This window comes from Emys orbicularis, chromosome 22 (genome assembly GCF_028017835.1).
Source record: "Emys orbicularis isolate rEmyOrb1 chromosome 22, rEmyOrb1.hap1, whole genome shotgun sequence".
NCBI classification, from domain to species: Eukaryota; Metazoa; Chordata; order Testudines; family Emydidae; genus Emys; species Emys orbicularis.
In genome coordinates, this window is record NC_088704.1 from 4,644,931 (window position 1) to 4,787,279 (window position 142,349).

At 53.4% G+C, this 142,349-nt stretch overlaps 1 protein-coding gene across 1 annotated transcript; it reads left to right on the forward strand.

Moving 5' to 3' along the window:
* The first annotated feature begins 13,219 nt into the window (after positions 1-13,219).
* EPHA8 (EPH receptor A8) lies at positions 13,220-102,269 on the forward strand. Its single transcript, XM_065421258.1, has 16 exons — positions 13,220-13,276; positions 32,585-33,248; positions 69,954-70,109; positions 76,909-77,244; positions 81,293-81,417; positions 81,594-81,756; positions 83,509-83,605; positions 89,789-89,856; positions 90,593-90,718; positions 91,731-91,916; positions 93,602-93,663; positions 94,178-94,387; positions 98,440-98,589; positions 99,439-99,629; positions 101,144-101,299; positions 102,155-102,269. The coding sequence occupies exons 1-16, from the start codon at positions 13,232-13,234 to the stop codon at positions 102,267-102,269; spliced, it is 2,850 nt and encodes a 949-aa protein (XP_065277330.1). The 5' UTR covers positions 13,220-13,231.
* The last annotated feature ends 40,080 nt before the right edge of the window (positions 102,270-142,349 follow it).

Genomic DNA, 142,349 nt, shown 5'->3' on the forward strand with positions numbered 1-142,349 from the left:
CGGGCCGGAGGCTGTCACTGGTGTGGACAAATGATCCACTGCAAAATCATGAATAACAAACAATCCAGAGCCATTCGTGGGTTGTTCCTGGCCAGGACAAACTCCATATTCCAGTGATACCAACACTCCCAGTTTTATTGTGAGTTTCTCAGGATTTGATCTGATTTTTTCTTAAATCCTGGAGTTGTGAGAATTTCATCTTTCTTTTCAAGAGAAGGTACATTTCTAGGCCTCATTGTTGTGGAGAAAAGCTTGAAAGTGTGACCCCCCCCTAGAGAACAGAAGGCCAAGAAAAAGACCCAACATTTTATTATTGTTTACAATCTCATGGTTTTTAAGCCAGTCTGAAAACGTTTTGAGGCCTGATTCATGGTGTTTGAAGGCTTGCGGGGTTGTCCACTCTGCTGATTCACTGATTAAATGGTTGGCTATAGATACCTGGCCACACCTGTCTCTTGAAAATCCTGCTTCAGTCTCTGGGAAAAGCATGCCACTTCCTGTTTTGCCTCCTGCAGGGGGCGCCCATTCCCTGCCCCTTTCCTATAGCTTCCAAGGTCAGAAGGGACCATTGTGATCATTCAGTCTGACCCTCGGGAACGCTCCCACAATAATTCCTGCTGGAATGAGAGCAGATATTTTAGAAAAAATCCAATCTTGACTCAAAAAAGGCCAGTGATAGAGAGGCCATGACTCTGATGCTTGCTTTCTGCTCTGGTTTACTCATGGCGCTGCGCTGGATCCAGTAGTGGGGAGAACCCAGAGCGTGGGGGAGTTGGGAGCCTGGTTGCCAAGGTTGCCCGGGGAGGGGAGCTCAGTTCTACCGCTCTGCTGTTTGAGTGGGTTAGTAACTGAGAGGCAGAGAACAGACGTGTCGGGGAAAACACGGCAAAGAGTTGAATTATCAATGCAAAAGGCGTTGTTCCAGGGACGGAGCCTGGCTGGGAATCTTGGGAGGCCTTTGAAGTTCTAATGGTGAAGCATTGAAGCCCAAGGGGACAGGGCTGCTCCCACTGACCCTTCCTCTCCACGTGTGTGCGACCGAGACGACTGCCTGGGAGGGAGAGGATCTAATCGTTGGGCCGGGGACTGCAGCAGGTTAACAATTAGTGAGGGATCTTGGAGCTCCTCTTGCTCCCCTGCCGCTCTCGGATATGCCTCGAAACATTTGGGATGAAAGGGGCCCCTTGTGAGGCATCTGGCATGGCCTTGTGCACTGGGGCGGGGCTGATTGCTCTGTGTCTGTACTGTCCCCGCTAGCTGCGGGTCTAGTGCCGCTCCCCTGCAGTGTGGCCGGCCTTGTCCTAGGTTCTTTTTCCCACTGGGAACCCAGGAGCAAGGCTTGGTGGGAGGTATTTTCTGCGCTTCTTGTGGGCTTTAATTCTGAGCCTTTCATTAACATCAGTGGCTGTTGTGCGGCTGAGTCACCCCTCGCCACGGTGAGAAACTTTCCTTAATGGGACTGTTTAGTCTTCTATGGTTCAATTAATCCAGCTTCCTGACACGCTACCCGTAGTCAGCATGTCTAGTGGTTAGAGCAAAGGACTCCAAGTCAAGAGAGCTGACCTCTGTCCCTATCCAAGCCAATGACCCACTGTGTCACTTTGGGTAAGACACTCAGCACCCCTGCCTCAGTTTCTCCACCTGTAAATTAGGGATAAGGCTGTTTACACACTCTTACGAGCCACAGATTAAGTGCAACATATAATCACTATTATCATGACAAGTAAAACCAGTCAGATTTTTGCAGACTGGGCCAATAGCATCATGTCCTGCCGCACGTCTAAGGGATTGTGAGCCTCATTCTTATGCCATAAGAACAGGATATCTGCTTCCATACATGAGCACATAGTCTGGAGCCTGCATCCTTAGGGCTAGATGGGAACTACACACGTGTCCAATAGCCGTTTATTTTATAATCATGTAAATGCTCGTTATCTCTCCCCCTGCACATGGGGACCTGGGTAAGCAGCTCTGGATGGGTCCTAGATTGGACAGAATGTAGCTGATTCGTTTCCTGCCACTCCCCAAGGCACGGTGCCGCGGGAAGATTGCGCTGCAGGAGCCATGCAGCACAAGCAGTGGCTGCCAGGCATACCTGGAACCTTAACCCTGGATCTTAGCAGGCTTCCAAAGCCTTCCAGGTCACTCACGGTGAGATCGGAGGCCGTGTCTTTGCTGGCCTAGGGAGCTGTTTTCAAACACAGTGTCCGATTTCCACGTGGTGGATCCCAGCAGGGCCTACGCTAGCAGCGACCTCCCTGCTGCCTGGCCGGCGAGTAAGCGTGTCGCCGAGGGCGCAGGTAGCCTGCTGCAGCACTCCAAGCAGGAAATCTCCTGGGCCCAGCCCCTGGCTGGGCAAATTACCCAGGGCAAATAGGCAGAAAATCTTCCAATTAACAATAACAAATAACAATGGATGTGAGCTCTCGGAGGTAATTACTGTGTGCTGAGGGCAAGGCAGCTCTTTGGCAGTCTGCGCAGCGCCTCGCCGGGAGCACAGGGCCTCGTCCTGCTGCCGAGCCAATGAAACCCTGGAAATTCTTTCCAATTGTTCTGCTAACATTAATAAATGGCTCCAAAGCCCCTAATCTGCTCTGTCAGGAGCGTGATGCCCGGGCCCCTCGCAGTCAGCTCGCTTCCCCGCTACCTGCCTCTGCCACGCGTTCCCTGAGTTGTAATAGTAAGTGAAAGTGGCACTGTTCCTCTGGCTGCATGGAGCCCGCCCTTGCTAGAGGAGAATGCCCGGCTTGCTGGAGTCTCCTTCCTGGCCTTGAGGGAGCCCAGCAGCGGCGGGTTCAGCTGTGGTGTTTATTGTTTGTATTCCAGTTCCTAGAGTCCCCAGCCAGGATCAGGCCCAGCTGCTGCCCAGGTCTGGTCTCCACATCACTTTTGTACCAATTGAATTATTTCCCTTAGGGCTGTGATTTTCTACTGACATAGTGAAATGAGGGCAACCCCCAGTGTGGACACAGGTTTGTCGGTGCAAAGGAGCCTGATCATGGGACTGCCTCCGAGGGGTGGGAGCCAATAGCCAATCAGCAGAGAGGAGAGAAGGATCAGGGTGCACGCTTGGCAGCTGTCTGATGACATCGTCAGTGGCCCAAGGTCCCTGCTTCTGTGCCTCCAGGTGCCAGCTGATATTTGGAGCTGCCTCTGCAAAGCCTTGCACTTGGGGTGGCCACACTGGAGCGCAATGTGCCTTGGGGCCATGCCAACTGGGTTGCCACCTTTCTAATTGCTGGCAGCCGGACCCCTGAGGTCCTGCCCCACCTCTTCCCCAATGCCCGGCCCCTGCTCCACCTATTCCCTTGAGGCCATGCCCCCTTCTCCGCCTCTTCCCCCAAGGTCTCGCCCCTGTTGCTTGCGCCTCTCTCCCCTCCCCCTCCCCTTCGCTTGCTGGATTGTCTCCACCTCCCTCCCCCGACAGCTGGGCTCCCTCGGCTCCAGGAGCTGCTGCAGCCTGACAAGGAGCCAGCCTGCAGGTAGAAGGTGGCCCCGGCTGAGCAGGGGCTGGCATGGGTTAATGACCCAGCGCCTCCCCCTGGCCCGTGGTAACCAGACTGTTGGTGTCCAGTCAGTGCATCTTACTGGACACTGCCAGGTCCCCTTTTCGACTGGACTTTCCAATAAAAAACCAGGCACCTGGCATCCCTAACCGGCACCCGGACAAAGAAGCCAAAACCCAGACTGTCCGGGTAAAACCCGAATGCGTGACAGCCCTACCCAGAGTCCAGGGACCATCCTGCTAAGCAGGGCTGCAGACACCCCTATCTGAGAGGGAATCAGTGTCTGGCCTTTCTCAGCACCTTTCCCCTGCCTGCCACATCGCCAGAGCCAGCTCGAGCCCACAGCGTTTCACCCACATGCTCACGGCTGTGTCTGCTACCAACGGGCTGTCGAGCTGGTGGGGGGCGGTGCAGAGGTGTGTTGCTGTGCTGTGCGGGGGTCTGAGGCCCGGTGCTGGCGAAGCGCAGGGAGCGTTACAGGCCATGGCAGGGGTGGCTCCATGCCGGAGGGCTGGGAGATCGTCAAAGCCAAAGATCAAGCCGTAGCGAAGCAGGGAAAGGCTGGAGAGAGCGGGTGGGAGGGTCGATTGCTGGTCGATAGGAGCAATGGAAGGTCAGTTTGACCTGCTTCTGATACAAGGCTGAGCCTGCCGAGAGACTCCGGGAATCCGCAATCTCCTGTTTGCCTTACAAGCTTTATTGACTGAAGCGTCCAGGGAAACAAACCAGGCGCAGAGCATTTCTGGGGCAGGCGTGCACTTCCCGCAGCCGCGTGCCTGTGGCTAATTCCGAGCAGTTGCTGAACTGCTGGGCACATCAGTATGGGGCTAATGGGAGCCGAGCGTAACAGATTGCAGCCGGCAGACAGCTCCCCCCTCTCTGCTTTTATTCCGTGCTGGCTTCCTCTCCGTTCTCCCCGAAGACATTGAACTGGCTTAAATAGAAAACTCTTGAGAGTGTTTAAAGGCATCTTTGTCCCTCCCCTGGCCTAAGCAGCTTTCCTCTCCCTGGATTGATTTGTCTGGGCCTCCTCCTTGAGCTGGGCTCCCCGTGGTAGGAGGGCATTAGAAGGGATGACTTTGATGGCACTCCTCATGCAGCCTCTCCCCTGCAGTCTGTTCGTGGGAACTCCCGTCTCTCGTGTGGTGTTAGCAGAGACGCGTGGGGGGCTACTTTGGGCTGGACAGCGGGGCAGCATTTGGTCTGCAGACTTCAAACCCCAATCACACCATGCATGAAGTGAGTTGAAAGGGCTCAGCTGAGCCTCCAGAAGACGATGAGAAACTGCCAGCCCAGCGAGGTGAGTGCTGCACTGGGCCAGGCAGGCTCAGGAGAACGTGTCAAGTCCTCCCCCTCCTCTCTTTGCCCCTCCTGCTCTCTGTCATCTCCCACCCCCCATTTCCTCAGGAGGGGCTGATACATGGGAGTGCCAATGTGCTGGACGGTGCATGGATCCTTGTGCAAAGGACCCTGGTCTGCAGCCGTTTGCAGAGCCTGGCTGAGCACACAGCCCCCTGTTAGCAGCACATCACCGGGGCTAGAGCCCTGTCCCTCCCCAGCCCAGCAAGGGACCTGCACTAGGAACTCTCAGTGACTCCAGGCGAGAAGGGCCCCTGCAAACCGGCCTGTTACCCTTAGTCAGCTGCTCCCTGTCTGTGAGCAGAGTGACCGCCTCGGACCCCAGCGCCCCAAAGGGCGAGACCCTCCGCAGGGATCCTGACACAAGGAAGAAAGGAGTGCAGCAGAGTACGGACCCTGGACTTCAGAAAAGCAGACTTTGACTCCCTCAGGGAACTGATGGGCAGGATCCCCTGGGAGAATAACATGAAGGGGAAAGGGGTCCAGGAGAGCTGGCTGTATTTTAAAGAATCCTTATTGAGGTTGCAGGAACAAACCATCCCAATGTGTAGAAAGAATAGTAAATATGGCAGGCGACCAGCTTGGCTTAACAGTGAAATCCTTGCTGATCTTAAACACAAAAAAGAAGCTTACAAGAAGTGGAAGAACGGACAAATGATCAGGGAGGAGTATAAAACTATTGCTCAGGCATGCAGGAGTGAAATCAGGAAGGCCAAATCACACTTGGAGTTGCAGCTAGCAAGAGATGTTAAGAGTAACAAGAAGGGTTTCTTCAGGTATGTTAGCAACAAGAAGAAAGTCAAGGAAAGTGTGGGCCCCTTACTGAATGAGGGAGGCAACCTAGTGATAGAGGATGTGGAAAAAGCTAATGTACTCAATGCTTTTTTGCCTCTGTCTTCACGAACAAGGTCAGCTCCCAGACTGCTGCACTGGGCAGCACAGTATGGGAAGGAGGTGACCAGCCCTCTGCGGAGAAAGAAGTGGTTCAGGACTATTTAGAAAAGCTGGACGAGCACAAATCCATGGGGCCGGATGCACTGCATCCGAGGGTGCTAAAGGAGTTGGCGGATGTGATTGCGGAACCATTGGCCATTATCTTTGAAAACTCATGGCGATCGGCGGAGGTCCCGGATGACTGGAAAAAGGCTAATGTAGTGCCCATCTTTAAAAAAGGGAAGGAGGAGGATCCGGGGAACTACAGGCCAGTCAGCCTCACCTCAGTCCCTGGAAAAATCATGGAGCAGGTCCTCAAGGAATCAATTCTGAAGCACTTAGAGGAGAGGAAAGTGATCAGGAACAGTCAGCATGGATTCACTAAGGGCAGGTCATGCCTGACTAAACTAATTGCCTTCTATGACGAGCTAACTGGCTCTGTGAATGAGGGGAAAGCAGTGGATGTGTTATTCCTTAACTTTAGCAAAGCATTTGATACGGTCTCCCACAGTATTCTTGCCAGCAAGTTAAAGAAGTATGGGCTGGATGAATGGACTATAAGGTGGATAGAAAGATGGCTTGATCGTGTGGCTCACCGGGTAGTGGTCAATGGCTCCATGTCTAGTTGGCAGCCGGTATCAAGCGGAGTGCCCCAAGGGTTGGTCCTGGGGCCAGTTTTGTTCAATATCTTCATTAATGATCTGGAGGATGGCATGGACTGAACCCTCAGCAAGTTTACAGATGACACTAAACTGGGAGGCGTGGTAGATACACAGGAGGGTAGGGGTAGGATACAGAGGGACCTAGACAAATTAGATGATTGGGCCAAAAGAAATATGATGAGGTTCAACAAGGAGAAGTTCAGAGTCCTGCACTTAGGACGGAAGAATCCGATGCACTGCTACAGACTAGGGACCGAGTGGCTAGGCAGCAGTTCTGCAGAAAAGGATCTAGGGGTTACAGTGGATGAGAAGCTGGATATGAGTCGACAGCGTGCCCTTGTTGCCAAGAAGGTTAATGGCATTTTGGGCTGTATAAGTAGGGGCATTGCCAGCAGATGGAGGGACGTGATCATTCCCCTCTATTCGGCATTGGTGAGGCCTCATCTGGAGTACTGTGTCCAGTTTAGGCCCCCACACTACAAGAAGGATGTGGAAAAATTGGAAAGAGTCCAACGGAGGGCAACAAAAATGATTAGGGGGCTGGAGCACGTGACTTATGAGGAGAGGCTGAGGGAACTGGGATTGTTTAGTCTGCAGAAGAGAAGAATGAGGGAGGATTTGATAGCTGCTTTCAACTACCTGAAAGGGGGTTCCAAAGAGGATGGATCTAGACTGTTCTCAGTGGTACCAGATGACAGAACAAGGAGTTCTCAAGTTGCAGAGGGGGAGGTTTAGGTTGAATATTAGGAAAAACTTTTTCACTAGGAGGGTGGTGAAGCACTGGAATGGGTTACCTAGGGAGGTGGTGGAATCTCCTTCCTTAGAGGATTTTAAGGCCCAGCTTGACAAAGCCCTGGCTGGGATGATTTAGTTGGGGATTGGTCCTGCTTTGAGCAGGGGGTTGGACTAGATGACCTCCTGAGGTCCCTTCTAACCCTGATATTCTATTATTCTAATCAGGTACAAGGTGCTGCCTTGTGCAAGGATTGGTGAGGGTCAGGGCAGAGCAAACAGGAATCAGAGCCACGCACATCCTTCCCACACACTCACAGCTCCCCTAAAGATCTGTCACACTGACTTCGCCTCTGGTTTGCTCTGCAGTCACCATTCATCTCTCCCAGCTCTGCACTGTCCCCTCCCGTAGGAGGTAAGTGGGGAGAGATGCTGGGAGAGGAGTCCGGGGGCATTTGTCCCCCTGCTGACATCCCACCACTTTATACCTCTAGAACAAAGACAGCAGGATGGAGGGCTCTCTCCTGGGAAGCAAGGACTCTGAAAAAGATTTGGGGTGGTGGTGGTGGTGCATACTCAGCTGAACACAAGCTCCCAGTGCAACTGTGTGACCAAAATGGCTAACTCGATTATGGGATGCAAGAAGAGGGGACTCTCGAGTAGGAGCACAGAGGTCATTTTATCTCTGTGTTTGGCATTGGTGTGACTGCTGCTGGAATCCTGTGTCCAGTTCTGGTGCCCACAGTTCAAGGAGGATGTGGATATATTAGAGATGGTTCAACGAAGAGCCACGAGAATGATTAAAGGATTAGAAAACCAGCCTTAGAGTGATAGACTCAAGGAGATCCATCTACTTAGCTTAACAAAGAGAAGCTTAAGGGGTGACTTGATCACAGTGTGTAAGTGCCCACATGAGGAATAAATATTTAGTAACGGGCTCTTCAGTCTAGCAGAGAAAGGTCTAACATGATCCAATGGCTGGAAGTTGGAGCTGGAAAATTGAGGTTGGAAATCAGACATACATTTTTGACAGTGAGGGTAAATAACCATTAGAACAATTTACCGAGGGTTGTGGAGGATTCTCTATCACTGACCATTTTTAAGTGAAGATGGGATGTTGTTCTAAAAGATCTGCTCTAGGAATTATTCTCGGGAAGTTCTCTGGTCTGGGTTATATGGGAGGTCAGACTAGGTGATCACAGTGGTGTCTTCTGGCCTTGGAATCCATGAAGCTATGAGTGTAGGTCAGTGGTTCTCAAACTTTTGTAGCGGTGACCGCTTTCGCACAGCAAGCCTCTGCGTGCAACCCCCCCCTTATAAATCAAAAACACTTTTTTTATATTTAACACCATTATAAATGCTAAAGGTGAAGCTGGGTTTGGGGTGGAGGCTGACAGCTCACGACCCCCCAGGTTATAACCTTGTGACCCCCTGAGGGGTCCTGACCCCCGGTTTGAGAACCCGTGGTGTAGGTGGATATGGGAGCACACAGTACTCCTGAGGGCATTCTGCACCAAAAAAATAAACATTCTGTGCACAATATTTTTAAAATCTGCAAAATTCTGCTAATTTTATTTGTCAAATCAATGTGGAGGCTCTAGCATGGCCTTGGGGAGTACAGGCCACTGGCTGCACAGGATGGAAGATCACTATGCATAGATTCATAGATTCTAGGACTGGAAGGGACCTCGAGAGGTCATCGAGTCCAGTCCCCTGCCCGCATGGCAGGACCAAATACTGTCTAGACCATCCCTGATAGACATTTATCTAACCTACTCTTAAATATCTCCAGAGATGGAGATTCCACAACCTCCCTAGGCAATTTATTCCAGTGTTTAACCACCCTGACAGTTAGGAACTTTTTCCTAATGTCCAACCTAGACCTCCCTTGCTGCAGTTTAAGCCCATTGCTTCTTGTTCTATCCTCAGAGGCTAAGGTGAACAAGTTTTCTCCCTCCTCCTTATGACACCCTTTTAGATACCTGAAAACTGCTATCATGTCCCCTCTCAGTCTTCTCTTTTCCAAACTAAACAAACCCAATTCTTTCAGCCTTCCTTCATAGGTCATGTTCTCAAGACCTTTAATCATTCTTGTTGCTCTTCTCTGGACCCTTTCCAATTTCTCCACATCTTTCTTGAAATGCGGTGCCCAGAACTGGACACAATTCTCCAGCTGAGGCCTAACCAGAGCAGAGTAGAGCGGAAGAATGACTTCTCGTGTCTTGCTCACAACACACCTGTTAATACATCCCAGAATCATGTTTGCTTTTTTTGCAACAGCATCACACTGTTGACTCATATTTAGCTTGTGGTCCACTATAACCCCTAGATCCCTTTCTGCCGTACTCCTTCCTAGACAGTCTCTTCCCATTCTGTATGTGTGAAACTGATTTTTTCTTCCTAAGTGGAGCACTTTGCATTTGTCTTTGTTAAACTTCATCCTGTTTAACTCAGACCATTTCTCCAATTTGTCCAGATCATTTTGAATTATGACCCTGTCCTCCAAAGCAGTTGCAATCCCTCCCAGTTTGGTATCATCCGCAAACTTAATAAGCGTACTTTCTATGCCAATATCTAAGTCGTTAATGAAGATATTGAACAGAGCCGGTCCCAAAACAGACCCCTGCGGAACCCCATTCGTTATGCCTTTCCAGCAGGATTGGGAACCATTAATAACAACTCTCTGAGTACGGTTATCCAGCCAGTTATGCACCCACCTTATAGTAGCCCCATCTAAATTGTATTTGCCTAGTTTGTCGATAAGAATATCATGCGAGACCGTATCAAATGCCTTACTAAAGTCTAGGTATACCACATCCACAGCTTCTCCCTTATCCACAAGACTCGTTATCCTATCAAAGAAAGCTATCGGATTGGTTTGACATGATTTGTTCTTTACAAATCCATGCTGGCTGTTCCCTATCACCTTACCACCTTCCAAGTGTTTGCAGATGATTTCCTTAATTACTTGCTCCATTATCTTCCCTGGCACAGAAGTTAAACTAACTGGTCTGTAGTTTCCTGGGTTGTTTTTATTTCCCTTTTTATAGATGGGCACTATATTTGCCCTTTTCCAGTCTTCTGGAATCTCTCCCGTCTCCCATGATTTTCCAAAGATAATAGCTAGAGGCTCAGATACCTCCTCTATTAGCTCCTTGAGTATTCTAGGATGCATTTCATCAGGCCCTGGTGACTTGCAGGCATCTAACTTTTCTAAGTGATTTTTAACTTGTTCTTTTTTTATTTTATCTGCTAAACCTACCCCCTTCCCATTAGCATTCACTATGTTAGGCATTCCTTCAGACTTCTCGGTGAAGACCGAAACAAAGAAGTCATTAAGCATCTCTGCCATTTCCAAGTTTCCTGTTACTGTTTCTCCCTCTTCACTACCCTGTCTTTGGTCTTCCTCTTGCTTCTAATGTATTGATAAAAAGTCTTCTTGTTCCCCTTTATTCCCGTAGCTAGTTTGAGCTCATTTTGTGCCTTTGCCTTTCTAATCTTGCCCCTGCATTCCTGTGTTGTTTGCCTATATTCATCCTTTGTAATCTGTCCTAGTTTCCATTTTTTATATGACTCCTTTTTATTTTTTAAATCATGCAAGATCTCGTGGTTAAGCCAAGGTGGTCTTTTGCCACATTTTCTACCTTTCCTAACCAGCGGAATAGCTTGCTTTTGGGCCCTTAATAGTGTCCCTTTGAAAAACTGCCAACTCTCCTCAGTTGTTTTTCCCCTCAGTCTTGATTCCCATGGGACCTTACCTATCAGCTCTCTGAGCTTACCAAAATCCGCCTTCCTGAAATCCATTGTCTCTATTTTGCTGTTCTCCCTTCTACCCTTCCTTAGAATTGCAAACTCTATGATTTCATGATCACTTTCACCCAAGCTGCCTTCTACTTTCAAATTCTCAACGAGTTCCTCCCTATTTGTTAAAATCAAGTCTAGAACAGCTTCCCCCCAGTAGCTTTTTCAACCTTCTGAAATAAAAAGTTGTCTGCAATGCAGTCCAAGAATTTGTTGGATAGTCTGTGCCCCGCTGTGTTATTTTCCCAACATATATCCGGATAGTTGAAGTCCCCCATCACCACCAAATCTTGGGCTTTGGATGATTTTGTTAGTTGTTTAAAAAAAGCCTCATCCACCTCTTCCACCTGGTTAGGTGGCCTGTAGTAGACTCCTAGCATGACATCACCCTTATTTTTTACCCCTTTTAGCCTAACCCAGAGACTCTCAACACTTCCATCTCCTATGTCCATCTCTACCTCAGTCCAAGTGTGTACATTTTTAATATATAAGGCAACACCTCCTCCCTTTTTCCCCTGTCTATCCTTCCTGAGCAAGCTGTATCCATCCACACCAACATTCCAATCATGTGTATTATCCCACCAAGTTTCAGTGATGCCAACAATGTCATAGTTGTATTTATTTATTAGCACTTCCAGTTCTTCCTGCTTATTACCCATACTTCTCGCATTTGTATATAGGCATCTAAGATACTGGTTTGATCTTTCCTCCCAGTTTTGTCCTGACCCTCCTTTCTCTCTGCCAATATAGCCCACACTCCCTCTCGTTTCCGACCCATCTCCCAGGTCTCCATGTTCCCCACTTACCTGCGGGCTTTGCTCACCTGTCCCCGTCGAACCTAGTTTAAAGCCCTCCTCACTAGGTTAGCCAGTGCAGCTCCACCCGGGACACAGACTCAGCGGTGAGGCTGCACCCAACCCTGACAGCGTGAGGACTGGGCCTGCCCCTCTGTGCCAAGTGCACCAGGTGTGGGCAGGCAGGCTCAGCCCAGCAGGATCCAAGTGTGGAGGGGATCGAGGTGTGGGTTGAGAGGGTTCTGTGTGGGGCAGTCTGGGTGCGGGTGGCTCACTGGGTGATCTGGGTGCAGGGGGGATCTGGATGCACAGGGGCTTGTTGGGGAGTTCTGGGTGCAATGGTAAAGGGACTCTGCAGGGGGGTCCAGATGCTGGGGGAGTGGGGCTCAGTGGGGTGGGGATCCAGGTGCAGCTGGTTGGGGCTCAGTGAGGTGAGGATCTGGGTGCAGGTGGCTTGTCAGGGTGGTCCAGGTGCAGGGACAGTGGAGCTCATCAGGGTGGTTCTGAGTGTGGGGGTGAGGCTTGGCAGGAGGGTCTGGATATGAGGCGGTCTGGATGCATGGGGGTTGGGCGGATGGGGGAGTAGCTCCCTGTAGAGGGATCCCTCCCCCTTCAGCTGAGGAGTGATGGGTGCAGGAAGCGGGAATGAGGGGGGAATTTGCAGAGCTTCCTGCAGCTGGAGGAGAAATCTGGAGGTGGGTCTGACATGGGCCCCAGATGCTGTGTAGGGGAAGAGACAGTCCCGTCCTCCCCAGCCCAGCCGGGACTAGTAGCTGAGCCTGGCACAGGGTAGGAGCCATGAGCCAGGTCTTCCCCAGTTCCACCCCCGGCCTCACAGTAATTTACCTCTCTGCTGGCTGCCCTGGGTACCCAAAACACACTGCTGGGGTGGGTCGCATGACCACTCTTGTGGCTTCCCTTTGCTTCCCCGTCAGAAAGTCAGTTTTCTGCGGGGAAGCAAAGAAACTGCAGGGGACATAAATTCTGGATGTTCGCAGTGGTGCAGAATTCCCCTAAGAGTAACACAGCCTCACAGTATAGGTGGGTGTGCTGTGGGGGGTGGAAGCACATGGCCTCACGGTGTAGCTTGGGGTGTGCTGCGGGGTGGGAGCACACAGCCTCATGGTGTAGCTTGGGTTGTGCTGCGGGATGGGAGCACAGAGCCTCACGGTGTAGCTTGGGGTGTGCTGCGGGGTGGGAGCACAGAGCCTCACGGTGTAGCTTGGGGTGTGCTGCGGGGTGGAAGCACACCGCCTCACGGTGTTGCTTGGGGTGGGAGCACACGGCCTCATGGTGTAGCTTGGGGTGTGCTGTGGGGTGGGAGCACACGGTCTCATGGTGTAGCTTGGGGTGTGCTGCTTTTTAGGCTGTTTGTGAAAGGTGAGCAGTTTTCTAATGCATTTTTTTCCTCCTGTGTTTTCCAGTGAACTTGCTGGACACAGCAATGATCCCCGGGGACTGGGGCTGGCTGACCTACCCATCGCACGGGGTGAGTATGAGGCTATCGGCACACTGAAGAAATGGGGTCTTTGGGAACCGGCAGTGCATGTTGCCTGTGGCCCTTCTGGGCAGTTTCAGTGTAAATGGAAAGGAGACAGCAATGCCTTCTCCCTGTTGAACATACAAGCCTCTTCAGCCTGCAGCTGAGCTTGGCAGAGTTTGCCTGAAGGGTCTGGGGCACAGTGCTGTTGCCCTGGGATGTCTCCTCGGCACGGGTGGGTGTTCTGTGGTGAGGTGTTCTCAGGCCCCACTCGACTGTACTGGGCTGAGCATGCTCAGGAGTTGGAGTCTCCTTTGGTTGTTGTCTAGCACAACCCAGGAGGCTGGAGTTACACGGCAGTTTCTTATCAGCCTCAAGATTACCACGATTGGCACTAATAGAGCAACAGGGGTACAGTATTTGTGTGGCAGAAAACTGGTATTGTTAAAAGACAACTCTATAAGACAGCACAGCCGGTGGCACACCTCGACAGGCTATGAAAGGGCTGTAACCACAATCCACCGATTCCTACCCACAGCTGGAAACAGCACAAACTGTCACCATCACGTGTACCCACAAGCAAGCAAGCCACCACTCAAACACACCAACTCCCCTCCAAACACGTGCATACCTTCCCTTGCACCTCACGTGGATGCACACACCCTACACACACACCGTTCCCCATGTTCGACTTCCCCCACCCATGGACAGCACCCCTGACAACACACGTTTATAGTGGACCCAGCCTGGGAGCGAAATACCAACCAACACCAATTCATTTGCCCAGTTACCGTTTGCTTTCTGCAGATTATGCCTTCTCAGCTGTGATCTGCAGCCCATCTGCTCCTCTCCCAGGTGGCTGTGTCACCGAGTGCCCCCACTGCCTGTTGGCATTATGCTGGGCACTGCAATGGGCCAGTGTCAAAGCCAGAGTCACACCATGGAAATGGGGCTTGGAGAGTGCCAGGTTCTCCTGTAGTTTCATTGTCTCCATTGGGCACATTGAGCCTCCCTCACACTGAATAGCACCTTTCTGTGCCAGACATGGACTTGGGCGCACTTCAGGATGAGACGGGATCAGCATCTGGCCACCCGTGTGCACGTCTGTGAGTCAGGGAGGGGCTGTTATGCCCAGAACTAGGCAGGTGCCGCCAGCCGTTTCCCACTAATCAGCGGCTGTGTTGGCCATGATTGCGTTGGCTGAGGTGGTGTTGGTGCCAGCCCTGAGATGTACTCATCCATTCGGGGAACAGAAACAGTCCCACTCGACGTATGTGGCCAATCACAACGAAGCAACACAGCTTCTAGCGTAAGTGAAATGTGCAGCATTGGGATGCCAGAGTGGCCTTCTCAAAAGTGTTGAGTTTTTACGTTCCCCTCTTTTTCTTCTCCTCTCTAAACTCAGTGGCCCTAATTTTTTCAGTTCCTTCTCATAGAGGAATCGTTCCAAGCCTCCAGTTATTATCTCTGATCTGTTGCTGGGGTCTTTCTCTCTCTGCTCTATCTGTTTGAGAAGGAGTGATCCGAACGGTGAATTCTTAATAATAACGATGATGAGATTTTATATAGAATATTATCAAATATGTAAGTACATCAAATCCTTGGCTCAGCTCTGATTTTAGCACTTAGAAACTGCAATGATGAGTACCCTGCAAACAGAATATATTGTAGATGGTTAGACCTTTTCCAGCCACGCTGCCTATCTGCACACGAGCGCCAGACTGTTCCTCACAATATGGTCTCCAATGCTTTGTCCAGCCTAGGTTTAAATACTCAGGCAAATGAGGCTTTTGCCACATCCTTCAGGAAACATTTCCACATCTTCATACAGTCAGGGGCGGCTCTGTTTTTTGCTGCCCCAAGCACGGCAGTCAGGCGGCCTTCAGCGGCATGCCTGCGGGCGGTCCGCGGTCACGTGGATTCGGCGGCGTTTCTGCGGGTGATCTGCCGGTCCCGCGGATTCAATGTACCCGCCACCGAATTGCCGCCGAAACCGCGGGACCGGCAGACCTCCCACAGGCATGCCACCGAAGGCTGCCTGACTGCCGCCCTCACGGCAACCGGCACGCCGCCCCCCGCGGCTTGCCGCCCCAGGCACGCGCTTGCTGCGCTGGTGCCTGGAGCTGCCCCTGCATACAATAAAACCCTGCTTCGGTGCTGTTTGACATTGAGTCAATTTTCCTTTGTTCGCTTTCATTCTGTTCCCCTTTGTAATGTCCTGCACAATTCCTTCCCCTCCTAGGCAGTCACACCCTTCAAACACTCATAGACTGTTGTCACATCTCGCCCTGTGGCTGTTCCTTTGCCAAGCTCTACCTGCTGCATTCAGCCCTTTCCATCCCTCCCACCAGCTCTCTAATGAATCCTTTTGGTTAATCTTCTGGGGCCAGGCCCCAGCAGGTGTAAAGCCGCGTATCTCCATTGACTGCAGTGGAACGTTGCCCATTTACACTAGCTGAGGATCTGCCCTGATGTGTAGTTTTGCATCCTAAGTTATTTTTCTTATTCTCCTGGGTCCCTCTGTTGCTTGAGACACAGCTGAGCACATCCTCTGCCTTTGCATTCACTCGGCTCTTGGCTCCTGCTTCTCCTGCTGTGCTGAAGGCTCATCCAGCATCTCCACATTCTTCTTTCTGCTCCTCTGCCATTTGTCTTTGGTTCCCTCCTCTTCTCCATAGCTTGGGCCACCCCCTCCATGCTGACAACGTCCAAACCTCCCTGTCCAGCCTCCAGCCTCTCTTGTAGCCTCCGGTGGCTTCTCTCGGGCATCCTGCAACCAACTCACACTCACTCTGTCCAGAATGAACTTCTTGAACTGACAGCTCCGCTAGCCTTCCTGTCTCCCAGGCCTGTGACTGTGGTGTCCTTGACTCAGCTTTCTCCTCGTTCCCACTTGGTCACCACCAGGCTCTAGAGTCACTCTGTCAAAAGGGTTTTACTTTGTATACATAATTAAATATTGAGCGGGACTGAGAGAGCCCAGTGGACGGAGCATTGACCTGCTATGTGGGAGATTCCAGTTCAAGTCTCTGTGCCAAATGAGGCAGAGCTGGGGCCTGAAGGTGGGTCTCTGAACACCTCGGCGAGTGCCAGACTGGGCTTGTCAAAACCAGGAGGTTTCTGCGAAACGTTTTGGTTTAGACAGAACGGCGTTATTCAATTGGAAAAAAGGTTGGTTGAAAAACTTTTGATCAGCTCCACCTTTACACTGTCTGTGTTGCAGCGATGGTGGTTTCTTAGCATCCCAGCGCCTGGCCTCCTAAACTAAAAGTGTGTGGGGGGGGCAATGGCGCCTGAACTGTGCCCCGGTCTCTGCACCACCCCTTCTCCCTGAACCCCCACCCTCGCTCCTCCCATTCCCCTGAGGCCCCGCCCCCACACAGCCCCTTCTTCCTGAGGCCCCACCCCCATGCCACCCATTCCCCCAAGATCCTGCCCTCACTCTGCCCCTTCTCCCCAAGCCCCCTGCTCCCTCCCCCCGTGACTTGCCCTTATGGCTGGTAAAAAGTGAGAGGGGCCTGGCCCCCTGGCTCCCTCTGTTCCAGCACTCCTGTCCTAAACCCATTTGTTGCTTTGGATAAACAGTTTCACTTCCTGTGTTTCCTGTTCCATATTTGCCACTTAAAATATCCTTTGAAGATTGTGCTCTCGCGACGATTTCTCCATTGACCAGTGAACGTTACCCCAAATGGGCATCTTATTACCCTCTGTCCAACAGCCTGTGCTCTGGATCCAGGTCTGTCCTGGCTGGTGAGGGTCAGCGGGGGGAGCTGGGTCTGATGCTGGTGGGGATTGTCAACGCCTGACCATAGGGAGGCCAGCCACTGTGTCCAGAGAATGACGCTTGTCGCACTGATGATCTGGCTTGCTACTGCCCTGTGTGCAGTCTTGCAGTTTTGGTTTGGAGTGTACGAAAGGTTGTGGCACAACAATTTTCAGACCAACTTGATGCCTCTGGCAGCCTCGAGTCCTGGCCGTGTGCTTTCAGGGCTGCATACTGCACTGGTGGCCTTGGCAGGCCTTCCCCTCCTGGCGATAGTGTGGGCACACAGTCATAACCCAGTATTGCTACCTCAGCTGCCTTCAGCCCTGGGAGTCGCCAAAGCAGCACATTATCACCGGGCGGCGTGGGGCAGGGCTCCTCCTCCCCGAGGGTGTTCTCGTGTGGAGCTCCACGGCATTCCCCACCCCCCCTTCTCAGTGTGTATGGGGCTGCTGGAAGGGCTCGCAATGCGATATGCCTGCAGAATGCTGATGGCACCCAACTCTCCATCACTGCCTCGCCCAGCCCAGCCAGAACGCCTAACGCCGGGCACACGGTGAGACTGGCACACAGGTGAGAGCTGGTTGGCTGAGATCAATCTAGGTAAGAGAGCGGCTTGTGGTTGGGGAGCAAGCAGCGGATAGCTGAGGCTTGTGTCTGTCCCACACGGTGAGGTGCGTGTCTGCCATTAGTTCCCAGGCTGGGGCTGCTGGGAAGCACTGCCATGCAGCAGCACGGTCTGGGTGGCTTTCTACCATCCACGCAGGGCTAGGCGGTTGCAGCCATTTCTTTCAGATACAGCCCTTACTGCATGGTCCATGCTTTCACCACCTCTTGCGTAGACGCTGCACGGGGCTCTGCAGGGGGCTGCACTCCAAGGGTCTGACTCCACAGCCGCTGGGAGGGTGACACGCATCCTCTAGCTGTGCTCCGGCCTGCACCTGAAAATAGCAGTGTGACTGCAATGGCACGGGCGGCTCGGGCTAGCCACCCACGAAACATACCCCGGGGTCAGGTGGGATTGTATTCGGGCCGCTAGCCCGAGCCACCCACGTCACCGTGGTCCCACGGTTATCTTGAGGTGCTGGCTCCAGCAGAGCTAGCAGGTATTCAGCTCCCAGCAGCTGTGTAGATGGACCCCGTGGCGACCTGGAAACAGAAGCAGGTGCGGAATGCTGCAGCTTCTTTATGGAGCAGTGCGTCTCGGCGGGAGCCCGTGCCACTGTGCCAGCTCCAGCATCCATGTGGTGCTGGGTCGTGGGGTAGAATTTAAGGCTTTGTTTTTTCCCTATGGAGCCCCCAGTGGTTTGGGACCTGCCTGCCTGAGAGATGCTCATCTCCTTGTGCCATCCTGCCCCTGCTGAAATTAGTGTGGCTGTCTGAGTCGCCCCCTTCCCTACTGCATAACAGAGAGGCAGGGCAGTCTCTGTCAGGGCCCCAGACCTTAGAATGCAACCCCTGCCCCCCTGCACCGCCATCAGGGCCTGTTCTCAGAGCCAGCTGTGAGGGGGAGGGGCTGCGGGGGCAGCTGTTTGCCTGGGGAAGGGGAATATTGTCACACTGGGATTTTACTGAGCCTGGTTGTTTTTGGCAAAGGCGCCTTGAGCTCAGGCTCCTCTCTGAGAAGCTACCTAACTAAATAAAGCCCCTGCTCTCCCCCCTAGGGCTGGCTGCCCGTGGTCCTGGCCTGAATGACCAGGCTTCAGGGTGTTAATTGCCTTGGCTGGAGGGTCACCCTGAAGGCATCTCAGCCTGCATGGAAGATGCAGGACTCCTCTAATGCTGAGCCTTCATTCCCAGCATTAATTCTGTCCCGTGTGAAATACGGCTCACGGCCAGACTAATCTGTCACAGACACCTCCTGTCGAGGGACGGAATTTCCCACACTGGCTTCCTCCATCAAGAGACAGCCCGTCTCATCCCTCACCCCCCAAGCCACGTCCCCCAGGGCGCTCGTTGCCTCCCTCTGCTCCCAGCAGGGCCGTGCTCTAAGCCTGCTGCCAGGTGCGCTGGTGGGTTTCCCTCGGCATGGGGACCTGGTGGGCTATGAATGTGCTCTGCCTGCATGTTCCTGTGGCACTACAAGGGGCGCCATCGGCCGTGGGCACAGGGGAAGGATAACCCAAAACTAGCATCATCTATCAGGTTCTGCCTAATTACAAGGCGGAAGCTCCATGAGATGCCCCAGGGAACCGTGGCAGCCTGGCACCAATGGCATTCGCCTGGTGGAAGTGCAGTTCCTCAGCGCTGTGTGCCTCTACTTCCCTGGGCACCTGTTCCGACCCCTCCAGGCCGCCTGCCCCGCTGCATCTCCCACGGCTCTCCTATCCTCCACGTCCTGGTTCAGCCCAGCAGACTGGCTCGGAAAGGCAGCTTAGGCCAGTCCGTGTTTATATGCATTGCGCTTTACCCCGTTTGAAACAGCTTGTTACTTTTTACGCTCCCCCCCAAAACACTGGCTGGTTTCTCCTGAGCAAGAGGAAACGAAACACACCCGGATCTTCTGGGCCCAGCCAAGTTGAAACTCTGATGAATCTGGAAAGGCAATTTTTTTTTTTTAAAAAGTAAATTTTTTAAAACGTCATTGCTTCAAAACACTGTAATGTTTACCTGACTTCCCAGGAAAACTCTCCTCAGGGATGACCTGCACCATGCCGAATTTCAGGAAGATCATTGTCTTCTGAGGGAAGTCAAGGGGTTGTGAAAACGACGCTTTCTTTTTCTTTACTGTTCAATGTGGTCTTGGTGTCATGGCAGCCTTGGCTTCCCCCATCACTGCTCTCTGCAAACAGTGCCTGCCTCTAGGCTGGGATGGACCAGCAAGCGCCAGTGGGGATGGTGTGTGTTCTCATGTGGAACGTTGTCTGTTAGAAGCAGGACCAAGAGTCTAACAACCGTATTTCCGGGAGGCCCCTAGCAGGCTGTAGCTGCAGATGGTGATAACTTTCAGTCATCACTGCCCTAGATTGGATTTGGACTGGCAGCCTCAAGAGACCTCCTCCCTCGCTTTCAGCTGCAGCAGGTAAGACGAGGCACTGGTGGGTTGCTCTGTCTGAGCTCACAGAGCAGAGGTGCCGGGACCTGGAAGCACAAACCCAACTGCCTGAGTGTGCTCGGGCTGGGCGCCCTGGTTTAACGTTTCCTCTCTCTGGGGGATTAGCAGGTGCATAATTGGCTGTAATCACCATGCCAGGGCTTAATTACACCGACCGTCACCCTCCATCTCAGTGACACATGCAGGGGGAGGAAGGGTCAGTGGGGGCAGCCCTGTCCCCACAGGCTTCTGCTCCTCTCAATTAAAACTTCAAAGCGCTCCCGAGAGATTCATGGCCAGCTCCCTCCCTGGAACCGTTCCCTTCACGCTGACAATTAAACTCTTCTCAGTGCCGTCAAACAGCCCCACTTCCCCCGTCTCGCCCTGCCCTTTGCCAACCCCTGCCACAAAGCGCCCCAGTGCCCTCCTCCCCTGCGCCCGCATGGCACGTGACCCGTCGGATCAGAGAGAGCCCGATCGGCCCCTCTGCAAATTGCTTTTTGACTGACTAATTAAAACGCTGATGAGATGAGTCAACATATTATTAATAATTATTGTATCGTCTCCTTTGATTTACAAAGTCAAACAGGAAATGATTTTGTTCAGACACCGAGTATCTAAAGAGGCTGAATGATTCCTGCAATGCTAATTACGAAGGGAGCGCCTGGAGCACCAATGGCACAGCCCCCCGCCGCTCCCCGTGAGGTCCCCTGCACCTCCACCAGGACACTGCAGCCTCCTCCCTCCTGCCCTGCTCAGTCCCGGGGGACAGAAAGGACCAAGCCACTTGTATGGACGGGACAATGCAAAGAAGATGATGTCATGCCAGAGGGGTGTGACTATGCTAATAGCTGTGTTAAATCCCTAAGCATGTCCAGTGGGCTCTAGATACTTCCAGAAGCCTTAGCCAGGCCTCCAACCAGACTGAAAAACTGCCCCTTCACTAGTGAACAAAGGGCCACCCTCTCTCGCACTGCCGGTGTGGCCAGTGCTGGTTCTCGTGTAACTCGCAGTCAGTGGTTGATGTGGGACTCTCTCTGTCATGGCAGCCAAAGCACTTTCACTGCCTGTCCCAGGACCCCGCCTGACCCCACCCCCTCTCACAGCCCCACACCTGGACACACACACGTGGACATGCGGCGGGGCAGTCTCACCACACACCAACACGGACACGTTTGCCTTTGTGAAGGCTCTTGGCTCTGAGAAGAGCTGGCCGCCTGCTTCCCGTCAGTCAGGGGAGGAGAACTGAGGGGCAGCTTGCTCTAGTGGTGAGAGCAGGGGGGGCAGGGTAGATCCCCAGCTTTACCATTCACCAGGTGGCCTTGGGCGAGATGCTCAACTCTTCATGCCTCGTCTCTCCTCTCTGCACAATGGGGCTAATAATACAGACCTGTCCCACAGGGGATAATTTGTGAGGGTCAGTCACTCAGTGATTGACAAGTGTTGTGAGACCTGGATAAGTATCCTGGTTATTGTCATCTGCTTGTTAATGAGGATCCTGGCAACTGCTCTGTGAACGCGGACTCCGTTGGAGATCTGGCTGCAGAGCCTGGTTTGTAATCTCTCTGTCTGTCTGTCTGGGTAACGGTCAGTTGCCTGCAGTGTGTTGCTCAGAAGAAATCGCTGCTTGTTTTCCAGACTGATTTCCTGGTAAGTGGCAGGTGCCTCGCTCTCTGTCACTCTCAGTTTAACTGTGTGGCTGCTTTTGGGTGCTGTGAACGCAGCCCATGAACAACAACAAAACCCCAAACCAGCTTGTCCTCGCTCTGGAATCATCCAAAAAGTATCCAGTGGAATTGCACCAAATTTGCTTAAACAACCAGCTGAGACACACGCCACAGGAGAAGCTGCCTATAGTGTTTGTGTGTTACTGATGAAAGTTTCCTGCTGGTGAAGCACCAGTGGGGTGGCCGGGGGCTGATCTCCTGCATCGACGGAGCAGTCACAGCACAGACAGCAGGAGCGTCTGGCTCACTACCCCGCTAAAGACCTCTCCCACTTCTGGCTTGGCCTCTCTCCCGAGCCTGCTGCCAGGGAAGTCAATGAGCTATTGGGACCTGAACCCTCCCACCAGACAGCCAGTCAATGGCAACAGCTCTTGGGTCAGAGTGAGCCAGCTTGGCTCTTTTTCTACAAGGCATTTGTACCATCACATGAGAGGCGAGGTGCTCCCTACCCCATGGCCAACCCCTCCGCTAGCCTGGGTGCTGTTGGCTTGGAGAGTTCACAGCTCTGGAAGGCATGGGCGTAGAACGGAGACGCTTTGCGGCCTACAAGGACAGTGGCCATTGTCAGACAGCCTTTGAATGCAGGAACCCCCATCTGCATTATTTGTAACTGCCTAGCACAGAACGTGGGGGGGGGGGGACCCCAAGCCATGGGTCTGCAGCAGAGTCTCAGGCGACTGTGCTCAGGAGTGTGCTGTAGGAACAGCGAGGCTTTTACAGCTGCCAGGAACCCCCTTGGCCTGCTGTGAGATTTCCGGGGGTTCCTCCGGCAGGTCAGGGCTCTGCCTGCATGAATATTGGCACTGAGAGCAGAGGACAGAACAAGCCACAGTGCCGCTAATATTCATTTAAAAATGGGTACGTCAGGAGGAGCGGAGCCTTTGAAAATAAAGATTTAAACAAGATAAAAGCACTTACTGCTAATTTCCCGGACGCTGGTCACTACCAGCAGTTAACGGCCTGAGGTAAAGCTCAGGGTATTTAGCTGCCTAACAGATCCCTTGTTAGCCATCACAGTGACTGATTTCATGGGGATTGTCGCTATTAAAAACCCCATTTAATGCTTTGTTGCTACAATAATGTGGGTTTTTTTCCCTCTTCCACTTGACAGTGCTGGGTGGCTTCTGGGAAGGAATCGCGGCTCAGTTCCCATCGGGGAAGAGCTCAGGACATTTCTGGGGGCAGTGGCAGCTCTACTGTGCTGGCAGGACCAGCAGTGAAAGGCTCTGTGGCTGTTCCCTGTGGGCGTGATCGTAGGCCTGGGGTCCCCTGGCTTGGCACAGCCAGGGAATGGGAGCCGTTTGGGGGATTGTCATGGAAAATAGCAAGGCTGAGGCTCTTTCATGGAGCCAGGCTTTTCTCCTTGTGTGTTCGTTCCCTACGACTTCCCCTCCTCCTCCTCGTCCCCCTCCGTTGCACCGCGCAGGCCCTGGGGAGATTTCGGAGCCCTTGCTCAGCCGCACAGCTATCTGCTGTTTGCATCTTTTCCCTTTTATAATCTGGTATTTCTTTTTTTATAACTTGTGTTGACTTTAATTTAAACTATTAAAGGAGCCCCTGAATGCAGATGGAATCGCGCTCCCTCCCCCCGCTGCGCACTCGCCGCGCTAATTATGATGTCCTCATTTTCGTCTCGCTAGGGGATCTTATCACGGTGACGGGGGACGAGCTGAGCTGCGTTTAATAAAAGCCACTTCAAACCAGCAGCCAGGAGCAGGCCGAGGCGAGCGCGGCTGGAGAGGCCAGGTGCACGCACAGCGCCCTCGTTATTGAACTGATCCTTCTCCCCTCCTCCTCAGGCCCCCGCTCAACGGCAGCTCTGCCAGGCTCTCCTGGGAAGGGCAACTAGCCATGAGGCCCTATAATTGCAGTAAAAGAGCGAAACCCTTAAAGTCACAGAGCTGCCTAATGCCTGACCCCGCGTGCTGGATCTCTACACACACAGGACGAGAGCTTGTCCCATGCTGGTGGCCCAGGGACCTAGTGAGAGTCGCAGGTTGATGCGGGATCACGCTTCAGGCAGGACACACTCGGGGTTGTTAATAAAAGACCTCGCTTTGATATAGTTCTTTTAATCAGTGGCACCAGCTTCCCAGCAGTCGATCGGACACTTGGTTTGGACAAGCTCTCAGTAGCCTTTGCTAGAGCGAGCTATCAGGGATGGGAACGACCTCTCCAAATCATTCCTTCCAACCGGAGGGAATATTCCCAGGGAATCCCAAGTGATGGGACATCCACCACTCCCCATGGGGGTCTGGTCTGCGTCCCAGCAGAGAGACAGCACCTCCTCTGTTACTATGAATTCTTTGTATTACTGTAGCACGCAGGAACCCCAGTCATGGCCCAGCTGGCATGGTGTATGAAAACAGGAGAAAAAGATGGCCCCCGCCCCAATCTAAATAGCCATTGAATGCAGCGAGCCCCTTGGGGTTTGATGAGTTGGTGTTTCCAGATGCTGAGCCTCGGAGCGCTTCCCCCTTCGCGGTGCTGACCGCTCGCAGCGCCTGCAGAGGTGCAGCGCAAAGCCGTTCCCGCCCACTGTGTCCCTCGCAGCGAAGGTAGTCCGGGCTCTGGCTGTATTGCCCATCGTAAGTAGAGGGAGCAACTGACCCGCCCAGCATCGTACCTGCCCCCATCCCCAACAGCTCGGCGTCATGGAGGATGGGACCTGGGAGCCACGCCCTGTGCCCGGCATGTTTACACATCGCAGCGGATAATGGTGACGACTGGCTGCTCTCTAGCATCTGAGGAGCTCAAAGTGCTTGGGAAACCCTGGAGGAGCTACGCCGCCGCCCTCCCCGCGAGGCAGGGAAGGGTTTTGCAGAGGGGAAAACCAAGGCACAGAGAGATACATGAGTCGCCAAGGCATAGGCGCTGACTCCGTGGGTACTCCGGGCTGGAGCACCACTGGGGAAAAAGTGGTGGGAGGTCAGCAGCCCCCCTATCGGCACCCCCTCCTTCCCCCAGAGCCTCCCACCCACCGGTCAGCCCCACTGATCAGTGCCTCCTCCTCCCTCCCTGTATCTCCCACCTGCCGCAATCTGCTGTTTCGCGGCATGCAGGAGGCTCTGGGGGAGAGGGGGGAAGAGTGAGGACGAGGCACACTCGGGGGAGGGGGTGGGGCGAGGGCGGGGAAAGGTGGGGGTGGGGCAAGGGCGCGAAGAGGCGGGGTGGGGACTTGGGGGAAGTGGGGGCGGGGCCTGGGGCAGAGCACCCCCCAGCACATTGGAAAGTCGGCGCCTGTGCACCCAGGGGGGCTGTGGCTGTGCTCCCCCAGTTTCAGACCCTGGAGTGGAGGCCAGGCTGACAGGACCCCTCTCCTGCCACCCCTCCTGGCGAATCCCCCCAGGGGCTCCGGGCCTTGCTGGAGCTGCAGTGTGATCCCAGTGACCCTGGCCCTGGAGGGCTAGTCCAGAGAGGATGGGCCTGCGCTGCCTGTGACAGGCAGGACTGGACTGACTCATTCTGTTACCTGTCAGTATCTCTCCGTGTGTGCCGCCTGCAGCCAGGCCTGTGCTCATTCCATGGCTCCACACTTTAGGCTGGAGAAGTCTTTGCTCGAGAAGCCCCTTGCAGTCTGCGCTCGGAGGCGGTGCAGCGAGTGGCATGCTGTGTCAGGCGCACTGGTTGCCACCCCAGAGGCAAGCGATGCACATTAGCAGAGCCCTGAGAAAGGAAACTTGTTTACATCACGGAGCGGAGGCTGGGGCAGCCCAGAGTCGCTGCTTTGCGCTCCAGTTCTAAGATAGGTCAGACTCAAAGAGCTCTGCTACCCCAGCCTCCCTGCCTGCTGCTCCCCACAAACGTCCCAGGCCCCCGACCCGCCTCCGCTTTCCAGTAGCAGCCTGTGTGTCAAGGGTGAGAACTCTGCTCAGGAGCCGTCAGACCCCTGCCAAGGGAGGAGGGAGCGAGGCGTGGGGATGGCCAGACTGGGAAGGTCATGGGCCTGCTGGCCGGCAAGCACCGTGTCATGTTGAGTGCCAGCCTGCAGTGCAGAGAATGAGCCACGTAGCTCTGAGAGCCAAGCCCTGGTGCCGAGGCAGAGGCCGCACAGGAGAGGCCCTGTGGAGGTGGGGCAAGGTCTGACCCCACAGATGTGGCCTTATCAGAGGGCCAGGGGCAAAGAGCAAGCAAAGAACATCTGAAAAGCAGGAAGGTCTCCTGCAGGTTTGACCTTGGGTTGAGGCCAGCCAGGGGACAGGCTGGGCTAACAACATAACCCCCAGCCACCTGCGTAGTGGCCGCCCGCCTGAGCATGCCCGAGAGGCGCTCAGCAGTAATGGAGAGAGGCCTTGCCATCAGGCATGGGCAGGGGGGGCTCGGGCGTGGCGCAAGGAGGGTGAATGTATGTGACCCAGGAAACTCTTAGTGCCAACGGGCAAGGGGCACAGAGGGTGCAGAGAGGGGTAACAGGGATCTTCTGGGTCTGGTATACACAATCCAAGAAGTGTCATGGGAGGTGTCAACTGAAAGCCAGTGTCACACTGGTCATCAAAATCATGGCAAGATGCATGTATGGATGTTATAAGTAGTGATGTACGTAGGCTGAATGTTATGTTCGTAAGGTCTGTGCCTAGGGACAGGTCACCAGGTTTGCTATCAGACAAGACGTGTTTCTCTAGCTGGCTGTTTACATGTAAATTAAGTATTGCACGGGTCACAGTCATCTCCGCTCACCAGTCTGAACAAAATGCTAACAAAGGGTTGTGAAAACTTCAAAGAGAGAAAAGCAACAGGGCAGCAAGCAGTGGTGAGGGGACGTTACCCTATCTGGAGGGACACATCAAAGGTTTTGTCAAGTATATTTAGGGAACAAAGAAGACACGCTGGCATCCTTCACTGAGTAAGTAAATGGACAGTGAGTTTGCTTCATGAGAAAAGGATCTCAGCCAGGCTTGGGTGAAAACACTGGGGAGAACTTTGGATGAGAGAAGTGTCCGTAGACGGGGGTTAGCCTGCGAGTTAAGTGTAGTTTCTAGGAAGCGTGTTATGATTTTGTTTTATATGTAGCCATTTGTTCCCAATATTTTTACTCACTCTCACTTCACTCTCTGGTCTTTGATAATACCCGGATCTGTGTTTTCACTATAAATATATCTCAGTGCTGTGTGTTGCGCACAAGCTGTGTTCTAGGGTAGAACTCTTAGCGGCAGTGTATTGCTCCTTTGGGAACCGCGGGCCTGGTGAGTCTGTGAGTGTTCAGTGGAGAAGGGGCTGGACTCTGGCTCGTCACGTTCCCCAGAGAGCCCTGTTCTTTGCTTGACCGGAGCCCCAGCTCCCAGTGACACCTCGCAGCAGACAGCGCATGCGCTGTCTGGTGAGCGCTGGGGGCAGTGAGCCATCCTGGTGCTGCACCTCATGGCATTGACAGTGGGGTGGGCAGGCGCCTTTTCCAGCACGCAATTGCAATTAATGTCTCAATGGGCTCAGCAGGGAAAAGACAGAAAACAGATGTTGGTGTCATTTGTGCCCAATTAATTGTGACAATGGCTTTAATGTCCTCCCTCACCCATTTCCCAGCGAGCTGGAGAACGGCTTTCCACTCACTCCAGTGAGGGGACATGCTTGAGAATGAAAAGGCTGAGATTGCAGGAGTGCCCTGTTGTGCTGTAGTGTGATGTGCCGCACGCTGCAGTGCTGTGTTGTGTTGTGCTGCAGTGTGATGTGCCGCACGCTCCAGTGCTGTGTTGTATTGTGCTATAGCGTAACGTGCCGCACGCTCCAGTGCTGTGTTGTGTTGTGTTGCAGTGTGATGTGCCACACCTTCCAGTGTTGTGTTGTGTTGCAATGTGATGTGTCACAGTTTCCAGTGCTGTGTTGTATTGTGCTGTTTTGCAGTGTGATGTGCCACACCCTCCACTGCTGTGTTGTGTTGTGCTATAGCGTAACATGCGGCACTTTCCAGTGCTGTGCTGGCCTGTACGCCGTGCCTGGAATCACTCCATGGTGCATGTCCTGGCTCCTGTCCCCTCAGCTCCACCCTGGGCCCACTGGGTTTGCTGACTCTTTTTATTGCTTTGGTAGGACAGGGCTGTCAGGGTTGGGGCAAACAGAGGCTGGAAACGTTCACTTATCAACCTTAACTCAGCCCTTTCCCCACCCCAGAGAGAGAACCCCACATTGACACGTTTCTGTTTGTGTGAATAACAGCCTGGTCTGGTGCAGTGACACGACCCCTCACTCTTCCCCAATGTATTGGGAAGGGGCCTCCCTAGGTGCGGGTTCGGGGGCTGTTTTCCATGTGTTCATGGCGGATGTGGAGAAGTTCAACTGGCCAGTCTGGAGCATTGGCTTGGGAGCTATTGCAGCAGTGAATGAGGCCATCAGAGTCCTGGACCAGGATGATGGAGGAGGGGCTCTAATCATGGGCTGGGTTTGCTGCTTTGTCTCTGTGAGCCATCGATCAATGGGAAGCGGACGTGGTGCCTGGGGCAAAAGGCCAGAGAGGAGATTGGGGTTCCATTTTCCTTTGAGGATTTCCAGCTAGTTCTAGTTACAACCTGCTGAGGCCTTGTCTTCACTGCAGAATTAACTTGCGTGTCGGCCCTGTCCCGTCTTCCGTCCACACACAGACCCTTCACTTGAGCGTGTTGCACCTTTGAGGCTGTTTACGCTGTGCCACAGTGCGGCCCACGGGGGATGTGAACTGCCACGCACACCAGAGCGTTGCACCCGAACTGTCCGGTGTGGATGCTGCTGGCACAAACTAAAAGGTACCTAGTTCACCTTAGCGAACAGGACTGTGTTAACGGAGCTAGGTCCCTTTTCGTTCGTGCAGCAGTGTCCACACGGGGCGGCTAGACTGCACCACTTTGGTGCGCTCTGCAATTCCCTGTGGTGCAGGGTAGAAAAGTTGGCTGCCCTGGCTGGGGGCGCAGGCTAATGCTCATTGGCTGCTGACCCAATCGCTCTGTGCAGCTCCAGTGTTGTTTCGCAGTGTGTCCACTCTCACTGGAGCTGGGCTAACTCGAGAGGGGTTAACCTGAATGCAGATAACTCAAGTGAACCCTGCAGTGAAGACAAAGCCAGGCTGCTTAGCTGTCAGATGTTTGTTTGTTACATTTCACTCCAAGTCCCCAAATGTGCTGAAGATGGAATCCCTACAATTCGGGGTAGCCAGAGGCAGGGGTTATGGACTCTGCAGGAGTCCTGCGCCCACTGGGTACGTCGACTGCACTTTACACTGATTGCAGCACAGGTAGGCGTACCCGAGCTAGCGTTAATCTAGCCTGGGTAACAATAGCAGTGAAGTTGCGCTGGCATGGACCCTGCGCAGGCTAGCAAGCTGATGAGCTTGTACGGGGGCAGCTAGCCTGCACCTCTTCACTGCTACCTGGTTACCTAGGTAGGTAGATGAAAGCTAGCAGGGTATGGCTCCCTGTTTTACAATCACACCGTAAACTGCTGGGTAGACATACCCATTCTCTCTGGTCCTGCACAGTCCTAGGGTCGGAAAGCGGTCCTGCCGAGCTGACACATGGCCTTTCTGAATGCCATCCTGGGCATATTGCTAACATGCCTGTCACGTGTTGTCTGTGGGGTGGATGCACAAGATGCCTCAATGCAGCTGTCTAATTTTGGAGATGATTTTTATAGTAAGCAGAAGTTCATTTTTGCAGAGCGAGTGACTAACTTTTCAATTATGCACCAGCATATTTCAATATCCCCTTTGAACTCATTTTCCTTGAGGCCTAATGAATGCAATACATGGGGAGTTCCTCTCTTTTCCAGGCAGGTCTGAGCTCTGGGACAGCAATAGAAAGTTAGGAGACTTTTCCAGAAGTGAGTGCATTTTGGAAGTTGCAGGTCTCCTAAATGGCAGGTCCCATCCACCTTCAACCTCGTAAGATGCAAAGAGGTTCTCCTCTAGCAGGAGACTAGAGATACAAAATTTCTGCCAGAAAGGAGGTTTGTTTTTGCTGGAGTTAGAGGCAGGAGGAAGTGAGAACTATGGGCTCGTTGTTTCAAATCCATGAAACTATCCCAATGTCATTTCTTCCCTGCTAACCATGTGCTCACGGATGCGCTGCAGAAGGAGCCAGTGCGACAGAAGCCAACGGGCCTGAGGTCAGCAGGGCTAGACAGCATGTTATGGGGTTTGGCAGAGCCGAGCCGAGAGTTCTCAGCTCTAAGTGGCTCCGCACTTCCAGGGACCAGCATGTCCTGCAGCCTGGGAAAGCAGGGCCCCTGCAGCTGCTTCCAGCATCTGGGGGTGACCGGGCCATTTTGATGGGCTTGGTGTCTGGTTTAAAGGAAAGAGCTTGATCTGAAGTGGGTTGGTGGCAGAGGCCTTGCGGGCAGGGGGAGGCGCACATGGATTCAGGGGTCGGATTCTGAAACACAAGTGACATTTCTAAGGGCTTGGTTCAGATCTGAAAGATCTTTGCTAGTGAAACGTGCTTGCACCATGTGTGTCGTATTGCCCTCTAGCGGCTCCTCCACATACAGGATAACAGCCTACTACTGCTGCTACTCTAGTACTCCTTGGACTTTAGTAGCCGAGGTCTCTGCTATGGATCTGAAGGTCCTGGGTTCAAACACTGCTGCTGGGGAGTGTTGTAGTAGTAAAGCCATTTACTAGTAGTAAAGGTCATTCCTAGCCCTTGTGCAGCATGTCGCTACGTGAGCAATTCAGGATGCGGTGTGTGGAGGGGTCCCCTGGCAAGCAGCGTGACACTGCGTGATCCGTTGGCCTGCCACTCCCTCATGTTTGCAGTGCGGGTGTGAAGTCGGTGGGATTACCCTGGTGGGAGCACAGTGGAATGAGGCCCATGCTGTCTCTCAGCTGTTGTTGGCGTTGTGTCCGTAATGAGCCATGATTCATCACTGGAATGGGAAACCAGGTTTGTGTCCGGTTAGAGCAGAGCTGTGGGTTTATTTTTGGGTTCTTGCAGAGCTCCTGACAAGATTGGTTTTCCTGCTCTGCATATCTCCGCCGCGGCTGTGATTGGGCGTGGTAGGGCAGCGTCGGCAGATCGTGCTCCGTGACTGGGCGCAAAGCAAGGGCGCATGCCAGCAGGAATAACCAAGCGCCAGGCTCCCACCTACAGCCCCAGTCCCACGTGTCCGTAGCGCTCGGGCAGATCTGCCAGATGCCCCAGTGTCCTGACAGAGTCCAGGCCTCCCGTAGCAGGCAAGGCGTGAGCAAGGGCCACGGCTGAGCCCAGGGCCTGCCCCCAGTATCACGCTGCATATCACGCTCTGGTGGGTCATGTGAAGGGCAAGTACAGCGTCCGGGGCAGGGGCGGCATCATTCCAAAGCTCCAGCCCTCTCCCAGCAGGGTCTGAGCCCTTTCCTGGCTCCCTCCTGCCCTCCCATCCTTCCCCACACAGACACACGGGATCCCTACCTTTGGGGGATTGGGCCCTTCAGCCCATTGGCTGGGCCCCACTGCTGCACCCTGTGGGACTTCTGCTTGGGTGGCACCGTGGCATGCGCTGGGACGTCCCTGGGCTGGGGAGAGGGACTAGGGCTCAGGACCAGGGAAGGCAGAAGAATGGGGCTAGTCTGGGTGGAAGGAGAGAGAGGGGAGGAGGACAAGAGGGGGAGGTGGCAAAGCAGGAGACCTGGTAAGTTTGGAGGAGCCCTGGACCAGGCCCCTATGTCCTGGAAAGCCAGGTAAAAGCTCTGCTTGCTCAGGGGTCCCGCGCCCCACACCTCTGTGTTGAGCTTGAGCCGTCTGTCCCCCAGGTCTCGTCAGCTGTATTCAGAGCAGTGCTGATGGCTGAGTCTGGGGGATGACTGGTCGGGGAAGCCACCCAAGGAGCAGTGTGCAAGGAAGGTACGGGAGAGCCCCAAGGCACCTCTCCGGTGAGGCTGTCACATTGCAGCCGTAGTGTTTGCTAGATGCCAGCAGGACATCTTGTGCTGCCCCTCAGTCTAGGGCCTCTACTAGGCACAGCAAACAAGTCTCAGAGAGGGAGGCTTGAGCAGGGATTATTACTACAGATTTCTTGGAGCCCAAACCTTTGTTTTGTGCCAGGACCTCGCCCCTTCTGCTGGCTCTGGCTGACTTCTGGAACCCCCTCCAAAAAAAGCAACCTGCAATGTGCTCTCGTTAGGGAGGAGAAAAGACAGGGTCGGAGATTGGCCAGAGGCCCCATGTGCCAGCTCCCGGTGCCAGGGACAGGAAGGAAGCTGGGACGGGTGTGTTGGCAGGGAGAGGAGCTTGGCTAATCGATGCAAGAATGCACTTTCCAGTCCCGATGTCACAGTACTCTGCAGGAAAGGTAGCTCGTGCGTTGCTCATTTTTTGCTCTTTGTTGTTTGTCATTCAACAGTCACCTCTTTAAAATGTTTGTCATTCAGTCAGGGAGCAGAAGCTGGGACTGAAGGGACTAAACACACGCCGTTAATAACCATGTCCAGCTGCAGTGGACAGTTTGTGAGCTTCCCAGAACCTGAGATCTGCTCCCAGGAACTCTGGCCAATCCTCACAAACAGGGAACATGCCCATGGAAATCAGGGTGGGTTCGCCAACAGTTTGCAAACAGCAAAAAGGCTCAAGGAAAGGGCGATTTGTCAGAAGCACTCAAGGGATTTAGGAGCACAAATCCCAGCGGCTTTAAATGGGGCTTGTGCCCCTAAATCCCATAGACCCGCAAAGTTCCCCCCAAAATTCATAATCAGCTTTATTCACAACAGATAATTCATCCAGCTGCAGTTCTGACCGTTCTGTTGAGGGGGGATGAAGTGCATGTTCACACTCACACCTCTGCCGCCGTCTGAGGGCTGATATCAGTGAATGGCTGACGTGCGTGTTCGTACTAACCTCTCCCCCTCTGTCCCGCAGTGGGATTCGATCAATGAAATGGATGAATTTTTCAGCCCTATCCACACCTACCAGGTCTGTAATGTCATGACCCCGAACCAGAACAACTGGCTGCGCAGCAATTGGGTCCAACGGGACGGTGCCCGTCGGGTTTATGCTGAGATCAAGTTCACCCTGCGGGACTGTAACAGTATGCCAGGGGTGCTGGGCACCTGCAAGGAGACGTTCAACCTCTACTACCTGGAGTCTGACCGGGACCTGGGCACCAGCACCCGGGAGAGCCAGTTTGTGAAGATCGATACCATAGCAGCCGACGAGAGCTTCACCAGCGTAGACCTGGGGGTCAGGCGGCTCAAGCTCAACACCGAGGTGCGGGGCGTGGGACCCCTGAGCAAGCGGGGCTTTTACCTGGCTTTCCAGGACATCGGGGCCTGCATTGCCATCGTCTCCGTCCGGGTATACTACAAGAAGTGCCCCGCGATGGTCAGGAACCTGGCGTCCTTCTCAGAGGTGGTGACCGGGGCGGACTCCTCCTCCTTGGTGGAGGTGCGGGGCGAGTGTGTGAGGCACTCTGAGGAGAGAGACACCCCCAAAATGTACTGCAGTGCGGAGGGGGAATGGCTGGTACCCATTGGGAAATGTGTGTGCAGCGCTGGCTACCAAGAGCAGAGGGATTCCTGTGTGGGTAAGTCGCTCTTTACCTCCGGATTAGCTCTTAAAGGGGGCCAAGACACCAACAGGTCAGAATGGGCCCTACAATATAGGGGTTGCACTCTCTGCGTCTCTCGCTTCTCTTTGGCAGGGAGTTGACAGCAAAGCGAACAAAAGAGAGACGCTGAGATGTATAAAACAAGGTTATCCCCTTAATCCCATCACCAACCAGAGCTGCCCCTGCAGCCCCCAGGGGTGTAGAGGAGACTTCCCTAAGAGCCACCCGCCCCCAGAAGGGGTTCATACTGCCAACTGTATAAACTGTGATAAGGAGCTCTCCGTGTAGCCGGCTGTGCGGCTGGCATGGGGCTTCGTGTGTACAGAACTCCATGCGCTGGGCTCCCCGGGAGGCCCCTCTCTGCAGGTTTGTTTGCTTTTGGTTTCTTCATGCGAGGTTTTTAGAGGAGCAGAGCTTCAACTCTGCAAACAGGGACACCGGGCTTTGTTTGAATTTAGGGGCCAGGCAAGCGGTGTCGTTCATCTTACAAGATTTGACGCAAGGTTAGAACTTTCAAAGTCACATTGGAAAAGACCCAGGCTCTGGTGAGACCAGTATCTGTCCCGGGGAGTCCAGAGTTCTGCGGAGGTGGGAGAACAGGAAGAATAAGAGCTAATTTCTTAAATTCCTCCTCTCCTTGTGTCTTTGATTTTAGTAAAAACAACAAGGAGTCCTTGTGGCACCTTAGAGACTAACACATTTATTTGGGCATAAGCTTTCGTGGGCTAAAACCCACTGCATCAGATGCATGGAGTGGAAAATACAGTAGCAGGTATATATACACAGCACATGAAAAGATGGGCGTTGCCTTACCAAGTGGGGGGTCAGTGATAACAAGGCCAATTCAATTAAGGTGGAAGTGGGCTATTCTCAACAGTTGACAAGAAGGGGTGAATACCAAGGGAGGAAAAATCACGTTTGTAGTGCTAATGAGGCCAATGTAATCAAGGTGGCCCATTTCAAACAGTTGACAAGAAGGGGTGAGTATCAGGAGGGGGGAATTAGTTTTTGTAGTGACCCAGCCACTCCCAGTCTTTATTCAGGCCTAATTTGATGGTGTCCAGTTTGCAAATTGATTCCAGTTCTGCAGTTTCTCGTTGGAGTCTGTTTTTGAAGGGGTTTTTTTTGTTATCCTGGGATACATGCGATCGTTGGCTTAACCCTTTCTCGGGTGTCTCGGGGGAGTTATTGCTGCTAGTGAAGGATTTCTGGTGCTACGGCGTGTGTAAAGGGGCGGGAGGGTAAGGCAGAAGGTCCCCTTCGGCTAGGTAACTTGTAACTAACCCTGCTGTCCTTCTCGGAAGTCCATTGTGCAGATCCAGTGTCAGATCCTCCACCCCAGGTGCCCGGGCCCTCAGCCAGACCTCTGCCAGACAATAGCAGTAACAAATCTTTATTTATCTTGGCAGAGCAAAGCGCTTAGAGTCATTAGAGCCTCCCTTTCCCCCTAAATCTGTGGTGCTGTGGGCTGCTCTTCTACTGCAGCTGCCTGGTGGCTCTCCACATAAACACATTGCTCCACAGCTGAGCCCGAGTAGTGGCTGGCCCATGCTTCCTGCAGCAAGCCTAGAGGAAAGCTGTGATTGTGTCCAAAGCTGTGATTGTGTCCAAAAGTTCCTTGCCTCCTCTGGCCTCTTGTGTCTGCCATGTGCCTTGCAGTGCTGTGTGGTGAGCTGCAACACGTATGCTATGTGTGTGAGTAGATACAGCTGTGAGGGATCCCCGGGGTGCAACCTGGAACTGCAGCTACGGAAGGGGGCTTTCTGGGGTGGTGGGAATCCATCCCCACAAGAGGCAGTAGCTGGGCTGATGGCAGAATTCTTCCATTGACCGAGGAGTGTCCACACCAGGGCTTAGATCTGTTGTACTACATCCCTCAGGGGTGTGAATCTACGGCTAGGTCTACACTGCAGCGGGGGTCCGACCTAAGATACGCAACTTCAGCTACGTGAATACCGTAGCTGAAGTTGCGTATTTTAGGTCGGCTTACCTAGCGGTGAGGACGCGGGAAAGTCGACCGCTGCCGCGCTGCCGCCGACTCCGCTGCCGCCTCCTGCCGAGGTGGATTTCCGGAGTCGACGGCAGAGCGATCAGGGATCGATTTTACCGCGTCTTCACTAGACGCGGTAAGTCGATCCCCGAAAAACCGATTGCTACCCGCCGGATCGGCGGGTAGTGAAGACAAAGCCTACGTGTTAGGTGTAGACTGGGCCTCGGAACACTGTTAATTAGAGCTGAGGCGGCTTCTAGCTTCGTGTGCCAAGGTTATAAACATGTCACATCTATAGATGTCAGAGCCAGGTATTAGTTCTGCACTGCCTTTATGGCTCCCTTCGCGCCCCCTGGAGAGCTCAAAGGGAAAGGGAATCTCTTTCTTGCAAGCTGCTCTCATGAATAGGAATTGACAGCACTCTCCACTTCTCCGACCCCGGGCTGTCTCTGCCTCTCTGCAGGTGCAGAGCGAGAGGAGCTGTTCTTTAGGAAAAGCTTCCCCCTTTCTCAGTTAGCAAATCGGTCGTGAGCCCATTAAGTTCTTCCAAGCAGGGAGTGTCTGTGTTTGGTCTGTGCGGCAGAGTTATATACAAAACGAGAATGATCCCGATGTCGTTTTTATTCGCTAAACGTCGTGGGCGGATTCTGTTCAGCCTCTGAGCGGTTTGCTCTGACTAGTCGCTCTTGGCTGCCTGGAGCAGGCTGACACGCTTTAGCCAGGGCAATACTGAATCGTGATGAACGTGTTGCTGAAGTACATTACACATGGGGATTCAAAAAACCCTGGGCCAGGCTCTCTGCTGGGCCAACTCCATTAAAGCCCCCAGAGTCTGAACATATCAAAGGAACAGAATTCAGTGCTTCTGTCCACAGCTCAGTTGTGCTCTTCCACTACCACCGTCCAGGGCCCGAATTCCATCCCGACCCTGCTGGCCAGAGGAAGTTCTGCTGTTGGACGTTTCTCTCTTAGGAGCTGACCCATCATCATCATGAATGTTAATTAGTATTAGCGGCAGCGCCCACTGCATGCTGGGCACTTTCCAAACACCGACGTGCGATGCTCAGAGAAACCCACAATCTAACGACAGACGTTTGAGGAAAGGGAATGGGAGTAAGAATAGGCCAATTGGATGCAATGTATACACAGTTGGCTGGATTCTCTGGCGGCGGCACACTACCGAGCAGGGGGGCTGGAACTAGGGGGGTTAGGGGTGCTGCCGCACCCCCTGGTTTAAAGTGGTTTCCATCATATGCAGGGTTTACAGTTTCATTCAATGACTCTCAGCCCCCCACTGTATAAACGCCCTGTTGCAGAGGGATAACGAGGAAGGGCTGGCGGACCAGCCCAGAGTGGTGGTAGCGTGTGCGATGGGCCGGAGAGGGAGCCAGGCTGGAGCACTGGCGGAGTGGAAGGGGCGGGGAGGGGACAACGACAAGGGAGGATGGCGGTGGGGCGGGGGGAGAGCAGTGCTCAGCCTCGAAGTGGCAGGTGGGGCGCCATGGAGGGGAGTGACCAGATCACATCGCCCTGCTGGAGGAACCCACTCCGCGAGACGCTGGCAGAGTTGGTTTTCCTCTGCCGCAGGGACTGGGGCTGGAGGCTGCAGGCCTCACCTCCGGCTCTTGCCGAACGCCCTGCTGGTGTCAGCTGAGGCTCTGGCTCTGAATTATTTTCAACACAAAGGGGAAGTGGGGTGGGACAGTACAAACTGGCTCCCTCCCCAGGGACGAAGCCGGGGAGAGCGGGAGCTGCAGCCTCAGGGTCCTGCGGGAGGGGAAGAACATAGCACCCTGCTGGCGTGGACCAGGCCCCCGCTGCCGGCTGTGGTAAAGCTCCCATTGACTTCAGGGGGGCAGGGCAGGTATGCAGCAGCAAGAGGCATTCGGTGATTCCCTCCAATGAGAGGGCAGATGTGGGTCTTGGCGGCTGCCAGCAGTGTACGGAGGTGCCCGCAGCAAACAGGCCAGATTAACATGAATGACTTGAGAGACAGAGGCCAAGTCTGGGCTGAGGCCCAGGCTAAAGGGACCTCAAAAGGTGAATGCGGAGGGTAGGAGGGAATGGTGCGTATGAAGTAGCAAGCTGGGTGCCCATCTGCCTCATCCCACACCTGGGCTTGGGGTTCATTGGTCCCCAGCTCCGTGGCTCCAGCCTCCCATCCCCTGGTACTGACAGGCTCAGGAATGCTTTGGCCAGGATCCGTTTTCCAGACCCGTCTTCCGTCACTCTGGCAGGTACTTAGACAAACGGGGGTGGGGGAAAGCACTCCACTCTTCAAACATCTTTAGCTTTGACAAATAAGGCGTCCGCCTGTGAAAGGCAAAAGGAAATTAATCCGGAATCACATTTTAAACACTGCTGTAAAGGCAAAGGATCTCGTCTTTCATTTCTTCTCCCAGCCAAACCGGAATTTCCCTGATATTTATAGAAAGATGATTAGGCCTCCGCAGAGTGATTTATATCATCTTGGCCCAATGGCAGAGAATGAAAAATCACTGGGGCGCCAGCCGCTGGGATCTTGCTCTTGTCCGCCTGACAATTAAAATGGCTAATTTCCAATTTCAACAGATCCACTCGGGTTATAAATCTTTCCGGAAAGGCCCTTTTCACTATGAAAAATGAACTCTGCACGTATCCAGCATGCGAATCTTAGATCCAAAGATCTGTATCTGTTTGCTTGTGTGTGTAAATATATTCCCTGATTACACCCTCCCCCAGGCTGACACTGGTAATGGGGTGATTGACTGGCTGAGTCAGTTATTGCCTGTGTTCTTGTTGCACTAATATTGGGATTTGCTACACGTTCGTTACAGCGCTTCCTTATCAGAGTGCCCCTGTAGAGGAGCGGACTCACCCCTGCGGCGCCTCCTGCTGGTGACTTCCGGGAATTAGCTCGTTCCAGCTCCGGAGCGCCCTCTGCAGGCCGGTGATTCGCCTGTCCTCTGGCCCCCGTGTCCCTCCCTGGACCCCAGTGCCCTTGTACCTGGGGTGCTGCCCCCTAGCAGTAACCCTTCAGTCTTAGGGTCTCCCCTCCCCAGGGAACCCCCACCCACTATTCACACCTCGCCTCAGTATAAGGCTACTGCCAGTCATCATCTAGCCCCCCTGGGGCAGACTGCAGTATCAGCCACTCATCACTGGCAAGGAGGGTTTGGACCTGCTGCCTTGGCCTACTCCTGGGCTGCCCTCTGCAACCCCCAGTACCCATTGGCCTTCTCCTAGGCCGCAGCCTGGGGCTTTCCTAGCTGGAGCTCCCCAGCCTGTCCCCAGCCCTGCTCCACTCAGGTACCCTGTCTCTAGCTTCCTGCAGCCAGGCCCTTCTCCCTCTACAGCTAGAGAGAGACCTCTGAGCTCCTGGCTCCCAGCCTTTATATACTGGCCAGCTGTGGCCTGATTGGGGAAGCGGCTGCAGCTGGGCCACGCCCCAATCAGCCCAGCTTTTAGAGCTGCAGCCCTCTGCAGGGCTGCTTTTAACCCCTGCAGCCCTCTTTCAGGGCTGGTTTCAAGCCCTTCAGGGCAGGAGCGGGTGTCCACCCCACTACAGCCCCCTTGTGGCACCGTGTGCTGCAGCAGCCCCTCAATCCCGGTTTCCCCATCTGATCTTCCGCTGCTCCCCACCCGCCCTCACCTTCTAGGTTGCAGAGACTCAGCCCTCAGATGAGGTCAGTGACAGGTCTGCCCTCCAGGTGCATTCAAAGTGCACAAGTCTGAAGCAACATAAACAAATTCTTCCCTTAACCCCAGGGAATCTACTAGGCTCCTGCTTTCCTCGCCCCCGGCCTTCTCTCCCACCGTCAGAGCCCCACAGTTGCTCTGTGCTTACTCTCCTCCAGCTGAGCAGGGATCTTCTTTTTAAGCCCCTCCCTGGAAGCCTTTCCCTGTTCCAGGTGTCTTAATTTGGGCTAATTGGGCCTTCAGTAGCCCATTAACCTCTCCCTGCCTTGCACAGCGGTTTGGGGGCCCCATGACGCATTCCTCCACTGTGAGCTGCTGAAGATGGGGGTGGTGGGAAGTAATACTGAACTTGGACCTTTCCATCAGATGTCACCCAAAGATCCTCAGTGTGTCTGAGCAGATTGCAGCTAGCCGAGTAGCCTTGGCAGCTGCACCCCTGAAGTCTGGTTCCCACGCTCATTGTAAGCTGCCACCATCTCCCTGGTTAGAACCGTGCCGGTGCTAAACCAGATGGGGAGAGGGCACAAGACTGAGCCCCCCGACCCACCAGCCTGGGCTCCGTCTTACACTGTAATGCTGTGGTAAGCTGCAAAGCCCTCTCTAGCCTGCACTTTAAGCAGCATACATACAGGTAGGGATACACCCAGCTGCAGTTACATGCAGGCTCTCTGATCAGCCCCTGCATAGGAAGGCTACAGCTAGGGCAATGACCAGCTCCTCAGGCACACACACCCTCTGGAGTATAAATCCAAAATTATACTGTCTTGTGCTGCACAGGGAACTGTACAGTGTAAGCTCATAAAATTCGCCCCCTCCCTCAATGTGGAGAGGAATATGCAATGGCCTTTTGCCACTGAGTTATGATTCCCACACACTGGTTTAGATAAAGCAAAAATAAGTTTATTAATTATAAAAGATAGATTTTAAGTGTTTATAAGTGATAGCAAACAGATCAAAGCAGATTATCTAGCAAATAAACAAAAAATAAACTAAACTTAATATACTACTGTGATGGGGCAAGGCCAGATGGCTACAATAAAGTAGTGAGGAACAGGTATGTTAGCCCCAGGCTAAACAAATCCCTGGTACCATGGTAACCAAATGGCAGTTGCTCCAGGTTAATCAAGACACCTGGGGCCAATTAAGATCCTTCTAGAAGGCAGGAGAGACAGCTAGATTGATTGGGACACCTGAAGCCAATCAAGGACTGGCTGGAACTAGTTAAAAGCCTCCCAGTTAGTCAGTGTGGTGTAGGGGCCAGGAGCTATAGGTGGGAGCTGTGCTGTTGGAGGAATGAAGTAGTATGAAGCCATATCAGGTGCAAGGAAGGAGGCCCTGAGGTAATTGTGAAGAAGATACTGAGTGGGGGCTGCTGTGGGGAAGTAGCCCAGGGAATTGTACATGCCCTATTTCCAAAAAGTCAGCTTCCATAGCTGCTAAGTCTAGGGTCCCTGGGCTGGAGCCCGGAGTAGAGGGTGGGCCCGGGCTCCCCACCTCCCCTCCCTGATTAATCACTGATACTGGGAGACAACAGACACTGTGTGCGGGAGGGTTGTTTCTCCTCACCACCCTTGCTGGCTTATGATGAAAATGGCTTAGTAGACTGTGACCCTTGCCTCTGGAGAGAAAAGGGCTATGTGGAGGGTCACAGTGAGCCTCTGAGGCTAGCAAAATCTGTCAGGAAATGCAGGACCCACGGAGTCAAGGACAGAACTTGATCACACTACATAGATCAGATATGAACAGCAGATTCTCACCCTAGGAGATGATATGAGCAGGCTGCAGATTCTTAAGGGGAAGCTGCACTTGCTTATAGCTTGGAATCCCCAGGTGTTCACAGGCTAAAAATCCCTTTAGCTTGGGACCAGCACATCCCCCAGTTCAGTCCTTGTTCCTCAGGTGTTTCCAGGAGTGGTGTTGTAGGGAGAGTGAGGTACCATCATGATGTCATTTCCCCCTTTTATATCTTCTTCCCACTTGCTGGAAAGCTCTTTTGCTGTGCCCTGGGTCAAACAGTTCCCATTGCGTAGTGCTATCTCTGAGAGGTTTCTATTGCACACAGTTCCTGGGGTAATCCTAGTGCTTGTGTGCGTTTCCTCAATAAACCATTAACATTGTTTGGCCTTTTTACTGTTGTACCTGAAAGGCTGCTTGTGGGTGTATTCAACCTCACAACATGTTTCAGTAACACATACATAGCCAAACTTCATAACTTCACATTTGATGATAGAACATACAAGCCAATGAGATATTAATGTCTAGCAGATCAAGACTTTTAGAATGATACCTCACAAGGCATACTTTATGCAAAACATATCCTAATTATATGACAGTGGTGAATAAGGGGGTGCCAGCATGTCACAATAGCCTTAAAAATATGGCATAGTTTACAAAATATAATGACCCAAAGCAAACCCGAATTCTGGTGTAAAAGCTTGATACAAGAAAGCAATTTCCTAGCACTTGCTGATTTCTATTTCTACATCGGTGCCTGGAAAGGCGTGGGGGGCAGTGTGGGATTGTGGGAGAAGCATGTTAACTGGATCTTTCTACTCTAGTAAGAACATACTAGTTCTTGAGAAGGACATGGAGTGGCAAGGGGAACAGGGAGGACTCTCTAGATTGCAGGCATCCTCGCACAGAGAGGTGTTACTCCATATCTGTGAAGGCGGCAGAATCTGGCCGGAAGTTACTGGCTTCAGTATCATATTGCAGGAACTGATTTCACTTTCATCCATTCCCATTGTGCTGCTTTTTAATGTCACTGATTCCCCGTTTCATCTGTCTAAGGGACGGGGCAGACAGGAGACCATTTATCATTGCACATACCTCACCTCTATTGCCTTTTACTATTCCCTGTTCCCAAACTAACTGGTTAAGTTCTGTTTCATTTACCTTGTATTTAAGTCCACCTCCACTGTGTGCTAATCATTTCTGTTGCCTTTCTCTTGACCTCTCCATTTTCTGGTCTGATGTTTCTCAAGATGAGGAATCCGAAGCTGATCGCGATGTTCAAGGTAACATCGAACCATCCATGTCTAAAATTACCATTACAATATACCCTCCACTCTTCTCTACCTCCTTCCCAATGCTCACATTTGATTGTCATTTTTTAGCAGCCATTGTGCATGGAAGAGTCCTCTACTGAACTGGCCATGTTGACATTTGCACCAGAACTGTCTCAGGAGAGGTTACGATTAATTCATGCCATGGTACTATGGCCTTGTGGTTTGAAAAGCATTCACTGCACTTCTCTGCATTGCAGCCCACTTGCCGACATGTTGCTGAGGTTTCTGGTTTCATTCAGTCTCTTCACTCTTGCTTCCTTTTGATGAACGTACATATTTTATAGCATCCTCAGATTTCCCCTCCTGATTTTCACCAAGCAAAATTATCACCGTCTGGCTCAGTATAATCTTATATTTGTTGAACAGGCCATGTTCAGCCACCTTGACTTCATTAGAGATGTGCCCATTTGCTCTAGGGCTGTGTGAGGCCCTGGAGCTCTAATATTGCTGTTCTGGCCAAATACCTGCTTGGATCGAGCTGAATACAAATTTGAATTTCCATCCCCTGGGAAATTTGGATATTTGGGTCGGTTTCATCCCAAATTGGGATGAAGAGTTAAAATATCAACATTTCTCACAGAATGAAAAATTCTGAACATATTTAGATTTGGAACCATCAGAACATTTCATTTCAACTGTTTATGTAGAAACAAAATGTTCCACCATCTCCTGAATCGAAATGTCTCCTTTCAGAGCATTGAACCAAACTGAAATGTTTCCTTTTAGTCAGTTTAACATTAAACTGCCTTTGCCTAAGGTGTTGCAATGCCTCCTGGGAGCTGTAGTTTAGCTTCTTCATGCCATCATTCTTCCCGATGAGCCAGATTCCTTAGGTGGACAACATCTCCCATGAGAAACGGCACTCATGTGACTCCCATGATGCACCATATGCTTTAATCAAATAGGAGACCACAGTGTGTCATGGGAGATGTAGTCCGGCCAGGGAGCCTGGTTTATAAGGGATGATGGGGGCATGAAGCACCTGAACTACAACTCCCAAGAGGCACTGCAGCACCCTAGACAGACGCAGGTTAATGTCAAACTGACTTAAAAGGAAATGGTTCAGTTCAGCAAGCCAAAATGTTTCGAGGGGTTGAACTGACTTGAAACACAATATTCCATTTCAGTTTTCCTGCTGGAAAATAAAAAGTTCTGCAAAGTCCAAATATTCCCATGGAAAATGTTGATTTCACAGAAACGATATTTTTCTGTCAAAAGACTCTCTCAACAGGAACATTTACAGCCACTCTACTGGTGGGTATTTCCATTCTACTCTTCACTGGATATAGGATTCTTCTCCACTGCCTGTCCTAAACCATGGAGCAGTGCTGATCTCTGTCTGTCTGTTTCTCTGAGGTTTTATACCATGTTCGTCCCCAGGGTAGAGTATGAGTGTCACCAGGATAGCTGTTGGTAGTTGCCCTGTTCCACCCCAGAGATGGCTGCATTCCCTGAATGGGTGAAGTGACGCTGCTCAGCACTGTACAGTCAGGTGGTTCTCTGGAGTCTTGGGGGGTGGAGGCGCCACAGAATTATTTCATTGCCCAGCATCTCACAGCAGCAGCCGGGTGCACAAGGCTTTGCCTCCGACTTCCCAGCTTGCCCATTGGGTGGGCGCCTGCCAGCATGACCACCATGCTCCCTGCACAGCACACTCCTCTTCCTTTGGACTGACAGGGCCACGGGTTCTGCCCAGAGTCACTCAGGCACTCGCTGCTGTGTCGCTCAACCTCAGTGACATTGTGACGGGATCCCCGGGGTGCAGTCTGGGACCGAGGGACCGCTGTGCAAAAAGTCAGAGTTCGTTACCAAAAGAAAAGAAAATATAAGCATGCAGTGTAAACTCTCAACCCTATTAGACTGGGCAACATCTAGACTAAGCAGTTTTTCTCACCCCGCTGGGTACTGCAGTTCCTAGTACACAGATTTCACCCTTGAAATCTGGGCCAGTCCCCTCAGTTGGAGTCTTCAGTGTCCTTGTTGCGTGCAGCATAGGTGGGGGCAGGAGAAGGGCCAAGCATGGGGCCCCTGTGTTCTGTTTTATACCCTCAGTCCCATGTGCTGGAGAAACACAAGTCCAGGCATGTCTGGCGGCATTGCTGAGTCTCCAGGCAAGGTTGAGCAATGCCCCTGGTGTGGCTTCATGCAAGTGAGTCATTGAATTGTAGCTCCCTTGCTGGACAATGGCTGGTGATGGGTTGTTTGACACCCCGCCCGGGCATTGGCTACTTTCCTTGCTGTTGCCTCTGAAGAGCTAATATCTGGCTGATCCCCCAACTTACAGCATGTTTTAGTGACAACCATACAACACAATTCTCATAACTTCATATGCATTAATGATACACATATATGGATAGAGAAATGACTTTCAGCCAATCATAACCTTTCCCCTGGTACCTTACAAGGCATGCTTTATATGCAAGATCACGATTATATAAAAATGAGGAATATGAGGGTTACAGGACACTCCCTCAAGGTATAGAATGTCGCAGACATCACAATGGGCTTCATTCCCATGGTGCCTTTCAGTAGGGTATTTCTTGTCTTTTTGGTCTCATTATCAGCATCTTCCCACCCCTGCCCCTCCTCCCACCCTGCAACCTCAGCACAAGCACTAGATGACTGGCTGTGTAGTTCTATCATGGACAGCAGCTTTGTGGGCTCTGGGAAACCAATTGCATTGTGCCTCTGTTCCAGCCATTGCGTGGGCCCTGGCCCAATGGATGCAGCCGCCGGGTGGGAATAGGAGGCATGTCATTCTGCTGATAAATAAAATTGAGACGCCGGCCATTTGCAGTCATCAAAGGGCCTCTGGCATTCTGAGTCAGAGCTGGGCTGCTCTCTGGGGAACGCCAGCCAGTCGTGCCACGGCCATTACGTCCTGCTGCCAGCGCTTGCACTTTCAGCCGGAGTCAGGGTGCGTTTTTACTTATCCCTGAAGCACTGAGTAGCAACCTGTCCAGCCGCTCCCAGGTTCCATCCTGCTGGTGCCTGGGAATATTTGTTCCAGTTTGTAGTGCAGAGGGATCCTTTGGGGGTGAGGACAGTGCACATCCAGGTCACCATCATGCACTCCCCTGGAGACACGCCGAGTTGCTTAGAATTTGGGGTGAAATGGCCAGTCCTTCCAAATTCCTCTTCCCCGTGGCTTGTACCTCTCTCAGAAATTGAGTCCAGGGTCTGTTTTTTCCTGGTCACAAGGTATAAATGAGCTATTCCGGAAAGTTGGGTTAAAGTCTGTTTAGCAGATGGCGAGTTATGTGCATGTAGCTAATCCGTTATACCTATTAGGAATATAGTCAGGTGACTACAAATCTCTGCTCTCTGGAAACTGACCTACATCCATTCACTCAGGCAGTGGATCAGCCGTGGTGATATCTGGCTCTGCAGTGTCTTTGGGGAAGTGTTGGTGCAAACAAACAAATAGAAACCTGTAAAACATGAGCGAGAGGCATATGGAATGTTAGGATCAGAGCTGGTCGCTGTTCATTTAGAATAACGCTCGTGGAGAAAGTAGGGCCTTGTTCTTGGCCTGGCCCTGATTTCTCTGGTGAGTTTTGTTCTTTGTGCCTGTTTACTGGAGAGTTTGGAGGAATCATTCCAGGCCACAGGGTATCCGTGAGCTGGGCAGTCTGACTGCGGGATGGGTCCCCTAAGAGACGCGGGATTGCCTTTGCTTCAGACTGGAGAACAGCAAGCCAGGGATCACAAAAGCGAATACTCTTGCTCACCCCCAAACTCCCTTGTTGGCATGTGAATATGGGTGTTTAGCACTAGAACAGCCAGGATTCCCCAAATATCCTGGTGAACAAACCCCTGCTCATGCCAGCGCTGACCCATAGTGGCCCCGACCGGGCATGGGTCAGTGCTGACCCCAGTGAATACCAATGGGGCAGGGGCCAGCGCTGACCCATACTGACCCCGACCGGGCGTGGGCCAGTGATGACCCTAGTGAATACCAATGGGGCAGGGGCCAATGCTGACCCATAGCGACACTGACCAGGCATGGGCCAGTGCTGACCCCAGCGAATACCAATGGGGCAGGGACCAGTGCTGACCATAGCGACCCCGACCAGGCATGGGCCAGTGCTGACCCCAGCGAATACCAATGGGGCAGGGGCCAGTGCTGACCATAGCGACCCCGACCGGGCATGGGCCAGTGCTATCCCCAGCAAATACCAATGGGGCAGGGGCCAATGCTGACCCATAGCAACACTGACCGGGCATGGGCCATTGCTGACCCCAGCGAATACCAATGGGGCAGGGGCCAGTGCTGACCATAGCGACCCCGACCGGGCATGGGCCAGTGCTATCCCCAGCAAATACCAATGGGGCAGGGACCAGTGCTGACCCATAGCGACACCGACCGGGCATGGGCCAGTGCTATCCCCAGCGAATACCAATGGGGCAGGGGCCAATGCTGACCCATAGCAACACTGACCGGGCATGGGCCAGTGCTATCCCCAGCGAATACCAATGGGGCAGGGGCCAGTGCTGACCATAGCGACCCCAACCGGGCATGGGCCAGTGTTATCCCCAGCGAATACCAATGGGGCAGGGGCCAGTGCTGACCACAGCGACCCCGACCAGGCATGGGCCAGTGCTGACCCCAGCGAATACCAATGGGGCAGGGGCCAGTGCTGACCCATAGCGACACCAACCGGGCATGGTTGAATCAGACACTGGCAGCCCTTGACCACCTCCACTCTGGACATGGTGCCTGGGCTGGGAATGGCACGTGGAGCGTTCAGACTCTGTCCTCCACCCAGGGAAACTGGAGGGATGGGGAAGGTGACCTGGCAGGTCCTTCCCATCTGTGATCCCTCCAAGTCAATGAGAGAGAGAGAGACTATGGCGCTAATAGGAAATGGCCAGTCTGGGTCTCCAGGGCCAGGGGCCTTTGCGCACGCAGACAGCAGACAGATTTCAGGACTCCGTGCAGGCTGGTTCTCTGGCGCTGGTGGGACGGGGGTGGTGGAAATGGGTTTGGGAGCCTGGTTAACAATCTGGAAGCCGGTTCATTGTGTTCCAGTCAATGGGATTCATGTTGACGAACCAATCAGCAAATTTAATGGACCTTAAATCTTCCTTGTGGGCAACTTTAAGCGAGCAACTAAAGCACCACAGCATTGCTAATTACCAGGAGAAAGACCTGGCTTGGTAATTAGATGCTTGTGAATACAGTTTTGCAGCCATAGCCATTGATGAACAAAGTCAGGAGAGGAAAATGAGTGTCCTATGCATGTGGGCGTAGCAGGGGAGGTGGGGGAAGGGGAGGGGAACCATCGGATTGTCCTATGTGAGGTAACCACTGAGGAGTGATGCTCTCTGGGAATGCTAGTGACGGGATTGTCTCCCATACAGAAACCTGGGAAGCACTAGACATATGGGCAGAACGTCCTGGGCCAGACCCCCAGCTGGCGTAAATGGGTGCAGACATCGGCACAGACGTAGCACAGCAGCTGCCTTTGGAAGTTCTCCTTTGCGGGGCTCCAGGGAGTTCTTGGCGACTTTAGAGGGTCGGTGATGTGTGCAAACCCAGAGACATGTTTCTGGCTGGTGGGAAGTGGTGGAGAACCCTGGCATCGTTTGTTAGGATTGTGGGGACAGGTGGCAGGATATTTCTTCGCTGCACTCAGCAAACAGAATCGTCCCGGCCCCACAGAGCATTTGAGGCACTTGGGACATTTTCAGAACAGTTCCAAGAGCCCAACCTTATGGGGGATTTTTGCAAACCTGGCAAGAGAGGAGTTTGCAGGAGCATTAATTTCCCTGCAGCTGGAAGGAGCCTTTTAGCTCAGCCCTGAGCAGAAGGCCCAATGCCTCAGTGTACCGGGCACTGCGGAGGATTTGCTGTGCCGTTTCTCAGGGCTTGGCATAGTCACCTCTTCTGATAGAGTCTCACACGCTGCTTGTTCTACAGGACACCTGCTGCCCTCGGCGCACAGGATGATTGGTGAATGAGGCAGCGGGTCAAGGCATAGACTCCTTACAAGCCTATGTTTGCATGAGGGGCTGAATTAGGGACCCATGGGCTCGGGCCCTTTGTTTTCTCTAACACCCTTTTCATGCTGCTGGTTTGAGTGTAGCAGCCTCACACAGTGACATCGGGCTACTGGCAGGTGGGGAGAGGGGGGTATTACGGGTGCCTGGGAAGCAGCCTGGATTGGCCACTCCGATGGAGACCGGGCACTGGTCTGCATGGGGCAATGACCCAGTTCCGGTGTGGAAAGCCCTGTCTTCCTGTGCTGGTGGCTCTGTCCCAGCCAGTCAGATCACTGCATGGGGAGTGTGCATGCGTCGCAGCTACCTTGTTATCATGCCCAGTCAGTGGTCACCTAAAGTGCAGCTACCTGGATTCAAGGGCTCCTGGCACCTCAGTGGCATTTTCCTGGCTTGGTCCGCCTTGGAGATGAGGCTTTGTCGTGTGCTCGTTCACACACACACTGTGTTTGTGACACAGCGGCTCAGAGAGAGAAATGTGCATTCAAATCCTGTATCGTTGTGACTCCGAAACAACACACCTGGATCCAGATGGTATAAAATTATTGACACAGACATGCCTGCAGAAATCCTCAGCTTTTCTGGGACTGAGGCTGGCTCTGGCCTACTATCTAGGACAAGCGAGCTGGGCGCTACAGACGCAATCTTGCTGCCGTTGACTTCGATGGGAGCAGCACTGGCACTGTATTTGTGTGAACACGTTGCCTTCGATTGAGCACAAGGGCGTTTCTTTAAGTGCTAATCGGCTGGGGCCTTTAGCTCAAGTGGCTGAGGGCTGTGCTGACAGACCAGCTCAGTAGGTGTGTCGGGCTGTCTTATGGAGAGGGGATAACCTCACTGTTACGTTCCTGGAGACACCCAGAGATGTTAGCTCAACCTACAAGAAGGTTGTAACGGAACATGGCTGTTTTGTAGCATTCAGAACGAGGACACACAAGAACCCAAAACAGAGAGAGACAAGGCAGGCTGCTTCCAGAAACAGAGGCACAATTCACCCCCACCTTACTGTAACTGACTCCGAGCATGTGGCTTCCCCAGAGTCCTCTAGCCTGCAAGCAGGACCAGGGAATCCCTCACCTTTTGGGATAGTTTGTCGTTTTTAACACACTTTCCTGTACACCGCACCCCATTTTAAGGCTGCAACCAAACTCTCATGATCATTTGATCCCCCTTGTAACTCCCGTCCTTCCTCCTGCCTCCCCAGCCTGCCACTCAAAGAAGGAAAAACCCACTGGTGCTTTCAGAGATGTGGGTTGAGGCTCATTGGTACCTTGACACTTTTCTGACACTTTTGATTACGCTGAGTGAGGACTGCCTGAGAGTAAAACACTTTCAAGCGGCTCCGATTATCAATGTTTTGCAAATTCCCGGGTGTTTCTTTGTGTCCCCCGATCTGCCCAGTGGATTCACAGGAGCCCACAACCCTGGAACATCCTAGGGGGAGAGTTCTGTATTTTCTCATGCAAAGTGCAGTGTGCAAGGGACGGTGCAGTAACATGTTTAAACAGCGGCTGCTCTATGAAAAGGAGACTCAGTTCTCTGTCAATGCTGTCACTGGGGAAAACCAACAGGCCACCTGGCTGACAATGTTTTCATCCTTGGCCTCTGAACTGGCCTGGGTCGGTTTCTGAAAGTGAAGGAACCCAGAATCTGGGAAGAAGAGTCCTCTCCCTCCGTGCTCCACCCGAAGCCCCCGGCTGGAAGGAAATGCACAGAGGCATGCAGTAATTGAAGACTTGAGCATTTAAGAGACTTCGTAACGTTTGCTTAAGGAGCTGGGAGCAGAGCGCAGGCCTCTGAGAGAGAAACCTCTGGCATCTCCGCCAGACCGCAGCGAGGTGGGCCCACTTTCTGTACTCAGTTTGGTGGTGCCGACCCACTTACATCACATACTCCGAGAGCTGCAGATGGATGGACAAAGCATTATTAGCCGTATAGCCTAGAGGCAGTAGCTAAGGCTCAGAGAGGTGCAGCCCATCTGCTTAGAGGCCCCATGGATTTGGATGTTCAGCAGTGTCTGTGGAATTCAGTGATCTGGACTCTAGGCCAAAGCCCTCTGCTGGCTGGCTGGGCTGTGTCTGCCTGGCTAATTTAGCTAGGTCAGCGCATCAGGTGTGCTTTGGAATAGGCTGGGTTCTGCAGGAGCTGTTATGAGCTTGGCCAGCAACACTCGCCCCTTTAATTTAATAATCCGGTGATATGGCCAATCTCAGTTATTTATACAAAAAAGTTAAAATCATAAATCTTACATTGCCCACATAAAAACCAAACCCAGGACGTGTCATTAATGGGAACGTATTAAACTACTGGTGTCTTTTTCCTGAGGCATTTGAGTTGTTTGTATGTTGACAGTCCTGATGAAGGGCTGGTGTGCATTTCGGGTCAGAGTTAAGGAGATTGTGCTGTGATTAAATAAACATACCTTGCCACTTGGGAGAATAACGCATGCCCTTGATTTTAAGCACCTCGGCCTTGTCAGTGGCGTGAGAGGCAGGTTCGCTGTTGTCACCCAGCTGCATTCACTGGGTTTGGGGACTAAGGGTTTGGGGTTTGAATCAGCATTGGGTAGTGAAGCAGAATCACTGGAGTTTGACTGACTGGGAAATGGTCAGCGGTTCCTGGAAAGGGGCTCTTGGGCTCGGGAGCATGCAGAGCATTCGCAGGGTGCGTGGGAAAGCCAGGCACTTCCAAAGGCCTCTCTCCTCCTTAGGGAATGAGGCAGAGGCTGTGCCCTAGCGGGATGTTGGTGGTAGGTGTAACTGACTAGGAGCTCACACAAGACCCCCATAGCGAGGCTCTCTGAGGTCAGGCAGGGCCACTTCGCTTCTAAACTCCCGGGCGAGTGTGGGGTGTGTAGAGGAGCTCAGGGGGCCTGGAGAGAAGCCTCTGCAGCTCAGTCTGTTTGCTCATTGGGCCTGGTTTTCCATTGCCCTGCACCTTGCCTGGCCACGGACACCAGCGTGATGTAGGTGTAAATTGCTCCAGTTCTAGCAGTTCACATTTGGTGCCAGTATGTACAAGCAGCCCAGGTGCAAGGCAGTGTAAACCTAACCCTCACTGAGCTCACGCTGGGCATGGACACGGCCCCAGCACCCAAGGAAGATTTCCCTTCTAGCTCCAGAGTGGAGAATGCTCACCTCGAGGATCCGTCCTCTAACGAGCTCGTTTGAGGAGGGCGCTCTCACAGCTCTCGCGCCGGACTGAGACCCGGAGTCTGCCCAGGCCTCTGCCATGGACTTGTGTGAACTTGGGCAAGACCCATGATGCCATGTTTGCCCCTGTGTCAATGGGGATGATGACAACACTGCCCTAGGCACCTTCCCAGGGGCGTGGCGAGGCTAGTCTCATGAATGTTTGCAACGCCCTGGGAGGTGGAAGGAGCTAGAGCGGGGGGGGGGGTGTTGCTCCTTTCCCCTCACACCCACACAGCCGCGCACGAGTCACACTATCCTACGTTTGCACACAGCAGGTTGCAGCCTGATGAGGATCTGGTCAAGCACTGTGCATTTGGCCATGCCCCTCTCCTGTCCCCAGCCCCCAGGCCAGACTCCCACCGCCCAAGGAGTTCCATGGCAGGGCAGATCCTGGGCTGCTCCTTCAGGACAGCACGCCAGCTGCAGGAGGGCCAGGGTGTGGGGGGGGAACCGCTGCTGTTTTGTGCTTCTCTTCTCTCATTTTCATTATTCACAAGCCAGGATCTTTGTCTCCTGAGGCCTTTGGCTGCCCTTGCTGTGAGTCCAAACTCCCAGAGCTGCCCAGAGGGGAGCTGTGTGCCAAGCTCCAAGGCACCGGAGCTGGGAGAAGTCGGCAGCTCTCGCTGCTTGGCGGTCTTGCTCAGTCACAGCCATGTATTCGTGCCATGGGCTCAGCACTGCCTTTCGTTTGATGCTGACATTTCTTTTCTGGTAATGGACAAGTGGCAAATGCCAAAATATTGTTCTGGGAACAGGGTTCCGCCCCATCCAAGCACCCCAGGTACGGGGACCGGCCCCGGCCGAGCACCTCAGGCACGGGGACCGGCCCCGGCCGAGCGCTCGGGGCACGGGGACCGGCCCCGGCCGAGCGCTCGGGGCACGGGGACCGTCCCCGGCCGAGCACCCCAGGCACGGAGACCGGCCCCGGCCGAGTGCTTGGAGCATGGGGATTGGCCACATCCGAGCGCCCCGGGCACAGGGATTTGCCACGTGCGAGTGCTCAGGGCATGGGGATTGGCCACGTCCGAGCGCCCCAGGCACGGGGATCACTGAGGCACTTTTAGTTCAAAATGCCTTTTACTCTAGCCACAGGAAAGCAAGGAGAAAGCTCAAGGTCTCCAGGAGAGAGCACAGTGTGTGCCTTCTCTGTAACAGGCTGCACCACCATGGCGAGGAAAAGAGGTGCTGAGTGAGCAGTGCGCACAAACAAGGTTCCATAGGGAAGTCCCAGCTCATTGGAAACTTGAAGTTCCTCAGTTTGATTGTGCCCGTCTCGTCCAAATGCTGGGGAATGTGATCGGCCCCCAATGGACATCGATGCATTGGTGTTTTCACCAGCCTCAGCTGAAAGCGAGGCTTGTGGTTTGCAATGCCAAGGAAGGAGCCTTGGAAGGGCCTGCCGGGACAGTCACAGGCCGTTTGCTGGGCAGTACAGATGGGTAGCTGCAGATTCCTGGGCTCATCGGCGGCGGGTAGGGGAGGCTGTGCTTCCCCAAACAGCCAGGCGTGGCTCTGCCCACACTGCACCCCCAGGTCCCCGCTTCGGCTGTGCCACTGGGCTGCAGGGGCTGGGGCCACACTGCCTGCCTTCCCAGGGCTGGGGGGCTGCAGCGGCGCCGCACGCTCTCCCTCTCGGCACGCCGGGGAAAGGGTCCCCTCTCCTGCCCCCACCCATCCAATAACTCTGGGAGTGAACAGCTGGGCTCAGGCCCCAGGGATCTGCTCAGAAATGGAGCTGTGGCCTCCCCAGTAATGCGGCCCAGAGGCAGAGCGAGAATTGGCCATCTCAGCAGATGGGCTTGGCACGGAAGCTTCTCGCACTTGTTGGCGAGGTGGCACTGGCGCTTGCTAGGCCAGCTGCCGCTTGCCGTCTCTCCAGAGAGTTTCCTGTTTCACAGGCAATCGGCTGGTTATTGTTCCCTTAACTGCATGGGAAATGCAGCTCCCTCCTCGCTCTCCTCTGGCTGGGAGCCCTTCAAAGGCTGTCTGCTCCCTCTGCCCAGCGCCGTAACCGGGCCTTGACCCCTGCCCTCTCGCTCCCCCCTGCAAATCCCTCGGAGACTGGAATCCGTCAGACAGGCAGCCCTTGCCTGAGCAGCTTTGCCACTGGCCTTCCTCGGGTCCCCTGAGGCAGGGCCTGTCACGCAGACACAGCGCAGGCTTCAGGTCTGGGCTGCCGCCCGCTCCAAAGGCGCCCAGTCCTCGATCGATTTGCTGTCCCTGCACTGAATGGTAAGTGCACAGGGCAGCTGTCACGAGAATGAACCAGAGGCCACAGTCGTGTTCTGGCCACCTATCCTCTTCCCAGCAGGTGTGGGGCATCCTGGAGCAGCGAAAGGGCTGGGGCCGGCCCAGCATGGACTCCGCCACCCCGAGGGGGCCCAGCCTTCTCCGTGGTCGGGGCTGGGGGCGTGGATGCAGCCAGGTCACTGGGAAGCTGAGAAGGCTGTGGTGCAGCCGGCCCTGGACTCAGAGGGAAGGAGCATGGGCACAGGCAGCCCCTGAGTTAGATGAGGGGTCATGGCTGCCGCCAGCCCCTGAGTAAGGGGGAGGGTAGAAATGTTCCCTGGAGAGGAGGCAGGCACGCAGCAGCCATGGGGAAGGGGAGAGAATCCCGGAGGATGTTAAAGGCCTTTACTGCTACGGTTTAATGGGAGGTTCCCGTTGGTCACCAGGGAACGTCACCTGCCTATGCCCTGTGGTAGCAGTAGCAGGGCTTCCTTCAAGACAGCAGAGCCCAGCCCCCGTGGGGCAGAGAGGCAGCTGGACAGCTGGCCTGGGAATACTTGGGGCGCACAGTGCCCTGCGCTGGTGCTTCCCAAGGTAGCTTAGCTCCGGTAACTTGGGCCAAGAGTCTTCCAGCTTGGGTCAGGGCTCCAACCTGCCAGGATGCACCTGGTAATTCAGTTCACATGCAGGGCGATATTTTTATTAAAGAGAAGAAAAGCGCCACCCCCCACCCCCCCATGTTGCTTCATGGTAAGAACCCCGCTGGGCCAGGGCCCAGATAGCCGGCTTTCCCCTGCTCTACCCAGGCCAGGGTGCTGCTGACCTTTCTCTTCAATTCTTACTAATATTTATTTGCATTGCCTTGGAGCCCTGTGGTGCCAGGTGCTGTACAAACACGGAATAAACAGTAGGTTCTGCCCCAAAGAGCGGAGAATCAGAGTCTAAAACAAGAGACCAAGCATTTGTGGGCTCAGGTAGACATGGGGGGAACACAGGTGTTCAGGCCAGCGTAGGGGGCTGTGGTCACGGCTCACCGGCTGTCCAGCTTTGTCGAGTTTTTTGTAGGCTGGGCAGCAAAGGGGGTTTGAAGGTGGAAGTTGCTGGCTTTGTGGATGTTAACCGAACTCCTCCCACAGGAGAGGGGAACTGCAATGGAGCTGGGAGGAAAATGTTTAACAACTGAGCGCTGAAAGCTGGCGATGGGGCCGATAGCGTGTGAGAGATGACAGGGAGAGGCCCAGACGGGCCAGGAGAGCGAAGACAAGTCATTCGTGTTTCTGGTTTCAAATCTTTGGGGGCCTCTTTGACCATTGGACTAAATAGCCTGGCTGCGTGGGTCCTGGGAAAGGGCCTTCTCCCTGAAGTCCTTCACCCAGACTCCTACCAGGTAGTTCATGGGTCCCGCTCATCTCCTGCATGCTGTCATATGCAGTTAGCGCCGGGATTCTGTTCTGAGCCCGCCAACTCTTTGCACTTGCCTCAGGTTTCCAGGAAATTAGGGGACTTCAGCACTCTGGAAATTCCCTTCCGCAATAGCAGCGTGCAGCATCACTCAGCTGGGAAATCCATCACACACGAAAAGCCATGGTGAGGAATAATTATTTCCCACCGTAATTACATTTTGACTACAAACTTCTACCTGCTCTGCTATGTGCTGTGATCCCTCTTGCACTGATGGGCCACTGTCCTGCCTCTCGTGTTGTCAGTTACACCCAGGCAACGTGAGTACGCCATCACTGCAGAATGGGACCAGCAGCGGGAGGGCCCAGAGGGTTGTGGTTTGGGGCTGTTGTACCCCACTTTGCAGCAGAGGTCAAACTAACAACACAAGGGGAAAACAGAGGAGAATCAGGCCAATGGAATCTTTCATGTCTCTGGGAAGCTGCCCATTCAGATCAGCCCTTGGTACTGATTGACAGGCGTTCTTTGTTGAAAAGTCAGGGACCCACCTAGGAAATGCGTTTAGCTGCCACTGGGCAGGGTGTGCACGTCGCAAACGCGGTCAGGCCGATGGGAAGTGACACAGGGGGAAGCTGCATGAGTGTTGTTTGTGCTGCCCACTTGTGTGGCTCACCGGAGGCCTGTCAATCCTGCCACTTCCTCCACAGTTCACTTCACAAGAGAAACACAAAAACACACATACCTTGCATCTCCCCCTTTCCTGTTGGAACACTGCCCACAACTACAGTTCAGTCGGGGACACCGCCAGCCTGGACTGCCGGGGCCCCAATTTGCACAACTAGAAAAAACAAAGAGCTTCTCCGTTCTTGGCTGCTGGCACATGGCCCTGTGGGACTCGACCTATTCCATTAACTGGCCGCAAAACCTGTAAACTTGCCATGCAGCTGAATTTGATGCCCTTTGCTTGCACATATGCCACTGGCTGGTAATCCCACACTCAGGATTTCTTGAGCCTGGCCAAGCTCATATTGGAAAGAATTCTCCATTGTTTTTCTTACAGACACCAGCTCCTCTCCTATTGGGGTGAATTCTGCTCCGCTGTAAATAATGTATGTGAGAGACGGGGGGAGGGGAGGAGTAATATCTTTTATTGGACCAACTTCTGTTGGCGAGAGAGACAAGCTTGTGAGCTACACAGAGCTCTTCTTCAGGTCTGCAAAAGGTAACCAGTGTGTCACAGCTAAATACAAGAGTAAACAGATAGTTTAGCATAAATAGTTAGCACGTATTCTAAAGGACCGTTCAAGGTGAAGTGGCTCATACTTATGCTGAACTATCTGTATTTACTCAGTACCTTTCCCAGACCTGAAGAAGAGCTCTGTGTAGTGTCATCATATGTTAGCTGCGTGTGTGTGTTCTCTCTGCGTGCTGCACTGGCTCTGGCCAGATAGCCCGTACAGCAGGCTCCAGTCAAACTGCCCTCAGAGACCACGAGACTTGGTTTAGTAGCGAAGGCACTCGGTCAGGTTTATTGTCGCCGAAGCATGGTCCTAGCTCCCCCGATCAATGTCTGCCTGTGACAATGGAGCAGCTCAGTCAGTGGCGGGACTTTCCATTGCCCTCGGCTGGACACCGACACCCCCTTCCCCAGGAGATAGCTCTTTATACACCAATACAAACAAGTTGTGTATTGCCCCTCTGATGCGGTTAGTTGCCACCTATTACCATGTACATGTTGGTTTGATCAAAACATCGCTATCCATCACACTCTCATCCTGCCCTTATCATTAGGAGGGGTCAGTGTGTTCTCATTATCTTTGGCGGGGGGGGTTGTACCATACTTGATATCGGGGTGTTCTGGTGCTATGCTTCTGGAATGTGCTTGCGTGAGTGTCCCGTACCTAGCATTTCTCAGGAGTGTGTGTGTTTTTGCAATACCAGCCCTGTTCTTGCCAGGTTCTGTGAGCTAACTTTGCTTTATATTAGCCAGGCTTGACCACTACTTTAGTTCAGGCCTCACGCCTCACACAAGGCCTTGTCTCAGGCTCCCTTTCTACTACATGTGACTCAAAGCTTGTCTCTCTCACCAACAGAAGTTGGTCCAATAGAAGATATTACCTCACCCACCTTGTCTCGCTAATATCCTGGGACCGATATGTCTACACCACCACCGCATACAATAACGTATGTGAGCATATGCAATGTTCTCTCCAGTTTGTCAAAGGCCTGCGGCATATCCAGATCAGTCCATCCCACCTCAGTCTGTGGACAGGTGGCCCCATTTATGGTGACACCGGATGTACTGGGATACCGCTGAGCCCGCCTGTTCTGCCAGCCTGGGCTCCCTCACCCTGTCCTGCTAAGCCAGGCTCTTAAGCCTCCTCTCGCACACACACAGGTAGGGACACACCCAGCTGCAGAAAGACCCAGACCCTGAGATCAGCTCTGGGAAGACTCAGCTTAAGGGAGTGTAGACCCAAAGGTATATTATGAAATCTGCCTCCCCCCTCAATGTGGAGGAGTGTATGCACAGCCTCTTCCCACCCCCTCCCCAATTATGAATTGCACAAACTGGGTTTCAGAATTAACAAAAAACAAGTAGAAGGAGTAGATTGTAAGTGATTATAAGAGAGAGCAAAGAGAACAGAGCAGATTACTGAGCAAACAAAACAAAACACGCAAACTAAGCTTGATTCACTAAAGAAACAAATTACAAAATGTAATTTCTCACCCTAAATGTTGAATTAGGCAGGATGCAGAGTTTCTGTAGCTCAGAGTTCCAGTCATTTCTTCATACAGACTGGACCCCGTCCCAGTCTGGACTCACCCCTGCCTTTCCTTTCAGGTTAGTTCCTTTGTCCCTTCAGGTTTTTTCAGCAGTCCTTCTTCTTGGGTAGGCAATGGAGGAGAGTCCCATTTGCCTTCCTCCCCACCCTTAAATAAGATTTACATAAGGCGGGAATCTTTTGTTTCCCAAACTTGACACACACACCCTCTCCTTTTAGTGGAAAGTTACAAGAGGTCCAAGATAATGGTGACAAGACCACCTGACCTAGTAGTGCCGCAGTTACATCCCAGGATGCCTCCTAGGAAGGAGAGAGATTAGTATCTCCACATTCTTGTTGTTTCTTTCTAATGGCCCATCAAATCTGATGGCTTGTTGTCTGGTGGGTGTCTTCCAAATACACACCCATTTGTAATTGTTACATAGTCCATATTCCTATCTTTAGACACCGAAATGATACATGCATACAAATTGGATAATCACATTCAGTAAATCAGAACCTTTTCAATGAGCTCTCACATGACCCATCTTGCATAAAACATATCTTAGTTATGTCATATCCATATCATAAGCATATTTCCATAAAGAATATGGAGTGTAACGTCACACAATCCACTTCTCGCAACAAGATAATGATCATAGACTCTCAGCCCTGGCTGCATTGGTTTGTATTACAACAGGCCTGCTCCCAGCCCAAGCTTTTCATTGGCTTATATTGTCTCTTGCTCGTACGGGTGCTGGCGCCTAGCAAAGTGCTTCTCCCATTCAGTCCCAACCTCCACTGTGCCTGAGGTCCCACTGCCACACAAGGGGTCAGACCCAGACATGAGCTCAATCAATATGCATGGAAGTGGGCCCACTCCACCATTTGTGTGATTCCTTCTGTGTGGCTACACCATGGTGAATTTGGTCCAGAGAGTGGATGGAAGGAGATGGGGCCAGTGACGGGGCCCATGGGGTAGCATGGGGATGGAAGGTTATTCTAGTTGTTGGATAGACTGAAGGTTGGAGGGGGGGGTGTGAGGGAGAGTGGAAAGGTAGAAGCTACAAGAGGCAGCCCTGGCATGACCCCGGGTGTTGGCAGGAGGGTTGGAGAGAGGATAGGTGGGATTTAGAAATGTTACAGAGGGGGAAGCAACAGGATTTGGTGCAAGGCTGGATGGGGAGAGAGAAGAAACGGGAAGGGTCCCAGATATTGGACATTTTCGTTAATGACTTGGATAACAGAGAGGACAGTATGTTTATAAAACTTGCAGATGACACCAAGCTTGGCATGGTTACAGAAACTCTGGAGGACAGGATTAGAATTCAAACCAGCCTTGATAAATTGGAGAATTGGTCTGACTTCAACAAGATGAAATTCAGTAAAGCCAAGTGCACTGTACTTCACCTAGGAAGGAAAAATCAAATGCACAGCTACAAAATGGGGAATAACTGGCAAGGCAGACTGCTGCAGAAAAGGCTAGAGGGGTTATAGTGGATCGTAAACTGAATGTTAATGAACAATGTGATGCAGGTGTGAAAAAGGCGAAGCTTATGCTGGGGTGTATTAACAAGAGTGTCCTACATAAGACACAGGAGGTCACTGTCCTGCTCTACTCAACTCTGACGTGGCTTCAGCTGAAGTTATTGTGCCCACTTCTGGGGGCCTCACTTTAGGAAAGATGTGGTCAAATTGGAGAGAGTCCAGTATTGAGCAACAAGAATGATCAAAGGTTTAGAAAACCTGATCTATGAGGAAAGGTTAAAAAACTGGGCATGTTTAGTCTTGAGAAAAGAAGACTGAGGGGGGACCTAGTAACCGTCTTCAGCTCTGCTAAGGGCTGTTATAAAGAGGTTGAGGGAAGTGGCGACGGCTGGCGGTGTCGGGTTGAGGGAAGTGTCAGTGCTAAGCAGCCACTTGTCACTGCCCCCTCACACCGACATAACCACCTGTCACTGCTTCCATAACCCACACAGCCAGTACTTGCCCCAGGCCTCCCCCCACGGCATCCTCACGGCCACTGCCCTCTATTCCTCTAACCTGAACACACACTTCCCTCAACCCGACACCGCCAGCCATCGCCACTTCCCTCAACCCACCACTGCCAGCCATCGCCACTTCTCTCAACCCAACACCGCCAGCCATCGCCACTTCCCTCAACCCACCACTGCCAGCCGTCGCCACTTCCCTCAACCCGACACCGCCAGCCGTCGCCACTTCCCTCAACCCACCACTGCCAGCCATCGCCACTTCTCTCAACCCAACACCGCCAGCCATCGCCACTTCCCTCAACCCACCAATGCCAGCCGTCGCCACTTCCCTCAACCTGACACCGCCAGCCGTCGCCACTTCCCTCAACCCGACACCGCCAGCCGTCGCCACTTCCCTCAACCCACCACTGCCAGCCGTCGCCACTTCCCTCAACCCGACACCGCCAGCCGTCGCCACTTCCCTCAACCCACCACTGCCAGCCATCGCCACTTCTCTCAACCCAACACCGCCAGCCATCGCCACTTCCCTCAACCCGACACCGCCAGCCGTCGCCACTTCCCTCAACCCACCACTGCCAGCCATCGCCACTTCTCTCAACCCAACACTGCCAGCCGTCGCCACTTCCCTCAACCCACCACTGCCAGCCGTCGCCACTTCCCTCAACCCGACACCGCCAGCCGTCGCCACTTCCCTCAACCCACCACCACCAGCCGTCGCCACTTCCCTCAACCCGACACCGCCAGCCGTCGCCACTTCCCTCAACCCACCACTGCCAGCCGTCGCCACTTCCCTCAACCCGACACCGCCAGCCGTCGCCACTTCCCTCAACCCACCACTGCCAGCCGTCGCCACTTCCCTCAACCCGACACCGCCAGCCATCGCCACTTCCCTCAACCCACCACTGCCAGCCGTCGCCACTTCCCTCAACCCGACACCGCCAGCCATCGCCACTTCCCTCAACCCACCACTGCCAGCCATCGCCACTTCTCTCAACCCAACACCGCCAGCCATCGCCACTTCCCTCAACCCACCACTGCCAGCCGTCGCCACTTCCCTCAACCCGACACCGCCAGCCGTCGCCACTTCCCTCAACCCACCACTGCCAGCTGTCGCCACTTCCCTCAACCCGACACCGCCAGCCGTCACCACTTCCCTCAACCCAACACTGCCAGCCATCGCCACTTCCCTGTGTCTGTGCTTGTCTGTGGGAATGTGGGCTATAGAGGGAATTCACAGGGAGCTGCGAAGTTGCAGTGTAGCAGTTACTGGCAGCTGTGTATCGGCGGATGTAGTGACAGCCAGCTCTCTAGACCTGAGGGAGCAGTAAGAGTTGACTTCATGGGCTGGAAGGAGCAGGAGGAACCATCTTTGTGGGTGTGGGGGAGCAGCCAGCTTCATGGGGCAGAAATTAACACCTGAATTATTGGAGGTGCACACAGGCAACGCCAACTAACTCAACAAAGCCATGTCATGCAGGACACCATCTATCACAAGTTTCTTCCTAGTGCTCCATGTCCCTTTCCCAGGAACCTCGCGTGGATCAAGCATGGAGCGTTTGCATTTGGAGAGAGGGTTTGTTGCTGCCTTTGATCAGTGCTGAGGCTCTCTGGGTCTTGTGAGAGCTTGTTCCGTTGCCATGTCCCTGCCACCATGTTCGAGCAGCCTCTGAAATGCAGAAGACAAGCAGATTGGCAGTTGTCTATGTGGCTCATTTCCATGCCAGTCTGTCTGACATACACACATACCACGTGGCATTTCTCAGGACTGTGGGGGAGGAAAGTGTTTTGTGCCATTTGGTTTTTCCCGTCAGTCCCAGTGTAGTAGTTCCAGGAACGATATCAGCACTAGAAATGTTCTCTGATGCCATTGTAATCCCTGGAAGAGAACTGCCATCCGGGGCTATGCAGACAGCTGGCATGTGCCCATGGCAGCCCTGAGTCCCTAGAGATGGGGAGTGGTTTTTGTCCTGTCCCTTGCTGACTTCCGCCATTAGCGGCTTCCTTGCATGACCAGTGAATGGAACAATCCTGAGACCTGGCTCCCGGTGCTGAGCACAAGAGGGTTACCCAGCGTCGCTGCTACTCCTGGCCGTACCCCCCACTCCCGCACACAGATCTCTTGGCTGCAGCCTGCCTTCATGCTCCTGAGGAGAACAGAAAAGAGAAGGACCCCAGCCAGGAACTCCAAGCAGGCTGCACTTCCACCTCCTGCCACTACCAAAGCTGCCTTTCCTTCTCCAAATCGCTTCCCTAGGCAGAGTGCTAGCCCCCATCAACACCAACTTGGACACGCAGAGTGGCTGATCCTTGGCTATCATTTCCTTGACAGGCTCATCTATCATTTCTGCTACCCTGCCAGCTTATTAGCAGATGTTATTCTGTTCCCAGAGGATAAGCGGGAGGTAAACAAATGGCCCAAGCTACAGATGGCTTGGCAGAGCCTGCCCCACACTCTCTCTTATTGATACAAGACTGCCAGCTCCAGAGACCTCCCAGTGCAGGCAGCGGCTGCCAGGAGGCGTCAGGAGCTGGGATGTGGAGAGGGGGAGCTGCAGCACCAGGCTGGGATGTGTGGGTGGGCTGTGCCGGAAGCAAAGCCACCGATTCCAGTCACTGTGGTGGGACGCGCGGAGCAGAAACCACGTGATGTTGGTATCATTATAAGAATATAAGAATGGCCGTACTGGGTCAGAGCAAAGGTCCATCCAGCCCAGTATCCTGTCTGCCGACAGTGGCCAATGCCAGGTGCCTGAGGGAGTGAACCTAACAGGTAATGATCAAGTGATCTCTCTCCTGCCGTCCATCTCCACCCTCTGACAAACAGAGGCTAGGGACACCATTCCTTACCCATCCTGGCTAATAGCCATTAATGGACTTAACCTCCATGAATGTATCTAGTTCTCTTTTAAACCCTGTTAGAGTCCTAGCCTTCACAACCTCCTCAGGCAAGGAGTTCCACAGGTTGACTGTGCGCTGTGTGAAGAACTACTTCCTTTTATTTGTTTTAAACCTGCTGCCCATTAATTGCATTTGGTGGCCCCTAGTTCTTATATTATGGGAACAAGTAAATAACTTTTCCTTATTCACTTTCTCCACACCACTCATGATTTTATATACCTCTATCATATCCCCCCTTAGTCTCCTCTTTTCCAAGCTGAAAAGTCCTAGCTTCTTTAATCTCCTCATATGGGACCCGTTCCAAACCCCATATCATGTTAGTTGCCCTTCTCTGAACTTTTTCTAATGCCAGTATATCTTTTTTGAGATGAGGAGACCACATCTGTACACAGTATTCAAGATGTGGGTGTACCATGGATTTGTATAAGGGCAATAAGATATTCTCCACCTTATTCTCTATCCCTTTTTTAATGATTCCTAACATCCTATTTGCTTTTTTGACTGCCGCTGCACACTGCGTGGACATCTTCAGAGAACTATCCACGATGACTCCAAGATCTCTTTCCTGATTAGTTGTAGCTAAATTAGCCTCCATCATATTGTATGTATAGTTGGGGTTATTTTTTCCAATGTGCATTACTTTACATTTATCCACTGTGACAGACCCAGACCAGTGGGGTACAGGAATCTGGTAGAGGGCAAATATACTGGTCACTGGATGAGTAGTTTTCTGTTCCCTGAGTGACCAGAGCAGGGGCTGCACTAGAGTAATCAGGAACCTGCTAGAACCAGTTAAGGCAGGCAGGCTAATTAGGACACCTGGAGCCAATTAAGAAGAAGCTGCTAGAATCAATTAAGGCAGGCTAATCAGGGAACCTGGGTTTTAAAAGGCGTTCACTTCAGTTTGTGGTGTGAGGAGCTGGGAGCAAGAGGCACAAGGAACTGAGAGTGAGAGGGTGTGCTGCTGGAGGACTGAGGAGCACAAGCGTTATCAGACACCAGGAGGAAGGTCCTGTGGTTAGAATAAGGAAGGTGTTTGGAAGAGGCCATGGGGAAGTAGCCCAGGGAATTGTAGCTGTCATGCAGCTGTTACAGGGAGGCACTATAGACAGCTGCAGTCCACAGGGCCCTGGGCTGGAACCCGGAGTAGAGGGCGGGCCCGGGTTCCCCCCAAACCTCCCAATTGACCTGGACTGTGAGTTCTTCCAGAGGGGAAGGTCTCTGGGCTGTTCCCCAACCCACATGGTGAATCTCTGAGGCAAGAAAATCTGCCAATAAGCGCAGGACCCACCAAGATAGAGGAGGAACTTTGTCACACCACATTAAATTTCATTTGCCATTTTGTTGCCCAATCACTTTGTTTTGATCTTTTTGAAGTTCTTCACAGTCTGCTTTGGCCTTAACTATCTTGAGCAGTTTAGTATCGTCTGCAAACTTTGCCATCTCACTGTTTACCCCTTTCTCCAGATCATTTATAAATAAGTTGAATAGGATTGGTCCTAGGACTGACCCTTGGGGAACACCACTAGTTACCCATCTCCATTCTGAAAATTTACTGTTTATTCCTACCCTTTGTTCCCTGTCTTTTAACCAGTTCTCAATCCATGAAAGGATCTTCCCCCTTATCCCATGACAACTTAATTTATGTAAGAGTCTTTGGTGAGGGACCTTGTTAAAGGCTTTCTGGAAATCTAAGTACATTATGTCCACTGGATCCCCCTTGTCCACATGTTTGTTGACCCCTTTAAAGAACTCTAATAGATTAGTAAGACATGATTTCCCTTTACACGTGGCATTAAAATGGCTGATTATGGGTTTAGAAGCAAGTGTATATTTCATGCAAGTGTATGTGCTTTGTGAGCCCGAGGCAGAAGCGCTTCGTGTTAGAGATTTCCTACACACACCCCGATGGTTGTCATGCATATGTGCTCCATGCGTGTGTATGCATGTGTGTAGAGGAGGAAGTGGACCCACATAAACATTCCTCACTCTAGTCCCCAGTGCTCTAATTACCCTGCTCGCCGTGACCGTCCCAGGTCCTGCACTGACTTTGTGGCACTGCATCTTAGCTAGAGCTGGGCTAGTAATTCACAGTGCCTTATTGGATGAATATTTCTGCTTTGGGAGCAGACTGTGATTTCCCCAGAGGTGGAGGTCCGTCCGTGGGGAGGGATGGGTACATTGGGTTCGAATAGCAGCTCCTTCACAATCCTGTTCTGTGAGTGGCAGAAAGATAGAATTCAAGCTCTTTTGACCAGATTGGACAGATCGGTCACATGATGTCCCTACTCCCCATTCGATGAACAAACCTCTCCGCATGAGGGCGCCCAACAGAACTTGACATTGGCTTTCCATGAATATTCAGTCATAGTTACTGGAGACCTGCCATTTCCCACCCTAGGAAGGGAGCAGAATGTGATCGTTTAAGGATTCTAATGACTATATTTGGCCGTGTCCCCCGAGCTCTGGTCATGGCAGCCCCAGGTCATCAGACTCTAGGGATATATGGAAACTCAGGGAATTCAACCCAGTCCCTGTCCCAGTGACCCAAGGAACTCACTTTCTCCTCCTGTGGCAGTTCAGATCAGTGGAAACAGTTTAGAGCCAAGCTTACTGGTCTCCAGACTAGGATACACTGCCAGGCCTGCCTGTGAGCCCAGGAAGGGGTGAGCTGACACGGTTTATGTGGGAGGAGATATTCTGGGAGGGGTGATGGAGCAGACAGGAGTGTTTTGTGACTACTGATCCATGCTGCCATGTGCATGTTCTTTGCGTACAGCTGTCTGTCAGCACACCTTGTGCAGCATTGATATACATCGAAATACATCCCCGTGGTCTCCTGGGCTACTCCCCAGAGGGCTCTCCCGAGATGGACATGTCCAGGAGCACTGTATAGAGCAGGAGAACTTTGCTATAGGTTGTTTTGGACCATTCTATGGAATTCTTCTCCTGCTACAGGGTGGGTTAAATAACCTAGAGACGAGATCTCGTTCTTTATTGCATTCTGTAGGTGTTAGAGCAATGTCTGTGGAGCCTGTTAAATTCTTTTACCCAATGGCAATTTCCTGCTGGTTTGTTCTTCTCACCACTAATCATTGAGTGAGAGTCTGTTCCCCCACACTCTATTGGCCTGCGTTTCCTAGCAGGACCAGAGCTGTGGGAGTGGGACATCCCAATAGGTACGGTAACATGCTTTTGATCGAATAGGTGCCAATTCAAGGACACAGTCATTATCTACACGGTCTCCCACAATGCACATATGGGAGGACTGTGTAGCCCACAGAACAATCCATATGTTCTACTACATGGACTCCTGCTCTAGCATAGCCTGTCACAGACACTGTCTCACATGCCTGCCACAGAAGCCATCTTGAGTGTACACACACACACACACACACACACACACGGCCCTGAAACAGGAACTGTCCAATACACATGTCCTGGCTCCATCAGAGACATTGACCAAGATCCCCTGGTCTGCTCCGGGGACTTTATGCATCCTAGTGATGACAAGCAGCCGCATGGATCTGGCCGAATGTCTGACCTGTGTCACAGCCAAGACACCATCGCACATTCACACCAGCTCTGGCCCAGTGCTGTGTTTCGTATGGAGCATGTATAAACAGGGGTAATTTAGCATAATTTTCCCCTTGACTACATCTAAAATAAATGTGACTCATCGCCACAGGTAATTAACATTTCTTTACAACATTAAATTCTAAATGATTACAACTCCTGCTCAATGAAAATTTGTCATGCTTTGTGTTCCCATTTTTCCTGGCCAGCTGTCTCTCCAGAGCTGATAAATGGGAGCAGCATGCAGTGACAAATTGGCTCTGACTTCACCGCCCCTAATTTGGGGGATCAGCTCCGGCTCCTTGGTCAGAAAGCACAAATCCAGAAGATGAGCAACCTCACTAACGCTGCCCGCACGAGCCCTGCCAGCTCGGGACATGAGTGAGTGCATCTCCCACAGCTGGGGAGTGGAGCCGGGAGGAAGGTGCATACTGGCCCTCTGCATTGTGCAAACAGGCACAGAGAGGTGAAGGCCAAAGGCCAGACATAGGTGCCTGGAGCAGCATGGCCAGGCCCCGATGTTTAGAAATCATGAGTCAAAATCCACAGGATTGGCTCAAGACTCACAAGATTTCCAAAGAGAAGAATTGTTGGTGCTTTGCCTTCTGGGGAGGGAGGGGGGGCGTGCACAGGTCATGCTTTCCGGCTTCTCCCTACCACCAGGAGGGCTGGAAACGTTCTTTTGTGAAATGAAAGCTCAGTTTCTCATGCACTGCCATGTTTTAAGGAAAACAACAGATGTCACCAGACTCACGATGAGATTGCCAGAGTTGGCAACGTTGCCCAAGCCAAGCCCCGCAGGCATGTAACTGATGTGCCTCAAGCCTGGCTCTGTGGATGAGGGGAAAGCGGTGGATGTGATATATCTTGACTTTAGCAAAGCTTTTGATACAGTCTCCCACAGTATTCTTGCCAGCAAGTTAAAGAAGTATGGATTGGATGCATGGACTATAAGGTGGATAGAAAGCTGGCTAGATTGTTGGGCTCAATGGGTAGTGATCAACGGCTCGATGTCTAGTTGGCAGCCGGTATCATGAGGAGTGTCCCAGGGGTTGGTCCTGGGACTGGTTTTGTTCAACATCTTTATCAATGATGTGGATGATGGGATTAATTGCACCCTCAGCAAGTTCGCAGATGACTCTAAACTGGGGGGAGAGGTAGATACGCTGGAGGGTAGAGGTAGGGTCCACAGTGACCTAGACAAATTGGAGGATTGGGTAAAAGAAATCTGATGAGGTTCAACAAGGACAAGTGCAGAGTCCTGCACTCAGGATGGAAGAATCCCATGCACTGCTACAGGTGGAGACCGACTGGCTAAGCAGCAGTTCTGCAGAAAAGGACCTGGGGATTACAGTGGATGAGAAGCTGGATATGAGTCAACAGTATGCCCTTGTTGCCAAGAAGGCTAATGGGACATTGTGACGAAGTGGGACTATTCTTAATGTTTCCTCTGAATATTGTGTGGGTGCCTCAGTTTCCCCTATGCATTTCTTAAGTTTCTAGGGGGTGAGATTGTTGCAGAGCAAAGGGCCAGTGTGCATAAATGGCTGGCACTCTGTCTCCTGGCAGCTAATGGCTGGGGCCCGTCCCCCCTGCAAGATGATAGCTAAAGGTGTTGGAGAACAACGAGATCAGGTGACCTCCTGGCCCAGGAAAGGAACAAAGCAGAGGAGGAGGGGCTGGAGTGGGTTTTCAGTTTGGAGCTGGCTGGGAAATGGAGGGGAGCCCAGACAGGGCTCTGGCCTCCCTGGGGCCCCCCAAGATGGACCTGACTGGGGGGATCCTGTTGTCTACCGGCAAGAGCTGTCTTGGACTGTGTTCCTGTCGTCTAAATAAACCTTCTGTTTTACTGCCTGGCTGAGAGTCACGGTGAATCGCAGGAAGCTAGGGGTGCAGGGCCTTGTCTCCCCCACACTCCGTGACTGACATATTGGGCTGCATTAGTAGGGGCATTGCCAGCAGATCGAGGGAAGTGATTATTCCCCTCTAGTCGGCACCGGTGAGGCCACTCCTGGAGTACTGTGTCCAGTTTTGTTCCCCACACTACAGAAAGGATGTGGACAAATTGGAGAGAGTCCAGCGGAGGGCAACGAAAATGATTCAGGGGCTGGGGCACGTGACTTACAAGGAGAGGCTGAGGGAACTGGGCTTATTTAGTCTGCAGAAGAGAAGAAGGGGGGGGGGGGGATTTGATGGCTTCTTTCAACTACCTGAAGGGGGTTCCAAAGAGGATGGAGCTCGGCTGTTCTCAGTGGTGGCAGATGACAGAACAAGGAGCAACGGTCTCAAGTTGCAGTGGGGGAGGTCTAGGTTGGATATTAGGAAACACTTTTTCACTAGGAGGGTGGTGAAGCACTGGAATGGGTTACCTAGGGAGGTGGTGGAATCTCCTTCCTTATTGGTTTTTAAGGCCTGGCTTGACAAAGCCCTGGCTGGGATGATTTAGTTGGTGTTGGTCCTGCTTTGAGCAGGGGGTTGGACTAGATACCTCCTGAGGTCTCTTCCAACCCTGAGATTCTATGATTGATTCTAAGCCAGGCACCCAAAAATGAAGGCATTCAAATTAGGGTCTGAGTAACTTGCTTCGGGTCACACGGGGTATCTGGCGGAGCTGGGATAAGACCCTAATTCTCCTAGCCAGAGCTCTCATTGTGCTACCTGGCAGGCTTCATAGCACATTGAAGCTCAGTCAGGCTCGCTGTCCCATACTCGTCAGGGTAGGGAGCAGCAGCTGAGGCAGGGCGGGGTATGGTGGAGGGGGAGGGAGAAGACCCTTCTCCGGCAGCTTTGGGCCCCTGCTGCCATCTTCATGTTTCTAAGGAGTTGCTCAGGAGAAGCTGACCGTAGCTTTGGGAAGAGGGAGAGCTGCTGGAAGGACACGCTTTGCAGAAGGAGGGAAGGGACTAGAACTGGCCCATAGCTACTGTGCTCTTCTGCTCCCTCCTTCCCTCTCCCCGCCTCACCTGTTACCACAAAACTACTGTCAGCTTCTCCTGGGCAATTCTGCTCCTTCCCACACCGGCTTGTCTGCCCTTGGTGAGGAGGAGAAGCCAAAGCTCCCAGCTGTCCCTCCGCCTTGCCTTGCAGTGCCAACACAGCCCAGGGCATACAACTCAGCTGCATCCCGCTGAAAATATTGTTCTGCATTTAATCAACAAGGATTGGCCAATCTCCATTGCCAGGTGTAGCAGCCTGCCTGGCACTTGGAGGGAGGAGCCCAGGTTGCAGCAGGAGGGCAGAGTTTGGAGGAGGCCCCAGGAAGGCAGTCTGTGTGCACATGGCTGGAATGTCCGCTGCACTGGTTGCACTGCTGGAAATAGTTCTCTTCATAGTTTAATTTTGTTTTACGAGCATGGAGGCCTCTCACATTATTACCCAGCATGTGGTACCTGAACCATATGGGGAGGCCTGTAGGGGGTGCTATGGTTTGGAGTAGTGGAGTCCTGGATAGGCCATGCCTCCTCCTCTAGCAGGGAATTAATTCCCTGCCCTCAACTTGCCTGGGTGTCTCGCCTACTTTGTGCTGCTGCTCGGCCCACTCCCCTGCCTCGTGCTGGGAAGCAGCAGCTGGTGGACGGCGCTAGGAGGCCACTGTAGCCAGCGGCAGGGCAGAGCCAGTCCGGAGCCTGGGTCAGTTTCATGCAGAGCACGTGGGGACTCAGAAGCCCCCGCCTCTGGGCTCTCCAGGGCTTCTAGAAGGGACAGGGAAGAGCTAGCGAGCTGGGAGGTCCCTTTGGAGGGGCAGGAGTGGAACCTTCTCACAGAGCAAGTATCTTTCCCGTGGGGACATTGAGCTCAGTGTCTAGATATGGGATTTACCAAGCCAGTGGCTGAGTCTGCACTGGGTGCTGCCTTCTGACTGCTTCCTTTCCCCCTCTCCTCTAGCCTGCGAGTTGGGATTTTACAAGTCAGCCCCTGGTGACCAGCTGTGTGCAAAGTGCCCCCTGCACAGCTACTCAGAGAGCCGGGCTGCACAGGTGTGCCACTGTGACAGCAGCTACTACCGGGCAGCACAAGATCCCCCGTCTGCTGCCTGCACGCGTAAGTACCTGCCCATCTGCCTCGGACTGCCCACCCCCTTTCCACAGCACGCAGGGAACAGAACACGAATCAGCCTGGCTATAGCAGCAGAGGGAGATTCCCATGCAAGTGGGAAGGGCCAGAAGGTTGGTGAGGGAGTATCTGTCTGTGGGACAAGAGGGACCTCGGCACTACAGGGGTGAATGTGTTAGAAACGTCGGGCTGGAGTCCTGGCCCCACTGGAGTCAGTGGGAGATTTGCCATGATCTGTGCGTGTCTGGGACGAGCGCTGTGAGTGTACCTCAGGGGTGTTTGTGTTGTCCTGGAGGCATGTCTGCATTAGGATAAAGGTGTGCGTTTCAGTCAGTATAGCTCACATGTCAAAGCTACAATGTGCCTTGACTTCACAAGGATTTTAAAGCATGTAAGCTGTCGTGTTTTAAACCCGTCTTTTTCTTAGTGTAGATGGGGCCTGTCTCTCTGCATGTGAATGCCATGGATTCATAGATGCATAGATTCCCAGGCTAGAAAGGACCATTGTGATCATCTAGTCTGATCTCTTGTAACACAAACCAGAGAATTTCCCCCAAGGTCATTCCTAGAGCAGAGCTTTTAGGGAAAAAAACCCAATCTTGGTTTAAAAGTTATCAGGGATGGAGAATACACTGCGACCTTTGGTAAGCTGTTCCAATGCTTAATTACTCTCACTATTAAAAATTTACACCTTTTTTTCCATTCTGATTTTGTCTAGAGTTAACTTTCAGCCATTGGATCGTGTTAGACCTTTCTCGGCTAGACTGAAGAGCCCATTATTAAATATTTATTCCCCATGTAATTACTTATAGACTGTTATCAAGTCACCCCTTAACGTTCTCTTTGTTAAGCTAAATAGAGTGAGCTCTTTGAGTCTATCACTGTCAGGCAGGTTTTCTAATCCTCCAATCATTCTCGTGGCTCTTTGAATCTTCTCCAATGTATCAACATCCTCCTTGAATTGTGGGCATCAGAACTGGACACAGGATTCCTGCAGCGGTCATGCCAATGCCAAATAAAGGGTAAAATAACCTCTCTGCTCCTACTCGAGATTCCCCTGTTTATGCATCCCAGAATCGCATTAGCCTTTTTGGCCACAGAGTGACACTGGAAGCTTGTGTTCAGCTGATTACCCATCATAACCCTCAAATATTTTTCAGAGTCCCCCACCCTGCCGTATGGCCTGCAGTCTGTGTTCATAGAGCTATACATTCACATTTAATCATGTTCAAATGCATGTTGTTTGCTTGCATCCAGCTTACCAAGGGATCCAGATCGCTCCATATTGGTGACCCGTCTTCATAATTATTTCCCACTCTCCCATTTTTTGCATCATCTGCAAACTTTATCAGTGATGATTCTGTTTTGTTCCAGGTCACTGATACAAATGTTTAAATAGCATAGGGCCAAAAACAGATCCTTGCAGGATTCCACTAGAAAAACACCCACTCCGCGATGATTCCCCATTTACAATTACATTTTGAGAACTATCAGTTAGCCAGCTTTTAATACATTTAACGTGTGCCATGTTAGTTTTTTAATCAAAGCATTATGCAATACCAAGTCAAACATCTTATAGAAGTCTAAATATATTACATCAACACTATTACCTTTATAAACCAAATTTGTAATCTTTTTTAAAAAAAGAGATCAAGTTAATTTGACAGGATCTATTTCCATAAACTTATGTTGATCAGCATTAATCATATTACCCTCCTTTAGTTCTTTATTAATTGAGTCTTGTTTCAGATGCTCCATTATCTTACCTGGAATTGATGTCAGGCTGACAGGCCTATAATTACCTAGGTCATCCCATTCACCCTTTTTAAATATTGGTACAACATTAGCTTTCTGCCAGTCTTGTATAACTTCCCTGGTGTTCAAAGACTTACAGAAAATCAACATGATTGGTCCACCCAGCTCCTCAGCCAGCTCTTTTAAAACTCTTGGTTGCAAGTTTTCCGGACCTGCTGCTTTAAAAATGTCTAATGTTAGTAGCTGCTGTTCAACATCCTTCTGAAACACTAGTGGAATGGAAAGAATGTTATCATATGATATGACTACAGCATCTGTTTTATTCCAAATACAGAAAAGAAATATTTACTGAATGTTTCTGTCTTTTCTCCATTATTATTGATAATTCTACCATTTCCATCTAGTAACGGACCAATACCTTTGTTAGGATTCTTTTTGTTCCTAATATACTTTAAAACTCTTTCCTGTTTCATTTTCCCTGACTCATACCCTAAAGTGTTTGCTTTTGTCCCCATTCACGTCAGGATAAGAAGTGCTTTCCCACTCAGCTCATCCTGTCCTCTTTGCAATTCCGGTGCTGTCCAGGGAAGGTTTGGATGTGATCAGGAGTCGCTGAAATGTCGCTGTGGAATGCAGGCGGTTTTCATTCAGATTCTGCATGTGACATATCAGCGAACAGCACCCACTGAAGCAGCAGTCACATCAAACCCACTGCATGGCAGGACAGGCTCCCCCAGAGAGGCAGCCGGATTGCTGAGTGGCCTTGGTCAGTCTGTGACATGTTAGTGCTCAGACTGATCAAATGGGTGCAAGCCAGGCATGGGGCCGGCTGATGATGGGCAAACACCCCACACTGCTTTGCCAGCACATCTTCATCTGCAACCTGTGCCATGGGATGAAGTGATCCCTTGGGCTCTCCCAAGCTAAGCAACATGAGGCTTGTCCAACCCGTGGCTGGGAAGCCATTCTAGTGGCAGCAGAGAATGGTGTGAGTTACTGAGTAGGGGGTGTGCTCTCCCCTCAACTAGGGTCTGGCATGGGGGTGCTGTGGTGGAGGGTGGGTGACGGACTCTCTCCTCTGTGTCAATGCTGACCCTGGTGTTCCAACATGCTGCCAGGGGCTCCTGGATGGGAGGGAAAACAGAGGTTCTGCCTGAGACGTCTTGGCGTCCCCCTAAACCTGTGAAGGGTCCGTGAGCGGCTTCCTTGTAACAAACCAAATTAAGCTATTTAAGGATGCATCCCATAGACACCAGGAAATATCAGTGCACAGTGAAGAAACCCCTGGGCATCAGAAGAAGAAGATAAAGTGTGGTATAAATAACAGACTGGTCAACTCAACCTACTGTATATGGATAATTTAGTGTGCAATCGACTATAGACACATTATAAGGACGGCTCACTAGTCGGGCCAGGTCTAACTGTTATTTAAATTGTATATTATTAAGCAAAGTGAGTTCATGCATATACCTATAGTTTTAATTCTTTCTCAGTGAAATATGGTTAAATTTGGTTATTGTGTAAAAGCAAATATATCACTTCTGTATACTACTTTAATTAACATAATAGTACCTTATCAGGAATGCACAAAACTTGAGGGCTGGGCAAAAGACTATTCCATAGTCTGGTATCTTTCAAAACAGTAGATTCCAAAATCTAGATGGAATTATTGGTTACATTTCAAGATTTTCTGAATCTGAATATCTATTTGATTTGCAATGTGCATACATTGCTGAACTGTTTAATCAGACACAAAGAAAGTTAACAAACTAATTGCAGCAAGTGATAAAGGCAAGGAAAAACCAGACTGGTCAAGACATTATTTTTACTGCTTGTGGGAGTAACATGGTAACTACCACAACCAACTCATTAGGAAACGTTGAAGAAGGAAAATTGCCTGACCTCATTAGTGATGAACAGCTAACTAGTATTGCCCTCAGCATATAGTAAAAACTGTGGCTAACCGGCAGTGCGTTGAGTCATGTAGACAAATTCCCTTTAAGTACCAGGCATAATTCGGGTTGAGTGACACAGTATCTTAATGGAGATAATGTGTTGTTAAAACAATCTTGCTCAGTGCCTGGTTCCATGTACATTTCTTTTATAGTTTCACTACCAATATTGGAGCCTGACACAGGAATATTTAATAAATTGGTTACTGATCATTCAGTAGGTTATCTGGAAGACTCATAGACTTTAAGGTCAGAAGGGACCATTATGATCATCTAGTCTGACCTCCCGCATGATGCAGGCCACAAAAGCTGACCCACCCACTCCTGGAATAATTCTCTCCCTTGACTCAGCTGTTGAAGTCCCCAAATCATGATTTAAAGACTTCAAGTTGCAGAGAATCCTCCAGCAAGTGACCCCTGCCCCATGCTGCGGAGGAAGGCGAAAAACCTCCAGGGCCTCTGCCAATCTACCCTGGAGGAAAATTCCTTCCCGACCCCAAATATGGCGATCAGCTGAACCCCGAGCATGCGGGCAAGATTCTCCAGCCAGACCCTCCGGAAAAAAGTTCTATGTAGTAACTTTTAATATCCCATCATTGACCATTGTTACTAATTACCAGCGATGGCACGTTATTGACCTATTGACTAAAATCACGTTATCCCATCAAACCATCCCCTCCATAAACTTATCAAGCTTAATCTTAAAGCCAGAGAGGTCTTTCACCCCCACTGTTTCCCTCGGAAGGCTGTTCCAGAACTTCACCCCTCTGATGGTTAGAAACCTTCGTCTAATTTCAAGCCTAAACTTCCCAATGGCCAGTTTATATCCATTTGTTCTCGTGTCCACATTAGCATCTACAAGAAACAATTGGCTCTCCGTCAACTAGCAGTGTATCACGCAGCAATGCAAACCTGAAAAGCACCTCAGACAGCTTTCAGTGGTAGTTGTGTTAGTCTGTATCAGCAAAAAAATGAGTCTTTGTGGCACCTTAGAGACTAACAAATTTATTTGGGCATAAGCTTTCATGGGCTAAAACCCACTTCATCAGATGTATGAAGTAAAAAATACAGGAGCAGGTATAAATACATGAAAGGATGGGGGTTGCTTTACAAAGTGAGAGGTCAGTCTAACGAGATAAATCAATTAACAGCAGGATACCAAGGGAGGAAAAATAACTTTTGAAGGGGTAAGAGCGTGGCCCATTACAGACGGTTGACAAGAAGGTGGGAGTAACAGGAGGGAGAAATTAGTATGGGGGAAATTAAGTTTAGGTTTTGTAATGACCCAACCACTCCCAGTCTTTATTCAGCCTAATCTGATGCCACAAGGACTCCTCATTTTTTTTGCTCACCCAGCTTGTTCTGCCAAGGATGCTTTTGACATTTCAACTCGTGTATGTGGTCACAATGGTTCTGCCCAGTATGAGACAGAGAAGCTGGCCACTACTGTCTCCTGCTCAGGAAAGCTTCCCAGCGGGTGCTAACCAGCAGGAAGGGTAACCTATAACATGGAGGGACAGTACTGTGTAGTAACTAATTACAAGAAGTTTATATATGGAGGCCTCACTTGTAAAGTCACCACTCCGCATTTCTGTTTTATCCCTCATGTACCTAGCACTGTGGGACACACTATAATAATGTCTATCCCAGTTTTCAAAATGTATCTATTATCCAAAGTGAGCACCAATGAAGTTAAAACTCACCTACCAGTTTTAATGTGCATCTTAATCACTTTAAATTTAAAAACATTACTAGACAGAACCACACATGCAGATTAGCAGTGACATGCACGAGGCAGAACAAGCCTTGAAAAACCTTATTCATGATGGGGAGCTTAAAATACTCATTTCCCACCCCTGGATAGCAGTTGCATTTAAGGCTTTGCTTGTGTTACATGGTGTCTTACTTTTAGCTGTGATAATTATCTATTGCCACTTATGGAGTTTGTTAAAACACTTTAAATCACATATAAAGGCCCTCACCACTCATTCATTTGGAAAAGCTGTCGCCTTGACAATAACAATTATCAAGGCAACAAGTGGGGGCCCTGCTAAATAATATATGCTGGCTAGCATATAAATATACATCATATTAATAAAATGTATTATCTGCACCATACATATATGTATATTAGTATGCACTGAGCAATAACATTAAGCACAAATATTGTAACAGCGATATAGCCCAAACCAACCTATACAGTAATCCTGTTCACATATGCTAAGTATCCCATAACTCCTTGCATTTGCTGAAGTAAGCATTTGGCATAAACAGGTAGGAAACTTGTCAAAATCCAGAAACATCAATTCGTTCCATTTAGTACCAGCTAGGGAAGTATCTTCACGGACCAGTCCCTGGAATGCTAGTATACAAAACAAAGCTAAGGGCGGAACAGAATAGCAAGTTAGGGAAGTGGGACAAACTGCTGGCTTAGACTGTAGTGACATGTAACTTGTAAAATCATCATATAAATAATACCAGCTGCGATGTGTGACTTGGGGAGTGCACCTTCTGCGTGAGGTGAATGTACCATCGCTGCATGAGGCTGCTCTTTGGAGACTGGTATTGTATAGAACCTTTTCCTGTACCAGATTAATAAACCTGACACATTGGTCATTTAGTCTCTTGAGTATACTTCATAACAAACCAAAGTGTGGTCAAGTAATTGACTCTGCAATTTATCAACAATCCTATTCTAATCAGGTTCTCACACTGCATGGCTCCCTCAGATCAGCCTGTATCTGGTTGTGTTATTTCCTCCCCTCCCCCCCCCCCCCACACACATCCAGGGCATGACACCCTCCGATCAGCCTGTATCTAGGTTGTGTTATTTCCTTCCCTCCCCCTCCCCCCGCCACACACCCCCAGGGCATGGCACCCTCAGATCAGCCTGTATCTAGGTTGTTATTTCCTTCCCCACACACACACACCCAGGGCATGTCAGTCACCCTCTAGTCAGCCAGTATCACTCTGTTCTCTCCCACGGATCACATCACCTTCCCATGGGCTTTTCTCCCCCCCCCTCCCCCGCCTGAGCACAGCACCCCACCAATCTGGATGAATCTCTGCTTCCTTTCCAGGGCCCCCCTCTGCTCCTGTGAACCTGGTCTCCAGTGTGAATGGCACCTCGGTGACACTGGAGTGGGCTCCACCCCTGGACAAGGGGGGGCGCACTGATATCACGTACAACGTGGTCTGCAGGCGCTGCACGTGGGACCTGGGCCAGTGCGAGGCGTGCGGCGGTGGGATCCGCTTTGTTCCCCAGCAGATGAGCCTGGGGCAGGCTGCCCTCACCGTGGCCAACCTCATGGCCCACATGAACTACTCCTTCTGGGTGGAAGCTGTCAACGGCGTGTCCGACCTCAGCCTGGAGCCCAAGAGATTTGCCGTTGTCAACATCACCACGAACCAGGCAGGTAGGAGGAGCAGATACCCCCAGGAGGCTCGGCCCACGGCAACTGATGTGAACAGCTCCCCGCTGGGCCCAGCTGGACCTTCTCCCAAGGGGGTCAGCATTTGCCTAAAGGCCCCCCGAGGGATCTGAGTCCGCCCTGGCTTTCCCTACGCTCAGAAGGAGAATTAGCCATGGTCACTGTGTGTGGGGCCTGTGACAAATGCTGGCTTGCCATGGTGACCATGGTAGCTCCCAGATAGGCATCTGTGAGAAATGGCCCTTGTCTCCTCAGCCGGCGTGGCAGCGGCGCTGGGGAGACGGGGCTGTCTGGGGCTCACCGCTGAGCCGCCGTCTGCAGACGCACGCTTCGAGCGAGCGAGGAATTAATCTTCTTCGGTTCGCTTTCAGCCCGTCACATTCTGCTTCGTCACCATCTCCCCAACACCCTGGCCGTTCAGCTGTGGCCTCACGCTGGGCTGCTCCAGTTCTACGGGAGGCCGGGGCGCACCGGACATTTGTTTATTGACAAGGAACACTAAGTGGAGCATGAACTCCTAGGTCTGCTCCTCGCCTCCCTTCCCAAAGGGCCACGCAAAAGTTCATGCTCCGTCTAGTGCTCCTTTCCCATCTCACACAAGGGCCAGCACCTGGCAGGTGCCTGTGTTGTTTGCTTGGGAAAGTCTCTCTCAGGCATATCTTGTCTTTTCCAATCCCTTGCTGAGAAACAGCCTCTTTCCCCAGGAAGCAGTTCCCCACTTCGGCCCAGAGCAGGACCTTGGGGTCCCTCTCCAGTGCAGGGACCGGCTCTTGGAGCGTTACATGATGAGGCGCCTCAGGGCTTGCCTACGCTTATAGCACTGCTGAAGTGCTTGGTGGAGACGCTCCCTATGCCGACAGAGAGCTCCCATCAGCACAGGTACTCCACCTCCCCCAGAGAAGCCCTCCCATCTACACAGCCCCGGGGCTAGATCAGTACAACTACGTCGTTCAGAGATCCACACCCCCGACCGACGTAGTTATACTGATGTAAGTCGGTAGGATAAACCAGGGCTCATTCTGCTCTCGTGTACAAGTGTCAATCGGGAATAACTCCAGAGAAGTCAAGGGAGTTGCCTGGGTCAGCTCATAATAAGGAAGAGAGGAACAAGGCTTTTTATTGCAAACTGTCTCCTGCAGCTGCCCAGGCTCCCAACTGACCCGCCGGAGGACATTCCCCCCTTCCCCTCCCCCTCCTGCCGGCCCCGCCCCAGCGTTATCACACTGATGCTAAGGGGACGGGCACTGAATGCCTGCAATGGCTGGCTGCATAGACAGATATTGAATGCTCCCTAGTTAGCTTTTCTCGTAGGACAGGTGCAGCTGGGAGCAGCAGAAGCAGGCCGGTTGGAAAGAACAGAGGTTTAGCCGTGTGGCTGGAGGTGTTTAAAGGGATGCTGCAATGTAAAAGAGGCACCAACCTGCAAAGCGGAGAGACGTGGTCAGTGCGATAGTCAATGGTCGTTCTCAGTCATCCCGACAGCTCCACCACTCAGAGCACCACTCCGGAGAGGGGCCAGATGGGGACTGCCGGATAGACCATACTCTCTGGACTGACTAGGACCAGTCAATCAATCTTTACTGAGCTCTCTGGGGAATCTCACCAATCCCGGGAGTTCAGGAGTGCCAGGGATTGCTGTGGAGTGCGGAGCCTCAGTGCTCTGCCCGTGGGGATTTCCTTGACGACTATTCCCTTCTGTTGTGCCCAGCAGGGCTTCCTGGGGCTGGGCCACCTTCCCCACGGCCTCTGTCTTCACTAGGGATTCTGACCTTGCATCGCTTCCAGTTAGTTAATATGGTCACACGGGCCAGTCTGGACGCTCCCTGAATGTTCCCCAAGGCCTGTCTACACATAGTTTCCGTGCTGCTTTAACTATACTGTGATCTAACCCAATCCAGTGGTAGCGGTTCAAAAGCTGGGAGTTGGGCAGCTCATAGGCTGATCCCTGGGGTCAACCTTATGGCCAGGAAGAAACATGTGGGGAGTGTCCCCAGGAGCTTTGACAAAGGCATTAGCTGCACAGACTTGTTCTTTGTGTGTGCATTAGAGCAAGAGGCACCAAGCAGCCCAGTCGAAACATGCGCTTTACTGCAGCACAGCAGACTGTGGCTAGTTGAGGCCCCACCTGGGATTGACCTCCATGAGCTACAGTGCGGTAAAAACGACAGCGCCTTGTCTCCACGGGAATAGCGCAGCCGGTGCTACCTGGAGTTCCCATTTCAGTGCCCAAACACCACAGGCCCCATCCACGCCTGTATTCTGCCTCCAGCAGGGGCTGCAAGTTGAGGCTTTAGAAAATGGCAAGACCCTTTCCCTGTAATGAACCAGCCAATTGGGCAATGCTACAGGTGGGTGAACTATCCCTTCCTGGCCTCCGCTCGGAGCCTGCATAGTTATAATGTTAATGCTGATCGTCATGCAGTTCTCTGGCCTTTTATCTGTCTGCTGAAAGCCTGGGGCCGGGAATCCCACCGGCAGATCCAGGCGGGGTGAGGAGGTTTCCCTTTGTTTGATCTCAGTTCGCCAGCCTTTGCAGTGATGCCATGGGACAGTGCTTCCCGGGGGCACAGGCCATAAGGCGGCCAGGCCTCTTGGGTAACCAGTGTTATGATGCATCCTGGTCCATAGCTAAACCACTAATGCAGCTGCACTGAGGGGTGTGTGTGTGTGTGTGTGTGTGTGTGTGTGTGTGTGTGTGTGTGTGTGTGTGTGTGTGTGTGTGTGTGTGTGTGTGTAATGTTACTGCTCACCCCCCACCACCCGTAAAACTGGAATATTCCATTATGACTACCGATCCTCCCACCTGGCACACCAATAGGGCATTCCATTATTGCTGCCCCGAATGCTATCCACCCAACAAAACAATGGGGTGGTCCATTATTGTTGCCCCCCCACCAACTGAAAAAATGGAATATCCCATTCTCGCTCTTCCACCCACCCAGCAAAACAAGGGTAATACATTATCATTGTCCCCATGCACCCACCATAACACATCGTCTCTGGATCACCGCGTGCGAGCCCCTCCTCGGGGAGAGGATTTCTGCGAGCAGGGGGCCCTGTAATCTAGCCGGCAAAGGCACAGCAAGGTCCGGTGTCTGGAAGCTGAAGCTAGATACATTCAACGTGGAAATGGGTTAATTAAGCCCTGGAACAGCTTGCCTAGGGATGTGGTGGATTCTCTGTCATTTGGGGTCTTTAAATCGAGAGTGGACATCTCTTATCTCAGTGCTCTGGGCTGGATGCAGGAGCCCTAGGTGGGGGTCTCTGGCCTGGGCTATGCAGGTCAGACTGGATGATCAGAATGGTCCATCCACCCACAATGACAGTGGAGTCTTTCATTGGTGCGCTCTCCCTCTGTGACAGTGGCATGTTCCATTGTGCCTCCCGGCATCCATCCACAACGATGGAGTGAAAAGATTGGCAGCAGCAGTGAGTGTGCCCGGGGCCCGAGGATGCCAGCTGTGCCGGTGGTGGGCTCTTCCTGCCACTGGCACATAGCCTGGCCTGGCCGATGATTAGCTAGACAGACTTGAAAAGGAAATCAATCACTCTGAGCCCAGCTGGGCTCTTCTGCGCTCTGGTGCCGTGGCCTGGGCTGGCAAGGGTGTAACTGGGGCCCCATTGACCAGAAAGGTTTGTGAATCTGCTCTACCTTTGTGAACCCAAAACAGAGAGAGCAGTGCCCACGGCCTGGGACAGCAAGAGGTTGCTGCCCCTCCTTGCTGCCCCTCCTCGCTAGGGAGCAGAATGGAGTTCTGGGACAGATTGTGCTTTAATGTGGGGGAGTCTGACGAGTCAGTGCTGTGCCGGGGCCCCGGGCAACTGGACAGCAAGGCCCTGCTCTCGGGGAAGGTGCTAGACAGCTGGGCTGCCCTCTGAGCGTTTGCCTAGGGACCCCAAGCTTGGAGCAATGGCTGGCCTCTGAACAGGCTCCGGAAGTGCCCGAGATCCAGGGATTCCCAGTCTGCAGCATGGCTCGCTCTATCACTGGAGACAAGTCCCGTTTCTGATGTTCTGTCATCTGCATTCTCAGCCCCATCCCAGGTGGTGGTGCTTCGCCAGGAGAGCACGGGTCAGAACAGCGTCACGCTGCTGTGGCATGAGCCGGACCAACCCAACGGCATCATCCTGGAGTACGAGGTCAAGTACTACGAGAAGGTAACAGCGATTTGCTGGCCCAGCCCCCGCAGCCTGGCCAGGGTGCATTAAGCCAGGGTTATAGCTTAGGCATGATGTAATTACTGTTACCAACCAGACACATCGAGAGGGTTACTGCCAGGCTCTCCCCAGTCCCTGCGCTGTCTCGGTGAGATCTTTGCCTTGCTCTCCAACAGGACAAGGAAATGCAGAGTTACTCCACGCTAAAATCCAAAGGCACAAGTGCGACTGTCTCTGGGCTCAAGCCTGCAACCCGCTACATCTTCCAGGTTCGGGCCCGGACCTCTGCTGGCTGTGGGAGGTTCAGCCAGATGGTGGAGGTGGAGACCGGGAAAGCAAGTGAGTGCACGAGAGGATGAGGATGGGGAGAGAGCGGACGTGTGTGCATGGGCACGAGGGTTAAAGTGCAGCACCCAGACGCACAGCACTTGGTCAGTGGGCTGTTTGTCTTGGACTTCAGCCGGAGCGGGATCCGCCGCACAGTCAGTGGGAGGCTGAAGGGAGAGGAGTAAGCGAACGGGGAGGTGAGGGCAGAGTCAGAAGGCAGCGGTGGTTCTGCTGTCCTGGAATCCAGGCTGGGAGTGCCAGGCACTGATGTTGGTGCAGCAGCTGGCATCTGGGTGGAGGGGTTTGCTTGAGGGATTATGAGCAGCTGGAAATGGATACTGGCACATGATAGTGTAAGCGGGTGTGAGATGGGGAGGGAAAGCTGGGGGGGGGGGCAGTTTGAAATCTTGGGCCTGGGACACTACACTGCAGACGAGGAGAAGGGCAGAAGAGACCTCATTGGGTCTGCCTTCCCTGCAGAGCTAGCCCACCATCTGCACACAAACCCCTCTGACCTTCAGGTGGCCACTGACACGTCCCCAGAATACAGGACTTTCCCCCCCCCATCCACCGCCTGCATCCCCCTGCCCTTCTGTGTGGGCCCACCCCTGGCTGCATCCCTCTGCACGGAGATGCCGCCTCCACCCCTGTTCCCACCAGTGTCCTCCTGCATCCAGTTTCCTCCTCTCTCCTCTCGTTGTCCCTGGACAAAGGCATGTGTGGTGCTGCGTCCCTCCCGGACAGGGCCACTGCTCCACAAAACGAGGACTGTCTGGGTTCAAACCGGACGAGTGGCCTCCCGAAGTGGGATTGCTCTTTGCAGTGAGGATGCAGGTGAAATCACTGCGGCGTGACAGTCCTCCAGGGCATTCCCACAATCCTGCCGTGTGCCCAGAAGGACAGACAGGTTCTCCCACAATGCACTGGGAAAGACTCGCAGAGCATCCCAACTGACTGCAGCAAAGAACCACGGACAGGCCCGCAGAAATCCTAGCGACCCAGTGAGGACATGGGAACCCAGGCAGGGTTTTGCCGTGCTCGCTGCTCCCTGCAGGAATTGCCGAGTCGCTGTGGGGGGAGGAGTGACACTGCGACCGTCAGACAGAGGGACCGATTCTCCCAGGGCTCCTCGCGCCTTGAGAAGCGCCATTGCAATGATTAGCGCAAGGAAGTGGCAGCCAGCATTCCCGGGTTCTGCACTCACCTCTGCCATGGGCTTGCTGTGCCCAGGGGCGGCTCCAGGCACCAGCGCAGCAAGCGCGTGCCTAGGGCGGCAAGCCGCGGGGGGGGGGGGGGGGCCTGCTGGTCTCTGTGAGGGCGGCAGTCAGGCGGCCTTCGGCGGCATGCCTGCGGGAGGTCCGCCAGTCCCGCGGTTTCGACGGCAATTCGGCGGCGGGTACGCCGAAGCCGCGGGACCAGCAGATCACCCGCAGAAATGCCGCGGGACCGCGGACCGCCCGCAGGCATGCCGCTGAAGGCTGCCTGACTGCCGTGCTTGGGGCGGCAAAAAACATAGAGCCACCCCTGGTTGTGCCACACTGGCCGGTCCAGCTCCATGCCTCGGTTTCCCCATCTGTAAGGAGGTCCCTGCATTGGGGGACAGGAAGATTAATTCCTTTCCCATCAAGATCCTCAGTGGAAGGTCTGGCGATGGGGCAGAGTGTTATATATTATGGAATGTAGGTTTACAGAGGGTGGGTTAGTGGGTGCCTCACACCAAGCACATGTGCCTTGAGTTCCCCTTCTGTGATGTTTCTCTTCCAGTAGCTCTCAGGTACGACACCATGACAATCATCTGGATCTGCCTGACCCTGATAACTGGCCTTGTAATCCTGCTGGTGGTTCTGATCTGCAAGAAGAGGTAGGAGACCCGCGGCGGTCACTGCATGCTCAACTCAAAGACACGTCCTGTTGGCTCCCCCTAGAGCTGGGGCAAGAGGCTGCGTTCGCGCCACACCTGGGGATTCTGTTCCGTCTGCCTGGCAGGGAGTGGAGCATCGCTGAGAGCAGGGGTGGTGGAGACAGAATGGCAGGCAGCAGGAAGCAAACCAAGGAAATGTTCTAAGACAGCATTTCTCAAATGCGGCCACCGTGGCCGCATGTGACCACCAGGGGTTTTTCTTGTGGCCACAGCCTCCTGGGCAGTGATTGGAGGGGGGAGTGGCAAAGCATTCACCCCTTCCCCAGTGCCACCAGTAGGGGTTGGGCCCTGCCCCCCTCTGGAGCCACAAACAGCAGAGGAGCAGGCAGCCAGGGTGAGTGCCCCCCTTTCCCAGGGGTAGTGGGGCTTGGGCTTCTGGCTTCTGCCCTAGGACATTGGGTGGCAGGCTCCGGCCGTGGGGTTTCGGGTTCCAGACGCAGGGCTTTGGGCTCTGGCCCCAGGCTCACCCCCCTCCCCATCAACCATGGCCCCCGCTGCCTTCCCCAGCCCTCCATTGCCCCTGGACCCCGCTGCCTGCCTACCCACCTGTCCATTCAGAGCTTAATTTGTCCCCTGGCTTGCCAGGGCTGAGTAAGTCTGCTGTGAAAAGCGATATTAACAAACCTACAAATATCAGTTTTCACAGGAGCAGACTTACTTAGCTAGCAAGTCTTAAAAAAAAAAAAAAAAAAAAAACAGCAACCAAAACCCCAAAAGAAACAACAACAAAAAAGAGAAGAATGTACAAAGCACCTTATTTTGTTTCTATTCTGTTTAGGTCCAGTAAAGAATAGAGACAACTGTACATTATTTTTATTATTGAGTCTGAAAAAAACCCTGCATAGATAAATTACAATGATTTGGACATGGATATGTGTATATTTATTTGTTTTTCCTCAAGTTAATTAAGTATTTTAGGAAAAATTGTCAGAGCAGCCACCAGCAAGAGTTGGTGGCCGGAGTCTAAGGCCACCAAAAAATGTCTTGGGAGAACCCCTGTGCTAAGAGACCAGAGTGGTCCTGGGGAGAGTTAGCTCAGATAGACAAGAGCAGGGCTCCCGGTCACCTCAGGAGAAGGGGGACCTGGAGCTGATCTGCAGTAGGCCTGTTGGGAAAGCAATAGTCTGGTAGCACCTTGCTAGTACCGTGTTTTAGTGTCAGTATAAGGCAGGGGTAGTCAGTCAACAGGCAGACCATGGGCCAAATCTGGACTGCCAGGCACTTTTGAACATACCCTGACATCTTTTCATTTATTTATTATCATTATTGGTTTGTTTATTATTTTCTCTGGAATCTGGACTGTGACTGTACCTTGGCCAGGACATTTGGACTTTGACAAAAAATAATCAACTACTGCTGGGGTAAGGTTTTTTTTTTGTGGCTTCTGAATCTCAAGACCCTAAGTTGGAAGAAACTGCCAGATGATACCTTGTCACTGTTGAGCATTTTGAAATACGAGCACTTATCACAAGCCAGGTGGCAGTGAAAGCATTTTCATTGAAGTTCAAATATTTTTAATGAAAACTGCACACTAATGTTTTGTGCTGGAGCTAGGAGGTACATAGGTGCTGTCTGTATTACAGTTGGTATTAGCTGTATACCTTTCTAGTACACGCCCTGCTCCCCCAAACTGAGACAGAAGGCATATTCTTCCTGAACTCTCTGAGCATGCTCACAACAAGTTCTTACATCTTCACTCATGCGAGTTAATTTTCAACTACTGGACAATTATAGACATCAATAAATTATAAATCAAACACTCACCACACACCAAACACAATACAGGAGATCCACATAGACAAAATGAAGTCGAGGATTGCTGCAGATGCAATATACAGAGAAGCCATAAGTAAGAAACTAGACCTGTGCATTGATCCCTTAAATGCCACTCGGCACTGTAACGAGGCGGTTCTGGCAGGACCCAACGGAAAGTGCCAATTCAGGACAAATCGCTTAAAACAGGGCAGTTACAGCCCTAGGCTGGGTTTTTTTCACCTCTAAGGCAAACCAAACCAGCCAGACAAAGAAAACTTTGGTCTCACCCCACTGGCTAACCACAAGTTACACAAGCAATTCCCTTAGACACTCCAGTTTCCCAGTATCCCCACCAGTGCCACTCGTTATGGGGACGAATGGTTATGAAAACCAATATCCCATTAAAAGAAAAAAGGTTCTCCTGATCCCAAAGGATCAAGCCCCAGCCCCAGGTCAATATACAAATCAGATCTTACCCACAAATCACGCTGTTGCCAATCCTTTAGAACCTAAAATCTAAAGGTTTATTCATAAAAGGAAAAAGATAGAGATGAGAGTTAGAATTGGTTAAATGGAATCAATTACATACAGTAATGGCAAAGTTCATGGTTCAGGCTTGTAGCAGTGATGAAATAAACTGCAGGTTCAAAATCAAGTCTCTGGAATACATCCCCAGCTGGAATGAGTCATCAGTCCTTTGTGTAGAACTTCAGTTTGTAGCAAAGTCCCTCCAGAGGTAAGAAGCAGGATTGAAGACAAGCATCAGCCTTTTATAGTCTTTTCCAGGTGTAAGAACACCTCTTTGTTCTTACTGTGGAAAATTACAGCAAAATGGAGTCTGGAGTCACATGGGCAAGTTCCTGCAGACTTTGCTGAGTTACAAGGCGTATCTGCCTTCTCTCCATGGGTCAGTTGTATAGCTGATGGTCCTTAATGGGCCATCAAGCAGGCTAGGCAGAGCTAACACCAACTTGTCTGGGATGTTTCCCAGAAGCATAGCATAAGTTTGAAATACAGACAGTTTACAGCCAATATTTATAACTTCAACTACAAAATTGATACACACATATAGACAGCATAATCATAACCAGCCAACCATAACCTCATCTTAGACACCTCATTTGACCCCCTTTATACAAGATTTGGTGCCACTACAGGACTTTGGTTGCAACCATGTTCCATATGGTCCCAGATTATATCAATAACGTCACAGGCACTCACAGGCAATAGTAAATATTGGCAGGGTAGAGTGGCACAACCATCAGTGTAGACAACTCACTTACAGCTGGAATTTTCCAAATGCATGAATCAGAACATTGCTGGCCCTCCCCCAGGGTTCTGTGACACAATACCGAGGAGAGCAGAGACACTGGCAGTGCAAAATGCACGGGTTGGTCCAACAAAGATATTTGATGCTGAGCTTATCTATTGAAGGCTTACAAGCAAGTTCATGAGAGGTTGAGATCAAGAATATTTTGACAGGTGATTGGTTCCTGCACCGACATCAACGTTCACTGCCTCTGGTGACAGGATTGCCAAGGCTAAATCTAAGCTAAAGAAGCAGCTGCAGACAGAGGTGTCAGCTAGACATCCTTCCTAAGAAGTCCCCTGCACAGTCACTGATGATTCTGCTGTACACTTGCCAGCACGTGGTATCATCAAGGGCTTTGTGACAAATTTCAGAATCTACACTGAACACGAGCTAGCAGCAGGTGATGTATACCTTGTCTCGGACAGGTGCAAATCCTTCAGCACAATGAGTGTCACAAAATGGAGCAGAACTACCGGAGCAAGCAGAGTGCATCATTTAAGGACAAATGCATCGATACCTCCACAGAAAGTTGTCTCGACAGTTAATGAAAATAAGAAAGAGTTTGATTGGCATCATTTGTGCAGAATTATTAAAGACAGAGACAATACCTGAGCTGAAATAAACCAGGGGGGTGTGGTGGTCAACAGAGGAGATATGGCCACCTCACATGAGGCAGCAAAGAACATCCTCAGACACCAAACAGTGATGATAGCAAAAGAGAAAGTGGTGGAAAAGTCGGTATTATCAGATGACATTGATGTATTTCTCTTACTCTTGCATCATTACCTTGAACAGAGCCTAACATATTTAGTGATTATGGAACCCCGAGTCCAAGAGAGAGCTGTAATAGACATCCGTGCTCTGCAGAGCAACACCGGAACATGGTACCAGGGCTGTTAGCTGTCCGTGCGCTCTCAGGCGGTGATACAGTAGCTTCCTATTTTGGCCTCATCAGAATTACTCTGTTGAAAATTCTGCAAGCTGGGTACTCCCTCTCTCTCCTGGGTGACATCGATGACACTGAACAGGCACCCAAATTCCTGGCTGCATGCTACAGACAATCAAACTGTGCCTCCATGTTAGAAGCATGGCAGAAATCATGGGCAGGGAAAACTGGCAAAGGTACCATATCAAAACCAAAGCTCAGCTCTTTACCACCACCAAGGGAAGCACTTACAGGAAATGTCAAACAAGCACATATTCAGGTGCACTGCAGTGTGGATGGATACGCAATGACAGTTCCAAGTCTCCATTTCCAAAAACTGCACCAGACAATGGCGCACAGATATTTTGAAGTTAATCAAGGGTAATGGACCTTGTAAATCTATGAGCCAGATTGCCAGGAACCGTATTCTGGGCATGCCCTGGAGGTGTGGAGTGTCATAGTGACCTGACAAAATCAGCTTTAGCATTTGCAGATGAAAACAGGGATGGCAAGTAGTGACCTGTATTACTCACGTCGGGACACTCAATTGTTGCTGGAATGAGGCAAAACACCAGTAATTGTTTATAATGACTCCAAAATGAAGTATTTGGTTACAATTATTATTATATTTGTCATTTTGCTGAATAGATACATTTATGATTTGTTGAATATTTTTCACATACTAAAAAATGGTCACTGTCTCAAATGACAATTAAGGGCTATGCTATACCCCCAACCCTCTGCCCCATGTGCCCCTATTATTCAAATATGTGTTGTTATTGATTGAGATTGCAAATGTTAAATACATGGATTTCATATATTAGGACTCTTTTGCTTTGATTTTGTCTGCTCCAGATCATGTGAACTCCTGCTGATTATGGGGGGCTGGTGAGGCTGGGATGAAATGTCGATATTTCAAAATGCTCTACAGTGACAGTGTCATTAGGCAGGTTCGTGTAATGTGTGGTCTAGAGGTACAGAAGCCACAAAAACACCTTGTCTGGACCCTAAAGCGAGGTTGACCAGAGGGGCTGCCAGACTGCGATGGTGCTACAGGTCACCTGCAGCGGACAAACCCAGAGCAGGGAAGAGCAGATTATCATTGTGAGACGTGGGGATGGATGGTGTAAGGGTGCAGACTCACTCCTGCGGCGCCTCCTGCTGGTTGTCCTCGGGAATTAGCTCATCCCAGCTCTGGAGCGCCCTCTGCAGGTCGGTGTCCCACTGCCACTTAGTCCCTGTGTCCCTCCCTGCACTCTGGTGCCCTGTTAGCTGGGGTGCTGCCCCCTGGCAGTAACCCCTTTCTCTCAGGGTCTCCCCTCCCCGGGAAACCCCCACCCACTATCCCCACCTCTCCTCAGTATAAGGCCACTGCCAGTCACCAACTAGCCCCCGCGTCCTGGGGCAGACTGCAGTATCAGCCTACTCATCACTGGCAAGGTTGGGTTTGGACCTGCTGCCTTGGCCTAGCCCTGGGCTGCCCTCTGCAACCCCCAGTACCTGTTGGCCTTATGCTAGGCCGCAGCCTGGGGCTTTCCAGGCTGGAGCTCCCCGGCTCCTCTGCCTTTCCCCAGCCCTGCTCTACTCAGGTACCCTGTCTCTAGCTCCCTGCAAACAGGCCCGTCTCCCTCTACAAACAGAGAGAGACTGTCTGAGCTCCTGGCTCCCAGCCTTTATAGGACCAGCTGGGCCCTGATTGGGCGTGGCCCCAGCTGAGCCTGCTTCCCACTCAGCCTGGGCTGTTCTCCCAGCCCTCCAGCCCTCTCCCCGGGCTGGTTTTAACCCTGTCGGGGCTGGAGCGGGTAGCCACCCCGCTACAATGAGCTGGTGTTCTCTGAGCTGGTTGCTGTTGAACCGTGGACCTGGTACACAGGATATCCTGCTCTGGGCAGATGGAAAGCTGGAGGTGGGGGTGAACATCCACAGTGCAGCTGTTGTGTGCTCTGCTGTCAGCGACGGACGGGGTGCAGCAGTCGCTGTCAGCTCCAGCTCAGCTTCGGGGTGAATCTGTGGTACTGCGCCTTGCTCACTTGCAGCCCTTCCCGGTAACCCGCGGCCGGGTGTATGTGAGATGGGAGGCAGAGCTGCGGTATCAGAAGTCTTCCCTCTGCCTCTTGTGTCTCCCTGGCAGGCACTGTGGTTACAGCAAGGCTTTCCAGGACTCAGATGAGGAGAAGATGCACTATCAGAATGGCCAGGGTAGGTGCATGGCTGGCTCTACTCTTGTCTTCAGTGCACCGAGCATGTGGAGCCTCCTCAGGCTTCAGCGAAAGTCATGGGGCTGGCAGCTGCGGCGGTGCTGGGTGCCAGAAGAGCGGGTTCCTGGGAGCAGGCATCCAGCAACCCCTTGCTGTTGTGAATGTAGAGAAGCCAGCTGTGTTGGGGCCAGGCTGCCGCTAGTGGGGCTGACAGCGCTGGGTGTAGAGACAAGGGTCTGAGTTTCAAGGGGAGGGGTGTAGTGTGTCAGTGACTCATCGGTTCATGGCACACGGGGGCCGAGCGGGTGTAACTCACATACTCACAGGCTGGGAGAGAGGGGCAATGGGAAATGCAACTAACAGGGGCCTACACAAGGCGGAAAATCCAAGTCCCCATGGAGATGTGTCTGGGGTGAGCTGTTCTCTGCCTCCCCACAGGGGCTGAGTTCTGGGCCAGCTACTCCTGGTATCAGGTGATTTTCCTTGTCCCTCTGGGTGTCTGGGCCCTTGGGCTGGGCTGGAGAGGTCTGTGTTCTGAAGGGGGAATTTAGCTTTCCTGGAGTTGGGTGCCAGAGAGCAGGCCCCCACTGGGGCATCTCTCCTCTGTATGTGGCCCTAAGGAGTCTGCAACACTGCTTTTGGGGCTTGGATTCCTGCCACCTCTCTGGCTCCCAGACGGCATTGCTGTTTGCTGTTGGAATGATCTCGCTTTTTCTTTCCCCACTGAACTTGAACAGTGAAGTTCCCCGCGTCAAAGTTCTACGTGGACCCTCACACGTACGAGGACCCCTGCCAAGCCGTGCACGAGTTCACACGAGAGATCGAGGCCTCCAGGATTAAAATTGAGAAAGTCATTGGGTCCGGTGAGTGCCCTGGCTCTGTGCATTTCACACCCTTCGAACTTCCTTCGGAAACCCATTTCTTCCCCCGGGGCTCTGGTGCCAATGTTTGTGCAGTACTCTGGAGACGCGACGGGCTAAATAAATACAGGTCGTGCTGAGTGTTGTGATGATCCTCAGTGCGGGTTTGAGCCCTTCCGTAGCTTTCTGAGCCCAAAAAGCATGTGCAGAATTCTTTAATGCATGAAGTGAACTGTCCGGAGCCAGATGCTCAGCTGGGGTTAATCCGTGTAGCTCAGCTGCAGCCAATGGAACGACACTGACTTGCGCCAGCCGAAGGTCTGGCTGTCCATGCACGGGTGTCTCCTCCGCGGCTACCTTGAATTTCACCCCCAAAGTTCATGTCTGGGCTGAGAAGACACTTGAGCCATTTCAGCAAAAATGTTGATTTTTTTTCTGAAACGTGATATCAGCTGAGAATAGGGGCTTGGAAGGCAAGCGCACAAGAGAGAGGGCGAGCGAGTGAGCCGTCAGCTGCTGGTGACGCCCATGGTATCCAATGGTGCACAAAGTCTGAGTACCTTTCTGCTTGGCAATTGCACAGAACCAGCCAGGATGCGAGGGCTCAGAGCTGCCTGGGAGGTGCTGGGAATTCTCACTAAACCAGCCCTGCTCTTGCTTTTCACCTGGCTTTGTACCCACATTGTTGGGCGGGAAGTTGGGAATCCCATAATAGGACGTGCTTAGCACACCTCATCATTGCTATGTGAGAGTCTTTCTGCCGCTGAGGCACAGAGCCAGGCAGTGATTCCTTACGCTGAGTCAGTGGTAGGAAATAGAACCCAGGAGGCCTGACTCCCTAAGCACTGGACCATGCTGCAGCCGCCTTATTGGCTCTAGAAAACAGGCCCCTAGCTGTTGGCTCTGGACATGTGTTTAGCCTAGTGGCAGAAGGAGTGTGGATTTGGTGGGGTGCCAGGAGGCTGCAGTGAATTGAGAAGCTAAGCCCTTTCCCTTGTCTTTTCTTGCTTTGCAGGAGAATCTGGGGAGGTGTGTTATGGCCACCTGAAAGTGCCAGGGAAGAGGGAGCTTCCCGTGGCCATCAAGGCTTTGAAAGCAGGTTACACGGAGAAGCAGAGACGGGACTTCCTGAGCGAGGCCAGCATCATGGCGCAGTTCGACCACCCCAACGTTATCCACCTGGAGGGTGTGGTCACCAGGAGTACGTGGCTGTGTGCAACAGCTTAGAGAGGGCAGTCACATAGTCAGCGCAGGACCACGGGGACAAAGGGGAAGCTGATCTCACAGCCAGAGCCCTCAGGAAGTGCTTTCCTCTCCCCAGCCTGGCAGAGACCCCCCTACAACCGAGAGGCCAGCCAGCTGCTGCACAACGTATATCTCACGAATGGGGGCCTTTCACTTTGCTAGCCCCTTTCATCCCCAGGGATCCCCAATATAACAAACCCAAATGCAGCCGCCTTTGGGGTGGAATGTGGCAGCTGTGTCACTGACTATTGCAATGCCACCGAAGAGTGTCGGACAATAATGGAGGCTTCTGTATCCAGTGGGAACTACAGAGGGAATTTAGGGAGATGGGGCACAGATGGTCACTAGGAAATGTGTCCAGAACATGGGGGTAAACATCTCCTGGGTGGGAGCTCCCAACAGGAACGTCAGAGAGACAGCTGCTAGGCAGGTCTACCTGAGGGACGTTCCTAGAGGCCCCCTGCTGAAGGGCTGGGTGTGCACTGGCAAGTGGCAGTGCATGGGCGAAGCTTGCCCTGACACTGCCCTCACTCTACCTGCTCTGAGGGCTTCATTTTCGGGGCTGCGCATACAGCCCCGCATTCCTGGGCGCTGGTAATAAAGTGCCTTTGGCTTGCTACTGGCCAGGAGGCTCAGAATGACGTCCTACCATGAGCCGGGGTCTCTGCTGCTAGCTTCAGGCTCTAGAGTCTAGGGGCCAGCTCCTCAGCCCAGCAGTGTTCTCTCCTTTCGACATTCCTGATTAGCATCTTGAGAGGGAGACAGCTTGTCACTCGCAGGACTGCTGCTTTTCACCTTTCCCTTCTAGTGTCATTAGAGCAATGAAGGTTTTATCCCTGGCTGCAGCTCAAAGGAGAATGCTGCTACTTGGGGCTTTTCCAACATTCATTGGAGGGAGGTGAAATGGGACGCCTGACAGGTCCTTTGTAACATCACATGTGGTGGCTCCCCTCACCCCACTCCGCTCTGCACCCCAATGCCAGAGATCGGGGTTATTGGATTCGGAGAAGCACTACCCATTAGCGTTCATTTTAAAGGCCATATCGTATTGAATTGTAATGTGAAGTCATAGTTTTAAAAGGCACATTGAAATGCAAAGCATTATGGTAATGGGATGCAAATTTCATTTAGACAATGAAACTGACTTAGCAACAACAATGGCGCCTGCAGAGAGACTCTGAGTTTGATGTGTGAGTGCGAGGTGGATCCGTGAGTGTGAGTAGGATGCGTGAGTGCAAGGTGGATGCATGAGTGTGAGTAGGCTGTGTTAGTGTGAGTAGGCTGCGTGAGGGTGAGTAGGCTGCATGAGGGTGAGTAGGCTGTGTTAGTGTGAGTAGGATGCGTGAGTAGGACGCGTGAGTGTGAGTAGGCTGTGTTAGTGTGAGTAGGACGCGTGAGTTTGAGTAGGCTGCGTGAGTAGGATGCGTGAGTGTGAGTAGGCCGGGTGAGTGCTATATTCACACACTGGCATGGTTCACACGCAGCACCAGTATGGGACCTCACCAGCTCTTTTCAGGGCTGTGGGACACCTTGATTGTCCCTGTGGCCCTGGATTTGCTTCCCTCCCTGCACCAGGCAGGTACCGGGGCTCCCAGAGGAAGGTGACTTCTCTATTAACTTGACCTCTCTTGTCTCCTACAGGCAAATTGGTAATGATTGTAACCGAATACATGGAGAACGGCTCACTAGATTCCTTTCTCCGGGTAATCAGCTCCTCTGTATTTTTATTCATTGCACATTCTTCAGGGCTGAGTGGCTGATGAGGGAGAAGAACAGGCTGATCCACGCTCTGCAGCCTCATGACCACTATGAACGCTGAGTAAAAGCTGCAGGCGCTGAGGGAACCTGAGCTCCAAGGCATCTGCACTCGCTCTCATGCGGAGCATCCTGGTGTGAGAGGCAGGACTGCTGTTGCTGGTGCACAGGAGCATCTGCCAGGCCTGTGGAGTGGGAAGAGTGGGAGGTTGGAGGTGACAGGAGTACACACTGTCCTTCATTTCCTCTGGCCCAGCTAGGCTTGCTCAGAGAGGTGTCTGGGTTTGGAGCCCGAGTGTGGGGGCATTACAGATTGCAACAGGTGAGCTGAGTGAGTGGAGCTGAATGAGGACAGGGTTCTGGCCCTACAGGTCACAGAGGTCCAAGTCACCATGCAGGATCAGTGTTTGTCAGGTGCCCAGCGAGAGGCCAGGAATAACGTCAGGGTTGTTTTCTCTCCAGAAACACGACGGTCAGTTCACCATCATCCAGCTGGTGGGCATGCTGAGGGGCATTGGTGCCGGCATGAGATACCTCTCCGATTTGGGCTACGTGCACCGGGACCTGGCTGCCCGTAACGTTCTTGTTAACAGCAACTTGGTCTGCAAGGTGTCCGACTTCGGCCTGTCGAGAATCCTCGAGGATGATCCGGACGCTGCGTACACCACCACGGTACATTCTGCGCTTTCTCGGTGCTGAGTCCCAAAGAACAACAGGCATGCCACGCAACCTTCAGGGAGAGAAATCACAGGCTGCAGCCAAGGAATGAAGGCGGGGAAGCTCAGCCTTACCTCCACCCTCTTGTGCTGATGCCATGAAATATGGAGCCCTTTAGACCATTATATATTATCTGACACTTCATATAATACAAACTCGCTTCTTACACAGCCGTACATGGAGGGAGTTACAGCACAGTGTGAGCTGGCACCTTTCCCAGACAGCTCTCAATTACAGTCCACACACTGTGCAGAGACCCGAATCACCCTCTTCTGGGGGGGGGCAGGTGTCAGATTAATCCTCCTCCCAATCTGGTTCCAGCCTCAGGGCTGCTCAGTTCATACCCTAGCTCCTCTCTCCTCCCATCTCCCGTGTAACTGGGGGAGGTAACAGCTCATCTGTCTCAGGGAGTTTCACACAAATGCTGCCACACTGTTACATACATACAGTCTCAGGCTTGGCCTGATGTTTTAATCTCAGTGAGATCAACAGAACAAGCTGAGTTTGAAGTAGATTGGTTCAGTAGTTTAAAAATTGTTTAAAGTTATGGAGTCCCATTGCTGGCTGGAGCAAAGGATTTCTTATTTTAGGAAGAGCTAGCAGTGACCCCCTAGATTTACGTAACCTAACATTTCTGGTATAGATGATTCTTGTGACCTTTTTTTGAGGAGCTCTCATCCCTCCATTATATGCTGCAGGCCTTTGACATTCCACCGGGGCAAAGCACCGGAGCTAGAGACGTGCCTTTTGCTTGTCCCATGAAATTCTGTTGAGGTTTGGCTGAGACAGAAACATAAAAATTACCATTTCCGTTCTCGGCCTGCATGGCTTAGCTTGCCAGACTAGTAACTCAGCACAAACATTCTAAGGACAAGTCCCAGCTTCCACCAGAGCAGCGGCAGCAGCAACTGCCCAGGGAGCTGCCAGAACCCCCGGAGTGCTGGGAATGAGGACGAGAGCTGGACAAGGCTCCCACCCTGACCACACTTCTTCCCAGACCTGGCATATGGGGTAGGAGCCCATCCCCCACTCCAGGGGCACCACATGGGGCAGGAGCCCATCGCTTCTTGGCATGGGACGGGGGAGAGAGCCCATCCCATTCCCCTCTGAGCTGGCAGCCTTCTCCTCATATAGCGGGTAATGTGGTCTAAGTATGTGTTACAATAATGAAAGTTCAGGGTTCAAATCCTGCTGGTGATGCATGATGTGATGGCGGAGTTGACACAATTATACATCACAAAATTTGTTTTTTCTTTTAAAGAAAATCTTGAAATTACAAACAAAAGCTATGTTAAATGAACATACATTAGATTAGAGAGACAAGGTGGGTGAGGTAATATCTTTTATTGGACCAACACAAGTCAATTACCTTGTCTCGCTAATATCCTGGGGCCAACACGGCTACAACAACACTGCAGACATAATTTAGGTCAGTGGTTCTCAACCAGGAGCACACGTACCCTTGGGCGTACGCAGAGATCTTCCAGGGGGTACGTCAGCTCATCTAGAGATTTGCCTAGTTTTACAACAGGCCCCATAAAAAGCACTAGCAAAGTCAGGACAAACTAAAGTTTCATACGACTTGTTTGTACTGCTCTATATGCTATACACTGAAATGTAAGTACACTAGTTATAGTCCACTTGATTTATTTTATAATTATATGGTAAAAATGAGAAAGTAGCGATTTTTCCGTAATAGTGTGCTGGGCCACTTTGGTATTTTGATGTCTGATTTTGTAAGCAAGTTGTTTTTAAGCGAGGTGAAACTTGGGGGTGTGCAAGACAAATCAGAGGGGTACAGTAGTCTGGAAAGGTTAAGAGCCACTGATTTAGGTTACAAAGTCAAGCACGCAAAAATTAGGAAATGCCAAATTTACAGTTGCCTGCACATCAGTTTGACCCCCGTTTCCATACGTAACCCACTGGTCAGCGCCACTCTGAGTCCCTCTCTGAGCCCGCTCCCCGTGGGTATAGGTCTCCTTTACAAATGCTAGCTCATGCTTTCAGCTCTGGAGGGTTTCCTGCTCCAGTCCCTGAAGGGTTGGCCGAGGTGATGGTTTGCATTCTGATAGTCTGTAGGAACATGGTCACATACTATATTTTCCATGGGACCCTGCCTCATTCGGTGCACAGGATGGACACACAAAGGTGTAGAATTAAGGCCACGTGTGTAACCGTAATGCTGACATTTCTTAACCTTTGGGTGCTCGACTTTGCAATCTAAACAGCGTTCTATTAACATAGATTGCATGTGTGCGTGTCTGGTCTTTCATGTCTTGCCTTAATCCACCCAACAGGGAAGTAAGAGGGAGAGCGAAAAGCCAAGGATCTCTGTGGTTGGCTGCTCCTTCCCCCGGGATAAACATGCATCCTCCAGTGTCTAATAATTTCTGGGCTTGTTCTCCCTGCTGGGCTTGCATGCGGGACACCCTGCAGCACCACACCAGATACCTTCAGGGCAGAGGCTGCGTTCCTCAGTGAGGTGTAGGGAGAATGGGCCCAGAGTCTAGGCTTTCAGGAGTCTAAACATGAGCCCACTCTCTGCCTTATTGTCTTCCTTATATCCAGCTCTCTGGGACACCTGCGGGTGGAGGCCTTCCACCAGCTGGGCTAAATTCTCGGTGCTTTCAGGTTCAGTCCTGCGTGCAAGCAAAACTCTCCGTACTCGGCCTTGGTGACACAACAAGATTATCCTGGCAGGGCTGGGATGTGTCACATGACACGAGCCCCGAGCTGGTCATTGGCCCTTGTCAATCCTGCTCCAGTTTCCAGATCTCCCACCTGCCCCGTGCCCTTGCTTTGAATATATCGGGGGCACTCTAGGGTAGACTAGGACAAGCTTTACCCAACACTGGCATTTGCCACTGAGTGAGTCACTAGCTGAGGGTTTCCAGATGTCCTGAGCAGACACACTCCACTCACCTTTGCTTCAGCAGCTGCTAGTGATGGGTGCACGTCCGGTCTCGAGCCCACTGCAGGGGCAAGAAATGGTATTTAAAATTCAGCCCCTTTACCAAGGTTGAGGTCAGGTCATATTTGAAATGAACACATTTGCTCAGCATCAGCACCTGCCCAGAGTCTGGCGTTAGGAGCCAATCCCGTGTTCTCATGCTGCCATTACTAACTGCTCCAGAGTTACCAGGGACAGGATGGCAGGGCTGCATCTGCACTGGCAAAGCCAGGATACGTCGCTCAGCCTGGGAGTGCGCCCACGTAGCCAGGCCAGGGCTCAGCGAGTCTTCTGTCTAACCCTGTTCTGAGCTGGGGCAGCTGACACGGTGGTGGAAATGCCTGAACCCTGCTACACTAGAGCGCCTGCTGTTGCTACCAGTGGTGAATTATGGGTCCCACTTTGCCAGTGCAGACAAGGCCCAGGAGAGGACGGAGCTGCTAACAATTCACGGGAGGGAGGAGGAACCGCATGCCCTTCCCAGTTAGATGAGCTCCCGGCCCAGCGAAAGGGAGGGAGACCATTTCCGTTCAGGCCCTGCAGTGCTGCTGGTGCCAGTCACCGCACCAGAAAGCTGGGGGGTGTCCTTAGGGGGTGGGTGGGGAGCTGCCTGTTCTAGGCTCAGTCTGTATAGCGCCACCAGCAGCGCTACACTGGGAAAGGCCCCGCCCGGGGTCCATTGGTTCTTAGGGCTGACGCTGTGTGGTACCCAGTGGCTGCGGGTTGGACCCTCAGCACCGACAGAATGGAGAGCCCTGCCTCAGGGAACTAGGCTAAGCAAGATCAGGCCTGGGAGCTTTTGGCTGGGAGACCCAGGAGACTCCATGGTGTATTCAGAGTCGGCGGGTCTCTGTAACAGACTGGGCGTGCTGGCAGTCACGGAGATGCCAATGGCAGACTCCAGGCTGATGCAAGTGGACATCCCCCATGCATGCCTGACCCCAGCTCCTGCCCTGGCTCTCCGCGATACCTGCTGAATGGCCTTGCTGCCCAGGTGCCAGCTCTTTGCCCTGGGTGGAGCCTGTCATGGACGGTTACCCTGTGTTCTGTGTTTCAGGGGGGGAAGATCCCCATCCGCTGGACGGCCCCCGAGGCCATCGCGTACCGCACGTTCTCCTCAGCCAGCGACGTGTGGAGCTACGGCGTCGTCATGTGGGAGGTGTTGGCCTACGGGGAGCGGCCCTACTGGAACATGACCAACAGGGATGTAAGTGAGCGTCGTCCTGCCTGCGGCTGGGCTGGTATCAGGCCGGTTCCCTCCCTCCCTCTGCTAGGGGCGGCACCTCCTGTTAACTGAGCGGTTGTGGGGGCTCACGGTGAGATGGAGGCCACTGGGGGGGGTCCAAAGCCAGAGTGTAGTTTTCGGGGCAAAAAGCGATGCTGCCTGTCCTTGCAAACCCCCGGGAATGGAGCTCGAGACTTTACGCTGCCTGGGAGGGGCAACGCTGGGGCCTCAACGCCGAGCTCAGCCGAGCCGTGAGGGGAGATTGTCAAATTCTCTGTGTGAAAATATCAATGTGTTTGCAGTCCTTCCTTCCGCATAGTGTGTGTCCCCGCCCCACTCTGTATTACTGGGGGTCCCTGCCCCGCGGCGTGTTACTGGGGGTCCCTGCCCCGCGGCGTGTTACTGGGTGTCCCCGCCCTGCGGCGTGTTACTGGGGGTCCCCGCCCCGCTGCGTGTTACTGGGGGTCCCCGCCCCATGGTGTGTTATTGGGGGTCCCTGCCCCGCTGCGTGTTGTTTATGTGCTTTAGGTGGGGTTATGTTAGGGGGTTGCCGGGATGAATAAGACAAAGGAAGGGAGGGGGCTGGCGCGTGGGAGGGGGTTGGCCCAAAGAGCCAGTCAGCCCGAGGGCTGGTGTTCAGCAGGAGACCTCCGGAGAACAGGTGCCTGTTACCACCAGTGGCCATTGGTCGCTGCTTGACCTGCTCCTGCAGCTGCTTTGCCAGCTTCAGTCTGTGGCTGGCTCCACAGAGCTCTGGAGCGAAGAGCCAGGGCATCTCAGAGTGCGCTCCGGGAGGGCTGTGGGCTCACCCCGAGCAAACCTATCTTTCAGGTCATTAACTCAGTGGAGGAGGGCTACCGCCTGCCTGCCCCCATGGGCTGCCCTACAGCCCTGCACCAGCTCATGCTGGACTGCTGGCAGAAGGATCGCAGCGAGCGGCCACGCTTCTCCCAGATCGTCAGCATCCTGGACAAGCTCATCCGCAACCCTGAGAATCTCAAGTGCACAGCCACGGTGAACCGGTAAGGCCAGTCACAGCCACCGGGAACCGGTAAGGCCAGCCACAGCCACGAGCAACCATTAAGGCTGGCCACAGCCACGGGGAACCGGTAAGGCCGGCCACAGCCACGGGGAACCATTAAGGCCGGCCACAGCCACGGGGAAACGGTAAGGCCGGCTACAGCCACAAGCAACCATTAAGGCCGGCCACAGCCACGGGGAACCGGTAAGGCCAGCCACAGCCACGAGCAACCGGTAAGACTGGCCACAGCCACGGTGAACTGGCAAGGCCAGCCACAGCCACGGTGAACCACTAAGGCCGGCCACATCCATGGTGAACTGGTAAGGCCGGCCACAGCTGCGGTGAACCGGCAAGGCCAGCCACAGCCACGGGGAACCACTCAGGCCGGCCACAGCCACAGGGAACCACTCAGGCCGGCCACAGCCACGGTGAACCGGTAAGGCCGGCCACAGCCACGGTGAACTGGTAAGGCCGGCCACAGCCACGAGCAACCGGTAAGGCCGGCCACATCCATGGTGAACCGGTAAGGCCGGCCACAGCCGCGGTGAACCGGTAAGGCCGGCCACAGCCACGGGGAACCGGTAAGGCCAGCCACAGCCACGATAGCCTGATAAGGCTGGCCACAGCCAGAATGAGCCAGTTAGAGCTCCGCAGGCGGTCTCAGCACCTTCTGCTCATAGGCATGGTGAGCCAGAGAGACTCTTCACCCACCAGCACCAGCCAGTGCATCATAGCCACGGTGAATTGGTGAGAGACTCTCTTGCCAGATATGGCAACAATGGCTTCTCATTGGCTAACGTTGGCCACTTTATGGCCTGTTCTCTGGCTAGAGCCTCATGCCAAGCCAGAGCGGACAGCGAGCGCGTTCACTGCCACAGTGAGACAGTCAGAGACCGAGCCAAGCCCAAGCTCTGAGCTGGCACCGGCCACGTCAGGCACTCACATGCCACAATGACGGGTCAGAGCCACAGAGAACTACTTAAAGCCGCCGTCCGAGCTAGAGCTTACGGCTAACACAGTCCAGGCCATAACCATAATGAGCCGCACTAGCCTCCCAGCCTGGGTGGGCTTATGGCTTCAGCGCGGTCATGGCCACAGGCCTGGCTAGCACCAGCCAGGAACAGAAAACAGGCTCAGCCGTTGAGTGGAGCAGCTGCATTTCACACCCTTGGATTCACATGCACAGCCCACCTCCACACAAAGCTCAGTTGTGCACACAAAATACACACGGGCGCCAAAGTGCATACACAGTCCTGAGCCCTGACAATGTGGATACCCCTCCCGCAACCCTCTCTTTGGCTCTGCCTGACCCGAGAGGGCTCCAGCCCTCTTGCCCCTGACCTTCACTTCTTGTGAAAACACAAGCCGTGGGGAGCGGTAATTGTGTGGTGGTAGAATAGTGTTGGGGCGTCAGGCTGCCATCCCCCGCGGCACAGGCTGCTTTTCCGGTACCTTGACTCCACTCGCTGATCCGCCCCTTAGCGCTAAGTTTATGCCTTTTCTCTTGTCTTCGAGGTTCACCCAAACTCCCTTTGACAGAGGCGTCTTTGATTTCACAAGCTGTTTTACGGTGGAGGACTGGCTGGAGTCCATCAAACTGGGGCGCTATCGGGAGAACTTCGCAGTGGCCGGGTATTCCTCGCTGGGGATGGTGATGCGGATGAACATCGAGTGAGTACGAAGGGGGAGAAGTGACTGATGTAGGCCATGAAGTGCTGGCACCACCCGTCACCCCCATCACTGTCTGCTGCCCTCCTACCTTGGGCTCTGTAGATCTTACAGGCTCAGCAGTGTTAGGCCTAGTTAGCACCTGGAGGGGAGCAAATCCAAATACTGAAGGAAGTGGAGTTGGTGCCTCTCTCCTTGGTGCTCTTCTTTATGAGTCAGTCCTGAGCCAATGCGCCAAGGCGATGCTGAGCTCTGTGTCTGTGTGAGTGCACATGCATAGGGCTGTGTGTGGGTGTGCACGTGTGCATAGGACTGTGTGTGTGTGTGTGTGTGCGTGTGTGCATAGGGCTCCGTGTGGGTGCACAGGGCTCAGTGTGTGACAAGATGGTGTGTCCAGCAGGATTGGCCGGGAGGCTGCACAGTGGAAGCTCAGCGACCGTCAGACCATTTCATAGCGTGATTGCAGAATGAGGGGACGCTAATCGGAGTTTCAGGGACACCTCGGAGAAGCTGCCGAGTGGACAGGGCTGTCTGTCCGTCTGTCCGTGTGTCTGACTGGGCGATCTGTGAGCAGCTCCAATTTCAGAGCATTGCTCTTGCTGGCTCCTAGCGTGTCAGGAGCCACTTCCCCTCTGCCTCCCTCTCCCCCTGGGGACGGCGCGGGGGCAGTGGCCCTGGGGTGGGCCATGGACACTGACCGCCGGTCACTCCCGAGAACAGCACGTCAGCCCCTAGGACCAGACAACGGCAGCTCCGCCGCTGGCAGACGAGTGCCGCTGAGCCAGTGGAGGGGAAGCCCCGTGGCCTGGCCTGCAGCACAGGGGGAGCCGGGGTCTGACGTTGCCTTTGTTTTCACAGTGACGTTCGGAGCCTGGGGATCACCCTCATGGGGCACCAGAAGAAGATCCTGAGCAGCATCCAGATCATGAGGTCTCAGCTGCTGAACACCAGTGTCCCCAGGCGGCATCTCTAATCACCAGCTCCCCAGACCCAGCGGCTGGCGTTCCAAAAGCACCGATCCTGGCAGAGCGGCGAGCAAAGCCGGCGGGAGAAGCGCCGAGCCAGAACCTCGAGTCTCTGTGGCTTTCCGTTGCCTTGCTGGGATTCGCGCTCCCAAGGGAAAGAGGAAGAGCTTTCCAGGGACATTGCTTCCTCCAGCTGAGGGTAGGAGCAGCCTCCAGAGCAGGGCAGGCCACTTCATTTTCCATCCTGTGTCCCTGCTGGGCCGAGGCTCCTAGCATGGCCTAGCTAGGGGCAGTGCAATAGAAGGGGCACGCCGCCCAGGCTGGGCCCGGCAAAGGGAGTGGCACTGACGGACAGCGATGACGGGAGCAGCCGGGCAAGTCTCTTCCGTGTGCTGTTGCTGACTGTGTCTGAGCTGCTGTTGTACTGCCTGGAGGCTTAGCTGGATCTCTGAGCCCTGCAAGGCCTCCCACACCATTGCATGGCAGAGACAGCAAAGTGCCTGCTCCCACCACCCTGCTCTACCCAGGACCTCCAGACCAGCCCCTCCCTGAAGCTACCAGGGTCATTGCCCTGCTCTCAGAAGGGTCACTGGAAAACCGGAAGTCTTGAGCCTCCTGCAGTAGTTTCTGCTGGTGCTGTGAGCAGACGGGACTTCCTTGGCGCTGGGAAGAAGGGCCCGGAGCGCTGGCGCATGCTCGGGGAGATGTGAGAAGTGCTGTCAAAGGAGAACCCGGAACCAGCTAGGAAGTCACCACTTCCTGAATGCACCGGCAATGAACCTAGCGCAGGCAGGCCAGGGCCAGGGGAGAGCATGTGTCTGAGGGCCACACGCTCAGGTTTCCCCCCCGAGCCCCAACAGAGCAGAGGCCAGGCTTCTGCCGCATGAGGAGCCGCGTCCCCTCTCACAGTCCTGTCATGTCTTCTTCCGGGTCCGAGGGGGGTTTATTGAACTCTCATATTGCCTAAAACCAGCCAGGGGCTGCCAGCAGCCAGTCTGCCTTGCTGTGCTAACAGCCAAGCCTCCCCTGGAGACCGTCACCAGCGGCACCGCTCCCAGCAGCACGCCGACCTGCGAACACACGAGGCCCCCGCCCGAGGCTCTGCTCAGCTGCCACATCCTGGCTGCCCAGCAGGTGAGGGCTTCTCCAGGCCACCCTGCCAGGAGCTGCGCCAGCTCCCTGCTTGCGCCCCCTGCTGGTGAGCGTGCCCCCGGAAGGCAGCAGGCCAGTGCACTGAGGTGGTTGGACGCACTGAGCTGTCCCGAGGCAGAGACGTGCGCGAAGCGGAGGGACTGGCGCAGGCTGGAGAGGAAAGCCGGCCTCTTGCTCCCCTTTGTAAATACGATTTTCTACCGTGTTCAAAGCTGGTTTACTACATCGGACTTTATACACGCAAAAATGGTCTCAAAGCACAGAAAGCCCAGCCCAGGGGCTGGCCGCGCTGCCAAGACTCTTCAAGGGGGCGTGTAGCTGGAGCTCGCTGAGGGACCCCACTCCTTGGGGCAGGGGAGAAGAGCTCCTCCTAACGCTGCTGTTACTCGTGCGTCTGAGACCCACGCCGCCGATCCGCTCTCAGTGACAGCAGAGGAACTCCAGAGTCACTCCGTTGGTTCCAGTGGAGATCCTCTGGATTTACATCAGCACGTGTGACAGCGGGATTTGGCCCGAGGTCGCCTTCCAGCAGCGCCAGAGAAACTGGAGGATGGTGGGATGTGGGGAGAGGGGGTTAAAGCCATTTTCCAGTCTGCAATAATCCTGGCTAAACTGAACCAGCCCGGGCTTGGTTTAGTTTTCTATCCAGGGCATCTACATCTCAATTCTACTCTGGGACTATGTCGTGGGCACCCTACTGCTTCCTGTGGAAGCTCTTCCGACGAGGGCTAGATGCAGTATGTGGCTCTAGTTCCATTCCACCCTCTGTGCACTCAGACCCCTCACGCACCAATCCTGGGGGCTGTGTATTCGGAGTTTACGCCTGCGGCACACGGAACGCCCGGGGGAGGAGGGTGCTTGCCAGGCCTTACCCACCCTGCGGCACACGGAGCGCCCGGGGGAGGAGGGTGCTGCCCAGGCCTTACCCACCCTGCGGCACACGGAACGCCCGGAGGAGGAGGGTGCTGGCTGGGCCTTACCCACCCTGCGGCACACGGAACGCCCGGGGGAGGAGGGTGCTGGCCAGGCCTTACCCACCCTGCGGCACACGGAACGCCCGGGGGAGGAGGGTGCTGGCTGGGCCTTACCCACCCTGCGGCACACGGAACGCCCGGGGGAGGAGGGTGCCGGCTGGGGCTTACCCGCCCTGCGGCGCCCGGAACGCCCGGGGGGAGGGTGCCGGCTGGGCCTTACCCGCCCTGCGGCACACGGAACGCCCGGGGGAGGAGGGTGCTGGCCAGGCCTTACCCACCCTGCGGCACACGGAACGCCCGGGGGAGGAGGGTGCTGGCCAGGCCTTACCCACCCTGCGGCACACGGAACGCCCGGAGGAGGAGGGTGCTGGCTGGGCCTTACCCACCCTGCGGCACACGGAACGCCCGGGGGAGGAGGGTGCTGGCCAGGCCTTACCCACCCTGCGGCACACGGAACGCCCGGAGGAGGAGGGTGCTGGCTGGGCCTTACCCACCCTGCGGCACACGGAACGCCCGGGGGAGGAGGGTGCTGGCCAGGCCTTACCCACCCTGCGGCACACGGAACGCCCGGAGGAGGAGGGTGCTGGCTGGGCCTTACCCACCCTGCGGCACACGGAACGCCCGGGGGGAGGGTGCCGGCTGGGCCTTACCTGCCCTGCGGCGCACGGAACGCCCGGGAGGAGGGTGCCGGCCGGGCCTTCCCTGCCCTGCGGCACACGGAACGCCCGGGAGGAGGGTGCCGGCCGGGCCTTCCCTGCCCTGCGGCACACGGAACGCCAGGGGGGAGGGTGCCGGCTGGGCCTTACCCGCCCTGCGGCGCACGGAACGCCCGGGAGGAGGGTGCCGGCCGGGCCTTCCCTGCTCTGCGGCGCACGGAACGCCCGGGGGGAGGGTGCCGGCTGGGCCTTACCCGCCCTGCGGCGCACGGAACGCCCGGGGGGAGGAGGGTGCCGGCTGGGCCTTACCCGCCCTGCGGCACATGGGAGTTATAAGGGTGGGGGGGTTCTGGATAGATCCTGGTTCCCGGAGGGCAGAGGGTTGGTGGATGGTCCCTAGGGACAGGGGGGTTGCTGGATGGGTCCTGGTACCCAGGGACGGGGGGTGGGGTTGCTGGACAGCCCCAACCCCTCGGGACGGGAATTGCTGGACAGGCCCTGGTCCCAGAGGATGGGGGTTGCTGGCCAGGTGCTGGTGCCTGGCAGAGGAGTGTTGCTGGATGGGCCCTGGTCCCCAGGGACAGAGGGTTGCTAGATGGCCCTTGCCTCTCTCTTCCTTGCCCTTGTTTTATGGTCAGAGTCTGCACCTCTTCCCGGACAATAAAACTCTTCCCATTGCCCATTTCTCTGTCTCTTATTGACAAATGTGTCATGCAGGGCTGCTCTCACGGGGCACAAGGGCTGGTGGAGCTGCTAAGGGATCCACAGGCTGCTGCTGCCATCCCTTCCAGCAGGCATGGGGCTGCCCGAGGGGACTTGCCTGTGCATGGATGTGCGTGTGTGTGTGAGTGCAAGCATGTGCATTTTGCGCATAGTGCAAGTGTGCATGGATGTGCATGTGTGTTCATAGCGTGACTGTATGGATGTGTGTGTGTGTGCATGCACATGTGTGTGCGTAGCGTGAATGTGTATGGATGTGCATGTGTGTGTGAGTGCATGCATGTGTGTAGCATGAGTGTGTGTGATGCGCATGTGTGCATAGCATGAGTGTGCATGGATGTGCCTATGTGTGAGTACGTGTGTGTGTGTGTGTGTGTGTGCATAGCGTGAGTGTGTGCGCGTGGGTGGGGAAGAGAAGAGTTAGTGGCATTGCTGTTGTTGTTACAGTCCAATCCCATTTCATCCTGGGTGGTGGTGGGATGGAGGAGTCACCTGGGTCCCTCTCTCTGGCCAGGACATCTCTCAGGACCAGGAGGACAAAGGCCCTGGGTCCCAGGAGATGTGGGGGAGGCAGCCATGATGGTGAAGCTCGCTCCAGTAGCCAAGTTTTCTCCCCTAAGTCTCTTTCTTTAAGGCCCCACAAAGGGAGTGATGGGCACAATAGCCCAATGGCACCTAATTTCTGACGTGGCAGTTTTTTCTCACTGATTTCCAGTTCCGCACTTTCCTGTTTACCAGGCAGGATCTGACCACAGTGCTTGGGTTTGGACTCATTCAGTCTGTCTGTCTGTCTGTCTCCCTGTCATACCTTTTCCCATCACCACCTGCTGTTAGCAGTTACTGGGCCATCTTCTGAACTTCCCCTCACTTCTTCCAGCTGAACCCAGGAGGAGGGGAGGTTTGTAGGCCCAGTTACTACAACAGGCCCCACAGGAATAGAGCAGCAATTCCTTTCTGGGCCTGACAGAGAAACAAGCTATGACAGAGCCCAACGCACAATGGAAAAGTAACATACTCCAAGGACGTACGTTTCCTGTTAGGGCTCAAACAGGCCTAGCCTAGAATAACCTCAGCAACAGGCTTATTTCAAGCACTAACGCTGAGCCATTGTCCCAAGAGTCGCTACAGTAAGTCTGTTCAATTTCATCTGCAGGCCTGGTTGAATCGTAGCCTTTGTCAGTTTTCGGTAGGTTCTGGATACTGCAGATTTACCCAGACACAATACTTGGCTCCACCTGCAAATTCAAAAATCATTATAAATATCCAAACGAAAGGCAAGCTAACTGCTTTTGGGCAATGAACCGGTGACCCTAGCTATGCTATAACGGAGAAGAGAGCCACCAGGATCTGCTACGGAGGAATCTGCAGATCTGAAGGGGCAAAAAAGGACCAGTGTGTGTTTAAAGCATGAGAAGCACGTGCTTCCTTGCACCGTTATTGTGAACAGATGCTGCTCACCACCCTTACCATGGTGAAAATGTCAAAGGCAGATATTTCATATGCCCACCAAAAGCATCACTCGCCCCAGGAAGTGGGGAGCAGAGATTTGCCGGGCCGCGGTAGGGTGTTTGTTAAGCTTCCACATTGCATTGATTCATAAAGCCGACGTTCACATTCTGCCAGATGTAGGGGGTTTCGCCATAGGCGTTCAATCCAAAAGCAAGCACCTACCCCAGGGGAGCTGACGTGTGTTAGAGACTGTACCTGGCTGACAGCTAAGCGTGCAATGCGCAGGGTGACGTATCCATGGGGTTATATGGGGATACTATTCAGAGCCCTCTGCACAGGTGCAGTATTATTAACATCTGAGAATTAAACAAATGTGTCCATGCTAATAGCCATCCACTAGATAAATGCCCCCCCCCCAACCCCCACTTGTCACAAGGGACCTGAGTTTCCAGTTTTGTAACATTACGATTCTCCCTTCCCCCTTCCCTGTGACTCCTGAGAAAAACAGTCCTGGCCGGGGCTAGCCCACCAGGGGCCGAGTGGCTGGCTCCTGATGTGTTTTTATCTCCCAGCTAGCATGGCCCCACTGGGCGCTGAAGCCAGAAGAGACCGTTGATTTTTCAGATTATCCAATGTTCTTGCAGGGAAGGGGCCAGCCAGGCCGCAGGGCAAAGGGGTCGGGTGACTGTACGTTCAGGTGGGCCTGGCAGGTTCAGGTCACCCGTGCTCCCATTTACCTGTGTTGTCAGGACATCTCTGAGCTCCCTGGGGAGCAGCAGCGGGAAGGGCAGGGCAATTAATCAGACGGGAACAGAAGTTTTGCTGCATGGGCTCAGGGTTAGGGGAGTCCAAAGAATGACACACAGGCCAGGTATGTTGTCTACTTGCTTAGAAACAAACCAGGGGTTGTAGATGGGTCTCCTGAAATCAGTCCTGCTGTGGGGGACCAGCTGGCCAAGCAGACAGACCCTCCCAATCCAGCAGTGCCTACAGAGCCCTCAGCATATTTATAATGCCAAATGGAGACGCTTGTGCACCCAAGTAACAATCTGACGTGTTTCCCAAAGCTCTATCCCCAGCAATCAGCATCCCCCCACCCCCCGTGAGCATCCCCAGCAGAGAGCCAGGGACCCCAGCCTGCAAACACTATTGTTACTGTATTGAAACCACCATGGAACAGAAGCAAAGGTAAAAAGGTTCATGGCAGTGTCACACCCAGTCTCCCAGCCCAACTCAATTCCTTTCATAGAGTGGAAGCCAGTGCCCACCAGCACCTCACAGAGTTCGGCCCCAGAGCGGTTTGTGTCCCAAGCAGAGGCATCCTGTTCCAGTGATAGCCAGGCATCAAGGCAAGTAATCATCCTTTCACTGGTGAACTAGATTTCCTTCTCTAGTAATGCGTAGTACCGTTCCTAGGTACTGACCAGGCAATCCCACTATATTTGCTTTGCTATCTGTCCAAGCTAAGCTAGGATACTTCATTAATAGTACAAGCCCCTGCACGCCATCAGCATTATTAAGGTGCGTGGTCACTGTGGTACAGGACTTTAAAACAGCCCAGCAGTTCTACGTGACATCGCCCATGTTGGTTTTACGTGCCCACAAGCCCTCTTCTTTGTGTCAGTTTTATGAAATCTTTCTGAGGTCAAACACGCTCTGTGGCTAAAGTGAACAAAGGGCAATTTCTGCCTGATGGTTACTGATATTCCTATCTGCTCACACATCAGCCCACCTGCCGAGGAGCACCAGATTCCCTCTTTGCTTTACGCTTAGCAGTGTGTTCGAGAAGATTAAACGGATAGGAGATTGAAACAGCACTATCGATGTTCTCACAGTTAAACTGGTTAAAAGCTGGCTCCACAGATAGCGTTGCCTTCGAAATTTCCCTTAAATAATTTCAATGTTGTAAATCACGATAGACGTGACTCTTAGCCGCAGAACTCCTCAAAGGGCATCAGTGTCTTACTATCCACACTCTGAAAGCTCGGAATCCCCTTGCGTCCCAGCCTGGAAACAGACGGCGCTGGAGAGCCTCAGGCAATGGCAGGTGCAGGAGCAGAGGCCAGAGCCACGCCCTGGCGTTATTTCCCAGCGGCTGAGAACGTTGTGCCCAATTGTCCAAGCAAGGCACATGCACCAAGCTGAAGTTGAGCGTTAGTCAAACCGGAGGAAGTGCTTCCGGGTTCACAGGGATCCAGGCTCTCCTCGGACGAGTAGCGAAAGGCTCCCAACCCCCTCAGGTTGAGGATGTGTCTACAGCTGTAATTTTTGGACTCGGTTCCCAGAGGGTGCAGCTTCCCGAGTGGCAGCAGTAGAGGAGGCTGTAGTGTAGAGCCAGGGGCTGGGGCATTCACCACTAGGCCGCCTAACCCAGAAAACACGATGAGAAAGTCTTGAGCATGCTGGAGCCTTGTCTACGCTGCAGTTTTGGTTGGGGCCACCCCCACTGCAGTGACACCCTGGGAGTTACTGGGTTGAAAATTCCTTGCGCTAGATTCACTGAGAAACAGGGGTGTGGTGACACCTTGAAAATCACTGGGATTCACAGCGCCGGAGGGAGTCACCCAGGCACAAGTATGGGGCAATGGCGCTGGAGGTTGGCACTATGTTCCACAGGCAGTGGTGGTTTTAGCTGATATCTCCTGAGGGTCATATAGAATACAGCTGCTACTGGCATCCCAAAGCTGCCCAGGCCTGTATTGTCACGCAGTGGTGTGGGAAAGCGTCCCACCGTGGAGGAAGAAATAAGGCTGCCATCCCTAGAAACTTTCAGGAGCGTTACAGAGTATGGCCAAGTTCCTCCATGAACGTTTCATGGAGTTCTCTCAGGAAGATAAAGGGCCATCCCTATGTATACATAAACTACTCTGCCCCTCCCCATCCAACAGGGGAATGAAAAGCAGATGCCAACGCTACCTCTGTTTGCTGCCTCACTACCTCTGTTCATATGAGTAAAGCAATAAAAAACCCAACACCTGTGTCTTGTTACCTTGGGGATGGGCCAGGCGCCATCTTTAAATGTAAACAGTGTAAGGAAAAATGCACTCACATTTACCGAAGGTCTCTGTCGCTTTATCAGGCTCATCCAAGCACAACAGGCGGGGCTGGCTAGACTGTGGTGGGGTCTTGAAGAGGTCCTGGCTCACAGGATGGCTGTAGTCCCCTTCCTCCTCCTCTTCTCTGTTCACAGCAGGGGTCTCTGGCTCCTTCAACGTGTCCATGGTGATCCGCATGACGCTGGTGGGGTCTCCGCCAAGTATTGCCTACAGCTCATTGTGAAAACAGCAGGCTTGTGGGGCAGCACCAGATCTATTGTCATGCTTCCTGGCCTCGTGATATGCCTGCCACAGTTCCTTTGCTTTCACACGGCACTGCTGCATCTGTGTTGTACCCCTTTGCCTGCATCCCCCATGCAATCTGATTGTACCTGGCCTTGTTTCTGCGGTTGGTCCCAAGGCAGGCAGGCTCTTCCCAGTTAACAGCCCAGTTATTGTTCTCTGAAGGCCCATGAAGGTTTTACCCCAGAGGCATCTTATCTCTAGGCATTGACTTGCTTCCTGCTTCTTTCTCCTAACAATCCCTTTTGACTTAACGCCCTAGAGAGAGCCAAGATGGGGGAGGGAATATCTTTTAGTGGCCCAACTTCTCTTGGTGAGAGAGACAAGCCTTAACTCCAGCTAGTCAGCCAGAAACCACCCTTTACAGCAATGGGCCAATCATATTGCACATACAGTATTCATCACTTAATACAGAGGAGCCCACCAGCCTTCACAACTACACACAAGGGTTCAGCATAAAAGCTCACACGTGGAGGGTGAGCAAGTCAGGCTGAGCGTGAGTGTGCGAGAGATTGGGGGGGACGTTAGTGAGTGTGTGCAAATGGTGCATGTGTGTAGATGGCTGTGGGGCTGGGCATGCAGCAGGGTGAGTGTGTAAGCCAATGTGCATACAAGTGAACGGGCACATTGACGGGAGCATGTGTGAGGGAAGGTGTGTGCCTGCAAGTTTGGATGCCTTTGGGAGGGTTAGCGGGTGTGGACGTGGGTGCAAGCAGTAAGCAGGGTGAGTGTGCAGACCAGGCTTGTGTGTAGGTGAACGTGCAGGGGAGTATGCATGTGTCGGTGACTAAGTGCACACACTCGTAGCTGGATGTGAGTGTGATTATACGTGTGAGCAGGTGAGCGTGCAAGCAGGGGCGTGTGCATGTGAGGGAGCATGTATTCAGGGGCGTGTGCAGTCCCCTGCCCTGGAGGGATGGTCTGACTCCAGCCCTCCTGGCTGTTCGCCCTGCGTGTGTGGAGCACCCGTCAGTGCTGGGCCCCTCGAACTCAGTTAACCAAAGGGAAGGTGCCTCATTAGAATTCCTTTATCTCTCTCACATCCTGCGCTGCCCGGGAAGGGTCAGCGGCACTTATGAAATTTTCAATTCCCAGAGGTTTGGAATTTACATGTTTTTTCTGTGTCTGAGCTGCAAGAAGATTATGAATAAAAGATTAAAATGGGAGGTCTCCAGTCAGTTAAGAGCAATGCGCTAAGCATTCATACTGGGAGAGGAGCGCCGACCGCCGCTGCATGCATACCGAAAATTAGCAGCACTTCAAACGGGGAATAAACAAAAGGCTCCGTTCTTTGATGTGACACTTTGCCTGGGAGCTGGGAAGAGGGAGACATGATGCTGGGAGGAGTAAACTTGCGGGGCTGGCAGCTGGGCTGCGAGAGCTGCGAGAGGCTTGTCCACCAGCGGAGCGAGTGCCGGGGTCTCAGCGAGCAGCTGCTTTGCCCTTACAGAGGAATCAGGGCAGCAAAGCAGGGTGGAATCTCGCCCTTGACTCCGTCTGCTCTCTAGCACAGAGCTCTAGCAGCCACTGCCAGATTCCCATGGCCACATGGCCCTCTGCCCTGGTCACTGCTGGGGAGCTCTGCCTCAGAGCCATGATCATTCTGCCGGGATCCTCACTACACTCCTGGCGTTTCCCCCACACCCCTTTCTAAGTTTAGCTTCTTAGAGGAGCTGCCTTCCTGGCTCATTATGGTGGAGGCCTGTCGGCCCAAGGAAAGGGTGTGCAGCTCAAAACACTGAGCAGGAAATTAACACACAGCTGCAGTGAAGGATGTGACAGGCCAAGAGTCCTGCCCGAGAGAGCCGGGCGGGTACGACGGGCCGAGGGCCCTGCCCCAGAGTGCCGGGCAGGTACGACGGGCCGAGGGCCCTGCCCCAGAGAGCCGGGCAGTATGAGGGGCCGAGGGCCCTGCCCCAGAGTGCCGGGCGGGTACGACGGACCAAGGGCCCTGCCCCAGAGAGCCGGGCAGTATGAGGGGCCGAGGGCCCTGCCCCAGAGTGCCGGGCGGGTACGAGGGGCCGAGGGCCCGGCCCCAGAGAGCCGGGCAGGTACGAGGGGCTGAGGGCCCTGCCCCAGAGTGCCGGGCGGGTACGACGGGCCGAGGGCCTGGCCCCAGAGAGCCGGGCGGGTACGACGGGCCGAGGGCCCTGCCCCGGAGCGAGCCAGGCGGGTACGATGGGCTGAGGGCCTGGGCCCAGAGAGCCGGGCGGGTACGAGGGGCCGAGGGCCTGGGCCCAGAGAGCCAGGCGGGTACGACGGGCTGAGGGCCCTGCCCCAGAGAGCCAGGCGGGTACGAGGGGCCGAGGGCCTGGCCCCAGAGAGCCGGGCGGGTACGACAGGCCGAGGGCCCTACCCCCAAGCGAGCCAGGCGGGTACGAGGGGCCAAGGGCCTGGGCCCAGAGAGAGCCGGGCGGGTACGACGGGCTGAGGGCCCTGCCCCAGAGTGCCGGGCGGGTACGACGGGCCGAGGGCCCTGCCCCAGAGAGAGCTGGGCGGGTACGAGGGGCCGAGGGCCCGGCCCCAGAGAGAGCCTAGGTGCCCTGCGTCCCAGCCACGTTGCCCTGCCTAGGTGCCCTGCGTCCCGGCCACGGTGCCCTGCCTAGGTGCCCTGCCTAGGTGCCCTGCCTCCTGGCCACGGTGCCCTGCCTAGGTGCCCTGCGTCCCGGCCACGGTGCCCTGCCTAGGTGCCCTGCCTCCCGGCCACGGTGCCCTACCTAGGTGCCCTGCATCCTGGCCATGGTGCCCTGCGTCCCAGCCACGGTGCCCTACCTAGGTGCCCTGCATCCTGGCCATGGTGCCCTGCGTCCTGGCCACGGTGCCCTGGGGCATTATGACAATTAATGAAGCATAGACTGGAAATATTAAAGACAGTAAAAATGCCCAGTGCCCTCTAAACTAAAACCAGGCAAACCAATATTCCCTGCCCCCATTAACCTTACACACGTGAATAATCCTTACTCTGGGGATTAGGTCTGTAGGTTCCCTGGCACTGCCCTAGATGGGATCCCTCGAAGGAGTGAGCTGCAGAAGGGCACTTACGGAGCCAGCACTGTCTGGGTGCAGAGGGCAGCAGCGGGTCTTGTATGCGCGAACGAACCATGTGCATCATCAAATGCACTTGGGGAAAGAACGTTTCATGTGCTGCTGAAAAGCAAAGGGGGGGGGGGCGCTAAAGTTGCACTAGGGGCTGTCACTGCCACGGGACAGGCTCTGCAGCAAAGGTGCCCAGATAAGTGTGCCATTCAGCTGAGGCGGGAGAAGAACCTGGCACTGCCGCGGGCTGGGGTCGAGGGGGTTAGACCTTCTGATGCTGGGACAGCAAAAGTGAAGCTGAATAAATGGGAGCCTTGCCATTGACTTCAGTAGGCTTTGGATCAAGCCCTTTGCTTCTGTGACATAAAATCTAACATGCATTACAAATTCAACGAGGTCCCTATGAGAAAGAAAAATAAAATAATGAATTCTTTTCCATCCCAGAACTATTTCTAAATGATGCATTGGTCCTGGAGTGGCATTGACTAGAAAATGCATTATTGGTACTGTTATTAATTATTATTATTAGCAAATTGCAATCACGTGTACAAATCATTTACTGGTTTCTTAATAGCAACATAGAAATTGTGTTCAAAGAGGATAAATATCTTACATTTAAAAGTCTTTTTGCTGCAGCTGTTGAAGTTGCTTTCGGTAGAATAAAAGTGTGGTGGATATTCGAAAATGATGGGAAATAGAAACAAAATATTTCTAAATATCTGATATTAATCAGTGCTGCACAAAGCTGTGCATTTTTATGATTAAAACTCCTCAAGGATTTCCCTCCCTTTCACCTGTACTGTACTGTGACCCTCAGTTTGTCACAACGCTCTGTCTTGTTATTTTCATAACCATTTGGTGAATAGTAACTGTTTGAAATGAAACAGTAGCTAAGCTCTAAGCTCCCCCAGTAGCTCTAATGTCTCAAACTTGACACTGGATCTAGTGATTCACACTGGCTGCTCCGTAGCCTGTTATCCTGCTCCAGTATGGTTATTTGTATGGGGGAAATGAGTTTTTTCAGCTTTGTGTCCTCTTGATAATTTGCAAACAAAATTAAAACTACTTGCGTGGTTTGTGCCATAGGCTCCCCAGAGCGAGGGAGGCTCCTCGGTCAGTCTAATCTGAGAGCTCGCTGCCTGGAGTGTACCTCACCTTTCTGGATAAATGCTAACATAGAGACCTCATTAAATGGAACAGCAGCAGAAGCAGGAGTCTGGATGAGCCAGGCCACTGGAGCATAAGCTGCAGGGAGCAGCCCTACCCTGGCCCCAGGGCTGCAGGGTGGATGGTCTTGGGTGGGCCTTTTCCTTCTCTAAAGTCCACCCTCCTGAGTTGCCTGTTTGCTGAGCCTGAAGTCCCCTCCTGCAGGACTTTGAGACCTTGTAATAAAAGAAACACTGTCACAGAGCATACGTGCAAGGTGTGGATGTGTTGGTGGGGATTTCCTGCTGCTGCTGAGATCAAGTCAAGATTTGGGTCTTATTTGGGGGGCACCTAGGTCACTGGGGGGCATCTGGCTCAAGGAGAGCAAGTAGGTCACAATGGTTAGTACTGGATAGCTGGAGGTTTGTGAGTCATTGAAAGGCAGGGCCGGCTCTAGGCACCAGCAAAACAAGCTGGTGCTTGGGGCGGCACATTTTTAGGGGCGGCCTGGCCGGCGCCAGAATGCCGCCCCTAAAAATGTGCCCCGGCCGCCCTAGCTCACCTCCGCTGCTGCTGGCGCGCGAAACAGCTGTTTCACGCGCCGCGGCCCTCGGGGTCTCCCCCTCCCTCCCTCCCTCTCTCCCAGGCTCTCAAACCTGGGAGGGAGGGGGAGATCCCGAGCGGCCATTTCGCGCGCCGCTGCTCCCCCTCCCTCCCAGACTTGAGAGCCTGGGAGGGAGGGAGAGAAGCGGCGCCCGCGCCGCGGCCACTCGGAGTCTCCCCCTCCCTCCCTCCCTCCCAGGCTCTCAAACCTGGGAGGGAGGGGGAGATCCCGAGCGGCCGCGGCGCGGGCGCCGCTGCTCCCCCTCCCTCCCTCCTAGGCTTGAGAGCCTGGGGGGAGGAGGCAGGGCTGGGGAATTGGGGAAGGGGCGGAGTTGAGGCGGGGCCGGGGGTGGGGTAATTAAAAAACGGGGGGGGCGGCCAAAATTGTTTTTGCTTTGGGCGGCAAAAATCCTAGAGCCGGCCCTGTTGAAAGGAAATGAGCTATGGAGGGTGGGGAGGGGCGTTAAGTGGGGCCTGGAGAAGAATTTCCAGAGCAGGGCCGGCTCTGGCTTTTTTGCCGCCCCAAGCAAAAAAAAAAAAAAACCACGGGCGGCAAAAAACGGCAAAGCAAACAAAAAAAAAACCTGCGGAGATGTGGGAAGGGAAGGGAGGGGGAAGGAGGCGGGAGAGAGAGAAGGGGGGCAGCCAGGGATTCAGCGGGGCGCTGCCACGCAACTCCTACCCCCGCGCCGCCTGCCGGGAGGGCTCCGCGCCGCTCCGGTCGGCTGGGAGGGAAGGACGCGGGCTGCCCTGCCGAGCTTGCTGCAGGGCGCTCCTGTCCTCCGCGCCGCCGCCCCCTACAGGGCGGCCGGAGCGGAACACACACACACACAAAAAAGCGTCCGTGCCGCCCTAGTATTGAGCGGATACCACCTCGTACAATCTGCCCCCCCAAGCACCAGCTTGCTCGGCTGGTGCCTGGAGCCGGCCCTGTTCCAGAGGCAGGCAGAGCAGGCCAGCAGGGAAGGAAGGATGGGGCCATGGGTTGAGTGCAGCCTTGGACTTGGGCGATCTGGGCTCAGATCCTTGCTCCCTGTGTGACCTTGGCCAAGTCACTTGGTCCCTCTGGGCCATGGTTCCCATCTGTCCCGTGGAGACAGCAGCCCAGCCCTGCCTCCCTGGGCGTGTGAGAGAAATCCATTAAGGCTGTGAGGCGCTCGGGCACTGCCGTGATGTGGCCAGGGAAGCACCTTAGACAGACAGAAACTTTTTGCCACAGAAAACGCCTGTTTGACAAAATGAAAATGTTTTTTTTTATTTGTTCATATCCCTTGGTGAGCGCCAAGTCCCCCCCGACTCCACCAATGCTCCCAGCCTTGGGCGCCAGTTGCCGGCTTCTCCACAATCCCCTCGGTGCCTGCATCTCTGCAGCCCCCTGTGCAGGGGCCCACCCGCCTGAGCTCATCCGCAAGGCCCCTGCTCCGTCCCTCCTGGGCTGCTGAGAGCGACTCTAGATTGCTAGATCCCTGGTATCTGAGCTGCCCTTGTATCCCCCTCCCCCAACCTCAGCCTTGGGAGCTCCGAGTCGGGAGTATCAGGGAACTCTTGGAAACCTCCTGGCACAGCGGGGGCACCAGCACCAATGAATAGAGCTGCTGAGCGGCCTGGCTCCGAGTGCTGCTGCTGTCTGGGTCACTGGGTTGTGGGACCGGGGCTGGGGCTGGAGCTGGGTGGTGACACTGGTGTCAGTGACTGTCTCATTCTGGTGGTGGAGTCTCCTCTACAACTGCACCTGAGGCAGCTCTACCCAAGGGCCAGAGGGATGTGCCCTGGCCACTACTGAAGCTCGTCTTCTCTTCCAACACAGCCCAGACACAGAGCCCACCGCCCCCCAGCCTGCTCAGTCACTCCCCTGAGGTGGAGCTGCTGCTGAAGCCAGGGACCCCCACTTTCGCCATCCCTAACCCTTCCCTCCCAGCATGGTGGCAGCCAGGGAGCCCTGACAAGCAGGCCCCCGGAGAGGAGGACACTGCATTGGGAAGTAGTGTCCTTTCAGCAGGTAACAGAGCCCTAGGGAGCAGGCAGCTGAGGCCTCTTTAAAATTCCCATCACACACTGCCCAGGAGGCCAGGAAGGAAATTGATTTTTGGAAGCTTGGAGCTTTTTCTTTCCCCTCTGCAAAGTGCCTGTCAGAGGCACCCGCCTCTCTGGGAGGAGAGGCTGGACGGATGGATGTGGCGGAGCCGAGAGATTTTTCACTCCAGGCTGCGGAAAGCGCCCTGATTTTTGATAAGTCCCCTGGCGTCAGTGCTGACAGCCGTGGCTGCTGACTCCCTGCCCTCACAAAGCAGTTCTTTCACTTTGATCTTCTCCCGCTGCCTCTGCTGATTTCCCTTCTTGGGCTTTTCTTCTCTGTGTCCTCATTGTGGAATGAATTTCCTGGCAGCTGAGCTCTCTCCTGTCTCGCCTGTCCCTGCCTTTGTCAAGCTGGGATCACAAGGCCTCTCCCTTCTGAGCAGCGCCCTCCCTAAGCTCAGCAGTGATACCGCTGCCTCTCCCCCACCACACAGGGCAATGTGTTCACTGACATTCTGTGCACAGTCAGCACGGGGACTGGCAGGCGGGGAGGGAGCCATTGCCCAGCGTTTTCCCAAGCGCATTCTTTCCTTTGACATATTAATGAATTGCTAGAGGTACTAGTGGCCCAGTTTGCGGGTGTCATTTTTTTGACATGAAGAAATAAGTTAGTTTCCAGGGGGGTATATCCTCTAATAGCAACACTGCAGCGAAGAAACAATCTTGAGTGACTTTGGCAATGAACAACCTTTTACTGGTGACATGCTCAGCTTAAAAAAAAGAAGAAGACCTGCACCGCAATTAACATAGCATTTTTCCACGATCTAACCGCCTATACATTCAGTTAAACGCCCCTTGTAAGACAATTTTAACAGCGCCATCTTGTGTCTCCCAAGGATAGTACATCGCCTTATACAAGAGAAGATACAATTTACCAAGTTTACTATTAAAAGAGCAACAGCACCTTCATAGTTAAGGTGGCAGCAAGGTTTCTGTTTAAAGCTTGGTTTTCAAAACGCTCTGTAAACCACATGCATAGTGTAGACTGGCTTGAAATCTGGCATGCTAATTCAGGGCCTGGGGCAGAGCTTGTGGTACAAAACTGGGGTCATTTGGTCAAGGAGTTCCAGACACAGCCCCTCTCCCTCCCCACTCCAATGATGTTTTTAAACATTCAACTTTCTTTTGCCTTTTTTTGCACAGTGAGAAAGTGGGGAGGAGGGTCCCCACAAAACAGATAAGCCCGGCCTGCTCCTTCTGCCATCTAGGGCTAGACTTTCAAGTGCTCAACACCCACAACTAGAGTGGGGTTTTAAAAGAACTCAGGTCTTATTCTGCCCCAGCAGTACCCCCACTCTCTGGGTCTCCCCTCCCAGGGGAACTCCCAACCCTCTAAGCCCACCTCACCTTAGTGGTTACTGCCAGTTACCATCTAGCTCCTGTTCACTGGGACCGATTGCAGTGTAATGGCCACTCACCATTGGCAAGTGGGGGCTTGGACCTGCTGCCTTTCCCTGCAGCCCAGTACCTCTCTAGGCCTTCCTGTCAGGCCGCAGCCTGGGTGGGTGCTAGGCCTGAACTCAGCCTGCTCTGTCCACAGTACCCTTTACTCCTTCAGGCAGCTAGGTCTGTTTCTCTCCAAGGCTAGAGAGAGACTGACCCAGCTCCTGGCTCACTGCCCTTTTATAGGGCCAGCTGTCTCCTAATTGGGCGTGGCCCCAGCTGTGGCTGCCTTCCCAATCAGCCTACCTTTTCTCCTTGTTTTTCAAGAGCAGGGTAACTGCCCCACTACAAATGCTCAGCGCTGCTCAGGCCTACCTCGACTGGGTCCTGCACGAGGGCGGGCCCCGCCCACCCTCCACCCCAGGCCCTCCGGACCTTTTCATCGGGCCCCTGCCCCGTGGACCCAACCGGCCTCCCCGCCCCTTCTCCGTGAGCCGGCTGCACGACTTGCAGCCGGTTCGTTTCCTGACCGCGCCAAGGAAACATCTATACACGCTCGTGCTCCACACTCTTCACTTCCTCACCCTCGTGTCCCACCCCGATACGAAGTGGCGGGACCTCCTGCCACCTGTCGAGGGTGAGAAGCCCCGGTGGGCCAGCCTCTATTCCACCCTGGTCCCGAGGCCTGCCGGGGATGTCAGTTGGCGGCTCCTTCATGGGGCCGTGAGCACGGGCGTGTACTTGGCGCGGTTTACCCCTGTCCCTGACACCTGTCCTTTCTGCGGCGTGAGGGAGACCCTGGCTCACGTTTACTTAGAGTGTGCCAGGTTGCAGCCCCTACACCGGCTCCTCACCGACATTATGTTGCGTTTTTGGTTACACTTTTCCCCTCACCTTCTCATTTATGCACTCCCTATCCGTGGCCCCACAAAGTCGCGGGACCTCCTGGTCAACTTCCTCTTGGCCCTGGCTAAACAGGCCATCTATAAAACCAGGGAGAGGAGGTTGGCCGATGGAGGTTCCTGTGACTGTGGGGCCTGTTTCCGATCCTCTGTCCATTCACGTATCTGGGCAGAGTTCCTCTGGGCGGCGTCCACTGGCTCCCTTGACACCTTTGAGGAGCAGTGGGCGCTGTCCGGGGTTCTCTGCTCGGTGTCCCCGTCAGGTTCCCTTCTTTTGACCCTTTAATCGCACTCCTGTCCCTGTTTTTACATTAGTTGTCCCCCGTAATCATTTGGGTTTTAGGTCCTGTGGGTCCTCCCCTTAGGCTGGGGGGAGGATCCTTTAGCAGTGGGCGGGCTTCGCCCGCCCACTTCCTGGAACCCAATAGGTACAAATGCTCAGCGCTGCTCAGGCCTACCTCGACTGGGTCCTGCACGAGGGCGGGCCCCGCCCACCCTCCACCCCAGGCCCTCCGGACCTTTTCATCGGGCCCCTGCCCCGTGGACCCAACCGCCCCCCCCTCCCCCCGCCCCTTCTCCGTGAGCCGGCTGCACGACTTGCAGCCAGTCCGCTTCCAGACCGCGCCAAGGAAACACCTATACACGCTCTTGCTCCACACCCTTCACTTCCTCACCCTCGTGCCCCGTCCCGACACAAAGTGGCAGGACCTCCTGCCACCTCTAGAGGGTGAGGAGCCCCGGTGGGCCAGCCTATACTCCACCCTGGTCCCGAGGCCCGCCGGGGATATCAGCTGGTGGCTCCTTCACAGGACCCGTGAGCACGGGCGTGTATTTGGCGTGGTTTACCCCGTCCCAGACACCTGCCCCTTCTGCGGCGTGAGGGAGACCCTGGCGCACGTTTACTTGGAGTGCGCCAGGTTGCAGCCCCTGTACCGGCTCCTCATGAATATTCTATTACGTTTCTGGCTGCACTTTTCCCCTCACCTCCTTCTCTACGCACTCCCCATCCGTGGCCCCACAAAGTCACAGGACCTCCTGGTCAACCTCTGCCCGCCCACTTCCCAGAACCCCATAGGTACAAATGCTCAGAGCTTTGCTTCAGCTGGGTGCACGCAGGCCCAGCCCTAGTTCCCGGGAGGTGCTTTTGCTGCAAGAAGAAGAGGCTGGAATGTCATTACAAGGACAAATGCCACCCACAAAGTTCTAGACCCGGAACTCCACCAAGAGCTAGCATGTGACTTACAGCCTCCCTCCTCTGTAACATGGGGCAGCCCTTCGAGAACAGCTGTCCCAGCCTGCAGTGCTCTAGCTTGTAGTGCGTGATGCATGGCTGAGTGTGGGGACTACGTAAGGGTGTGTGGAGCATGGATGGGCCCATCTGCTCTCAGCATGTCCATCCACACTCCATACACTCACCCACTCTGCCCTCATCAGGTGTGTGTGTGGGGGGGGGGGTTCTCATTCCCTGAGCAGGGAGTGGGGAAGAGTGAAGGAAGCATAGGTCTAGGGCCCGCCCCTTATGGGTGGGCCTGGGGAAGCCCCCTCCCTAAGGAACAGGGTTTCCTTTGCTTAAGGGGAAGACCTGCCAGAAATGTAGCACACAGACTTCTCTGCCCTAAGGTACTCAGCCCAGTGCCTATGGACAGCCCTACGACAACAAAGCAGTGTGTGCAACCCTACAATAACAATCCGTGTGCAGCCCTACGACAACAAAGCAGTGTGTGCAGCCCTACAATAACAGTCAGTGTGCAGCCCTACGACAACAAAGCAGTGTGTGCAGCCCTACAATAACAGTCAGTGTGCAGCCCTACGACAACAAAGCAGTGTGTGCAGCCCTACAATAACAATCAGTGTGCAGCCCTACGACAACAAAGCAGTGTGTGCAGCCCTACAATAACAATCCGTGTGCATACAAAGGAGGGATAAATTATTATAGTAAAAAGACAGGTTTCAGGCTTCAAGGGGATAGTTAAACAGAGCGGTGAGCAAAATGACATCCAGGTTAATGGGAGTTCTCTGGGTGAGTGCTACCCCAATACTGCAGCTTAATACAGTGTAACGCCCCTGAAATCAATGGGGCTGCCTGGCACAAAGCCGCATGAATAAGCCCAGCTTGTTTACTGAGCTGTGCTAGATCCAAATAGCTGCTGCTGCTGATCCACCTGCCGAGTTCGCAGCCTGCCGGGAGCTGCACCCGGAGTGTGCTGGGTGGGGATCCAGATGCTGGGGACAGGGGGAGGAGCAGTTGGAGGGGATGGGAAGAAAGAAGGCGGGGGGGGGGGGGGCGGGTGTTTCTGTGTGTCTAGCTTCCCTGCTTGCCCAAGCACAGCGCTGGCCGTGGTGCTGATGTCAGACCAGGCTGCTGTCCAGATGCAGCATTAGTTGGGGCCTGGAGCAGGCTGGTCAGCCAGTACCTGAGGGCCAGGGGCGGGGTCTGAGGACAGGGGAGGGTGGCACAGTCCAACACCCAGTGACTCCAGGGTGACCCACTCTCACACATGTATTGCACGTGACGCGACATTGACCCTGCTGCAGGGAGTCCCATCATAGCACAGACGCTTCCAGCCATCAGGCGATTTTGGGAAGCAAAACCAACGAGACAGGCCCCTACACACAGTGCACGCCAGCCTAGCAAAAGGAATACTGATGCGCAAGCCCAGGCGTTCTCCACTGACTTCTGTGCCCTTGATGGGAGCCAAGGTTTCATACTCGGGGGGTAACTGCCATTCCCTGCTCACTCGAGGGAGAGCTGGGAAGAGAGCTCTGAGATAGTAGAGCCAAGGCTCACTCTACCAGACAGACTGTCAGAAGGAACATGCCAAATTAGGTGTTGGTGTAACTCCCACTAACCGTGGGGCTCTGGGTCACCCTCTAGGAGCTAAACCACATTTAATGTCTGACACTGCTTCTGTGCTAGGAGATCGTGTTCTTTAGCTCAGCGGCTCTCAACCTTTCCCGACTGCTGGACCCCATTCAGGAGTCTGATTTGTCTGGGGTACCCCCAAATTTCACCTCACTTAAACTATTTGCTTACAAAATCAGACAACACTACAAAAGTGTCACAGCGCAGTATTCCTGTAAACTGGCTGACTTTCCCATTCTTACCATATAATGATAAAATAAATCAATTGGAATATAAGTATTGTACTTAGTATATAGAGCAGTACAAACAAGTCAGTGTCTGTATGGAATTTTCGTTTGTACCTGACTTCGCAAGTGCTATTAATGTAGCCCGTTGTAAAACTCTAGATGAGCTGATGTACCCCCTGGAAGATCTCTGCGTACCACCCAGGGTACATGTGCCCCTGGTTGAGAACCATTGCAGAAGCAGCTCGGGCTTTTCAGCCAGAGCTCCCAGGTTCAGATGACCCAAACAGGGCATTGTTATGTTCATTTGTGCTAGGGCGTATGAAGATGGTGGCAGATGAGGCGTTCTTGCCACGGCGAGGCTGAGACAGGTTGGCGAAGTATTGGGCGCGGAGTGGGATCAGAAGTACTGGGGTGGAGATTTCTTTGAGTGGCCTGCGTTAAAGATCCCAGGCGAGGCCCCTTGTGTCCTAGAACCCTCAGGAAGAGGAGCTGAAGAGCCTGAACTTTGGGTACTGATTTATGTGGACTTAGGACTGGGGTACCCTGCAAGGAGTGTGGAACTAAGCCATGACCTGCTTGGAGGCCTGAGCTGGGCCACTGTGGGTGACCACTGCCAGTGTGTGCTAGAGAAGTAAAGCCTGAACTTGGTTTAATAACATCCCAGAGAGCAGCCTCATTCCCCAGGGGGTAAACATTAGCGCTTACGGGGACTGGACGCCTGCGGGCACTGCTCATCGGCTGCAGCACTGCGGGGGCTAGAAGTGGTTCCTGTGCACTGGCCTCCATTCGGGATGTGTTGGACTCTCAGCTCCACAGACCAGCCTGCGCTTGCACCAGAATGTTGGCGCTTTGGGGCAGGTCTGTTCAGACTTTAGTGCCCAGCACAAAGGGGCCTGGATCTCAAATGAGGCCTCTAGCGAGAGCTCCTGCAGTGGGGGCTTCTCTCATGCCCGTCATGACAGGGCCCCCCTCCCTCCTGCCCATCCAGGCAGCGTGGCACTATTTGAACTGTTTGTGATTTTAAACCCATTTGGTTAACACAGTACAGACCCCGGTGTATTGATTTAACCCTGGCGTATAGCCACCGAGCTCTGGGGATGCCTTAAAGTCCCCAGTGCCGCTGTGCCGAGCCCCATTGCGTGAGCTGCTGTCTGCACGCACAGCCGTGCAGGCTGCGAGTGGGGGAGGGGGCTGGCTCTTTAAATCCCAGCCCTGCAGGAGGCTTGGAGCTTGTCAGTTTCAATGAGTTTTTAACTCCCTTCCCCATTAGCCCAGCCCCCTGCAACATCTTCGGTAGTTATGGGAGCAGGGCTTCCACCAGCAGCTCCGGCCCCATGTGGCTTCGTGCCTGGCTCCATCTGAGTCCCAGGGATCCCAGCCTGCCATCACGGCCATGTACACTTTCAGAGAGGTGACAAGAAGAGAACAGAGTCCTCACGCTATCCAGGCAGGAAAACATTGTCACGGAAACATGCAAACAGATCAATACCTCTTGCTCCATGACCCCTTCCCTGGGACAGGCGCCAGCCCTCCACATGGCTCCTCCGCCCAGACCCGGGGCAGGCCGGGAGCACTGCAGCTGATCACGGGGTCTCCTAATTCTCTCATCATTGTGCCTGGACTCCTCTCCTCCCTTCACGGAGCTTCACTATTCATCCTCTGCCCAGTCCTTGCCAGGCGCCTGACTCTGGAAGGGTGGCTCAGAAACCAGGCCCCACTGGAGGGCACAGATGAGGGAAAGGGAGGAGGTGAGCTCCCACAAGCTCCCTGCACTGGTTCCTAGCAGCAACACGGTGGGACCGGATCCTGGCATCTTCCTGCCTGTGACTTGCTCTGCGCATCATTGCTGGACAGAGAGTGAGCGTGCATGGGGTCTGGTTCCCCCACACCTCCCAGCCAGCCCCCGCAAGCCCAGCAGCACTGCGCTGCCTGCCAGCAACCCAAGGTTTGCTCCTGGGAAATTTCTTACAGTGCACCCTGCTGGGAGATGCTGAACTCTTCCCCTCTGTACTTTCCTACTGGGAGAGGCTGGGACTGTCCCCACGGCCAGCCCTCCTGTCCTGCTCCCTGCAGCGCCCTCTGCTGGGAGAGGCTGGGACTGTCCCCACGGCCAGCCCTCCTGTCCTGCTCCCTGCAGCGCCCCCTGCTGGGAGAGGCTGGGACTGTCCCCACGGCCAGCCCTCCTGTCCTGCTCCCTGCAGCGCCCCCTGCTGGGAGAGGCTGGGACTGTCCCCACGGCCAGCCCTCCTGTCCTGCTCCCTGCAGCGCCCCCTGCTGGGAGAGGCTGGGACTGTCCCCACGGCCAGCCCTCCTGTCCTGCTCCCTGCAGCGCCCTCTGCTGGGAGAGGCTGGGACTGTCCCCACAGCCAGCCCTCCTGTCCTGCTCCCTGCGGCGCCCCCTGCTGGGAGAGGCTGGAACTGTCCCCACGGCCAGCCCTCCTGTCCTGCTCCCTGCGGTGCCCCCTGCTGGGAGAGGCTGGAACTGTCCCCACGGCCAGCCCTCCTGTCCTGCTCCCTGCGGCGCCCCCTGCTGGGAGAGGCCAGGACTGGCACAGCTATGAGTGCCCCAAAGACGCACGCCCACCCCACTCCCTGCAGAGCTGCCAAGCTGTGTGGCTCCATGCGTGATGTTGGTCACACGAGAGCCAGTCACTGATTCTCAGGAGCAGAGCGGACAGGAAGGACCAAGCTGACCCACCCACATCCATGGGACTGCATGTGCCTGGGAAGATGAGGGGGAGCCTATTGGCTCCTGCACTGCCCACTAGCAGTAGGCGGGACCACCCTGCTGGACAGGTGACGGGATCCCTGGGTGCCTGGCAGGGAGTTGGTGATGGGACAGATGAGTGAATCCCTGGGCAGCTGGGCATGATAGGGGCAATGTGTGGGGTGGCTGGGAGACGGATAGAGCAGCAGGGGTGGGTTCTGCTTGGGTGCTGATTGCCTGGGATAGGTGGGTAGGACAAAGGCTGTGGCAGCTGAGTGCCAGAAGCGAGGGCAGGTGGCTTGTTTGCCACCGTTTCCCTGCACATCCTCCCTGCTCCGCTCCCTGGCTCTCCCTCCATGGTGTGAGTGGGTCAGCCGGAGAGGGGGCCCTGCAGCCAGGAGTCACTCCACAGGAATCCTCACTGTCTGCAGCTCGGGGGATGCAGGAGAGCCCAGCAGGTGTGTGGAGGGGGGCAGGGAGGGCTGCCTAGTATTGGGCTGCTGTGACAGCTGGGAGAGCAGGAAATGGAGTAGCTGTCTGCTCCCCTCGTGCGAGGGCTCCCCCACCATTCATTGCAGCACTCCCCCAGGAGTGACAATGAGTGCCAGCACCCTGTTCCCCCCACCATTCCCTGCAGCTCTCCCCCAGGAGTGACAGTGAGTGCCAGCACCCTATCCCCCCCACCATTCCCTGCAGCACTCTCCCAGGAGTGACAATGAGTGCCAGCACCCTATCCCCCCCACCATTCCCTGCAGCACCCCCCAGGAGTGACAGTGAGTGCCAGCACCCTATCCCCCCCACCATTCCCTGCAATGCCCCCTCCTGCAAGGGGCTGGAGTCACTGGGAGCCCCCCCGCACAGCCAGGGCTCTTACACCATTGTGTACAGCACCTCCAGCGTGGCGATGCTGAGGCTGGAAACCCCCTGTTCAAAGGGTCCTTTTCACCAGGTCTGGACAGGCACCTAAATGTGCAGTGCCTCTATGGCCTGTTGGAAGGGGAGGAGAGAGCCACTTGTAACAGTCTCCAGTCAAGGCCCAGGAAAGGGGCTTCCCACCCCAGCTAGAAGCTCCCCATAAGAAGGAATGTTCCCGCTCTGTGGGCCAGACCCCGATCACATTCACACCACTCAAATTGGAAGCAGCTCCTCTCCAGTTTTATCCTGGTGTCACAGAGATCAGTAAATAGTTGAGCTGGGACCAGCTTCTGCCTCTCCACTGACCTTTCACTGTCACCTTAGCCTGAAGCTGGGCCTTTAAGACACCTCAGCTGTCCTCTTCAGCACACTCACGCTGTACTGCTCCTGAATTACAGCCATGTACCCAGTGAGACAGGCCATGGAGCGCGATCGACTCATAATTCGCCCATATCTCAGAGAGGACCTTGCGATAATTAACCTGTCAACCCTCCAGCCGGAAGCCTGGCCTGTGGAAGAGCATTGCTGACATGTCACAGGGCCATTGCTCATTAAGCTTTAACTTCGCTTTCTCCATACCAGTCATGCTTTTATAGACCTTTTTCATCTCCCTCTTACCCATCTCTCTTCTAAGCTGAACACTCTCAGTCTTTTTAGTCTCTCCTTGTATGGCAGCCCTTCTATACCTTTGGTCATCTTTGTTGCCCTTCTTTGAACCTTCTCCAGTTCCACTACATGCTTTTTGAGATGGGGTGACCAGAACTGGACATGGTATGCAACATGCTATAGATGTACCAGGCATTTATATAGTGACATTATGATATTTTCTGTTGTATTTTCTATCCCTTTCCTAATGGTTCCTAACATTCTGTTAGCCTTTTTGACAGCTGCTGAGCATTGAACTTAAGTTTTCAGAGAACTATCCACAATGACTCCAAGATCTCTTTCTTGGGTGGTGACAGCTCATTTAAAACCCATCTTTGTATATTGTGACAAAGTTCCTCCTCTATCTTGGTGGGTCCTGCACTTATTGGCGGATTTTCTTGCCTCAGAGATTCACCATGTGGGTTGGGGAACAGCCCAGAGACCTTCCCCTCTGGAAGAACCCACAGTCCAGGTCAACTGGGAGGTTTGGGGGGAACCCAGGCCCGCCCTCTACTCCAGGTTCCAGCCCAGGGCCCTGTGGACTGCAGCTGTCTATAGTGCGTCCTGTAACAACTGCATGACAGCTACAACTCCCTGGGCTACTTCCCCATGGCCTCCTCCAAACACCTTCCTTAGTCTCACCACAGGACCTTCCTCCTGGTGTCTGATAACGCTTGTGCTCCTCAGTCCTCCAGCAGCACACCCTCTCCCTCTCAGCTCCTTGCGCCGCTTGCTCCCAGCTCCTCACACTCGCACCACAAACTGAAGTGAGCTCCTTTTAAAACCCAGGTGCCCTGATTAGCCTGCCTTAATTGATTCTAGCAGCTTCTTCTGAATTGGCTCCAGGTGTCCTAATTAGCCTGCCTGCCTTAACTGGTTCTAGCAGGTTCCTGATTACTCTAGTGCATCCCCTGCTCTGGTCACTCAGGGAACAGAAAACTACTCATCCAGTGACCAGTATATTTGCCCTCTACCAGACTCCTGTACCCCACTGGTCTGGGTCTGTCACAATATGTGTAGTTGGGATTATTTTTTCCAATGTGCATTACTTTGCACTCATCAACATTGAATTTCATCTGCCGTTCTGTTGCCCAGTCACCCAGTTTTGTGAGATCCCTTTGTAACTCTGAGCTAAGACCAAAGCTTGAATAATTTTGTATCCTCTGCAAACTTTTCCACCTCACTGTTCATTCCCTTCTCCAGATCATTAATGAATATGTTGAACAGCACACGTCCCAGTACAGATCCTCAGGGGACCCTGCTGCTTACCTCTCTCCATTGTGAAAACTGACCATTTATTCCTACCCTTTGTTTCTATCATTTAACCAGTTACTGATCCATGTGAGGACCTTCCCTCTTATCCCATCACTACTTAGTTTCCTTAAGAGTGTCTGGTGAAGGACCTTGTAAAATTCTTTCTGAAACTCCAAGTACCCTGTATCAACTGGATCACCCTTATCCACAGGCTTGTCGACCCACTCAAAGAATTCTAATAGATTGGAGAGGCATGATTTCCCTTTACAAAAGCCATGTTGACTCTTCCCCACTAAATCGCGTTTAGCTATCTGTCTGATAATTCTATTCTTTACTATAGTTTTTTATCAATTTGCCTGAAGCTAGGTTTACCAGGCTGTAATTGCTAGGATCGCTTCTGGAGCCCTGGTGTTACTTTAGCTAGCTTCCAGTCATTTGATACAGAGGCTTGTTCCCAAACCTCTTCTACTGACACATCAGTGTGGGACAGTACTTCAGATGTGTCTCCCCCACATCCTCTGCAGCGAAGACCGATGCAAGGAACTCATGATGCCCTATGCTATAGAACCTGTGATGCCCGTGGCATTTCCCCACTCTCCCAGCTCCAGTCTGGGCTGTTGGAGCCATTGCTGGCTGGGAGATGCTGAGGGTGAGGGGGGTGGCGAGAAGAGGGGCTGGATTGTTTGCTATGGGAGGCAGTGATGTGCTGCTGACTCACAGCAAACTGGTGAGAAACCTTTCAGGGGCCGTCAGTGGAAAGGGTCGGGGATGGTGAGGACAGAGAGGCACAAGCAGTTAAGAAACCTCTTATGTTTGCACAAAACACAATCCAGGCAATCAGATTCCGCTGCCCTGGGCTGTGCTCCCCCATCTCACCCCTCTGTCTGGGGGTCTGGCTCGCATCCACATGCAGCTCCCTTATCTGGCCCTGCCCCAGCCCCCCATCACTCTGACTCCCTGGGCTGGTTTTGTTGAAGTGGAGTGCGGGATGAAATATGAATGAGGCGCAGTGCCATGTCGCGTGCTGCCGGGATGGATCCTGATTCGATTAGCACTGATGTTTCTTTCATGAGAGAGGGGATTGCTCTTCTCTGGAGCTCTTTGCTGCAAATACCGAGTTCAGTCACGGAAGCAGACGGCTGATTAACCACCCATTGCCTGCTGCTGCTCTCAGCCTGCTGCTCCCTGCAACTGTCCACTCCCGCCTGCTGCCTTGACAGACTCCTTGACCCGTTCCAGCATTCCCTGATCCCCTGCCTGGGGGCAGCTCCATGCGCCTGCCACTGATCTGTCACTCACAGGCACATGGCACATTCCACACAGATGCCTGCAGAGCAGAAGGCTGCTCCATTGCTGGAAGAGGGCAGTCTCCCATGGCTGCCTGTACCCCAAAGCTGTCCCCTGGCACCAGCCTTTCACCAGCCCCAATGCTGGCATTTCCCTCACATAGTCTCAGCTAGTGCTTCTTTTGCTGCTTTTCCAGCTGGAAACCTTCGTTGGTAAATGTAACATGGGAAAAGTGATCTGTTGGTCAGGAGTCTGGATCCCTGCTTGGGAGATCAAAGGACAGCACTTGCAGAGAGGCTGGCCCTGTCCTGGAGGTGGGGAGGGCAGATGCCCAGGGGATGGGAAAGGACTCTCCTCATCAAGCACGGGGCCCAGTCCCCTAGCATTGCAGAGGACACTAACACGTCGTGTTAGAGGGCACAGGATGGCAGAAAACCATCCTCACTAACACTACTGCCAGCAAAGCCTTGCGTTTGCTCTGCTACTATCGGTGGAATCATAGGAGGAGTTGCTTGCAAATATCCAGGTCTCAGCGGGTGTTGGTGGTAATACCCCTGAAATCCAGCTCAGGATTCAGTCGCACAGTCAGGACGAAAGTTTCTTCTTCTTCATTCCCCCATTTCATAATGTTCAGTCATCGGATGGGAGAGCAGTAACAAGAGCACGCGACAAATCACAACGTGAACAGTCAAAGTGAACAGCTTGGAAGCAGCCTCGAGGCAGGAACGGAATTGACAAATGTATGTAACTAATAAATGCCTTCTCCAAAGTCAGCGTGTGAACGAGCCACTCGGCGGTCCAGGGAAAGAGGGTTCATTAGCAACGAACCAGAGGAAATGAAGACTTGGCCCGGCTATGCCTAGTTATTATGGCATCAGGGAGTGGGTTTTGTCTTATTCAGTTCATAGGTGGTTTTCCTAAGTGCCAAGCCTACAAACTCAACCTGGGGACTGAGAGTTAAGCTGGGTTAGTTCAGGCTTGGCTAGCAAGACTGATTCTACAATCAGAACCTTGTTAACAATTCCATTTGATAGAGCGAGAGCTCCAATAGACACCGGTTCCCTCTCGTAGAGCTGCCTTCTCTGCGGGGCTGGGAGGAGGAGGAAGTTCTCAGCAAGGTAAGTGGATCTGACTGTGAATACAGCCACGGAGCAAATCTGGGGAGTCCAAAGGTGTCATTTGTCCATTGTACCTTTTTTGGGCATCACGGGTGCTTTCCGGACATGTTAAGGGCATGACAGGTGGTTCAGAGTATTTTACCCAGAAGGAGGGCAGGATATAGCCAGGAACAGAGTCCAGGCAGACAGAGCGATTGTAGAATGGATCAGCCGAGCTGCAGAGGAACGGATGCCACAGTCTGAAGCAACACTGAGACAGCCAAAGGGAAAGGACAGTGGAGACCAAAGAGGTCTCTTTGGGGCCGTGAAGCACTCATGCCATAGGAGAGGTAGAGGTTCCGTTGCCTTTCCTGTTATTCTCTTTTCCGCTCTCCTCTGCCACTCAGGTTCAGTCCAGTTTTATTTCAGTTCATCTTCAGTGATGCCAGGTGAGACTAGAAGATCCAGGAAATATGCTCCTTAGTGCAGAATAGTCATTGTCCTTAGGCTGTCTCTATGTTTGGCCGGTGTGAGATTCATGGAGATTTTACTACAGACCAACCAGCAGGGACTGGTGATATTATACAGGGTCAGGAGTAGCAGCAGGATGAGAAGAACAGCCTGGCTTTCCACAAGGGAACACCAATGGATAAGGTCTTCCCCTGTGCATACATGTGTATGTGTATACATGTATGTGCGTGTGTGCGCATGTGGCTGTACCTATATGCTTTTGCCAGTTCAAAATTCTAAGGTTTCACAATTGTATGAATTTCCTAGGCCAAAGACACAAGAGAGTCCCTCAGAAAATTACACTCAGGTTGTATAGTCAAGCACTTAAAAATCAGGAAAAGCCAAAAGTTAACCTTGCCTGTGTAACCTTAACTCTGCCCTTTTGCATACATGACTTACTGTTCTGTCATTCATTATGAGTACCTACTATTTCCCAGACAGCACAACATAATATCATAGAGTTTTTAACAGTCTCAGATACGCCCCTGTAAATATATTTTTATTCTGTGCTGTCTGCTCACACTCTTTTCATTGTCACAATGGCCCAGTCTATCCTTACAGACTTAGGCTTTCCTTGTGAAGCGTTCTCATCACTCTAGGGTATGTATTTCAATCATTTTGTCAGCAGCTGGGTACGGTACAATTTATTTTCAGCAGGTGGCCCAGCCTTCCATAGGTGTAATTCAGGAGATAATGCAATTAACTACCAAGCTAATTTACCTGCACACCCATGTGGCGCACAGTCTTTTTAGGTGCAATTCAAGGCACAAGGCTATTAACTATGAAGCTAACATAGCTGCAAATGCAGGTGGCTTATACATGCCAGCAAACAGCCAGTATTAATCTGCCTCATCATACTTAACTCTACAGTCGGCTGTGGAAGAACAAATTCCCCATGCACAGACAGTGCTAGCAGAGAGGTGCCCAGTATTACAGGAGGCGCCTGGGTGACTCAGGGTAGCAATAGTGGGCTAGATCCTGGTGTAAATTAGCCTAGCTCCACTGACTTCACAGGACTTCACAGGCTCTGGCTCACCCTGATTGGTGAGTCCACTCTAGTCTCTCTCGTAAATAGAGGTGGCTCCTCGGGGCCATGTTCTCGGGGTGTTTCCCCTTCCCTCACAGCCAAGTGCTTCTCATGACTGATCATTAAGAAGAGTTGCCAGGTGGCCCAGCTCCAGTGTTATTCGCTTGGCAGCCAGCATGTTGCTATTGTACCGAACGGGCACGGGCCAATCTGCCCCAATGATGGGGTGCTCCCAGACACCCAGCTCTTCTGCACTGCAGCAGAGACCCTCGCACTCCCTCTTAGCACCCCCTCTCCTGCCTCCCTGCTAGCTGCGTGCCGGGCTGCCATTTCCAGCTCCTTTCCGCCGCTGTACCTTGAACTCCAGTCTGAGAGGAGGAAGGGAAGGGGAGGGGGAGCGAGAAGCAGTGATCCCAGGGCCCAGGGGAACACTCGACACGCTATTCCTCTCACCCGGGCAGCACTTTACACGCTACTGCTGGCACAACAGAGCAAACAGCCTGGGGTGTCTCTGACACAGGCGCTGCCCCCACTGCCGTGCCTGAGAGCGCCTGCCTTTTCCCCGCACTCACACCTTCAAGATACAGTCACATTTCTGGTGTGACGGGGAGGCTGGTACAAGAGAGAGAACACATTGAAAACCCCAGTGAAGCAGGATCCTCTGCAGCTCTTGCTTCTTTTCATTCTGCTTTCGCTTCTTTTCTTGCCCTCCTCTTGCCTTTCCCCTGGTTTTCTACCCATCTTCCTCTCCCTTTCCCATTCAGTGTGTAGCCCCCTGCCCCCAGGCCTTGGGTCCCTGGCCTCTCTGTGGGCCAGAAGGCATCTCTTTGCTGTAGATTCCCTAGGATCAGGTGTGACAGATGCATCCCTAGCGTGACTCTGTGCTGCTACGCCCCATCCATTAGGTGAGACGGTCGTTGCTCCATCACCTGAGGGACGGTGTCCCTGGCACCCAGGGGCCTTCGGGAGATCTGCAGAGCCTTGGGGAGAGCCTGCTCCCCGAGACTGCTCGAAACAGTTCTCACTTCCTACGGAGACACAGGTTCTGAGCTTGACGGCTAGAAGCAGAAGCAAAAATACATGGCAAAGGAAGTTGTTCTCTTGGTCTGTGTCTTCACTCCAGAGCCAGCCTGGACTCTCATCCATGTGTCGTTCTGAAGCCCTCTGCCGTCCACACACAAAACCCTCTCACCTCTTGTTTAATTTAGATGGAATAAATGGGCCAAAAGTGTTAATATAACCCGATCACTGTCCAACATTAACCAGTGTTAAACAAGCTCTGGGTGGTATACAGAGACCTCAGCCTGCTTAGTACCATGGCAAACACCCCATTAAACAGCCTTTTCACCTTTTATTAAAGATACAGAAAAGAAGGAGAAACAGTTAAAGCATGGGAAAGGTAAAATTGTAAGTCAGGCTTTCATTGTAACAACAGCCCTTGTTCCCTTTAGCTGGGGAGGGTTTTTAGAAGGAAACCCCCCTTGTTTGACAGTTTCCTCTCTTGGATGGGATCAACGCTGGGGATAGCTGTTTGTGGCGGGGTGCTGCTAGAGAGGCCTTAATCAGCTCCTGCCTCTCCAGCCCCAACCAGGGGGATTGGATTGGGGCTGGCTGATAGCCTGATGCTTGCCTGGTAACTGACCACACCGGCCAGCCTCCTTAGCAGGAGCTCTAAGGCTGGGAGGAAGTGAGAGCAAGGCGGGGCAGAGACCAGGAGGGAAGGTCAGGCCCAGGCCCAGGCGGAGGTGGGAGGCTCCTAGTCTGTTGCTGGCCAGGCTTGTGGCAGGCCAAGCTGGTGTAAAAAGCCTGTCTATCGTTGGAAACTGGTGGTGGGGCCTGGATCACAAATAAAGAGCACGGGTGTTGCACCAGCCTGAAGTGTCCCTGAGTCTCTGAGAAGAGGGGGAGAAGGGCCGAGCCGGAGGGGCATGGCGTACGCCCTGTTATACTGTCCTTTGGGGGAAAGAGAAAGATAGTTGAGATGGGCTGGAGCTGCTGCTGTTAAAGTCCGATCCTGTTTCACCCCAGCTGGTGTTTGGGCTTCACCTGGAGCAGGTTGAGATGGCGATGTCGTCTGGAGCCCTCGCTGGCCCAGTCTGGTCAGGACATCTCAGGACGAAGGAGGTCCAGGGTTCCAGGAGATGATGGGGTGGCAGCCAAGATGGTGAAGCTTGCTCCACTCTGTTCTTTCCGTCTCTTCCCCCCAAGTCTCTTTCTTTAAGGACCCACAAAGGGAGTGGCAGGTGGAACAGCCCATTGTTATTTTGTCCACCCGTTAGGCATAATATACGACACACCAGTTTTGGTTCATTAATTTCGAGCTCTACATTACCTATTTTTAACAAGCATAATTTTCATTTCAACAGTCTTGGGATTATGTCAATGTGGCCTTTCTGGTTTAGACTAATCCAGTTTCTTTCTCTGGTTTTCTTGCACCTATTCCCCCCATCCATTTGTTATGATTGTGACATCTTATGAACTTTCACTCACTTCTTACAGATAAACTCACAATCAGGGTAAAGTTGTAGGCCCAATTATCACAACACACTTCAGTGTGTGGTGCTTTCCAGCCAGGCTAGCTGGCCTGCTTGGGGGGCGGGTTAGAACAGAGAAATATTGTGTCCCAGATCCACCACTCTTACTTCAGTTTTGGTGTCAGGGGAGGAAGTGAAGATGAATCAGGCCCCATCCATCTAGATTTAAACAAAGCAGGAGAGGTCGCTGTGTTGCAGTGAGCAGGGAGATTGCTGCACAAAACAGAACAGACCCCATTTCTGCATTAGGTACAATGAGCAATGAAAGACCCTGGGACTTCCCATGAGAGAGGTCAGCCAAGTAGCCTGAGACCCAAATGTGGAGAAGGAAACCTGGATCTGGACATTGACCATGAAAATCTGAGACCTGAACCCAAGAGACATAACTGAAGCCTCAAGTAGCCATTACTCCGAGGAAGCAGATGCTGTCTGAAGGGGGAGCCACACAGAGTGCATCTATCTGTCTACTCCATTGGCTACCAGAGCCATGGCCAGATACATACCGACCAAGTGAAAGAACGTTCATTCCATAGAATGGTTCAAACGCAAACAAGAAGATCAGTGTGTCTTGGACGGTGTCCTAGAACTAGTGCTCCTTCCACCCAGCCTGGCAGGAACCCACAGAGCAACCACAATACCTGGTGCTTCCTGGTCTCAGATGCTGCCGATTCATCTTATCGGGTCAGCATGGACCTCTCCCCTTGGCCCATGGCTGGAAGGAACTGGTGCATAATTGGGATCAATGCCGTGTTGGGCCCAGTCCCAAGACTGATCAGCAAGGTTCTGAGAAAGCTGGGATCCCTGGAGCTGGCTCCTCCCCCTCCTCCCAGCCGCCTTGCCTACAGCCAGGCAGCACTAGCCCTTAGGATAGCAGCCTGCCCTCTGGAAAGAGGCTATTAACAACCCTCATTAGCAAAGGGACCTGGGAGGGACTTAGGCCAGTTCAGACCCCATCCCCCACTCTGAGCACTAAGCTGGCGATTCCTAACCCTTGGAAGCTCTCTGCTCTGCCGTGCCCCAGTGCTGCCAGGAAAAGCCCTGGCTGAGAAACGGCTGTCGCCCGGGGGCCCTGGTCCCTCAGAACAGGTCAGCTGTCAGTGCGGATAGAGCGACCCCCTTCACCCTGCTATTGCAGGACGCCATGCCAGTAACCTGGCATGTTCAGCCAGGTTACTCAGTGTGCCCAAGACGCAGAGCTGCACAGCAGGGAGGGGTGTCACAACGCCCGGGTCTCAAACCTAGGCCTGGTCCCGGGAGCAGCCCGGCTCCAACCCTCCACTTGGCACCAGCTTACCCGTGAAGCCCAGCCAGTGTGAGCTTCTGTCCTGAGGTCCGATTGGCAGAGTCCCAGAGCGACTGACTGGCCCTACTTCAGCAGGAGCAGGAAACTGTCCAAACAACTGGGCTGCACCCTGCTCTGGGCTGTGTGCCTTGTACCTCCTGCTACCTACTACCCGCTCCTGCTTCCCCGGCTCGCTCTCCTGGCATTCCAACCCAGCGTGACTCCTGGCCTCTGACCTCCAGTTCGTCTCCTGTCTCTTATCCGCTGTATCCTGACCCAGCCGACTCCTGTCTCGTGACCGGCCTCTGGCTCTGACGAGTAGGTCTGGCTGCCCATGACCTGGCTGTGATGCAGTGCTGCTGGGCTGCACTCTGCTACAAGTCGGGAGCTCAGCCTTGGCCCAGGAATTCAAAACGATGTGTGGTGCAATTGACCGGACTCGGAGAGTCCCCTGCACTGTTCAGATGCCTCTGCTGCTCGGTTGCAAGAATTAAATTATTTCTTGTTGTCAACCACCCAAAAATACCCAATGAGTGGGGCGCCCTACCCATAACCACCCTAACCCTAGCTCCAAGTACCCTATGAGTACTCTATGGGTGGCATGGTGCTGTGCTGCACTGCATGGCACTGCATTTGCTGGGTAGCATGGCGCAGTGTTGTACTGCATGACACTGAGCTTGCTGTGTTGCACTGCAAGTGCTGGGTGGCCTGGTGCTGTGTTGCACTGCATAATACTGAGCTTGCTGAGTTTCCCTGCATGGCACCGTGTGTGCTGGGTGGCATGGTGCTGGTTTTCACTGCATGGCACTGCGCATGCTGGGTGGCATGGCGCTGAGTTGCACTGCATGGTGCTGTGTTGCACTGCATAGTGCTGAGCTTGCTGCATTGCACTGTGTGACACTGTGTGTACTGGGTGACATGGTGCTATGCTTCACTGTCTGGTGCTGAGCTTCCTGTGTTGCACTGCGTGTGCTGGGAAGCATGGCGCTATGTTGCACTGCATAGCACTGCATGTGCTGGGTGGCATGGCGCTGTGTTGCACTGTGTGGTGCTGTGTTGCACTGCATAGCACTGCGTGTGCTGAGTAGCATGGCGCTGTGTTGAACTGCGTGTGCAGGGTGGCATGGCGCTGTGTTGAACTGTGTGTGCTGGGTGACATGGCGCTGTGTTGTACTGTGTAGTGCTGTGTTGCACTGCATGGCACTTCATGTGCAGGGTGGCATGGCGCTGTGTTTCACTGTGTGGTGCTGTGTTGCATTGCATGGCACTGTGTGTGCTGTGAGGCATGGTGCTGTGTTGCACTGTGTGGTGTTGTGTTGCACTGCATGGCACCGCATGTGCTGGGTGGCATGGCGCTGTGTTGCACTGTGCGGCGCTGTGTTGCACTGCATGGCACTGCGTGTCCTGGGTGGCATGGCGCTGTGTTGAACTGCGTGTGCTGGGTGGCATGGCGCTGTGTTGAACTGCGTGTGCTGGGTGACATGGCGCTGTGTTGCACTGTGTGGTGCTGTGTTGCACTGCATGGCACTGCGTGTGCTGGGTGGCATGGCGCTGTGTTGCACTGTGTGGTGCTATGTTGCACTGCATGGCGCTGTGTTGCACTGTGTGGTGCTGTGTTGCACTGCATGGCACTGCGTGTGCTGGGTGGCATGGCGCTGTGTTACACTGTGTGGTGCTGAGTTACACTGCATGGCACTGCGTGTGCTGGGTGGCATGGCGCTGTGTTGCACTGCGTGTGCTGGGAGGCATGGCGCTGTGTGGCGCTGTGTTGCACTGCATGGCACTGCGTGTCCTGGGTGGCATGGCGCTGTGTTGAACTGCGTGTGCTGGGTGGCATGGTGCTGTGTTGCACTGTGTGGTGCTGTGTTGCACTGCATGGCACTGCGTATGCTGGGTGGCATGGCGCTGTGTTGCACTGTGTGGTGCTGTGTTGCACTGCATGGCACTGCGTGTGCTGGGTGGCATGGCACTGTGTTGCACTGTGTGGTGCTGTGGTGCTCATTGCTGTGTGGGATGTGTGGCACTGTGTTGCATTTGACACTACTCTGCATTGGCTCCAGTGCACGTCTCCCCCTGTGCTGGAGGATTTTCCGAGGACTGGGCGTGTGAAAGCTCCACTGGCTCTCCTGGAGCAGGGGGAGTGGGTAACTCCTGGCCATTTATGTGTAAGGAAAGAAAAAATACAGACTGGTGATTTTCTCTGGGGGGCCGAGCGCAGCTCAAGCTCGGTGTGTGCTGTGAAGCCTAAAGGACACCTTGAAAAGTTCTTTTCTTCTGTCAGGGAAAGCTGCCTTCTCTCTTCGGGGGCTCCTCAACAGGGGATTTCCTGTTGGATTTCTGACATCGAAGGGAGTGTCCTGCCCCCATGTCTCCGGGTCAGCCTGGCCCCCGTGTGCAGCACAGCGCCCCGGCTCAGAGCAGGGCCCTGGGGCAAGGGCAGGTTTCAGAGGCCCAGGGACAGGACACAGGAGAGCTTTGATGCTGCTCTGGGGAGGTTTGAAGTGACATGGCCAGCTCCAGTGTCTAACTCACCTGCTCCATCCCTGCATTTGGGGAGGTTGCTCTGGATGGGACGGCTGAAACGCAGGGGTCCAGGTGCAAACGGTTGGGCAGGATTTTTAAAAGGAACCCTGCAGTGGCCTCTGCTCCCCCAAGCAGCTCCTTCGCCCTCACAGCGCCCGCCTGGCCACAGCTGAGGGGCGAGTCAGGCAGCTGCTGGGCGAGCTCTGCAGACTCACGTCTCCAGACTGGAGGCTCCTGCGGCTACTCCCAGTCACCTCCATCTTCACTGGGCGCACCCAGGACTGTAGTCGTGGTGCCCAAATATCCCAGCGATCAGCTGGATAGTCTTGTGCCCGCTGAGATCTGTGCTGTCACACCCAGGCTCTGATCCCCCCGGGGCTCCCCACGGCCCCGTAAGATGGTACCACCAGAGCAGGGTACCCGTTTCCCAGCACCTCCCTGCCCTGTCCGTTCAGACCTGCAGTGAGAGCCCTGCTGGGAGAGACTGTAGCACCCAGCAGTGCCAGGGATCAAACGGGCACCAGACGCCAACTTTGTCTGAGCCCGTCTGCCCGTCCTCTCTTGGCCAGTGGAAGGTGACAGCTGATGCAGAGGTTGCTGGGCAAGTCAGGTGAAGGGCCCCACTCCTTGATTCCCTGACTCAGCCCCTCCCCTCCCAGCTGGGGGCAGTGACTGGGGTGCCCCAGAGCTCTCACGAATGCCTCGTAAAACAGCCAGGGAAAGCCTCTGCCAGCTCCTCAGCATCTCCTCAGCCCCCGTCCCAGTCCCCTCCATGCTGCTTTCTCCACGGGCTCCCTTTCCGTCTAGAGGGCCCGGAGGAAGCTACCCTGGTCCTGCTACCTTAGCACCTTACCCCAGATAACCAGCCAGCTGCCTGCAGGCCTCGCCTGCTGCCGACACTGCGGGCTTGCCTGCCACATCTGTGCTCTTGTCCGCACGGCGTCACCCCTGGACGGCCAAGCCCTGCACCCACAAATCAGGAGGCTCCAACGGGTCAGATTTTGGGATAGGAGCTGTGGGGAGGGCGGGGTTTCCATTCCATCCATTCCATTCAGGGCAGGCTGATGACTTGGCAACTTTTCATAGTTTTATTTGTCTAATTATCCGCCCAGGCACAGCCAGAATCCTGGCCCTGCTCTGTTCCCCTGCACCCCTCCCACATGGGGCATCCCAGTGGGGCGTGGGGCTGCTGGCTTGTACTCACCTCCTCAATGGCTTCATTATGTGTGGGAAAGCCCCGTATTTTGCATGTCAATTTCCCATTGGCCCACGGGGTCCCGCTGGGCCCCTCACTTTGATATTGTAATTTAGCAACAGGAAAACAGTTGTGCTCTGAAATTAAACAGTCAACAAGCTTCCCTTAAACTAGGGAATTATTTCTACATCATTTGGCATTTTCTGCTCTATTAATTTCCTTCTAGTCTGTCATTTTCCTCATTTGTCCAAAGGCCCCCCTGGGGCTGGCAATGACCCAGGTAAGGCCTGGAGCCTCTGTCGACAAACGAGTCACTGCTCCCTCCCCGGCCGGCTCAGCATCCCTTGGCCAAGTCTCACTTGGTCTTGGTCTCTCCTGGGCCCATTGGGGCCCCTCCGGCTCAGTCAGCCCCCCCCAGCTCCCTCGACTCTCAGATCAAAGAGCCCACAGGGCTCCCCAGCAATTCTCCGGGAACAGATCTCTGCCCAGCACCTCCCCCTCCATTCATAGTAAAGAACCAGCAAAGCCATGACTCACTGGTCCATTGCAGGTGCTCAGCACCTCTCCGCATTTCATCGGTTCCAAGGCTAGAAGGGACCACTGGGATCATCTCGTCAGGTCTCCTATAGAACGCCGGCCACAGGCCTGCCCCAAAGTCTGCCCTGCGGGTGGCACCCACATTTGTGAGTCACTCCAGACAGCTTGACAGTCATCAGCAAACTTTATCAGGGATGATTTTATGTTTTCTTCGAGGTCATTGATAAAAATGTTAAATCGTGCAGGGCCAAAAATCGAGACCCCACTGGAAACAGACCTGCTCGATGATGATCCCAGTTACATTTTGAGAGCTATCAGTTAGCCAGTTTTTAATCCATTTAATGTGAGCCATGTTAATTTTATATCAGTCTATTTTTTTAATCAAAATATTGTGTGGTATGAAGTCAAACATCTTACAGAAGTCTAAGTATAGTACGTCAACGCTATTACCTTTATCAACCACATTTGTAATCTCATCAAAAAAAGCTATGGAGTTAGTTTGATAGGATCTATTTTCCATAATCCCAGGTTATTTGCATTAATTATATTACCCTCCTTTAGGTCTTTATTAAATTGATTCCCGTACCAGCCATTCCATTATCTTGCCCAGGATCAATGTCAGGCTGACAGGCCTATAATTACCCAGGTCATCCCATTTACCCTTTTAAAAAATTGGCACAACATTCGCTTTCTTGCCGTCTTCTGGAACTTCCCCAGTGCACCAAGATTTATTGAACATTACCAGTCCAACAAGCTCATCGGCCAGCTCTTTTAAAACACTTGGATGCAAGTTATCTGGATCTGCTGATTTTACAATGTCTAACTTTAGTAGCTGCTGTTTACCATCCAGAGACACAAGTGGAATGTAAGGAGTGCTATCATCACCATATGATGAGACTATGATGGTCCCCGTCAGCCTAGATCCTGCAGGGCCCCTGTAGCAGGAAGTGTGTGGGCATGGGGAGGATGGTGCAGGGGGACAGTAGGGGGTGTGCATGCCCTTGTAAGTGCAAATGAAGCACAAGTAAGGCCAAGTGTTGGGTCTAACCCTCTGCATTCCCCAACACAGCAGGTGGGCAGGTAAAAGCACTGAGGCCTGTCAGAGGAGACTTGGGCTCAAATTGGAGGAGGCAGTTAGTTCTGTGTCCCCCCCCCTTCACCTTCCCCCCCCCCGAGATCTCACCATGCTGCTCAGCAAGGAAGAACTTGGCAGCCACAGAGCAGTTCTCCTGGCGATGTAGGATCAGGTCCCTCGCTGCAGTCTCTGTGGTGTAGGATTGGGCCCATCCCCACATTCTAGGCCATGCAGGTTCAGGCACCTCCCCATGGTCTCAGCGATGGAGGATCGGGCTCCCTCTGCAATTCAGAATCAGGCCCTTCCCTGTTGTCTTGGTGATGCAGGATCGGGCCCCTCCATGCAGGATTTATTCATAGACCATCACCACCATTCTGTCTGATCTCCCACATTACACAAGGCAGAGACACTACCTGTGAGAGCTGCTGGCTGAGCCAGGGCGGAGACACATCCAATCTCAGCCCTGGGACGGAGCATCCCCCATGCCCTGGGGAAGTAGTTCCAATGTGCTCCCCTGTGCCCAGTAAGGCAGGATCAGCCCCCTCCCTCCCCCAGTAATGCTGCAGTGCAGGTGTCTCCCTAACCCCCCATGCCTCCCAAGCGCTCTTGATAATGCAGGTTTGGGCCCCCCACGCCATGCAGAATCAGGCTCCCCTGCCCTCAGCAATCCCTGGGCCCCGCTGCCCTCTTCACAGGGCAGGATCGCACCCTACTCCACACTCTGCAATGCCGGATCAGGCCTCCACCCCACGCTCTGCTAACACCTAGCTAATGGTTTCCATATGCTCCTTCGCCTGGGTCTGTATCCATCTGCTGTCTCTCCTCCACACTTCGGTTCTCAGCTCTCTCCTCGTTCTGGGTTTATACAGCGCCTGGCACAACGGGGGCCAGGTCCATGGCAGGCTCCTATGCATGACTGTGATAATAATACAGACTCATGATAGTAACGCTTGGCTGTGCAGGATCGGGCCCCAC

What these genes read in the sequence shown, in the direction of transcription:
- EPHA8 (XM_065421258.1), top strand. Translation starts at nt 13,232, where the DNA reads ATGATCCCCGGGGACTGGGGCTGGCTGACCTACCCATCGCACGGG. An exon ending in AGGTCAAGTACTACGAGAAG is followed by an intron (nt 81,418 to 81,593) that starts GTAACAGCGATT and finishes GCTCTCCAACAG; the next exon opens with GACAAGGAAATGCAGAGTTA. An exon ending in GTGATGCGGATGAACATCGA is followed by an intron (nt 101,300 to 102,154) that starts GTGAGTACGAAG and finishes TTGTTTTCACAG; the next exon opens with TGACGTTCGGAGCCTGGGGA.